This window comes from Chaetodon trifascialis, chromosome 1, assembly GCF_039877785.1.
Source record: "Chaetodon trifascialis isolate fChaTrf1 chromosome 1, fChaTrf1.hap1, whole genome shotgun sequence".
Lineage (NCBI taxonomy): Eukaryota > Metazoa > Chordata > Actinopteri > Chaetodontiformes > Chaetodontidae > Chaetodon > Chaetodon trifascialis.
Genome location: NC_092056.1, coordinates 12,296,866 through 12,417,193, shown reverse-complemented (window position 1 = coordinate 12,417,193; position 120,328 = coordinate 12,296,866). Strand labels below are relative to the sequence as shown.

General features: G+C 40.4%; 3 protein-coding genes across 4 annotated transcripts; 2 read left to right on the top strand and 1 right to left on the bottom strand.

Moving 5' to 3' along the window:
* Positions 1-12,636: 12,636 nt before the first annotated feature.
* Positions 12,637-21,376, top strand: spi1b (Spi-1 proto-oncogene b). The gene is made up of 5 exons (XM_070969439.1): positions 12,637-13,010; positions 13,509-13,599; positions 14,813-15,009; positions 17,069-17,219; positions 19,012-21,376. Exons 1-5 carry the CDS (start codon positions 12,969-12,971, stop codon positions 19,323-19,325), a joined length of 795 nt encoding a protein of 264 aa, XP_070825540.1. The 5' UTR covers positions 12,637-12,968; the 3' UTR covers positions 19,326-21,376.
* A 3,024-nt stretch (positions 21,377-24,400) lies between these two features.
* mybpc3 (myosin binding protein C3) lies at positions 24,401-58,725 on the top strand. The gene is made up of 30 exons (XM_070958073.1): positions 24,401-24,425; positions 27,681-27,950; positions 29,881-30,003; positions 30,626-30,703; positions 30,825-30,973; positions 31,448-31,565; positions 31,688-31,736; positions 35,427-35,487; positions 37,318-37,501; positions 37,598-37,730; positions 37,898-37,900; positions 38,048-38,172; positions 38,274-38,379; positions 39,495-39,661; positions 41,928-42,093; positions 42,173-42,279; positions 42,388-42,417; positions 42,508-42,647; positions 44,189-44,348; positions 44,555-44,659; positions 44,753-44,941; positions 49,116-49,250; positions 50,860-51,027; positions 51,187-51,275; positions 54,355-54,550; positions 54,652-54,791; positions 56,455-56,614; positions 56,752-56,888; positions 57,484-57,670; positions 58,479-58,725. Exons 1-30 carry the CDS (start codon positions 24,401-24,403, stop codon positions 58,505-58,507), a joined length of 3,729 nt encoding a protein of 1,242 aa, XP_070814174.1. The 3' UTR covers positions 58,508-58,725.
* A 2,221-nt stretch (positions 58,726-60,946) lies between these two features.
* lgr4 (leucine-rich repeat containing G protein-coupled receptor 4) lies at positions 60,947-103,284 on the bottom strand. 2 transcript variants are annotated; one of them, XM_070958179.1, is made up of 18 exons: positions 102,461-103,284; positions 90,457-90,528; positions 85,153-85,224; positions 84,066-84,137; positions 79,594-79,809; positions 77,851-77,922; positions 71,404-71,472; positions 68,746-68,817; positions 68,447-68,518; positions 68,255-68,323; positions 68,100-68,171; positions 67,732-67,797; positions 67,467-67,538; positions 67,265-67,336; positions 67,006-67,131; positions 66,064-66,161; positions 65,360-65,413; positions 60,947-65,236 (listed from the first exon to the last, which is right to left on the bottom strand). In XM_070958179.1, the coding sequence occupies exons 1-18, from the start codon at positions 102,640-102,642 to the stop codon at positions 63,828-63,830; spliced, it is 2,937 nt and encodes a 978-aa protein (XP_070814280.1). In that variant the 5' UTR covers positions 102,643-103,284; the 3' UTR covers positions 60,947-63,827. The 2 variants fall into 2 exon arrangements, with proteins under 2 accessions (XP_070814280.1, XP_070814303.1); XM_070958202.1 differs by having other exon boundaries at positions 66,100-66,161.
* Positions 103,285-120,328: the final 17,044 nt, after the last annotated feature.

Here is a 120,328-nt window from a genome sequence, read left to right as displayed (position 1 = left end):
TATTTCACATTCTATGCGTATGCTGTACTGTATAGTATACTATGTAGGCTACACTGAGCATCTTGGGCACAAACATGCCCTTTCAGATCAATAAGGGTCTGTCTAGTCTTAGTAGGCCTTTTTCACACAAGATATTTTAACATGACACAATACTGTCGGAAAAGCACAGATTGAAGTTAATGGTCCCATTTAGCTTCTCCGGTTTCAAGGTCCTCGTATTGTGGATGCTGGATCACTGTCAGACTGTCATGGGTTTTCTGGGACAGTTGAGTAAACTGAGCCACTGTTCATGTTATTATTAACAACTGTTTTCCGACTATGACAAAAAAAAATGTCTTTGTCGATAAAAAGGCCTGTTTCATATTCGGAGTTGCTCCAGGATTGGATGTCATCACTACAGTTCATCTCTCTTAAATTCACAGTGTTAGATAAGATGTACGATGCGGTAAATGTGATATAAGTAGGGCTACTATTTTCCCTGAAAGTCTTGCACATATCAAAACACAGAGTTCCCCATTTGAGCAGTGTGGGTTACTGCCACCGTGCAGGATCACAGCAGTCAAATGACAGAGGATCCGACCTATTCAGTACACCAACAGCCAAAGTGTGTCACTGCCAAACATAGGATTGCATACAGTATCAATGACCCGTAAAAATTGATCTGTGTTTGACTGCATAACAGAGATATTGAACTTGATATATGTTACTGTCTCCACATGCAATTTTCTTTGGCTCGGTGTAGCACCTAACGTTACTACAAAACACCATTGTTAAAGCTACATAAGAATGATCTACCATCAGATAAAACCTAAATATTCCCAATACATGAATAGAAATTGTCAAGAAATAGAGAGACCATCAGTGATGTCCTGAAGGGTCCCACTAGAACACATTGCAGTTTTTATACAGTATATGACCTCATTATTGTAGGCTGTGTTAGTGAACATAAAGGTGATGGAGACTGAAACATGCAGGCAATTTACTCATCCTTATGCATTCTGTCAATTTACCAACTTACAGGAAATAAGCCAGTTAAACGCAGCTTGTTGGTTAGGATACAGTGCCTGGTGCATCAGCGCAAGTCAGCAGAGATAAGATGGTATGTTTTGACTGAATTTTGTGGAAGTTCGGGGAGGAAACTAAGAGAGACAGATTTTTGCGTTGTCTGCTCCAGAACATCAGCTAAAAATAAAATATATTAACCTGGAACTGAACCCTAAAAACTCAACAGTGCATCTTTAAATAAATAGAGAATTTGTTACAGTGATGAACTGTATTACTGTTTTGCTTGGTACCAGAAACCCAGATAGTTTTGAATAAAAAAAATACCAGGAGAAACCATCTATCTATCTATCTATCTATCTATCTATCTATCTATCTATCTATCTATCTATCTATCTATCTATCTATCTATCTATCTATCTATATACAGTAGATATAGATATAGCTATGTGGAGGTATAAGATTTAGGTGGTGTAAGCCACACCATCCTCAAAAAAACCCCCCAAAAAAACCAGACTGTGTATATATATTTATATTGTTATATTTTTTTTTATTTTTGAATAGCTTATTTTTAGAAGATTTGTCATGCACCAACTTCACCAAAACAAATTCCTGGTATGTGTAAAATCGTACTTGCCAATAAAGCTTTTTCTGATTCTGATTCTGATTCTAGTCATTTTCTCTGTGGTATAAATAGAAACCATACATCAGTTGAAATGGAGAAAATGGGGTTTATTATTAAGCACAACAAGCCACAGGATGGATCTGGAGTTGATAGAAATCAGGCAGTGGTGTGGACAATAAATTATAGACCCTACAACAACAGTTGGCTGTAGAGCCCCCCCGTGCTTTCCAGCTGTTCCCACACATCCACAACTCAATGATCGATCATAATCTCCACACACTGAGTTACAGTGATCAATGAACACACATGCTGATTGAAAGCAGAGGCTGCAGTCTCTGTCAGGGGAGGATGGTTTTGTTGTAGTCATCACAGGGAAATTTGAGATTAGAAATTAGAGATTTTATCAGTCTTGGAAAGTAATTGAGTACATTTACTCAAGTACTGTACTATGCTTAAGTACAATTTTGAGGTATATGTATTTTACTTGAATATTCCATCTTTCACCAGGAACTTGGTAACACTTCAAACAACTATTGTCAGTAAACAAAGTTAGTTTGAAAATGATTGAATTCTGTTTCTATTTATGTTTCAGTCAGCTTCCCATTTTTTGGAATCGTGGTCGTAAACAAACATGGGATAAACTTACATAATACAATGTATTATTAAAGATGAAACCTTTCTGGTTTGGGACCCCATACAATGAAACAGTGTCTAGTTAGGGCTCTTGATCATGCTTTAGATGTCTGTGATGCAGGAAGAGACATTTTCACTGTAACCTTTTCACAGTGTTTAATATAAACATGTTTTACATCTTTTCTTCCTTTCTGTCCCATTCATCATCCTACAACCATTCAGATTCATCTTTGTGGCCTCAGGTTGGGAGTCACTCAGCTAATCTAACTTAATATACAGTAGTTCAATATAGCTCCACCTTGAACAGTGAAATGCTGCTTACACATTACTGCATTAATGCTGATAATACCTGTGTACTTTTACTTAAGATGCCTTTTGAATGTGGGACTTTTACTTCTAGTGGAGTATTTTTATCATTCATATTAGCACCTTTATTTAAGTAAAGGATCTGAATTCCTTTCTTAGAACATCTTTCAAACAAAAGCAGCTCTCAGATGAGTGAAGCAGTAAAATATTTTAATGTATTTTTCGAAATATACAAGTCCACAACAAGCATTTAGGATCCACTTTTAGAGGATTGCTCCCATTGTTGGTGGCCAACACCCCATATCCCCACCTCACCCCTGGTAGAGCACCCATGGTCCAATCGTACAGTAAGTTCCCTTAATAAACTGCCCGACCACCAGGTGGTGCATCTGACAGGAGTTCAAAGCAGCCAAGAAGAAAAAACTCATCATCACAGCAATTACATTTTATCTTCTGCCTCAGAATTATCTGCTTTTTTAAGCTGTTTTGCACTTGCAGCTACAAGCACAGACTAAAGGGGGCTCAGCAGTCCGTCTTGACTTGAAGGCGGATGCCATGTGTACCTGTATCCCCCCCTTCCCCTTTTCATTCAAACAGTGAAACCTGTTTACTTACCTTTTCATTTACTTTCCCACAGCCTGAGATGTTTAAAGCGAGTTTGAAGGAGCTGGAGAATGAATAATATTGGTCAACACTTTCAGGTACACCGTCACCATAATGATGAATAACATAAAATGGCTTAAATGTACAAACATGTGATGATCAACAGTCTTAACTCATGATATGGTCTTGTTTTTAACATTTAAGAAGTCGAAGCAATCTTAAAGTTCTCATATTTTCAAAAATAGACTGGCTAACTGCGGCTGTAACAGGCGGACACGACAGACTGAGATGTGAAGATAACAAAAACCATGATTAATATCCGCACTGAGTCATCCTTGTCTGACTTGAGCAATACATAAAGAAAGAGGAACTTGTTTGGTGGGATAGGGTCTTGAAGCCTTATATGGGCGAATGTGCGTGTTTGTGTGTGTTTGGGAATAAAGATAAACTCAGATTATTATTCAACAGATTGAGACACCAGATTAGGTCTCCTATTGAAGAGCTGTACTCTAATGTGACACATAAAAAGAATAGAAAAAAGTACCTTTCCATCGTGAATGGTATTGTGTGTGTGTGCCTGTGTGTGCGTGCGCATGTGCCTTGTGATTCACCCTTGTCTAATAATACCCACAGCCTGGTCTGATAGTTGAATCTTGTGGAGTCCAGAGAAAATGAGGAATCAGGAATAAGAAGTGAGAGGGCTGGATGTCCCCTCGCATGCATGTCAAGCGACCGTTCCATGTCATTGTGAAACACATGATGGCCACTGAAACCTCTGCTGACTATCAGCCAGGAAACATGGGCCTTCTCTGTGGACTGTCCACCCACAGAACTGAAATTTTCGGTGTAATATTCTCTTGTTTTTGCAGATTTCAGAGACATCGTGTGTGAAACAGAAGGCATTTTGTTAAAAAGCGACTTGTGGATCCAGTTTGCAAGCTGGGCCATACGTTTGGAGGCTGATACAACCCTGTAGATGTCTGCTGGATTACTCGTCAGGCTCAGTGATGATGTTACAGCTGTTGAAAGCTCACAACCGGGCATTGTATTGCACATAAAAGTGGCATTGTTATCAATCTGCTGGTAATCTGTGGTTAACAATGGCATGAGCACTGCAATAGTGTCAGTAATAAATCATCTAACACAAATAAATTACATTTGCATCAATTTCTGCACTGCAGTTTTACTGTTTTAATTGTTATCTGGCCAAGATGCATGTGCCAGTGCAGACCGTAAAACATAGGTAAGGTATATGTATAGTTGTGAGCCGTGTTGCCTTTAAAAACTCTATGTAATGTATTATGTATGAGCAAAGAAATTCAGCAACAGAAATTTAGCTTAAAAACTGAATTTGCAGGTTGTAACTCTGTACCTTCTGCAGACGGGAGGTGGTTTTCATTTAAATGAGCCGGTCTGGATCCTCTTCAACATGGTAGCAGCTGCTTTGTTTTTCAAATGAGTTCCTCTCACTCATTCAATGAGGGTGAATAAAAATGAATGAATTAATTATGCTAGCATTATATTTCAAACACTCCTGCTCACAAAAAAACTAAAAAAAAACACAGGCAAATCTATGTCCCGTTTCATGAAAGTAGGCCTGCAAACACATGCTGAAATATTGTTTTATAGTCTAACCCCCTGCTTTTTTGAAATGTAGTCGCTAAATTACAGCAAGCTGTCTGTGCCTTCTTTTGAAATGAGTGAGGTAAAGGGGAAGCATCTATTTCTTTGTAGCTGATAGAGATAAACAAGTGCATGTTGAATTTAAAGTGTAGCCAAACTTCTAACATCTCTTACATGTTGACATGCGACCTGGATCACTGTAAACTGTGAATATATTACTATATAATGTTTTATATGAATTTATACTCCTCCCAGAAAACTTGGAAACAAAGAAACAGATCAAAAATAGATTCTTAGCGGACATGCAGCGTTAGCATAAACTGGTCACTTTCATTGTGTCATTGCATCTTAGTAATTAATGTACAGTAAATTTGAAACTGAAAGCAAGGTCAGTTGGTGTAATGGAGGCCACAGGATTTACACTCAACATGTCAAGAAGTGACTGAGTGAACTCATCAACATCAGGAGTTCATACTGGACACACACACTCTTAAAAACTTGTTTGGTAGGAAGAGTTTGTCACCTTCTTGTTTTAATAAGGAAGAAGAAGAAGGAGAAGAAGAAGAAGGAGAAGAAGAAGCCTTATGGTACCAACCTAAATTGGCAGAATTAAGGAAGTTTTTAGTTCCCCTGCTAATTCAGAGATATATAGAAAGCCTGCATTTTTCAACCACCTTTGGCAATTTGCTTCCAGTAGTTCAACAACTCCCCTGTGGACACCTTTACAGCTAGCTGATGGATGTTGTGCAGAGGCCGACGGTAAGACGTCTGTGGGAGACTGTGGGCGTATCCTGACTTTTCCTTACACGAGCATGCTGATACGATGGTGATTTACTGTTACTTTGTATACTGTAGGTCACAATGTTGAGTTTATGAGTTGAAAACTTTGTTAAACAGCATTTTACCTGAAGTATTTACTTATAATTTTCAAAGTGTTTTTAACTTGTTTATGTTTTCGTTTTTTTGTAAGAATTAATACAAGATCTAAGTGATTTTAGCTTCTTACTACGATTGAAACAATATAAAATGTAAATACATTCAGTCACTTAATTTTATGTTATATTATCTTCAACGACAGACAGGAATTTAGAAAAACTTGACATTTTTTCATATGGAAGGCTGGATCTTGTATGTCTTGTATTAACTCACAATGCACAAATCAGTAATATGGAGCTTGTTTCAATTATTTAAGAGTTGCTATTTATGTATTCATTTTGATAAAAGCCTATGAATTATTATGCTGTCTTGCATGATTTACTGTTTTTTTTTTTTGTACACAATTACCAAAGTTATAGAATTTTAAGAATAGTACAGACTGTAAGGGGGACTTTCTTTCCTTTTTGGGTAAAACTTTTTTTGTTTCAACTGAATTACTCAACTAGCTGAGACGAAATGGTGAGCGAAGATGATTACGAAATCTACATACTGCCACAGGAGTTACAGAGTGTGGACATCAAGCTGCAGTCATTCTGGTCAAACTGATGTTCTGTAGAGGAGCAGTGCAACACTTCCTGTTGCGACGCACCCTGTATCCTGTTTTCCACAGTCAGTGGTCATGCGTGTCATTCCCCCTCTGTGAGGCTGTGTGGGCACAATCTTGTGACCCTGTGCTATGAATCTTCTGAGGCTGAGTAGAGGGAGAGTCTGAAAAACTCTGAATGTCAGCAAAAAAAAAGTATAACAGCAAACTAAATGTATCCAGGTCTGTGGGGAAATGACTAGGACTTTAGTTTGGCTTGCTAAAGGTTGATGGGTCGGGCTACAGTACATAAAAGATGTATCTCCTGATATAATCCCTCTGATCTGAAGTGTTAAACTGTAGCAGTACCAGCAACATTACCATTTGATAACTAGCAGACCGTGCTTCCTTCAGAATATTCAGAGCCTCTTAAAATAAGCGCATACAAAGATAGTAATGAGAACACAGACACCCCAACACAACAGCCTCCAGGCGCCAAACTGTGTGGCCAAGTATTAAGAGGTGCTAATGTAACCATTTGTGTGCTTGTGTGAACTGTACCCATCACAGATCTGTATCTCATGACTGCATTCAGACTGAAAACTGTGAAGTGCTCAGTTACACCCCGTGATGGGACAAAGCCAGAGAGCAGCAGTCACTTACACTAGAAAACAAATATAGCAATGCTCACAACTTTATTTTACATATCTCATTGTCTTCATAGAGTGAGAATGAACACCTGTGCGTTGGTTTGTTATTAGTTTGTGCTGGTTAGCTTAGCTTAGCTTAGGTTAGCACAAAGACTGGAAGCACTAAGCCTGGTTCTATTCGAATGTGACAACAATTGCATACCAGAACCTCCAAAGCTCACAAGTCATATCTTGTTTTGCACCTTCTTCTCTCCTTGTGCTATTGTTACACTGCATTTTGCAGTAACTGACACTTTAAGCACTGTAAGCATTACTGGCAAAATGTAGTTAACTTATCAAGAGCGCTCAATGCAGAACAATGGCCATTGCTGATTAATGTGTAATCAGCATTGTGCTATTGTAGTCAATCGAAGCAGAGCTAATTTAGTACTTTATATACTTGTTGAGGTAGTTTAATTTATAACAATGCACCATTTCTTACAAGCACATCATATGTGTTGCATGTAAGAAACTGAATTTGCAAACAAATCTGTAACTACAGCTGAACAGTAAATGTGGTGGATTAAAAGGACCAGTCTGTCCTCCCTCTGAATTGTTGTGGAGAAGTGTACAAAGGCATCAAAGGAAATTCCCAAGTACCCCAACATTGTAGTAAATGAGTAATTGTACTTCATGTTAAAATTACTCGTGATCACTGCTGCTTCTCTGTTATTTTGTCAGCTGTGAACTGTTGAGGGTGAATAAATAACAGAGTTGATGTGAATCAACACATCTCTGACTCAGACATAACTAAAACTGGACTTTGTGTGAGTGTCACATGCTCTGCAGGACTATGGTATTGGAATTAACTATATTTCACAAGTGTTCATGTTATTGTGCCCAACACTATTTTATGAATACATGTGGGTAATTTAGCTGGAAAATATTAAATCTGAAAATCCATCACTGGTGCTTGTAGGGTCCTGGGCCCCTTTGCTAGATACACCTATGAAATTTAATGCAATCCAACAGATCTAACATAAAAACTGTAATATTATGAAATGTGTCATTAGAAACACATCTCATTATAAAGCAAAGCAGTCCAGTTCAACACTACTGCAGTACGAGTGCAATGGTAAACATATAGTTAAATTAAGACCTTTCTGACACTGTCAGAAACAAACTGATCATTATCATCATTGTAAAGGTAGACTTCATGTCCGAGCTGTTGTATTGGATTGCATAAGGTTTTACAGGTGTACCTCATAAAACGGTCACTGTGCATTTCCATTGCTCCAGAGTCACTGCGAGCCATAACAGGAATATAGTCACTGTAAAATCACACGCACATGACATATGGAAACACTTTGGAAAAACAATGCAGGTCATGTGATCTGTCGGGGTGTTTACAGCCTTTTTATGATGTTGCAATGTGCCTGCCAAACGTGAAAAAGAAGGGCCAGAGGCTTAAATAAACACACCCTGGCTTTAAAAAGAATTAAAAAACCAGACTTGTAATTGATTTATATTCCAACATTTCATTTCTGAGCTTTGAGGAAATGAGTTTGGTGTAATAAAGCCAAAAGTGTTATCTGCTTTCCTGTGTTTACTTGTTTCAAATATGTCTTCAACAACAATGTCAGTTTTGTTTTTTAACCGCCAGTTATGTTAAGTGTATACACAGCTCTGCTTTGCTTTGTGCACCAACATTAACGTTCTTTGATGATATCTCTTTATCTTCTTCTTGTAAGATCCAGCACAAAATTCAAACATTTGGCTGCTTCTCTCTCCAGAGGATGACACATAGAGTTTCAGCTACAGCGCCTGCACCTAGAATGGAGATGGGATCTTGTTAAAGGACATTTCAGCAGGCCACACTGCATATTGTAGGAGAAAGGGCTGCACAGAGACTAAGCACTATGATTGAAGAACAGTGGTTTAAACCACTGTCTCATCATGTTGCACACAAATCAAAGTAAAAAATGCACCAGCAAGATAACCAACTCCTACAGAGCTCTGGATCATCCTGGTCATATGACACGTAAATGGATTCATCTAAAGGCAGCCTTCAAGGAACTGAATCTGAAAGACAAGTTCCCAGTTCCTCATTTGATAATATGTCACTTCTGGTGTGGAGGCATTGTCTGCTGCATGTACTTCATCTGCCAGGCCACAAGGAAGACAAACCGGCTGAGACGAGAACGGCTCTGTGTGTAAAAAGAGACTTCATGGCACCGCAAAAGTCCTCAAAAGGCGTCACAGAAACAAAGCAAAGGACCAAACCAGATATATCATTAAAAGTGTTAATGTACAGCGGGGAGTTGATATGGTACCTATCACAACACAATATCACTTGATTTACCAGTTTTAAATGACACTTCAGCAGGGGAAACAGTAAAATCAACATTTTCAATCCATTTTATTCTGACTGTCTCTTCAGTGAATACCTCCACTGACCCACACCAGGTAAAGTAATGCATTTTTTTAATGTATTTTCTCAACAGAATCATTCTTTTGAGCAGTTGTAATGCATTTCCACATAAAGTACATCACACAGTTATGTTGGTTCTGTATTTTTAGAATGTGTGATGAACCATCAGGTCAGAAATAAACAAATAAAATAAAGTCCAAACAATCAAACCCAGCAATTCAGTTTAGTTCACCTGCTCCAAAGTTCTTACATTCCTTCTGTGCAGAGGCCTCAGACAAACGACCCAAAAACCACATAAATCCAACACAGATGTGCAAACATCATAAATAAAGAAGAATACAACGGAGCAACAGTGTGTGGGATTTTTTGTGTCATTCACAGATGAATTTGCACCCAAACCAGTGTGCATTTGAGCAAAAGGCCAGAGAGGAATATTTAATCTCCAGTGTATCCAAAAAATCTTTCTTCAGAGTAAAGGGTTCCATTTAAAATGATGAGTTGAACATTTACTCGAGTACTGTTCTTCAGTGCAGTTTTGAGGTGTTTGTACATGAATATTTGCATGCAATATTTCTATTTTATGTCTCTTTATACTTGTTACTCTACAAAATATCATGCACAAATAAATTGTAATGCATTAATGAAGATATCCAGAAGTTTATGACGTAATTTAAACGAGCTCCACCTCCAGAATGTGCAACATTAAAGGGATCAAGACATTAATGCGTCAATAATTATAATCCAATACAATAATGAATAATATCTGAAGTGAGTACCTTTACTTTTAGTACTTGAAGTATGTTTTGATGCTAATACTTCTGAATGCAGGACTCGTAGTTAGTTTAGAGTGTTTTCACGGTATGGTATGACTTCTTTTCCTTAGGTATTCTCTGAAAATGATAACTTTTATTACCAATTGATGATCAGTTAATGTAGCATTACTTTGTTAATACTTGTAAATACTCTACATCAACTAACACCTTGTTATAAAATTATCAGCCTTGACTTATTGTTAAACTGTGAGTTGAATTTTACTCAGTCAAACATCAGCAGAGACGCTGAATGCATCTTAAACAGGTGCTTTTCGGTCATTTCATTGTTCAAAATGAACAAAATATCACCACCAAAAACTGAAAAAAACACATTATCGTTTGGCTTTGCTGAAAATAGTTGTGATGGAAATAGTGCCTGGCTCGCTGCAGCGCACTCTGTGTATTAATACCTTTGGAAAATGCTACTGTATATGTCATCAGTTTTGCTCAGCCAGCTGTGATTAAGATGGGGCTGGTCGTGGCTGGCCACAGTCTGCGTGGTTTTAACAGCTCCCCAAACTGAGGCTCAAACGCTCACAATACTCCATCAGTTAACAATCAAAACAGGGTGTCAGATTGACCTCTGAAATGACAACAGACATGCCGATAGATTGATCTAAACATCCCATTTTACAGTTTAGTGAAAGCATGTAGAACAAATGTTGGTAAGTCACACACAGCACAGCTATTGCATTTCTATGAATCACTATGTGCTGCAGCTTTATCACGTCTTCCTGTGGGATTAAAGCGCCTGGCTTTCTGGCGTCGAGTAGCATTTTAAAGAGGATTTGACCATGTTTTTAATGTGTAGCTGAGATCTCAGCTCCCAGGAGAATAAACACAGTGATCATGGTTAGAAACATAACCTCAGTATTTTGACCTTACAGAAAGTCATATTTTCAGCCCATTGTCTTATCACAAGGCTGCAGTCTTCCTCTGAAACAGGCAGTGCTAACAATATACACTCAGATTTGAGCTACGCTGTTATCACAGACATGATAGCAACTAACTATTCAACCGTTATCTTATCTCACATCTGGGCAATATGCCGCATCTTCAGTTGTTACAGTTGCCATATGTTCAGAAACTGGCAACCAACATATTTAGCATGCTCAACTCTTATTTTGCCCTGATGCCTTGTGAACATACAGTACACCAAATAATGAACCACAGTGCATTGCATGACAAAACATTAGTGAAGCAAACAAATAGACTTATTTCACAGCAGGTGGATTCACCCCCCCCCCCCCCCCCCCCCCACCCTCAACCCCCCGGGAGTTGCTCTACAGTATCTCCTCTGTGATAATCATGATCTCCATTTGCACCAGTGTGGTCACAAATACACAGATACTATATCTTCATCTTATCTCCCAGCTGTGTGTGTGCATGTGTGTGTGTGTGTGTGTGTGTGTGTGTGTGTGTGTGTGTGTGTGTGTGTGTGTGTGTGTGTGTGTGTGTGTGTGCATGTTTGTGTGTTGACATTTTCCCTCGACAAACTTCTGTTTACATCACCAAACAACATGTTTTAGTCATTTTGTCACAGTGTACACTTTCAGTCCGTCAGTTTCAGATCTGCAGAACCGGACGCACGGTTGTTTACAATATGACGCTTAGACTTCACAAACAGTGTCCTGACAAGTACAAATAAACAACCTTTCTCACAGTGAACCCTGTCTTTTTTGTGCATCTTTCAGAGGAATAGGATTTTTTTTAAATATGACTTTTTAGAGTGACCTTCATGCTTTATTGTTCTTTTTACTATGTGAAAGTATGTTGAAAAGGTATATTGGAAGTTAATGCAAAGTTTTTGTGTGTTTAAACATGCACCATAAATGAAGCTTAATATTAAAGCTATTTTGATTCTCATTTTCTAATTACTGGTTGTGAAGCACGATATATTTTACATTAAATCAACATAGTGTGTTATAAGAATAGTAGTGAATTTGACACTTCAATTGAAACTGCCTAATTTATCCTTTGTAAACCTTACACAAACATTAAATAAATGGTTGATAAGACATTGTAATGAAGACGTACATGCATATGTGTTTATTATAATATACAGAATGTATCCACAATTATAACTTCCTTTAATGAAGCCATGTATGTTGTCTTTCATTATCCTAATAAACCACCTCTGCAAAAGTACATTAATACTTAGTACATGTAAATTTCCTGAAGCCTGAGTACCACTACGTTGTGTAATTAACTGTTTATTACATGTTTATAATGCTCCCATTATGGCCTGTGTGGCAACAAGCACATTTTCCACTTGATGACTCTACAGCTGATGAGCCCAAAGCTTATCACAATTTAAAAGAAAAATATTTTAAAGTCACAGGAAACAAATAAAACTCACTTGTTGTTTAGCAGTTCATTGCACCCTGTGTTTATCACATTATCTGGGGTAAGAAACTGACAGTGAGGAAAACCCTTCATGATGATTGGCTGCTAAGAGGAGGGGACAGTATATAGACCCTGACAAAATGTGGAGTTTCATGGTCTCCCCTGACAAATCATCAATGGCCAGGAACCTGTAGCAGACACACTCTATTGCTCCCACCCACAGACGTTTTACAGAAGTCAAAAGTTCCTTTTTCATTTTACAGCCAAACTGCGGGCCTTCTTTATTCCATTTTATTTGACACAGTTGGAGGCCTCCAGGAGTAGCTAACTTCATAAGAGTGTGCTATAGAATAAGAGAGAGGGAGACATTTTTTGGTTTTCGTTGAGTGAGAGGAAATTTTGAAACATTGTGCAATGGTGCCGCAAAAGTTTTGAAAGGTTGTGAGAGGGTTTTGCCAGCAAAGTGTCTGAGAGCCGCTCCGTTGGAGAAGAGGTCTCCATGTTGCATCCATACAGAATGGAGAGCTACCTCATCCCGCCTGTAAGTATCATTTATTTTATCATCATTTTGTCTGTCAGGAGGCTCTCTCGCACCTGAAACTTGAAAAAAGCGCCTCGAGCAGTTTGTTTCTAAAGCAGCATTGAACAGGAACACATTTAATAGTCAAGAGGATGGACGACATGTATTATTTCAAATTAGACGACTTAATGTGAGTTCAACTTCACTTTGAATGCAGGACACAAACTCTAAGAGTCTTTTATACTACGGGAACATGAAAATGAAACTCAAGAGTTCTTGGGAGTTTCAGAACAGCAGCGGCAAGAAAAAAAAGTCATTATTATAACACGAATATGATCAATGCCTCGCCTCTAAACTTAAATATTATTAAAGACAATGTGAGCATTTTATTAGAGACGGGAGAGTATAATCATTTCCTTTCAGGGATTGGATGCGTTATGATATAAAGTATGCTGCCTGCATCATATTCACCATCTCATGACATTTTGTGGTTGAAACTGTTTTTATTTCCTCTTGCAGCACTCAGAAGAAATGTATGATCCTGAGATCTACAGACATCAAATTACAGAATATTATAATCCGTATGTCTTAGATGCAGATATCCAGACAGGTGAGTTTTACTTCAGCGTCGTTATTTGTCTTACGTGTCACCACTTCTTCTATCAAACTACAGCCGACATTTTCAAATGTTTCAATTAAAAAACATTTTAAAATGCATTTAAAAAACGGCTAAATGTAAAAGACATGAGGCAATTTGCCTTGCCTTGCCTTATTTGCTTCTCAATTAAATTGTCAATTAAAAGCAAATAGTGCCCTTTTGGTTTAACAGTCATTTTATTCTTCAGATTAATCACCATGACCTGATGTGGTGACACTGACTTTTCTGGTGTGTTGTACATAAAAAAACCTGCAGTGTGTGCAGCTGGAGCGCACCACATTAGGGTGTATGGAACACAGGAAACAGATGCCATTTCTTTCGGCTGCTACGACTACAGACATAGAACAACTTTCGCCCCATGGGGCTTTGTTGATACATGAGAGGTGCTTTACTTTCTCTTGTAATCAACTGTTTTGAATATTGCACCAAAACAATCTAAATAGGGGGGGAAAATACTTGACCTTATAACTCCCTGAGAAAGCTTCAGCTGCCGTTGTGATAAAAATATCCAAAGTCTAACTGTCTAACTAATGTCTGTATCTGACATCTTAAAAGATAAAAAATAAACCAACATATTTATTGATATATAAAAGTTTAACACTGAATGTGTGACTTAATTATCCAGTTTGATTTAGAGCATAGTCTGCATGTGAAATCACTCCTATGCCTCTCCTCTGTTTGCATGGTTACACTTCTAATATGTAACTTGAACTTGAGAGAGGATTTCTTAAATTTTTTTGTACATGCTGAAAAAAGAAATAGCCAAGGGCAACGTGAGAGAAAGCACAAATTCAAAGTCCAACGGCTGTGGCGACACTGCAGAGTGTGGCAACAAACAGGAAAGAGCTTCATGCTGAATTCTCTTTTATTCTCCTCGTTTCACCCGGTTTATGCAAACTCAAGCACTATGAGTAACCAGCTCGCTGTCAAGTCCAGTAGGGTTTGACTTCGTAGTTTTAGATGAATTTTCATAGACAAGCAGGCTTTTTTCATGAGTCATCGCTCGCTGTTTAAATGTGTATTTCTACTGTTTGAAATCATATGAAAGGCTTTTGTATGAAGCCGTGTGTTCCAGTTAACATTACCAGGGTTAATTTCTTTTTGTGACCATAAGACACAACTAAAAGCTGTGGCCATTGTGCTGTTTCTCACCGGCTCTATGTAGATCACTGGGACTACCACCCTCATCCTCACGTACACCCCGTAGAGTTCGAAAACCTCCAAGAGGTCAACTTCACAGAGCTGCAGAGTGTGCAGGCTCTGCACCCGCCAGGCCTCATACGACACGAGGCCATTCGATACGACGCAGAAAACCTGCTCGATCCAAATCTTGGGGCACATCCACATGTGTTACAGCAACCAGTAAGTCCTTCTGCCGGCCAACAGAAAATGAACAGGCATACAACCAAAACACACACACATGAGTGCATGCACACAACAAACATATGTATTCAAATATGAATGGAAAGCTAATTAAAACTCAGAAACATTAAGAAATGTCTGTTATATGTTAAGTTACTGGTGATGGTGTTATGTACTGTATTATTAGTCATGTGCTTCAGTGTAATGACTGTGATCACTCATTGTTGAAGCAATGACAGTAATGATGACTGAAGTGAGGCTTTCCTGAGCGTTGCACTAATTTTACTAATACTGCAAGGCTCTCAGTGTTGTTGCTGCTAATGTAGCAAAAATGTTATTCCAGAGAACAGACAGCTGTGGGTTGATGGAGACACAGACGCTTTATGACCTACACACGCTGATCTTGGTCTAGTGTCCAGTAACGCCTCTAAATCCCCAAATATCCCTCTAGCTCACTGCAGACGTCTTCAAACTCAACATAATTCAGTTTGGTTGAGAATCGGAGAGGACATTAAGGGAGTTAGAGGCCTTTTATGGTCCTGTGACAAAAATCAGGAAGTGATTCTTTGAGCTTTAAGAAAAGCTTTAATTTTAGACCTTTTCTTTTTTTTAAAATTTCAGTAACATTTTCTTTGAACAGCGTCTGGAAGCTCTGAAGGGTCTGACACTTCAGGGTCTGCTTCACCCCTCCAGTTGTGAACCAGTGAACTAGAACAGAGATATCTGGTTTTGGACAACATTGGAGTAGTGTGTGTATAACCAAGTCCCTCCATTTCCACTTACTTTAAGCAGAGACAGCATATGTGGTCATCAAATATCAAACAAAAAGTATTATGCTTGATATTAACAAACATAATACTTGATTTGTTCTCTTTGGCAACACTGGCAAACGTTTTTGTAGTCATTCCAAAATATGTATTGCTCTTTCCAGGGGATAGATCATAGTTAATTGTTTTTCACCTGGAAATAAAAAATGAAATTGTCAACCAAAGTTGCATTTGATTTCATGTTGTGCTGAGTATCCAGCACGACTCACAGCTGAACCTCAATCTATTAGGATTGGTGTTGTGAAAAATGCATCAGATTAAAATATGTGAAATGCATTCACAGATGAATGGGATACCGACAAAACTGCAGCTTCATATGGCACAGATCAGTTCCTTAAAAATGGACACAAAAACACAGATATACACACCAACACAGATACTCAACCACCAACTAACTAAAACACCATAAAACATTTCATTTTGGCTACACAACTGCTTGTGTCCCTGACAAAGAACCAAAGCAAAACTGTCTGTGCTTTTAGGTCACATGATTTTTTTCACTAGCTCACAAGTGAAATTTCCCTTTTGAAAAAAAAACAAAAAAAAAAACAAAAAAACAACGCCTGCCATTCTTAAAATGGCAGAATGTATTTGTATGCAAAAAGAAAAGGTGTTGATACATCAACTGAAACGTGGTATGAGAATACTATGTGAAAAACCACTGTTCACACATGGAATTCACAAGATGGTTTCCATCACTGGCTGTTTTTTGTAAAGGATGTAAAGTGTTGCCCACCGAGGCATACAGTGATAGCAGCATCCACACATCACAGCTCATGCAGAGAGAGATGTGACCTTACTCTTTCACTTACAGTCAGAAGAATTCAGTCAGTAGTATGCGTCTGATTTCTCGTGCAGTTTAATACACCAGTGGCATCATAATCCCTCTGAAACTGTAATTTAAAATGTGTGTGTGTGTGTGTGTGTGTGTGTGTGTGTGTGTGTGTGTGTGTGTGTGTGTGTGTGTGTGTGTGTGTGTGATCAAATAATGAAACTGATCTGATCAAATTTGCTGTATGTAAAATATTAAACTAAGAAATAGCAAATACAGCTGATAAATAAATGTAGTGAAGTAAAAAATAGAAGAATATTTCCCTCTGAAATGTGATGAAGGACAAGTATGAAACAGCTTAAAATCATCATCATGGAAACGTGTCTTTTTGCTAAAAACCTTTGGAATTGCTGATAATGTTCTGACTGAAGACTAATTAACTTTGACTCCTGCGTTGTAGGTAGCCTTCTTCCCTCGGCCCACATATCCAACGCACATGTCCCAGCGCAGCTCTGATGATGAGGAGCATGGAGGACGAAGTCCCCCGCTGGAGGTGTCTGATGAGGAGTGTCTGAGAGATCGAATCCCTTATGTCACACCTGGAGATCTGGGTAAGGATTCAGGCTATATGTGCACTGCAGTTCTCTACAGTGAGCAGTTAACACGGATACTTTAAGACACACCAACTGTGCCGGCCATGTGAAGACTGTCAGTCATCCAGGCCGTGGTATATCTAGAAGTGTTAAGTCACTGGACAAGTTTTAGATTCTTGAAGCTCAAGATGTGTGCAGTCGTTCTGGCAGTGAATTGTCTGTGAAGCGTACAGTGAGTTGCCATAAGTGGTTTCCACTCAGCATGGAAGAATGAGAGCTGCTCTAAATGTCCCTTTCTGGAAAACGTGCCAGTGTTTTCTTCCTCACCAGGATGGTTGAGGCTTGACATTGAGTCATGTCAGCTTTGTGTTCTGCTGACAATTTAAGATACACTTTTAGGATGGGTTAGTTTCACAACTACACTGCTAGTCATGCATCTTCAACGGAAGTGTCACAAAAAGCCAAAGTGGTTGTCTGTTATAAATTACAGTGTCCTCGTTCTCCAGGCTGCGTTTTTGGATTGTGGAAATAATCCAGCAGGTGTACGAGGAGACTGGCAGACTATCCCCGGCGGCTCCCTTCTGAGCCTTCTGATGAGGTGCTCCCTTATCAGAGATCTGATCTTTTAGTCTGCCCTGTCTGCCTTCATTAACTTAATTTCTTCCACATAAGTGTGGCACTCAGCACCTCGTTTATGGAACAGCTGTTCAGTCCAACACAGCAGGCCTGTGTCAGTGGACCTAACAGATAACTGCAGTTTGCTGGCTTACCAAACACCCTCTCCACCAAATGTTCAGAGAGATATTAAAGTTATTTACGGTTAACGAACAGCCATCAACACGTTAAAATAAAGCACCGGTAGCTAATGATCATCTCGGAGGCTGTGCCTGCACAAGCTCCCATTTCTATCCAAACACACACACCTCACACACAGTACAGAGCATGTTTTATAAAAACAATGAAACTAAGTATTTCTTTGTGTTTTCAGTATTAACGCTTTCACCAGCAGCTACATGTTGAATATTGAGTAAAACACAGGTCACACAAGGTCAGGTGGCCTGCAGCTTAAACAGTGTTTTAGCTGAGTTGTCAACCTGTGACTGATCAGTTCACAGCTGAGTTCAGTTTAGTTGACATGAAAACTATCATGAAGTTCAGTGACCATCCATAGAGTTCTGAAGTTGGTTTAAAAACATCTGGGACACATTGTCTAATGTAATATCCTGTAACTCTGTAAATGACTCCATGTGTATACAATGCCCATCTTAAACAATCGTGCTAATGAGGAAAAGATTGGGTGTTGTCTGTGTGCGGTGCCATTCATTTCATTTTTGATACTCAGCCCCTGAGTCTGATCAGTTCTGCTGTATTGAGCCATTTGTAAAGTGATGTGAGAAACATATACGCCACAAACATATCTAAATCTTAAAATCTTACTATTTCGCAAACAGTTAATCTTTCATGTACTTGGTTTATCACTTAGCACCATGACAATGCAGAAAACACCAAAAACATGACTCATGCATTGTTACATCTGCCAGTATTTCTAAGAATTTCAGTGAGGTTTTTTTCCTGTAGTCATTGCGCTGTCCTGTGAGGTTACTTCCTGCTTTTTTGTCGCTAATTTGCCTAAGCTCTCTTATATAGAGAGCTGATATGGGTGAAACCAGCAAAAAATGCTTTAATCCACCTCATTTAGTGTAAATAAATGAAATAAATGGGGCTTTAAGCTGGTTTGAATGTGATAGTATTATGAGGTGCATATCAGTTTAAAATTAGTAATGCTGCAACTCTCTGATCTTTCCAAAAGGCAATAAAAAGAAGATTCGCTTGTACCAGTTCCTGTTGGACCTTTTAAGAAACGGCGATATGAAGGACAGTATCTGGTGGGTGGACAGAGACAAAGGAACATTCCAGTTTTCTTCCAAACACAAGGAGGCTCTCGCACATCGCTGGGGGATCCAGAAGGGAAACCGCAAAAAAATGACCTATCAGAAGATGGCACGTGCGTTGCGCAATTATGGCAAAACTGGAGAGGTGAAAAAGATAAAGAAGAAGCTGACATACCAGTTCAGTGATGAGGTGCTGGGGAAGAGTCATCTGGAGAGAAAATCATATGTGTAGGCAGGAGGGATGAAATGTCAAGATTTACTTATGACAGATGTTAATAGTGGAAGTGTAGTTTCTGGTGTTAGATGCTTAATCAACCTTGCTCATCTGGTAAATAGCATTTTTTGAATAGTCCCATTTACATACAGTGGGATCAATCCTTTGACGATAATAGCTATTGCAGTATAAAGGCATGAAACAAGAGACAACATCCCTGAAGACTCTTTCTGTATAGCACAATATGTTGGGAACCACTTAGTGTCATCCAATATAAAGGAGAAATAGCATAGAAAGCTCAGTTTGACTTGTCTGTCTGGATGTGCAGAGAGTAAAGTACTTCAAAGTAGCAGGAGCAGTTATGAAAATGTGTAACCTGTTGTTTGTGAATGGGTACTTAGATTTGAAAAAGGAGCAGAAGTGTCTCCTGATTGTGAATTTTGTTCCTTGAAGTGGCCTCAGTTGCCCTGAGAGATGTAAATCTGCCCTCTCAACCCTGCCAACAACCAGGCAGGGGCAGCAAGCTCCTTTGTATGCAGTAATTTCAGCCTGGTGGCCGAAGATGGAACTGCACATCATATGATGACATGTTCAGAGTGTTAACATTCACTCCTATAGAAAATACCAACAGCATTAAAACTGAGGCAAATTCTCTGAGCATCACACAACTGTTATCACACTTTAAACCACTGGGTCAAACATACTTCAGCTAAGACAGCCTGATGTATATAATCTATCTCCCTGTAACGCAATACAATTCTACAATGTCACTAACTACACGGACACGTCAAAACCATAAACGTCTGCAGGACTGTTGTGTTAGACTGCATTCTTTTCAGCTTACTGTACCCAATACATTGGCCGCTGGCCACACAAATGCATGAACATTATAGGTTTGTAAATAGGAAGCATAAGAAGTTTTTTAGCAGACAGTCTGTGCTGGGTGAGCACCTTTCATTGAATTGAATGCGACACCCTTTTGATTATCTCATCCAAGGTTTGATGTGTACGACAAGCTCAGCATCTTACAAATTAAATCAGGATACTAACTTTCAAATCTGGATATACATTCACAAATCTTTGTTCACATTTCCTGATCTTGGTAGATTATGCATTTTATGTTTTTATTTGATGTTAAAAAAAATCATTTTGGGAAGGAAACATATTGACATACACTGGGATGAGAAGGCTGATACCACTTGGACTATGGCCAACAGGGCGTTAACTTAGCTTAGCATTAAGAGTGGAAGCCAGGGGAAACAGCAAACCTGGCTCTTTCCAAACGTAGCAGAAATTATTAAAATATTCCAGCACCTCTGAAGCTCACTAATAAACATATTAAATCTCTTTTGTTCAATCTGTACAAAATCCTAATCAGCAGTTTTCTGGGGAGCTATTTTCTGGACTTTTTCTGGTCAAGGAGCAGTGATTTCCTGGAGTTGTGTCATCACTGTGAGGTTTCCAGTATACCATCAGACAGTGATTGAAACTCCTTCACTTTATAGACACAAGAGTGGCATCAGTCTTCTCATCTAACTCCTGGTATGAAAGTAAATAACCACAACATGTCAAACTATTCCTGCAATGACTAATTGATAGTGTACAGTCACAAGGTGAAAGTGAAAGGAGAGATGGGGATGTTGCAGCTACATGGCATGTATCTTAGACTGTGGGTCACTGAGATGTCCAGTATGCATTTTAAACCTGGCTGCACACACATATCAGTGCATATTTTATCTGGAAATGTTTGTTTACACATGTTCAATGTTAAAGGTCTTACTTCACGACATGTAACCACTATTTGTTCATGGAGAGTTTATGGTTTGAGACTTCATAGTTGGCCCAGGCCTTCACCATCCTACTGTGTTTGACTCTCTCTCTCTCTCTCTCTATGGACATGCTTTAGTTCTCTTTTAACTATGAGTAATAGTACTATACTGTATGTACATATCAACATTGCAATTTAATATTTAAAATGACATGACAGGAAGTGTTTTGTACAAATTCACGAAAGTCTGCATGTTATGATTAAGAATTGCTTGTAAAAAAAATAAATTGTCCTTGAATGTATGTGATCAGATCTCACATCAGAGGTAAAACATGAAGAAGAAGAAGAAATTAACAAACATTAATTATAAAGTTGTACAGTATTTTAGGCTTTTTAGTTCTCTCCCCTTTTATTACAGCTATAAAGATAACTGGTGTATATGAGGAACTGTGAGGTCAAAACAGGGCGGAGGGGCGAAGTGGCCACTTCTTCGCCCACTTCGTAAGTATATCTGCCTTTGTATCCTAACACACTGCAGGCGCCTGCTCTCGACTCATAGAGGGTGTAAGCAAAGCCCAGAATGACACATCTGGAATTTTCAAGTTAACAGTCTGTACAAGTATGCAGTAGAGTTGAGTATCCAGCTGATTTCTCAGCATTGAACATTATAATTTCTTAAATGGTTTTATCATATATTAAGAAATTATTAGTGCTGTCAATCGATCGAAATATTTAAACTCGATTAATCTCATGAATGTCATAGTTAACTCGCAATTAATCGCAAATTAATCACACATTATTATCTATTCTAAATGTCCCTTGAATTATCATTTTAATACTGTTATCAACATGGAAAAGTGGATAGGCTTGCTTTGTGCAAATGTTTTTTAATAGCTACAACAACGTGTAGTGTTATATTTCACACTAACATTCTCACTTTGAGCAGTCATTCACATTTGAAGCAAAATCTCACACAATTTAACACTGTCAATAAACAGATGACAAAAAAATAAATACTTGGTTACAAAAAAGCCTCTTCAACAACCCTTTATAAGGGATCAAAACAGGGTGATCCAAAATAAGGTTACAAAGTGCACATCATTGTAAACTAGGACTCAGGCTATAGTGCAGTTAAACCATGGCTTAAACTTTCCTTTCATAAGTTTCCTTTGAACATAATAGCATCCATATGCCTCTGTTGAAAGCCATCCATTGTCGCCTGGTTTTGACAAGGAGGCGGCAGAGAATTCGCATTCGCCATGTGTTTGGACATCAAGTGGTATTTCAGACTGGATGTGCTACGGTGATAATTCAGTTCACACCAACAATACACACAGATAACTTTGGTGTTGTCAGTCGACCCATCTGGCAACTTTTTGAAACTAAACTTTCCATTCAGAATCTTGTTTGCATCCATTTCAGCATTTTACACTTGACATCCACACAAACCGGTAGCCTACTCTTTTACAGCTAGCGAGCAGGCAAGACCAAACACGTGCGTGGGACGTGCCTATTGTTTTATTTCCGGTTTATAATCAGATCCTGTAGTAATTCTGACGTTACTAGCAGTGGCCACAGCTTATAAAAAAGTAGAAGTTCACTAGGTCACAAAGAGTGTTAATTTCGTGATTAAAAAAAATTACGCCGTTAAAATTAATTTGCGTTAACGTGTTAATAACGCAATATTTTTGACAGCAGGAGAAATTATCCTAAATTTTGTGTAATGATCAGCTTTTTAACAAACTTCACTACTGTAACACCTCTTTTTTAAAAGAAAAGTTCAAATTAAATAACTTGACTATATTTATTGGGGCTACAATATTTCAAAACCACCTTCACTGATTAAATTAAATAAAATTTAAAATAAAATTAAATGATGATAAATAACAGAAAACAAAAAAACACTGCAATACAAAGCAGTAGTAACTTGCTGAAATGTAATGTGCAGTGTGTAAATATATAAACACTACAGCACCTGGTGTCCCAAGAGCCAACAGCTCCCCTCAATGGTCAACCTGTAATTGATACCCGTAACTAACAGGTGAGAATGTACAAAGAAATAACCTTGAATAGAATCTAAAGCTGTGCAATAAAATGCAATACAATACAACAGACTTATCCAGAGCCAGAGAATAGGTCTCACACTGTGCACAATACTATCACAGCATGTACATAAAAGCATTACATGGGGTGTGCAAGCACATTTTGTCATCAGATTGTGGTAATTAAAGTTGATGCTATTCACTTAAAGCCATCAAAATGCAGAAACAGAGAAGTTCTGAAAATGTAGAAAACTGCTATGTCAGAAACACGCGTACATTTTCAGAGGTACGGGCCAGTAATTATATCACATCGATGCATAAGGCTGCATGTTTGGAGAGATTGGACATGACGCGCTGTAGAAACAACACATAAACTGTCCAATGAAACTGTTTTCTGAACCTGAGCTGAATCATGCTTCTTTTTTTCACTGGCTATTGCTGTGGTCAACTAAAACCACTTCTCACAACCTGATGACTGGTCCAGATGGTGACTGCAGGGTCAACTGGTACAGAGTGTACGTTGTCCACAGTAGGATCTTAAAGAAAAAAAATGGTCAAAGACATAAAGGCTGAGGCTGGATTCAGCAAAATGTAAAAAAGTGCAAAAAGTAGGGTAGAGTCAAATATGTTAGGGATATTGCCTGATTAGAAAAATAAAAGGACAAAGGGATTCCATAACACAAAAACAAAGACAAAAGTCTTGGCATAGGCAGAAACATTCACCAAAATTAACCAGGACTCCACGGGGTCTGCAGCTGTGATGGGATTCCTTTAAGAGCTTGTCCATGAAGGGAAGAGGCACTCATCCCTGACAACAGATAAAACATAACTGTGGATCTCTTACTCTCAACCATCCTCTTGTCTGCAGCCTTAGATTTACAGGGTGACAGGGTGCAGCACAGATGTGGGAGAGCAAACAGACTTTTTTTTTGGATTCAAAGTTCTAAATTTAACTCGACATCCTTTCCCCTCCCTCTCAAAGCCTGTCAGTCAGCTGAGGTGCTGGAGGCAAGGATGGTTGAAATATAGCCCGAGGACAGACGTGACCGGGGGGCGGGCAGGGGGCCGGGTTGCTGCTGGGATGAGATGAGCTTTGAGGAGAAGTGAGAGGGGGTGGGTGTTTGTTGGACATTGTGTCAGGCCTGGAAAAAATGGCAGGAGAGGTGGGATGGTTCATAGTGGGGGGTGGGGGTGGACCACTATTAAAGACATGGGGGCTGAGATAGACAGCAGACTGTTTAGGAAGAGTGACTCACGTTGTGGAGGAGAGGAGATCATTCAGGATGCCAGAACCAGTCAAAAAAGCAGGTAAGTGTGCTCATTCAGCTGCTTTTGAAAATACACATGAAGCTGCACATTGTCTAAAAAAACTCTACTTTTCGATGTTAACATAATCCTGCTGTCAGACCACATGTCTGTGAAAAAGCCCACAGTACATATATTATGTCCTGTTACTTTAACTGCGCTTATCGCTGTGCTGTCAACATACTGCGACTGATATCTGATGGTGTGTTTTACTTCCTTTGCCCAAACTTTCTTGAACAGAAACTGTGATATTACAATATATGTGAGAAAATATTTGACTGTGTTGGGTCACACCCCTCTTAAGCAACTACGAACCACAACCAAACCACTCACTTGAGAGCTGTTTTCATGATATGTAGTGATATACTCTCTTGACTGTTTGCAGAATAATATCATAATTACATCTGACATCGAAAAATGTAAAGTTTTAGTATGTTTTTTTTTGTTTTTTTGTTTGGTTTAATTGTGCCCCAATACATCAAGTTCTTTAAGGCACAATTTTGTCATTTTGTCATTATTTCTGTAACAAAATAAAATAGAATAAAAAAAACTTGCTATATACATTATGAAAAAGTACTTCACGCTAACAAGGCATATATATATATATATATATATATATATATATATATATAGAGAGAGAGAGAGAGAGAGAGAGAGAGAGAGAGAGAGAGAGATACAAACTGAATAGAAAGAAAAATAAAATAGAAATTTATGGAAATTTAAAATGTCCCATATCTGCACATAGTGTTGAATGCAGCTTAAAATAAAGTTACACAATGCAGTAGATTCAGTGAAGGTAATAAGGTGGTGCAAGTTGCTCAATAATGTGATGTCCAGAATGATGCCAAAATCCCAACATGCTACGTGCAATTACCCACCCTTAGCCTAAAGTGTTTTCCAGTGGTGCGACTGTACTATGATCCCCTTTGGCCTTGTCAGGAAGTCTGTTAGAGGTCACGTGGTCCAGGTGGAAACATCGTCTGATGTGAAATTGATACTGTCACATTTCCAGCATCCCTGCATTCACAAAATGCACCCCTGATCCAAAAATGCCGAGCAGGATTCCAACTTGACAAATGACTGTCCACAGTTTTTTTCCTCTCTTTGGTGGGAATGGATTGTTGTTTGTGGAGTGAGAAGCCCGACATATCAGATGACTCAGTGCAACCCAAATGGCCAGCTTGTGCAAGCCAAGACTTTTAATGTCACTTGTTCAGGACAGTAACAGTTACGAGTCTGTAGCATTACTATCAATTAATATCAACAGCCTGCAATCAACACGATGGTTTTCAGTGTACTGCAATAAAAACAGGGTTCACTTTGTCAATTAAGGTAAGAAATAAGTATATTAAAGCATCTTTATTAATATTCTTACAATAACAATATATCAAATGACAAAGTGAAAACGTGACAGTGTGAATGGGGTCGCTTGTAGTGATGAACCAACAGAGAATTATCACCTGAATCTGCAGCTTTTCTCAGCTTGACAGAGCTTTATAGTGAGTTTCAGCTAATTGTTTAGCATTCGACTGCAACATCAGCGCCAACTAGCAGACAGAAACATTTGGGCGAACATGTAGCCTCAGGAGAGCAAAAACAGACACAAGATAGAGTAAATTTGGAATTTAGTAGGTAGAAAGAAACACAGCTGGATGTTTAAATAAGCACCTGTTTGCTAACAAGTTCACCATATCAGCTGAAAAGGTGATGGTATGTCAGTGCTGTGTTCACAAGTTGTCATTCAAAAAGAGAAAAACGGAAAATCAGTTATTGGGTTTCAGACAAATTTTGATTAAAGGTGCATGATAAAAAAAAAAGGTGGACCCACTCATGAAAACAATGACCCATGGCATTATTACCTTTAAAACCAGCAACTAGCATGAATGAATAATAGAATTAAATAGTAAATAAAAGCTAATCTTATCTCAGTGGTTAGGAGAGTCCTTTTACTTTAAATGTGGTAAAGACATGAAAGCGTGAACGACAACATGACAAGAGTGAACCAAGACTGCAGACAGACTGAGGGCACATCGTTCCCTCTGTGCGTCCAGAGCCACCAAAATAGAGTCCAGTTAATCCCTCAAGTATGATACCTGCGCCCCTGTTGCAGCTGAGCCCTGCCAGCCTCATTTATTACACCAATACATATGCATCCTATATTTAAACCATCTTGCAACACGTTGGGTTTTTTTATTCTGGGTGGATGTGTAATGCTATGCTGAACTGTTCATGACTTAAACCAGAAAATAATAAGCATCTCAATTATGTGTACATACATGTCATGATTCCAAACACCTGGTGTTCCTGTGAAACACATGTCTGCTCACAGAGCTGTCAGTTACAATCACTATTTTTAGGGCCTTTTTTAAAGATGACAAGTGTTCAGAACCACATTGCTGTGCACACTTTATAACTTTTCAAAGGAAGAAGAAGCAGGACAGGCAGCAGCTGCCGTTTTATACAAGAAGTGGAAAAAGGTTTTCAGACTGACAATAGCAACATGCACTGATGGATTTTTTTTTCCATTTAGGACAATGTCTGTTATTGATATGTATAGATAGATTTGTAATTTTGTGCAGACCCAGATGTGTCTATGGTCACCTGTTTTGTTCATTTTCATCAGACTTTTGTCCAGTTTTACCACAATCAAATTCAAGCTAATGCTTTGATTGAATGCTGATGCTCCCTCACTCGAGTATTGTTTACATTTACTCTCATGTATCCAAACCTGTATGCTTCAAAATGTAATAGTCACTTGTAAGTACAAAAGCTACATAAGAGAAAACCAAGACTACACAAATGTGACTTATAAAACCAGATGTTTGTGCTTCTGTGTGAAATTCGAAAAGGCAAATTCTCTGGTTTTCAGTTAGCCCCACCCAGTGTGCTGCAGACTGTACAACACTGTACTTTCTCAACAAGAGCCGCTCCGCTCGGCTCATGAGCCCTCTGCCTCCAGCTCTCTCTCCTTTTCTCTTTCTCTGCAAGTTGTAACAGTATATGTGTTGTTCTTTCTTCTTCGATGAAGTTCCAAGAATTTATGTCTGTCTTTATGTCTGTTATTTCATTCAGCAACACTTTAGGTGCAAAGAGTAAACCCACTGTTACCCATTGTTTGTTTGTTCATCAGCTGCACTCATCAAGACAATTATAGTATCTGTGTTTTCCCCTCAAGATGATTTGACTACACCTTACACCCTCTAATTGACACTTCAAAAAAGGCTTACTTTTTATTTTGAACCCATCCTCCCTCTTCAGTTTCAGCATTTGCCAAGAAGCCAAAGACTCAGGAGGCAGAAGAGGGGTCCTCTGTGGTCTTTGAAGCAGAGACAGAGAAGCCTGATGCTAAAGTAAAATGGCAGTGCAACTCAAAGGACATTGCCAATGGCAACAAATACTTGATCACAGCTGACGGAAACAAGCACTCCCTCGCTATAAAAGCTATTACCAAGGAAGATGCCAATGTCTATGCAGTGATTGCGGGGGGGTCAAAGGTCAAGTTTGAGCTGAAGGTCTTATCAAAGCCAGGTGGGAGACTTTGATGCTGCAGCTGTGTGTTTGAGGTCTCTGCTCGCTCACCTGCGGCCTGCATAATCCACATAATGGAGCACTTAGTGCAGAAGAGCATTGTGGCTTTAAATACGATGCACTGCATGCACTTGATGTTTCTGCACAAGAACTCACTTTCTGCACTGTCTGACAGCTGGTCAACAACAACTGAGACAGCTTTGTGAGGTCCATCCTTAAGAGGTGGTTGCTGTGAAAGATGGAGTGAGTCATTCTGGAAAAAGTCTGTTGATATTCTGAATTTATAATTCAGCCAATATCTTCTTGTAGCCTGCTGGCTGTCCATTCTTTGTGTGCTCTGAAAGAAATCTGGCTTTTGTACACAGCCCTGGCTCCACGGAGGAAGAGATGGGGAGATGGGGGAGCGGAAGGGACGGTAAGTCTGACAAGCAAAAGTTTAATTGCGTAGTGAAAAAGGTGAGATGGCAATATCAACGTTCGCTCTCCTGAATGACTCACTGCACCTTTAAAGAGATATTTTGACATTATGGGAAACATGCTTATTACCAGTGTTGCTGAGAGTTATCACACAATTAACTTAGCGGAGCTTTCTTCAACATAAAGACTTAAAGCAAGGGACAGGTAGCCTGGTTCTATCCAGAGATAACAAATTCACCCAACAGCACCTCTAAAGCTCAAAAATTAGCACGTTATATCTCCAAGTGTAAAACAGTGTCTTGTCGTGGACAGGCGGAGACTCTTCCAGGAAATAGTCCCACACAAAACGCATGGAGTTGAATAGCGCGTGTGACTCAGCATTGCTGGCAACTTGCCCCAGAGGCCAAAGGGATTTTCCCCATAGACCACCAATATGACCAGTATCATTATCATAACAGGTGGCCATATTTTCAATCCCCAAACCTGTTTACCACACGCTCATGCATGTACACATTCACATACACTTACGCATGCGCCATGGACGTTTTCATGAGGTTTTAAGGCGCATTTTCTTACCTTTGGACACAGCCAGGCTGGCTGTTTCCCTGTGTTTCCAGTCTTTCTGCTAAGTTAAGCTAACTGTCTCCTGGCTGTAGTTTCATATTTACCGTACAGACATGAGAATGGTGTCTTCTTTTCTCATATTTTCTCAGGTAACTGTCAGCAAGAAAGTGAAAAAAAAGCAGATTTACCAAATGTCAAACTGTTTCTTTAAGGATGTGGATATTTGAGATCACTGGCTCAATCACAATCATTGTCAAACATTCACTCAAATCTCCAGAGAACTGCACTGTATGCTGGAATGACTGTGTGCTAAGTGTGTCACGGAGCAACATTTGTGCCCTTAGTCCGTCAGTGTGACCCACCGAGGTCGTTTGTTTGAGTTTGATAAGGTGGAAACAAATCTCTAATAAAGGCAGCACACTAATGGGCCTAGTGTGCTACAAGAGACTGTCTGTGGCTCATATCATAGCCACCTTTACGCCGTCTGCACGGTGACCTTGACATTATTTCCTCATGAGTAACCACCACTTGACTGGCGCTCAGGATAGTCATGAGAGGCAGCTGATAACACATGGAAAATCAGTCGGCCATTCGAAGAAGATAAGACATGAAAAATAATTGGGTGCCAAAGAATATTTTCACTCTGCCAAACCAGTGTTTAAAAGAGTGTAAAATACAGAAAAAGGCATTGTAAATGTCTGAATTTTAGAGATTACGTGTCCTGGTACACAAAATATTCCTGTGTTAAGTCCTTCTCACTTAAAAGAAAGAGAAAGACAAACCTTTTACCTACTTTTTACAGATTTTCAAACACATTTTCCAGACACATGTGAATGAAGTTTGACAGGTTGGTCAACAGACTGGTTTTCTGGAGTGGATTACTTTTTAATAGGGGTGGACTGTGTGGACTCAGTGTTTTTCACTTACCTCTGTGGTGATGATAAAACAGAAGCTCCAGTCGAGGCCCCAGCCGATGGACCTGCAGAGTCCAGCGTGGAACCAGAACAGGCTCCAGCAGCACCCACAGAGGACCAGTCCCCTGCCCCAGCACAAGATGCTCCTCCAGCCGAGGGTGAGTTACTCATTCATTCATTCATTCATTCATTCATTCATTCATTCATTCATTCATTCATTCATTCAGTCAGTCAGTCAGTCAGTCAGTCTTTTAAGCTTTTCCTGAACATGTCAAAAACATCCCAGTCTGTTTAACATGCCACATAAATGAACATTAAGAACATTCAGTGCAAGATTAATTAGTTACATTTATATCTCATAGTCTATATTCAACACAAATGGATACAGCACCATGTGTTTGCTTGGTTTCCTTTTAAAATTTTCTTGCTTCTTATATAAGAGGTGTCCCATAAACCCATGTGGTCTGGGAACTTTTGGGTGTATGATGCTTGAATAAAATTATTTAAACGTGCCACCTGTGACTTGTGTCATACACCCAATTTGTTACCCTGAAATAAAATTTTAAATCAATACAATTTAAAATGGAAGTTTTTGTATTGTGTGGCTGCATGCAACACATTTCTAGGTTCATTTTCATCGCCAGTAACAAAAATAAACAAATCAGGATTTAAGCAAATCAACTGAAATTCAGTAAGTTGAAATATTCGACTTTGACTGAGTTTTCTGGATTTCCAACATGCTTTTGAATTCTGATCTCTCTGAACCTGTTGGATTTTCAGATGGACAGCCTCCAGACACCAGACAGGACCTGACTGGACTATTCACAGAGAAACCCCAGAGTGGAGAGGTCACTGTAGGTGAGTGGCTCCAAATACAGGATTTCTTCGAAGATACAGCAAATTATCTAAAATATGTGTCATTAGATGTGAGAGTCTGAAGGATAACGTGTTAAACCAAACATACTCGTCTTTTGCAAAGGTGAAAATATCACATTTGTGGCTAAAGTCAACGCTGAATCATTGCTGAAGAAACCCACCATCAAATGGTTCAAAGGGAAGTGGATGGACCTCGCCAGCAAGTCTGGAAAACATCTGCAGCTGAAGGAATCGTATGATCGCAACACCAAGGTAGACCAATGCTGCAGACACCAAAACAGGAGCAGATGATAGCATTGCTGATAGACATTAGCAGAAAACAAAAACACCATATCTTCATTCATTTACTGCGCGTCATGTATTTTTATTATGATTAGTTAAAAACTGCAATATGTGACACTTAACTGAGACAACAAACAAGATTTTTGCAAGTCTTACCCTTCTCACCCTCAGTTTTGCAAACTCTTGCTTCAGTCGCTCATCCTGATAACGTGATGAACCACAGGCACGCTACCTTGAGGTGATGTTACAGTGAGACTGGAAGACATGTTGCTCATACAGATTTTAGAATTTCAGAATGGTGAGAGAAACCTTTACAGGGGAGGAAAACAGCGGCACACACTCCATGAGATGAAGTATATTTATAACAAGGTTTTGAATGGAACATTTTCATCCCACTGTGTTGTGGACCTCTTCTCACATCGCTGCTCATGCATGTGGTTGCAGGTCTATACGTTTGAGATGCACATCATCGCAGCCAAACCTAACTTTGCCGGCGGTTACAGGTGTGAGGTTTCCTCCAGGGACAAGTTTGACAGCTGTAATTTTGACCTGACTGTACATGGTGAGTGGGCCCATTGTTGGAGGACTAGTGTGTTTGTTGCAATTACTGATGTCATTTCTCACATGATCTCAGTCTCTAATGAGATTCTCTTGTATCACAATGACTTTGGCTCTACGTTTCAGAGTCTCGTGCTGTGGAAGGTTTTGACATAAGAGCAGCTTTTAGACGCACGTAAGTTTTTCTAAGACTTTATTACCGTTTATAAAATATAAAATGCCTCTTGCCCCATTGTCACTGATTATTGATTAGCTTCCTTTTCTCCATGTAAGTTTTTTCCTTGAGGGTTTGATTGCTGGTCCCCTGAAGAATTTCATTAATAGTGACTTAAAATATAAAAGTCAACCTGTTTTCCTTTCCTTACAGGGCTTAAGCAAAACTTTATATGTTTGATATATAAATCCCAGATCAATTACAAAAAAATAAAATAAATCAACTTTTAATTAATAATTCAGTTTAACGTGTTATGTGTCAGTTCTATGCTATTCTGCTTTAAATTTACAGTAAAACTATGTTTAAAAGACAAAAATGGTTCATATTTACTCTTTTTATTGCAAAGAAAAATTCCAGCTTGGAATCAGATGTTATCTGAGTGCAATATTGTTCAGACTACTGGGCATCAAAAGTTCTAACATCCTAACTGTTTTTTATGATGAAATAAATCACAAAATCATCAAAAATTGACACAATTAAGCATCTCCATGATTAGGAACTATGAATTTACATGAAACATATATGAAAAGAATACTTTCATCTGCTCCATGTTTCTTAAAAACCTTCAGCCATTTAATAAGTCTTAAGAAATAAGAAATTATCTATATTGTACTATTCACTGCCATTCTTAATGAATAGATTTGCTCCAGGTCAAATATATTTAAGTCACATTTTATGCACCATCCAGTGTGCTTTACTGTGCATTTAGATGTATATTGTATGAACAACATACTGACAGGAAGACAAAGAAGAATTCAAGATCATGTAGAGGTTAAAGGGCTGAAGAGGTTTTGCAGTCATTAGTGTCCAAATGAGCTGGAGTACTGAAAACTTGCCTCCTTTTGGACGTCCATAGCCCTACTGAATAGTACCAAATACGCATTAGCATAAGTTTAAGTCAACCAGGAGGCTTCATGTGATACCTATTTAACGCTTGGTTGAATTTTACATTAATCATTATGTTGGCTAATCAGGATTGAAGACATTAAAAGGAGAAAAGAAACTGCATTGACACAGTTACCAAACTTAGAGGAATATACCATGTTTCGTGTAATGAGTAACTGTGGAAATGCTAACCTATTAGGAGTGAAGCCAGTAAGAAGAGAAGTGGACCACAAACAAGGTAGTAAAGGGGTTTGTTGCAACAATGGAGGCTCGTATTCAAACTCTGAGTAATCTGATTGTCAAGAACAGAGAAATCAGGACCAGGATTGGAGGCTCTTTCTCTCTTCTGACGCCTGTTTCCTCTCTGCCTTCAAGTCAAACAGAACCAGTGTTGTGGATGGTGCAGCCTCCAATCTGCTGAATTTTGAGAGATCGACCCAGGACGAAGACCACGAGAGAGCCAGGAGGACTCAAATTCAAAATCCTGGGTGTAGTTGCCAACTATAGTAGTTGTCATTGTGTTAACCTTTGACTCAGACAGATCTTGATACGCTGCTTATTGAACTATTAAGTAACATGCGTTTGTTGCGGCCATCAGCTCTCTCTGATCTACTCCTGGGTCTCAATCAAAACAGCAGAGCCAGCTGCACAAACAGCTACCCGGTAGAGTGAGCTTTGATGGTGGTTTGATCATGCTGAAAGTTCAGGATGTGCTAAGACACACAGGCTTTTCAGTTGTCGAGCTCTTCCACAGGGTTGCTACATAGAGGAAGCACTGCTATGGTGTGTTGTAACTTCACCACATAAACCAGAGACTCAGCTTCTAATCCTGCTGTCGGATCAGAGGCAGGAGACAAGCACACAGTCAAATCTATGCCCTTGTCTTTATCTTTCATCCCACTGATTAGAGTCGACCAGACCGTGGAGTGACTGTCATTTTCTTTTAACCTTGAGTGTTGTATTGTTCTTGCTTGGATGACTGCTGCTGCTCATGGTTCTAAAGGAATAGTTTGACATTTTGGGAAGTACGCTTATTCACTATCTTTCCGAGCTGAGAGGCTGGGGCCCACCTGGTAGCTCACCTGGCTGAGACCTTACTGCAGCGGCCTGGGTTTGATCACAACCCTTTGCTGCATTTCAGCCCCTCTTAGTTTCTTCCCCATTCCCTGTCTGTCTTTTTACTATCAAAATAAAGGCAACCCCCCCAAAAAAGTATCTTAGCATGGAAGACTGAGACCACTGGGTGTTATGTATGGTACTGGACACAGGCATAAAAGGCTAGTAGAGTGCCCTGGTAGCCTATTGGTTAAGGTGCATCCCACAAACGTGCACATCTTTGGTTCAGTGAAATGCCGATAAAATACGTTAAATATCCAAATGAACTCACATTTATTCATCTTTAAGTCAAAAATAATAGCATCTTTTTTTATATAAAATAGAATAAAAACGGTCTCTGGACAAATATAAAATGCTCTCAGTGGCTGCACCTGCATGGTGTCTGCATCGATTGACAGCAGCTGGCAGGCTGAGCCCAGGCAGGGGAGCCAGAGACAAAGCAAACAAAACTTGATTGTAGCTTACAAGCTGTTAGCAGTGGCAGTGAAGCATAAGGAACACACCAGGACTGAAGTGATATTTGAAGGTAGGTTTATGTGCTATTTAATGCTGCAGCATAACAGCTAATGCTGTAGTTACAGTAGGAGTGGGACAAGACATATTCGTAAGTAAGATGGAAACTTTAGCACAGAGCACATATGAGTGATGCAGCAGAAGAGTAAGTCAGGGAAACACCGACCAACAACTCCAAAGCTCACTATTTCATATGTTTGATCTGAACACAAATAAAAAATCTAGAAAAGATAATTTGTAGATTCAAAATACATTAGGTATGGTCTGACTGTTTATTTCAAATGTTACTTAATATGTTAATTTGAGGTGCTGGTAGGCAGATCTTTTAACTGTGGAAAGAGTCAGGCTAGCTGTTTCACCCTGCTTCCAGTCTTTATGCTAATCCAAGCTAATGGACTACCAGCTCTGGCTCCATAGTTAGCACACAGACATTACAGTGGTATAAATAAATAAGTATATTTCCCAAAATGTCGAACTGCTCCCTTGAACACGGCAACACCTGTCTCCCCAGCAAAACATCTGCCTGTACATTCACTTTTATTTTCTTTATCACTCCATTAAAGGACCAGTGTGTGAGGTTTAAGGGATCTTTCGGCAGAAATGGAATATATTATTCATGAGTATTTTTTCATTAATGTTCAATCACCTGAGAATAAGAATCGTTGTGTTTTTGTCATCTCAGACTGAGCCCTTCATATTTACAGAGGGAGCAGGGCCTCCTCCATAGAGTCCGCCATGTTGCATCACAATATTTCTACAGTAATCCATAACAGACAGACAGGTGATGGGTATTCAGATGCCACTAAATCTGACATACTGATCCTTTAAATGCACTCATTTCCTTTCTTGTCCTTTCCTGTCTTAAAGATTGATACTGTCCAATACAGTTTATCCTTTTTAATCTTGGCCTATTTATATTATTTGGATATTTGTCTTGTACAGTATAAATCAGTTTCCTTCTATACTTGCATATTGGAGCAATAGTAAATAGGATTGTATGTGTAAAAGGCTAAAAATCTGGATTTGTTTTATTTAAAACAAACCATGTCTGTGAAGTATTAACATTTAGCATTGCTTTGGAGAAAATGTGTGCTATTGATTTTGATGTTTTGCTGCTGCTGGCTGATATTTCTGCAGTAGTACAGATGGAAAAGAAGACTCGGGAGAGCTGGACTTCAGTACCTTATTAAAAAAGAGGTAAGCAGTTATAAAATACTGACAGTCAATTGTACACTTGAGATGTTGAATTTGTCACTTTTTATAATCTAACTCTGTTTCACTCTCTTTTTTTTCTGGATCATCCTGTATCTTCAGAGAGTAAGCTGTTTCTGCATTTGACAACCAAAAGCTGGAATGATCCCCAAATAACACCAAATAACTTACCTGCATGCAAATACTGTAAGCCTGAACACTAACTCAAAATGCATAATGCATACGACAAGTTAGGGTGACATTATGTGTTCATCCTTGGTATCCTTTTGAATTTGCAAAAGTTCAATTTATTTCTCAGCCAGTGAAAATACAATGTACTATCATTTGAAATATATGCACATGCAGCAATTTAAGTTCTGTTTCCCACCATATGGGGCCCTGAAAAACTAGTTGCCCTATCTCATCACACTTTCATAATGATGCTCATCAAATTCTAGATTAATTCTCCAATGATTGTGTTTTCTGCCTTGACAGCCCTCTCACTTATACTAGAATAACTCTAGCAGTAGCACTTCTTCAATGCCCATCAGGCATAGAGTTTCTACAGTTTTTTTCTCCCCTTTACGAATGTGATGGTTTTCTCTTTCCTTACTCAAAAGTCACCTTCCCAACACATCAAAAATCACTTCTGCGTATCACACGCCATTACCAGATACTTATTGTCCCCCATGCACAATGAAATTGACACCATGTCAAACCCCAAACAAAGAAGTATGTTAATATGTGGTTTTAACTGACCTGATGTTAATTTGTGCAGGCACAATCCCCCTTGTTAACAAAATGACCAAAATGCATCCCCCTTGTTACCCTGCCACACAAAATCACTGACTGGATATAACATTCAATTTGTTTTAAAGGCCTATTTCTAATATGCTGATTGTGTTGCTTTTGAAATGGTGTGTTTTTAACCTGTCTGGTTTGTTTTGCCATATTTGCCTCTTGGGTTCTTCCTCTGAATGAGCAGCAGTTTCTTAAAATCTTCAAATCGGTAAGAAACTGCTGACATGCTGTGTCGGTGTTGTTGTGCATGCATCTTCATCTGTCAACATTCAGTCATTCAAAGTCATATATTTGTGTATTTGAAAACAATTAATATCTTACTGTATTTCATAATGATTATAGCAACTGTTGTTGAATAATGAGTCCATAAAATAATAATACAAAGACATACATTGTTTGCTAATCTACATAATAAATTGCACAGTAGAAATGTAATCTGTGCGTACATAAATCAGTCAATAGTTTCACAGTATGTTGTACAGCATATTAATAAAATTTCTACATTTACTTACGCACAGTAAATACTTCCATTCCACTACTGATAAGCAAATTTGAAAAAAGATCTGCAGTGATGCACAGATCTTGGACTCAAATGCAGACAACTGCAAACTAAGCAGGTAAAGCTACAGGCACATGGCTGCTCAGAAAGGCTGCCAGGTGATTGGCTGAGGTAGAAAAGTTACTGAGGGCACCTAGTGGACACAGAAAGAGAGGAGGAAGAGAAGGCCAGGCACTATATTGTCTTTTGGCTTTCTTTAAGCTGACATATTAACTCTTGTTTTTCTCCATATTTTAGGGAGAAATTTTGGTTAAATGCATTAACAAGATGGCCCTTTAGATATACATGAACATTATATCGTCCCTTTTGATAATTATAGTTTACATTATCAACATTTTATATGTTAAAAATTAGTAAACAATGTGTGAAATTGACTACTCATCAGTTGCTAAAAGAAGTAATCTGTTAATGAGGTATTGTCAAACAAAAACCCTTGTCACAGCCTACATCTTTGCTACTAGTTTTAACACCTTCCTCCGGTCATTTATGTGTATTAGAGCCGTGCAGACAAGCTCAGATCCTGACGTGGACGTGTGGGAGATTCTCCGCAATGCTCCTGCTTCAGAATATCAGAAGATTGCTTTTCAGTATGGCATTACTGACCTGAGAGGTATGCTCAAGAGACTGAAGAAGATGAAGAAAGAAGAGAAGAAAAGTGAAGGTCTGTCCAGAGTTTATAAAAGATGATTCAGACAAGATGAAAAGCATAGACCGAAGTGTAACTGAATACTGTATGTGTCACTTGTCTGAAACTTAGCTTTCCTCAAAAAGTTGGATCCCGCCTATCAAGTGACAAAGGGACATAAAATAAAACTGGCCGTCGAGGTCGCCAATCCAGATGTTGAGGTGAAATGGCTGAAGAACGGGCAAGAAATTCATCCAACTGGAAGGTTAGAATTTAGAGACGAGATGGAAACTATTTACTTCAGCTCTATAAAACATGCTGTGCCTGTACATCATGAAGCGTTCAACAGTAGCAGTCGCTGATTTTTCCTTTCTTTTTCCTCTGCCTCCATCAACACATGGATGATACATTCTTCTTCTGTCACGTCACTAGCAAGTAAGTGTCCAAGAGCAAATAAAATGATTGTTCAAGCTGTTTTGGATTTTACAAAATAGCGTGAGCTCTTTACCCAACACGTGCCATTTCACCTTCATGTTTTCAACAAAACTTGCATCTCTAAGAAATCTTCCTGCCTTTGTTAAGGTACATCTTTGAGAGTGTCGGCAACATGCGCTACCTCACCATCAACCACTGCTCCCTGGCAGATGATGCAGCATATTGCTGTGTGGTGGGAGAGGAGAAATGCACCACTGAGCTCTTTGTTAAAGGTATTTAAACGTGAAAGGAGCTTTACAACAAAACAAATCCAGAAAATATAAATCTACAAGAGCTGCAGTCCAGCCTCTCATGCTTATCTGTTTTCTTGCAGAGCCTCCTGTCCTGATTGTGAAGAATCTGGAGGATCAGATGGTCATGAAGGGTGAGCGGGTGGAGTTAGAGTGTGAGGTCTCAGAGGAAGGAGCCAACGTTAAATGGTTAGATATTCTTCTTTGCACTCATAAATCAACTGTCTATTAGGAGTTAAATTTTCATGCTGCCACTGCATAAATCCTAAAGGTAGAATTTAAAAAAGAAGCGTCATCTGGAACTAACCGTACAACTCAGCATAACTAAACACACCCCATAAAAGTTCAGCTGTTCAAGTGTTGTTAACGCTAAAGAACAATCAGATATGAAATTAATGAGCCATAGTTGGATCGATGAAGGGATGTTTCTGGGTTAACAGTCACTAAATCAAATCAAAACAAGTATAATTACAGCCTTACTTTGGATTCAAAGCAGATTTTCAGTCACTCTTCGGAGGTGTTCGTTGCTCAGACACCCAGCAGATGGCATTTGAGTTTGTCATGTCCACAGGCAGAACACTGTCTCTGTGACGGACTGAAGTATTGCTGCAAGCCGTAAATTATCACCTCAACGAAAAGGTCACATCGGCACTTTAGTATGTCCCATGTGACCTTTATGTGAAGGAAGAAGTTGCTGCAAATGCACGAGGGCTTTGGTTTAGTCCAAAATAATATTCTTGGAACAGAAGCCAAAGATCAATATGTGGGATTAAAAGGCAGATGATTAATGGTGAAACTGAGATAAACTTAACATTACAGAAGGTTAGAAGTGCTGACAAAACCACTGCACAGTGTCAGTGCTAAATCTAATGCACTAACCTTTATAAACAAGTAAATCGCTTCTCCAGAGTATTAAAATGATCTTTCTAGTCTGTGCACAGGTGTTGACATTTTTCAGCAGTTCATGTTAAAGGTTAAGCTCTAAGCTCCATTCACAGGTTTGAGTTGAATCTCATTATCTTCATGCAACAAGGGTAGCTAGCTTAGTTGTCATCACAAGATCTAAATGCAGACTTTCTCTCGTAAAAACAAATCATGTACTATACGAGTGGGAGATCATAACAATGTGCCGCTGAAAGCTCCAAAAACAGTAAGAAGACCTTTGAGCTCACATTCAATTTATCATGGTGATTTTGATATTTACTGAATTATCAAATAAAATCCTCCACTGTGAACTGAGCCAGCCTTCACGAGGCAATGATATTTTTATTCTCCTTTTGTATATAATCTGCATTTCTGTGCAGGGAGAAGGACGGCGTGGAATTGGCCAGAGACGAGTCCTTCAAGTATCGCTTCAAGAAAGACGGCTGCAAACATGTCCTGATCATCAACGAGGCCACAAAGGAAGACTGCGGCCACTACAAGGTTAAAACGAATGGCGGCGAGTCTATGGCTGAACTCCTGGTGCAGGGTGAGTGTCAGTCATGCTGAGCACAGTGTGAACCACTTCTGTCAGTGATGAACACTCCAAGTGCACATTCTCATACCCTACCAATAGTCGTGTGGCCTTGCCACTCCAGGCATGCTGTCTATATTTGGGATATAGTGTCTCTTGCCATTGCCTACACCATTCTGCCAAGGTTACTGCAGCGACGTAAGTCCACATGCAAGCTAAAGTTAGAAGATGTGGACCATATTTCACATGAAGGACACAGGCCTGCACAAGTGACCCGGTTTGCCTCTCTGCTCTTTGTTTGCCCTGTCTTTGTTTTCCATGTTGTTGCTTTTGTTGTGCTGATTTAATGTGTGTTTGTTCCACTTTCTTTTTCAGCAGCTGGTCTGTCATCATGTGAAATAAAAAGCAAAATGAAGCCTGACTTTTCAATAGTCTATACCAAAAGAACAAAACAAACAAAAAAAACACCAGACATTATATTGACATTTAAAATCAATGATTGTGTGCAGAGTTTCCAGTTTGTGTCGGCCCAGGAAGATTTCAATGTACCACTCAACTATTATCTGATTATGGACACTATTTTCCCAAGTTTTGTGTCCAAGTGACTAAAGTTTTCCCAGTATTTAGTGAGAGGGCTCCAGCCAGCGGCCACAAACTAGCTGCAATCCTTCCAGGCGTTTACACACCGTCAATGTAAGTCCACTAAAAGTGTTTGGTTTTTTTATCCACTGAGAGGCTGAGGTTGATATTCTAAGTGTCTGACAACATTATGGAAATGATCCCTGTAGAAACAAACCTGTTTGTTAAAGAGTAAGATCCGTTTTGTTGAACCAGAATCAGCTGCTAAATTGCTCTCACCAAAGCCACCAAACTCCATTCACAGAAACGTCATTTTATCATTGTAAAACACATAGCAATCAAACTCAACAGAAACAAAATAAAACTCATTAAACGGTTCATCTTTCACTGATCCAACAATCATCACCAACTCTGGATTCGCTGAAATAAAAACTCTTCATCGAATAGTGAGAGGAGCGGGAAAGAGGGAGGACATCAGAAGAACAGCAAAAATGTGTTCACATCTAACTCAAATCTTTATTTTTTATGAAGGGCAAGTTGTGGTTTACAAGTATGTTTTATGACTACATGACAGCCTGATGATGCTGATGAAATACCTGCTGGGCCTCTCAGAAGTCTGAGTCTTTGTAGATCAGTCAGATTTTGATATCTTTTTCAATAACATGATGATTTAAGCCATGACCTGTTTTGCAGGTGAAGCCTTTAGGTACATAAATATGCTCAGAAGTCTGAATTTCAATCCACAGGTGATCTAGAAATGATGGATGGGGACGATTCAAACTCATCCGCACATGAACGTAGGCAAAACATAAACCCCAGCTAGTTTCACCCTCTTGTACTCTACCACCCAGTAACCATTTCATCTTCAGTATTCATCAAGAAGCAAAACAAAGTTTCAATCACACATGACCGCCATAAATGTTTAGAATTGGACCTTTTCTGTGTTTTCTTGTAGAAGCTATCATTTAGTCCTGCCAGCATATTGAATATATATACTCTCACTTTTGGATATATATTCATGTGTATGTGTGATACGTGTGTGTGCGTGTGTGTCCCAGGGCTTGTTGTGTGTAGATTTAAAGCTGATCTTTGTTCGGCTCTCTGTCCAGTTAAGTTTATCTGGCCTGTTAATCGAACACAGAGCCTGCCAAGAATGACCAGCTGCCATTGCTCAGCAGGGATCAACACCTCAGTCTACAGCAGAACTCACCATTATAATGCCATTCCCACCTTATGTGTCCTCCCCAGCAGCGAGCTGATGTGAAACTCCTGTAACCTTTACAAGGAGCGTGGTGTGAGTTATCTCGCCCAGATAACAGTTTCTTTGGGATAACTTTAATAACTCCCAAGTATATTATATCTTGTGATAAACAGCCTGAGGCTCCTGCATCTGGTCCTCATATCTTCCCACTTTATTTCCCACCATAAATCCAATTAGTTAATCCCCTTGTGTTTGTTGCTAAGATACAACACACAAAGGCTGCACAAAGATAATGAACACCTCACGCTCAAACATATTATTACCATATTATCCTCACATACAATAGCTGCATCTAATTTTTTTATCACATTATCCCCACACATCATCATCTTATTGCATCTTATTCTGCCGTCTCATCCAGTAGCACCTCCTCTGAAGTCTAAAGGTCTCGAGAGTCTCCGTTATCTGCTCTCTGAGCCTGTGTTTTTTTCAACTGTGCAGAGAAGGAACTGGAGGTCTACCAGAGCATTGCAGACCTCACAGTGAAGGCCAAGGATCAGGCGGTTTTTAAGTGTGAGGTGTCGGATGAGAACGTGAGGGGAACCTGGTACAAGAACGGTGCAGAAGTCAAGCCTGACGCCAGAATAAATATCACTCATATTGGCAGGTGAGGCCGTTTTGACATGTGTTAAATATGCTGCATACATCCACCATGATGCCAGAACTAAAAATTCTGACCTTTTTAGGATCCACAAATTGACCATTGATGATGTCAAACCAGAAGATGAGGGAGACTACACTTTTGTGCCAGATGGCCACGCTTTCAACCTTTCCGCTAAACTCAATTTCTTAGGTAATATTGATGCTTTTACTTTTTAAACTACAAAATTAACATCATCTGTTGCTTCACAAGATGAATTTTACTCAATTTCTCACTTTCTTTTCTTACTTGTATTTCTAGAGGTTAAGATCGATTATGTGCCGCGCCAAGGTACCACAAACTTACTTTCTTATAGTGTCAGACATAACTAGCCGATATACGAGGGTCTGTTCATTTTAGCCATTTCTCTCACTTTCTAAGATCCTCCTAAGATCCACCTGGATTGTATGGGTCGCACTGCCGAATCAACCATCGTGGTAGTGGCTGGCAACAAACTGCGTCTGGATGTCCCTATCACTGGAGACCCTGCTCCCACAGTGATCTGGACCAAAGGAGAGAAGGTAAAAAAGACAAATAGACTTGCGTTATTACTCAGCTTCATAAGCATCATCTGACATCCACCTTCCGTCCAGAGCACAGTAGGTAAGGTCTGAAATCTGAGGCTCATTCATGATGAAAAATGTATTTTATAGCCCTACTAATGCTGTAAAATTCAGACAGATGTTGGCATATTTAAACAATATGTTGTACAGTTCAAATATAATACACACACTCTTATCAACTAATGATTTTGAGCCTAAAAATAACTCTTAAGGTCAGCTCTGAAGACACACTGATGTAGTGATAACTAATGCTTTCCTCCCTGATAATAGACCTGGCTGGTATACTGAGATGTTTTAACTGAGCGGAATAAGCTACTTACAGCTTAATTCAGTGATGCCTCCCTTTAGTTGAGGAGAAAGCGAGGTCGCGTGGCCTCTCTGTTCTCTTCGGCTTTTACCGCTTTGCTCTGCTCAAATGTAGGCTAGTTCTGTAAAACCCAACGGAGAGGACACAGGAGGGCCGACATCCTCTTGGACCATGAAGAATGGGGAAGTAAGTGTGCATGTCCCTTATGAATACATGCCTGCTTGTCGCATTCTGACTCTGCAATCCAAGTCAGTACGTTTACATTTCACCCAATGTAAACTTGAAAGTGTGTTACCGATTGAGTTGGAAGAAACGAGAATGCACGCAGCCATCAAAACACAAAAGAACTGATCTTGCAGCTACTTGACTGAAGAGGTTGTGTGTTATTATTGATTTACAACCGTGGAGAAAGAAAAGGCTGCGGCAGAAACAACAGACAAACGCATAAAAGCAGCTTCTCCTGTGACTATTGCTGTATGTGGGTGTTCTGCTTTCATGGTTCAGTCTGTAAAGCATGAACTGCATGTGCTGTTCCTCAGTACTTATCCATGTTAATAAGGTAAGAGCATGTTTTAAGCCTTCCTACAGACAGACAGACAGACAGACAGACACAGGTCAGAGGAAGCTGGGCAGTAAGTATATTTCTGTATTTCAACTTTATGGAGTGACTCAAATAAAGTAATAGGATGATATTCTGAAGCTGTGTTGAGTTTTACATTTTTGGATGATGAAAACAAACATGTCAGTGTCTGCAGTGGAAAAATCAAAGGCTCTTGGAGACCAATGTCTCTTTTTCTTCTGCATCACTCATTCATTTCCCACTGTCAGATTCAATAAAAGACACATCTGTTACTAATGCATAAAGCTCATTTAGATTTTTTCATTTGCAAACCATGGTAGGTATTTTGTTTGTCCCTCGTATGTTCAAGGTTTCTCTGTCCTTTTGAGAAACTCTGTGCCATTTCAGACGCTGTCCAGCACTGGTCCTGCATTTGCATGGTGGCATTTAGAGTGTTCAAATCGACATGTGCTGTTGGCTTTCAAGAGTATGATTTGCCCAAATACTTCAGGAAACTGTGCTTGAAAGTGTTTATCAGCTCTCCGAGAGCGGCGTGATGTTAAATGTCAGTTTAGAGTGAGAGGAGACGCACTGAAAAAATGCTTCACTCAGGCTTTGGTTCACATTGCGTAGGTTGTTACAGAGGGAGACGGACGTGTCCACGTGGAAACCACCAAAGGACACTGTGTCTTCACCATTGAGGGGGCCGAGAGGCAGGATGAGGGAATCTACTCTGTTGTGGTTCGAAACCCTGCTGGGGAGGACACAGCAGATATCAACGTGAAAGTTGTCGGTAAGTTAGAGCTCTCCCTTTAATTTTAATGACAGCAGTCGCTTTTCATTAACGCTGCCGTGCAGACAGAAGCGTTAACTTTGCCAACCACCACACACACACAGCAGCAGGCAAAGTATGAAGGCTTCATGTAGCAACAAATATTTGATGTCAAATGGATTTTATTTCTTCCAAAAATCATAACAGTGAGTAATGTGTTCCTCCAGATGTTCCAGATCCTCCTCAGGCTGTCAAAATCCTCAGCGTGGGAGAGGACTCCTGTGTAGTCCAGTGGGAGCCTCCTCTGTTTGATGGAGGAAAGCCAATTATTGGTAACAAAAAAAAAAAAAAAACATGAAAAAAGGAAATTTCTTCTTTACATCCTCCTTTACTGTCCTGACAAGTTGATCACCACTAATTCTCAGGCTATGTGCTGGAGAGAAAGAAGAAGAAGAGCTACAGGTGGATGAGGCTGAACTTTGACCCTTATCCTGAAACAACCTACGAAGCCAAGCGGATGATTGAAGGAGTGGCTTACGAGATGCGCGTCTATGCTGTCAATGGCATCGGCATGTCCCGTCACAGTCCGGCCTCGCAGCCTTTCGTGCCAGTCGGTGAGTATTTATCAACATTTTCTCCTCCCTGTGGTCATGTGGTGGTTGACAGCAATGATGTCTGCCTTTGGTGACTCTGGGGTCGTGTCACGCCTGTTTGTTGGTCTAAGGTTTCACTCAGGTGACGTGCCTGGTTGACTTGTGGTCGTGACAAGACAGGGACATGTCTGCTGTAGGTTTGTTGTAATGCAAGAAATCTGTGGATTGTCTGTGGAGCGAAAATACCAGTTGCACATACAGTACATGATCCACAGGTCATTTCTGAGTAATGTCAGTCATGAGGGTGTGTGCGCATGTTACACCACCACATGATACACATAGGTGACCACTGTATAGTACAGATATTGAGCACCAGGTGATGAGGAAAGAGCACACCAGAGTCATATGTTTGTTGACTTGCCACTGTGTCAAAGTGTCCTTGAGCTGTTTTCTTCTATGCATTCTTCCTCCTACATTACCCACAATGCAACACAACCACTGACAGTTCTGTTGGAGATTCAGGCGTGCTATGCTCGTAGCAGCTAATGTAGCCTCAAACAGAGCGTTTGTCTCAGAGGTGATCACATTCTGAATGAAACTGACATATAACTAATCAAATCTTTAAGTAAAGAAATTTTGTGGCATAAATTAAGTCTCCCACAGGCTGATGAAGACAAACTCAGAGGATCGCACTGAAGCGATTCTACAGTTGGTGGGTCATTTCATCACGATAAATCAAATCTGATCAACCCACACAGTCACGATGAAGCTGATTAACTAACTATCAATATTTAGAAAAATACTTAAAATTTGAAGCCAAGTTTTCAAGATCTGTAAGTCCTTTTGAGTGTTTTTGCCCCCCGTCGATCTCTCAGTACTTACGAAAGGAAGATGCTCTTTTGTAAACTCTTTGTGTAAATCTTTATTTTATATACGTCAAGGAAAATATGCTACACAAGAACGCCTGGACATTCTGGCATTTGGCAGACAGACTGGAACTGATGTGCAAAAAAAAATTTTTTACTAAAATAATCTGCCAACAGAGCAGGAAACATCATTTATCCTCAAAGTAGTGCAGCCAGACTAAAAACGTAATTAGATTTGTGTGGACAGAGAGAAAAACTGACTTCCACGGAGCGGTCTTGTACTTATCAGTGTTGGACAAATCGCTTTATAAGTCTGGAAATGCTAGTTTCAAATATTTAAATCTCAGTAAGAAGTTATAATATCTAATTAAGATAATAAGTTTATTAAGTGATTTACCTTGCCAGACAAAAAACTATTTAAGATATTTCATCTTAGATCTCATTTTTTGTAGTGTGGACATAGAAATATGAGAGCGAAAAGCAGTAAGACGCTTGATGGTCATACTGAAGTGCCATCTTGTTTTGCTTCCTGCCATATGAATTGCTGAACAAATCAGAGATATGTAATGTGTAAAGCACTATCTCATTCTCCACTTGTCGATTTAAGAGGCAACATGACTGTATCCAGATGGCCAATCGCTTGTAAGACAGCTGATTGGGAAACTATCCATGGCATCCCCCTCTATAAATAATGACTTGGAAGCTCTCGGCTCTGCTGGGACCAGCTGCTTAACACAGAGGTCTTCACGCTACCGTGGAGGCTGCTGCAGAGGAAGCATTGTTGTCAATACTGCAAAGACAATAGTGAAGAGGGACTTTATATGTGAGCCAGAGAGAATGAGAGTGTAGGTTAGAGCGAGGCATTTGGCAGAAGAGGCAGACACATGCAACCAGCAGCTGAAATCAGCAGCTACACACCGAAGAACAATGAAAAAAAACAAACTTCCAAAGACAGCTGAGAAGAAGCCAGTGCAAGAAGAGAAGCCTGTGGAACCAGCACAAGATGCTCCAGCAGAGGCACCAGCAGAGGTGCAAGTCAGCAAGCCTGACACAGGGGCGCCTCCGCCTCCTGAGGAGGAACAGGCACCAGAAGCCAGCAGTGAACCACCAGCAGAGGCAGCCCCCAGTGGGGAAGAGGGAGCTCCAGCTGAGAATGCAACACCACCAGCAGAGGGTGTTCCCCCATCAGACAGCGGTCCCGCGGCAGAGGAGACCCCCATGGAGCCTGTTCCTGCAGCTGAACCAGAGCCAGTGCCGGAACCTGTTGGTAGTAGACATTATTCATTTTGAGATGCTGGAATCTCAATCAGGTTATAGAAACAGAAACGAACCTTCACTGTGTTTACACATGAATGACATTAATGGAAAAATTGGCTGCATATTCCAGAGCCTCATTTTTCACTGCTTTATGTTTGAAAGTGTCAAGCACAGTTTAGTAATCATGCTGCAGATGGTGCAAGTGAAAAAAAAAAATCTCTAGTTGCTTTACAAATTGAGTTGTTTTGCTCTTCAGGCTGCCCTGAGCGGCTTCTTAAACGCACCCTGCCGCTGTGACTTTCTACACTCAGGAAAACCCTTGACCTCTGACAGGTGTTCCCATCATCTGCTCGTTCTGTATACTTAGCCTGTGTCCTGTGACACGGTTTCCTGGCTTTAGTGATGACAAGGCCACAACCAAAATTCAGCACCTCTCAGTCTGTCCTCAAGTTGTCAACAAGTTGTTGCATCAACATAAAAAGATATGGTTGACTAAATATTACCTGGAATGATGATGAGGTGTTGGCAGTGGTATGTACTGTTCATGGCAAACATGGGTCTGTAAGAGAGTCCAAGTATTATTCAGTGTGTCTTAATGCATCACATAACTGGCTGCAGCTTCCAGCGTACTCTACTCATTTGGAGCCAAGCTGCACAGATGGCTTCACTATTGAAACAAAAATGTATGAATCTGTTGGTGGAGGTCACTGCTCCAGATGTGCCTTAACTTAACACTGCAGCCATCTGAGCAGCCAAGTGGCTTGAATCTACTGTGTTTGCTTTCTGGACATTTAAGGATCTACCACGACTATTTATCTAAATTAGCAGCCATTTACACATCTTGTCTCCCCCTCCATAATTCCTCCTAACCCCTTACAGTTTTATGACAGACAGAAGTGAGCTTGTGAATGAGAGTGGAGGCCTTAAATTTCAATGCTGTACACTGTAGTAACAATACCACAGTAAGTCTCTGCTACTTATATTTGTTGTGACATTGGCTGTTTGCTTTTGGCACTTCTGTGGCGAAAGCAATTTGTGGAAAGTAGCTGATGAACTAAAGTCTTTTAATGCGAACTGAAATCATGTCATTTCATCCCTGCGGGACAGAAAGTACAGCAGGCACTTAGACTTCAGCCCAGCTGTGACCTCCAGGTCAGTCAGACAGCTCGTCTTTCTGGGGTGACAAAAGCAGGCTTTCTACACGCTGATAGACTGATAACTGACAACACAACCACACATATTTAATATGGCCACGATTGAGCAGTCTGTTGTTCAGTTACATACAGTATATACTCATTTGCACACACCATATCAGCTGCATTCCCCTTTAATTGGCTGAAAGATCTTACAAATCAAGTTACTTGCTGCCTTGGTGGCCTCATTAACTGGCCTTGATAGCATTTCTATTTGCCATAGGTGAGTAATAACTTGTAAAATGTGCATGTTCATGCTGCTTATTCCACTTTAAGAACAACTTGTTTGAGTTTACATCACTGTGTGCTGGTGAAACAGTGGTCTGGTCCTCATTAGCAACACGCAGAAGATAATTTTTGTTTATAAATTATGCTATAAAAACTGCTGTGCCTCAGAGCAGATCCCAGGACTGACTGACTCTTAATGCTCCACCAGTAAATACTGACCTGGAGCAGACTGTCCTCCAGTGTATTGCAGCTTTTAAAGGCAAAGAACTTTAAAGGCCAATAAAACTTAAAAGTCTCATCCCATTTAATTTAATTTAATCTTTTAATTCTGGACTTTGTCAAAGATGTTTGTGATTGTTTCTGTTTGTATGTACTTGTGTGTGTCTGTATTTTGTTTTATTTCTGTTTTCTTTCTCCTGCTGTGATCAGTGAGTCTTTATGCGATGGTGGTGCATGAAAACACTGTATGTATGACATGAAACCTGCACCGTATGCCGTTAAAAAGCTTTGTGAGGCTTTTCGTTATTTTACATAATTTGTTAATTGCTGATCAGGTTTGTCTACTTGTCCATCACTTAATTGTAAATTTATTTCAGTAATGCTTTAACTGGCTAACGGAGTCCATTTGTCTGTCCTCTGCCTCACTCTCAGCCCCTACAAGTGAGCCCATCGGACTGTCTGTTGAAGACATCAGTGACACTTCCATCTCGCTGAAGTGGCGTCCGCCTGAGAGGATCGGCTCAGCTGAACTCGAGGGTTATGGGGTTGAGTACTGCAAGGAGGGCAGTAAGTGCTGAAGCAACCTGACTGCATGCTTTTGATAAGGAAGGTTTTTTATAGCATGTGTAATCAAAGTTTAAATACTCTAATCACTTAATCGCATTGAAGTGCAGCAACTGATGTCTCCAATTTTCCAAACAGCCCACACAGAACAGATTACCAAAAGCTATTGTCAGGTGGGAGATGGATGAGAAAATCTCTACCCAGGTAGCTGAATTGTTAAAGTGCACACCTGGCTTTCAACTATTTTCAGTGTAAACTTCAGTATTAGACACTCAGGTCCAGGTGGCGTAGTATAAAGACCAAAAGGTCCACTTACAGTAGGGAGTAGGTTGGAGTGGATGGATGGACAAAACACAGGACAATGACCCAAGAGACTGGAGTTGGTTTCCCAGTTGAAACCAAAAGTCAGCAGTGACTTTTGTGAGTGGGTTAGGGTCAGTGAGTTTTGCCTAAACTTAACCAAACTGCAACCACAAAGCACAAATCTTAAGAAGATCTCCAACAGTAGCTCATCAAATAGAGCCCAAAGTAAACATAAACACTGATTAATTTCACAATGTGGTATTTTTAACTGGTCAATTTGTTATATTTCAGCAGGATTTGAACTCAATAACAGACACGCAGACAGGGAGCAAGGGCAAAAGCATGCTGGAAACTAGTAGCTGGGGAATCCTGGGAATATCTGGTGAGGCACAAGGTACTGAGGTAAAGAGCAGTTCAGGGATACGCTGTAGACGCACAGGTGAAACAAGGGGGTGATGGTTGTGGACTGGAGGCACGAGGCACGTGGTGGCAAGAGGCTGGAGCTGGAGATTGGTGCAAGAGCACCCACTGAGCAAAACGGGAAAGGACACAGGAGATCAGGCACTGGTAATTGACACGAGAGAAACAAAACTAAATACATAACTTATACACACTAGTAAATGGCCAAGTATACCAGCAAGTCCTCTGCAGCCCTCAGTCTTATGCTGTGCTTGATTGTGATGAGTCCCAGCTGTGTTGGAGCCAGCTCCCAAGACACCTGGAGAACCACACCCAGCCTCTGCCAAGAAAGGACACACTGCAAACAAAGCCCCACACCACTCCACAGTACACAAGAAAACCACCGCACAATCTGTGTTGTTTTACTACATGATGTAAGAAACAAGCAAAAAAAAAAAAGTTTAAACAAAAGCCAGAGCACAAAAATAAGTTTCAGAATTAATCCGAAGCTGCAAAGGCGATCAGCTGTGAGCAGTCAGGGCCAAGTAAATAGAAGAAGTATGAAAGTTCGGTGTTTTCATGCTTCTTTCCCCAGTTAGTCAACTCCAAATGAATGCCTGAGCCATCTTTCTTGTACTTTCTCTAGGGATGCCTCCAGGCCTTCAGCATGATGATTATATGATGACATTAAGCTTTGTAATGACTGGAATTATCTACTTCAGAGGCCTTAACTTGTAGTTATACCTGGATTTTATTTGCTGTCATGAGCTGTGGTTTCTCTCCACAATACACCCCAAACATCTGATGACATGCTGACAAAATAGAGGCTCAGACAAACTTTTGTCTGTATTTATTGTAACAATCAGGTGAAACGTGTCATTCTAATTTGCTGTGTGTTCTCTGGTGGCAGCGGATGAATGGATACCAGCCATTGAGGGTCTGACTGAGAGGACATCGTTGACCGTCAAAGGTCTCACCACCGGAGAAAAGCTACAGTTCCGGGTGCGAGCCTTTAACATGGCAGGACCCAGTGCTCCTGCCACTCTGGCTCAGCCTGTCACCATCAGAGAGATAATGCGTGAGTGCTTGTAGATTTGATCCTTTGAAGACTCTCTGCTTTGGGTTTTAATGAGACATGCTGCTCAGTACATCTCATACAGACTTGTATTTCTCCTCATTTAAACTCTTTGATTTTTCACTCCCTGTCATTTCTCTTGTTTTGCTTTTCTGTACACAGAACGCCCTAAAATTTGGCTTCCCAGAAATCTCCGCCAGAGGCTCATCAAGAAAGTTGGAGATACCGTCAACATTGTGATTCCATTCCAGGTGCAGTGCACATGAGACAAAATCAATGAGGCACCTTCTAGAAACTATCAGCACATCAAGATGCATTACTTATGTTTCTATACAGTATAAACAGGGGATTTAGGGGGTGATGGCTGTGGACTAGAGGCTCGAGGGAGGTAGTGGCAGAGATGCTGGAGCTATAGATCGGGGCAGGAGAACTCACACTAAGCAGCAGAAACAATCTGAAAGCAATTCCTCTGCAGTCCTCAGTCTTTATGCTGTGCTTGACTGTGATGAGTCCCAGCTGTGTTGGAGCCACAGCCACACCCCAAGCCACCTAGAAAACCACACCCACCCTCTGGCAAAAAGGAAACACAGGAACCAAAGCCCCACACCTCTACACTGTAGACAAGAAAATACCAGACTATCCCAAACCACAACATAAACACCAGACTGAAACATGAGCAATGCACAAAGATTCAGTTACTGTTCACATGACTTTGATAGGTCTGGCAAATGCAGAAAAAAAAGGATAAAATCAGCAAATATGATTCTTTTTTTTCTGCTATTTGGTGCTCAATTTATTGCTAATTTTATCCATAAATATATCAACTGAAATTCTGTAGATGTGAACAGAATATTTTGTCGCATGTCTTTCTTCAGGTGTTGCATATGTGCAACTAGAAGATGTTGTATTTTTGATGTGTAAGACTGTCTTTTTAAAATGACAGTAGACAAGGCAAATTTATTTGTATAGCACAATTCATCCATCCATTATCTATACCACCTATCCCTTTCGGGGTTGCGGGGGGCTGGAGCCTATCCCAGCTACAATGGGCGTGAGGCCGGTCGCCAGCCGATTGCAGGGCCACATGCAACGACAAACAAACATTCACACTCACACCTACGGACAATTTTAAGAGTCATCAATTATGACTAATGAGCATGTTTTTGGTCTGTGGGAGGAAGCCGGAGTACCCAGAGAGAACCCACACATACACGGGAAGAACATGCAAACTTCACACGTTCTGTGTGAAGTTCAGGGATCGAACCGGCAACCTTCTTGCTGTGAGGCACGCGCACTACCTGCTGCGCCACCGTGCAGCCCTAGCACAATTCATACACCAGGCAATTCAAAGTGCTTTACAGAAACAGAAAATACATTTCAAAGAGAGAAAAAAAAGAAAGAAATTAGAAGGGAATAGAAAAAATAAAATACATTTAAAGGAAAATTATTTAGCATTTAGCATGATTAAAATCATTGAGCAGATATATTTAGCAAATAATAATGTTTTCAACCCTGATTTAAATGAGCTGACACTCGGTGCAGACCTCAGGTGTGCAGGGAGAATGTTCCACAGGTGAGGAGCATAATAACTGAAAGCTGCTTCACTTTGTTTGGTTCTCATTCTGGGAACACACAATAGACCTGTCCCTGATGACCTGAGAGGTCTGGATACTTCATATGGAGTTAATAAATCTAGAATATATTTGGGTCCTAGACCATTTAATGCTTTGTAGACCAACGGTAAGATTTTAGTTTATAGTTAAAGTCTATTCTTTGACTCACAGGAAGTCAATGTAGCGATCTGAGGACTGGTGTGATATGGTCCATTTTTCTGGTGTTTGTAAGGACTCATGCAGCAGCATTTTGAATCAGCTGTAGTTGCTTTATTGTTTTTTTGTTTAGGTCAGTAAAGACTCCATTGCAATAATCCAAGCTACTGAAAATGAATGCATGAACAAGTTTTTCCATGTCTTCTTTGGACGGACATTCTGGTTCTGGTTATATTTTTCAGGTGGTAGTAGGCTGATTTGGTAATAAGCTTTAAATGATTGATAAAATTCAGGTTGGAATCAATAATTACACCAAGATTTCTGGCTTTATCTGTTGTCAGTGACATGGAGTTAAGGTGAGCACTGATCTTTGACCTTTAATTTTTGTCTTATCTGCATTAAGCTGAAGAAAATTCTGGCGCATCCACTCATTAATTTGATGAATACACTCACTCAGTGAAAGTAAAGGACTGTAGTCACGTGATGATACAGAAATATAAAGTTGTGTATCATCTGCGTAAGTATGATAAAAAATATTATGATGCTCCATAATCTGAGTTAGGGGCAACATGTAGATATTGAAAAGAAGTGGTCCGAGAATGGACCCTTATGGCACCCCACACATCATCTTTTTTCGTTCAGACACATGCTCACCAATTGACACAAAGTAGTCTCTATCTTGTAAATACGATTTGAACCAGTGTAGTACAGTGCCAGTAAGTCCCACCCACTTTTCCAGTCTGTCAAGAAGTATGTCATACTGTGACAGTATGTGACACGCTGAGAGAGAGAGACTGTAGGTTTGTAGGTGGTGCCAGAGAAAAGGCTGTGTTCTTACCTAGCATACTAACATGCTAACATAATCATGCATTCCTTTATCTTAGCATTTCTGCATTCCAATACCCATAACTACCATACCATTTGGTATGCCAAAAAAAGATTAAGTATGTCCCAATAAATTGTATGTCAAATATAGCACACCAAAAATACCAAGATGTCCTATTACATCCTGTTGCATTTTGCAGTATGAACGCCAACCTGCGTCTATTCTGACCCACAATCCTCTGCACAGTGGAAGATACGTTACATTGACTGCGCCTCTGAGAACAGGATTCATGCAAAGTCTTGGCACCTGTTCCAAACTCTAGACCTCAGATTTCATGTTACAAACTGTGGTGGATGTTTGAACCAAAGTTCAAGGCGCAATTTTATGCCAAAGTAGTCTGTCCCAATTGTATGCGTGCTGCATGCAACAGCTGCAGTACATACTAAAAGTAAAAAGTATGAGATCTGAATGGCGGCCCATGCAACCATGAAAAATTAATTGAATCTTGACGTGTTGGTGGTACTACATAGAAGGCCAGGCATCATTAAGGTCCTTGTCCTTTGAGGAAAATTAATGTTTGTTTTCGTCACAATCTGTTGAAAAAATCATGACATTTTTCACTGTGGACCAATTAATCAAACAATGCATCATCAGTGAATATTGTTAACAGTGTGATTTTGTTCATTAGATCATCAGAAGACATTTTGAACGCTGTTGTCTTTTCTGGTCACGCAGGGTAAGCCCAGGCCAAAGGTGACATGGAGCAAAGACGGGGAGCCCCTAAACCCCAAATTTGCTAGCGTGAGGAACAGCGAAGTGGATACGATCCTCTTCATCCGCAAGACAGAGAGAAGTCACTCAGGGAAGTATGATCTCCAGGTGGAGATTGAGAACGTGGAAGACTCAGCAAGTGTCACACTGCAGGTTGTTGGTAAGCAGGAGCACATAGACAGGAATTAACACAGTCTCTAGCATTCATGCTAGTAACATCCTACCATAGAGCAGTTTTGCCATCATATTTATCCTCTGTAGATCTCCCAGGACCCCCTCAGGCTCTGAAGATCATGGACGTCTGGGGCTTCAATGTGGCACTTGAGTGGAAGCCGCCAAAGGACAACGGAAACTGTGAAATAACTGGTTACACCATCCAGAAAGCTGACAAGAAGACCATGGTGAGACTCTACACCCTTGGGACCTAGCAACAAAGCTGACATCTATTTTTATGTTGCATTTAAATGAAGCTGAAAACCAGCTTTTTATGTTGGCGGCAGGCAATTAGGATCCAAATCCAGTCACTCAACGGCACTTACCCAGAAGTAAATCGTCTTGGACCTAGTCTGAAAATAGAGATTTGAAAACCTACCTGAGCCAAATGTAGATAAACACGAGACCAGAAGACAGTTAAAACACGTGTGTTGGTGTTAGTAAATAACGATCAGCTGCAGTCGAAAACAGTAGCAACGATTTCCATTTTTCCTGCACTTCACGTGCTCTGTGTCACCACAAAAGCAGATTTTATTCCTGTCATGATCATGAGGCACCGTGTGATCATAGCTGGTGTCTGGCCCACTTTGATTCAGTTGGAAATTAGACAAATTGGCACAAACAAGATCTGAATACAAGCCACTGCCCGTCCCAATCATCTGAAAGTATTTTGGACCTGGCCTAACTGAAGTCAGGACTGAATGGACTCCTGAGGTCTTCCCAATGGATGGCAATGGTCTCCATGTCCTTATGACTCACATCTCCTTGTTCACTGACGTTTAGTTTGTGCCAACATGAATGAGTGTGTCAGTACATGTGGGCGGACGAATGCTGCATGGACACTTTCAGCCTCCCTTGTGACACATACATGCTGTAGTCAGCCGATGTTGTGCACACAGTCTCCTCTGTGGGCCAGAAGTGATGCATTATAGACCGACCTGTTGGCAAGTGCTGCAATTGGCACCATCCTCCACCTCGAGCTGCCAGGAACAATGTCGGCCAGGAATGTCCTATCTGATCCTTCTAGCCTTGACCTGCTCCGGACTGTCTGTAGAGTGACGCAGGGCCATTGTTCTCCTGCCAAGCTCGGCTGATGGCTCAAGTTTCACTGTAGTCATTATTAGATCAAATTAATTTCATCTCTTTATAGCAAGCTTGGAGATGCTGGTTATCATGTTACCGATAACAACGTACTGTGTACCTGTTAGATGTCAGAGACGGCGGCTGATAAATATAAAAGGACAGAGGGCGCATGTCGTTTAAATCTACCCATATCCTATTTCATTCTTGTTGATAAATTAATCAATTTAAACTAAGAGCACAACTCCTTTAGTTTCAAGTAGATTATGAGGGTATTTGAAATCAAATCAGTGATATATCTAGATCGTTATTGTCGGGTGTTATTGCCATATTTTAATTGGTATACATAATTTGTGAACAAACAATGTAAATTTTTGTGGGTTGAAATTGCAAAATAAGGAAATCTGATATGATGAACCTTTTTCCTGCCTTCATATTATTACTAATTAGTTTTTTTATATTATGCTTTAGACATTAAAACATGAGCAGCTTTATTACAAGTAAAATACACATTGTGAGGTGAGGTGTTTGGCCACTGTGAGCACCCAGAGCAGCTTCAGTGATCCATGGCTGAGACCTGAGATCTGGTGACTGTGAAGGCCACAGCACATGATCCACAACCACAACAAAACATGTTGTGACCCCCCATGCCCTGTAATGGAAGCATTTGCTTTCACTCTCATTTATTCACAGTTTTCTCTCATTTGTCACTGACAGTGTATTGATTTAGAAAAATTGAATGTGGAACATTTGTGTGTGATTGGTGTGAAGGAGTGGTTCACAGTCTTCGAACAGTACAGGCGAACCAACTGTGTCGTGTCTGACCTCATCATGGGGAATGAGTACTTCTTCCGAGTCTTTGCCATCAACCTGGTGGGCCTCAGCCAGGAGCCCTGCACCACCAAAGACGCTGCTTATATCCAGAAAACTGGTGGGCTCCGACTGCACTTACATATTTAGTTCATAGCAGCAGTGGTTCTGATTTTATGACGCACAAGTATAAATATTGTAATCTGAGTAGCCATCATAAATGCAGACAGGCAGAACTGAAGAAAACTGTCTCCTCAGGTATCGCCTACAAGCCGCCCACCCACAAGGAGCACGACTTCTCAGAGGCGCCCAAGTTCACACATCCTTTAGTGAACCGCTCCGTCATAGCAGGATACAACGCCACCCTCAGCTGCTCAGTCAGAGGAATACCAAAGGTCAGAAGTCATTGCATGAAATTGTGCAAAGAATATTCAGAATGCTGCTTGAGTGATAGCTGTAACTTTTACTGTAATGAGAATGTGGAGAAAGTCAAAGTCTACTTTCTAGCTTTTGTCAGAGCTTTCAACCATATAACAATAGCTATTATGATTCCATTTACAGCACATTTAGGACTTTTCACCTGTGTTGGCTTAAAAGTCAAGAATGAAACCTTTTGATGAGCAAAAAAATCCAATTTCCACTTCCTATTTTCCAACCATACAGCTGAGAGACAAAAATGAACTTTCATGCATATTCAAAAGCAGAATAACAGTAAAATACAAGCATCCCTCTGACACACACACACACACACACACACACACACACACACACACACACACACACACACACACACACACACACACACACACACACACACCTGTCTTCATGCAGACAATTCATAGCAAGTAATAAACACCCTGTCCTGAGTGAAACAGTATCCACCACATTAATCCAGTATTTATTCTTTTGTAATGGACCAGCACTAATCGTGCAATTATGTCAGTATTACAGATTGTGTAAAATATCACCTGACATACTGTGTCTTGTTAGCCCAAAGTGACCTGGTACAAAAACAAGATGGACATCTCAAATGAAGCCAAGTACCGGATGCTCAGTAAGCAAGGTGTTCTGACGCTGGAGATCCGTAAGCCCTGTCTGTTCGATGGGGGGGTGTACACGTGCAAAGCAGTCAACGCCAGCGGAGAAGACACAGTGGAGTGTAAACTGGAGGTTCGCCGTAAGTATTCTGCTGGGTGACAGCTAATTCAGACTCCATCCTTTCTCTGATATCCACCATTTTCTCCTCTTTCTCATCCGTCATGAACAGCAAACACAAACATGAAAGCATATCGTCATCAGGTCCAACTCACAACCTGAGCATCGTTAGCATGTGTTTAAGAATACATTCTGAAGGTTCAGGTGGATCTTAAAGCCACGATCCATCTCCTCTCAGTGAGGATCTCCCTCCGGCTTTTAACTCTCACCGTTTCCTGACAACGTTTTGTTCTGTCATGTCTCAAACCAACACATGAGCCTGAGGGAATTGCCAACCCCACCCACACTGATAAATGCTTCAGCAGGATTTGCCAAATCATCTTCGCTTAAAGACAATTATCTGATGTAGTTTCAACCGCTTGTTTACTTCCTCCACATTTTGACTTAAAATTATCAAGGAGCTAAATGTGCTTTTATTGCTGTTGAGTAAGATGTCAAGTTTTTAAAGTAAAAGTTTTTAATGACATCACCTGTCGGCGAAATTTGTATCAAAGTTGAAGTTGGTCTTCTTCTTCTTCCTCTTTTGGCCTTGCCCTACGTTTGCTGGATGTAAATAGGTTTGCTAACATGTCACATCATAGATAAGATAATACATCAGTATTGTGTTAAGATCTTATTATTGCTGCCCCCAAGTGGACAAATATTAAAGCATTTCTTTTAAACTAAATTAAAAACACAAATACTGATATGGTGATATGGAGTAATTTAATGTGGTTAGCACTTGGTTTTGAAAAGGCTTCTGTGTGCTGACTTATGTTCCTGGCTTGCAGCTCAAATTGCTAAAGAAGAAAAGAAGTGAGAAGTTCGAGCTGCTGACTGAAGAGGAGGTTGATTTGTCTCCAGCGACACCTGCATGAAACTCTTCACCTGCATCACAAACTGTGTTTAGTCCACATCCTTCTTCTGTTTTTGCACCATCTTCCTCTTCTGCAGTCATCTTGCATCTCGTCATCTTCACTGTCAATGTTAGCACCATGTGAACCACTGGATTTGTTGTTCATTAATAGGGAAGTTTTAGTATTTCTGTGAGTAATAATTCAGGGTTTGTCACTCTGTTCTACACTCATTTCCAAGAATAGAGATGAAAGGACGACAGAGTCCAGTAAATGTGGATAATGGTCCAAGAAAGTAGTGATACTGATGATTTGTCATCTTGTTTCTGACTTACTACAGCTGATAGAAGGGAATGGATTAGACAGTAGTGTATGCGTGAGTTTGTGTGCATACAAAGGTCAATATAAATAAATTCAAATACACGAGTGAGTGATTTCATTTAGTAATACAGTCAAGTTATAGTGTAAGTACTAGAGCGCTGGTGGAGACTAATTCCTGAAACTGCCATAATGACAGCTACAGCAGTCGTGGTATTTATAAAGCATCAGAAACACGGCACTGATACTCAGGAGTCTAGTGGAATGCACAAGAGTTGTCGGGGGCTTAGTTTTATTGTAACAAAGCCCCTCTAAAGCCAGAGGTGTGAGGCATGTTCCTAATGTGCACGCCACAGAGGGATGTGTGTGAAGGGCTGGAATAGCTGAGATGTCCTTTTACCACTGAGGACAAGCGTCAGTGAAGTGGAACACATGGTGGGGTGCGTTGAGCGGGACCTGCTCTGACATCACTCGACAGCTATTCCTTTGATGCCTTGAATGTAAATGTTTCCTGTGCCCTCTCAACATACAGCTGCAGAAGATCCAGCGAGCCTCGTACATGTCACTGGGCCACTGTTAACACACATGACGAATGTCTGACAGGACCTCCATTTTTGCCAGGTGTTTTGACATGGGGTTTCACCAAAGTCCACAAATTATAATGAAACGGCCATGCGGTTCAAAGCCAAACAGGACATATCAAATTTCATGTGCGTTTCTTTGTAAAATCCCAGAGGTTATTTTTCGCAAATACTCACTACTTGAGTGACGGGCGCTAGCAGTGGTGTTTGCATGGATATCTCCAACTGAAAATAGATGAGGTCTGCAGCTCTGTGAGCAGTGGTGCAGGAGGTAAAAGTAGCAATACCACAATGTGTAAATACTCTATTACAAGTTAAAGTTAAAAAAAATAGTCATTAAGCATTACTGGATTGTAATTACTGGTGATCTTGTGTACACACTGTACTTTCTACCACTTAGCATGCTAATATGCTCACAATGACAGTGCTAATGTTTCTAAGGTATGACATTTATCATGTTCACTATCTTCGTTTAGCGTGTTAGCCTGCAAACATTTACACTGAAGAAGAAATACAGCTAAAGCTGATGGGAAGGCCATTAGTTTTGTGGATATTTCATCATAAACCAAAGTGCTGATTGACTTGAAGATGGCGCTACATGCTGGTTCTTCAAGTTCTACGGGTCATCCTGAGGGGACATGAGCATGTGTGCCAAATTCTACAGCAACACATCCAATAGTTGTTGAAATATTTCACTAAAAACCATAAATATGAACTTCATGTTGGCACTATAAGAAAAGTCAGAGGATGACCAAAGTCATTGGGATAAATCGTCTGTCCGTATTAAGTTTTAGTCGACTTACTATATGTTAAACTAGATAAATGTCAAAGTTTGACATCATGGTGGAAAAGTCTGGGGATTACAAAAGTATGAGGAGTCATCCTCTGGGAACAATGAATATCTGTGCAGAACTTTATGGAAATGCATCCAATAGTTCATAGTTGTCCATAGTAATGGACCAACTGATGGACATCTGTTGAGCCTGAAAATGGCTTTTTTCTCAGCAGACAAGAGACACTTTGTCATCTTGACTACCAAACGAGTTTATATCATTCCTCTGAAGACCTCTTGATGGTTCTCAGTTTGGAGCCAAAGACACGTTTGGTAAGAACAATGATAAATCCTCATCGAGTTCAAACAGGGACTGAGCAGCTAATAGAAGTCACTTCCTGTAGTAAAAGTTAAAGGAATGACCTGTCTTCCCATGAGGCCGGGATGCAGAGGAAGTCTGCTGGGAGATGAAGAAATTTCGGATTATAGTTAACATGATCTGATCTTTCTATGACATATTGCGATGAACTGATTTTTCTACATTATCTTCAGCACCAAAAATCAATCACCACAGCTACTTCAAACTGGCATCGTTAGCAAGGCAGGAGTGAGATGACAATAACTTCTAACAAGGTATAAAGCACAATCATTTCAGATATACCATAAGACAAAATATTTGACGACGGTGACTGTAATATTTTAAACTGAACACTAAGTTGAATGAAAATGCTTGTGTTCCTCCAATTTTATTCATTCACAATTTATAGAATTATTTCTCTACTGGAACAGAATAAAACACATTGGGGGAGATCTCACATGAAAAACTACAAATAAGATTTAATTTGAACTGAAATTAAGTGAGATTCTTCTTATAATCTGTATAATTCTGCAAGTTCGCGTCTATGAAAGATAAAACAAAAAAAATTCATAGTTTATAGTTTGGTTAAAAAAACAAAAATCACAGTATACAGTACATAGATTCCTCCCACAATCTGCACTTATCTGAAATGATGACGTACAGCCACGTGTGTCAACATGAGAAGGCAAACAAAGAATAACAACAAATGAAAACAGACATTTCTTTAACAAAGCACTGCTGGTAGCCACTACAGTCGAGGAGGTAGCTTCCTTAGTTAGCATCCCATTTTTGATTACTTGTTTTCTTTTCAAATAATTTACATACAAATACAAAAAAAAACTACTTAAAGTAGAGACGATGCTCACATGAAAACAGAAAACCCAACGAGATTCAAATGAAATGATGCATTATAAGGACTCAAGGATGTCTTGTTGGAGGAAGAAAACGCTTCCCTAAATTGCCTAAATTCCTGAGCACTCACATGATGTGCACTTGTGGATACATGCTCTGAGGGTGTATCCACCTTAATGTGTACAGTCATGCTCCAGCACACCAAACATCAGTCAATCCCTCGTCACACACAGTCTCACTCAGGTCAGCTCTCAGGGTGAAAACAGATCCACGTTAATGCACTTTACGATAATGCTCTGGGTTACACGGACTGATGTGAGCTTACGCTAAGTGTCTGAGTCACTCACTGATAAATTAATTGTACTGAAAAGACAAAGGAAGCAGTGAATTAGCTTAAAGATAATTCCTCTTATTTTCAACACAGGCCTTCCTTTCATACGTTTAGCGCCATCATGCCCATTTATTCTGGTCATACGTTTGCCAATTACTTCCCTGTAGAGCTCCAAAAAACCCTGACAGGTACACGGACTGCCCACGTGCACGCATGAAAAAAACACAATCCTTTAAAAGCAAAATGACACTGCAGATCCTTGTCTTAAATATCTGTGGGTGAATAATGATCACCACATTTCAATTACAATGGTCCATTTCATACTTTCTGGCAGCGCTAATACACTTTCTTGTTGACTCAGCTGGCTGCTGGTCTTGTGCTGCGTTCACATCGTGTTGGGAGAGGTGGAAGAGTGGGATTACATTCACGTGTTTAACTTGGACGGTATTCATGTGTTTAACTTGTTACTTACAAGCTAAATTATGTTTAATGATAAGTTTTAAATCAACCAGAAACGCACGTCAGCCATCACTCTTCTCATGAGCTTGACTACTGTGAATGCGGCTGATTTTGATTTTCTGATTTCCTGATTGATGCTCGCTGGTCGCCAATCATTAGCATTGTAATTATAATTAGTTATTATCCACAAGTTAGCTTAGCACTCAACATCTCATATCTTGTTTGTTTAAATATTCAGTTTTTGAATATGTTACACAGGCTTGTTGTTTCATTCTATATGCTAATCTAAAGTACACAGCTACCTGCTGTAGCTCCATATTTAGCATACAGATATGTGATAAGAGGTACTTATAATGTCACCTTGTCAGCGAGACAGCAAATTTCTGAAAATGCTGAATTATTCCTTTAATATTTGAACTTTTAAATGTGTATGGGTAAAAGAAGGTCTTATTTAGGTGTTAGTGTATTGAAAAGGAAATGTCTGCATATTTGTTGTGTCTCTGCTAATGGACAAATATAATATGTGGCTCAAATATAATATGTAGCTCTGTTGCTCTGTTGTGAAATAAAAGATTTGATCCAAATCAAACAGCACGATGGCACAAACTCAGAAAACAAGTCCCAGATTTTCAAATAACCGGAATTATTCTTTAAACTAATGAAAATATTGACCTAAAGCAGTATGTGTGTAGACTTTTTTTTTTCTGAATAATTAAACAGAGAGGTGCTTTTATTTTGGTGAACGCTTGGGTTATATTGTATCATTCAAAGGCTACCGTTCATACACCTGAAATCCTCTCCACCCACATGCTCCTGCTGCTCAAACAATAAATAACGTTTCACCGCCACCACCACCACCAAGCATAGCTGTTGCTAAAACAGTGATATCTGCTACTTTTATCACATTCTTAGTCTTAGTAACTTAAAGCAAATACGAGTTTATTATAGACCGGCATTTGCTTATACCATTCTCACACTGATAGATCAGGATCACAGGCAGGTAGGGCAGAAGTTATTGCTGACATTACATTATTCCCCTCTGGTGGCTGAAGACCACCTGAGAGTTACATTCACACAGGAAAGTCTAGGATGATTATTATATTTGCTACATTTATGTAAAAAAGAAAAAAAAAAATCAAAGTATAAAATCAACAGCTGGTGTGGAGAAGCTTTAAAAATGACAAGATGTAATGACAATTAAAAATGAAAAAGCTTATGAGTACAGGTGTAACAGAGAAACCACAAAATGCTTTGACACGTACATTGAGGCTCGCAACATCATGATATCCGATCGAAAGCGAGAGGCAGGCACCGGTGGCAAGACTTTCCTTTGCATGATCCTTTGTTGACTAGTTTGTAACACGATGTGCTCAGTTCAGCTCTCTTGGAAATGGTCTCTCAGTTCAAAAAGCAACACCAAGTTCCCTTTAAATGATCGGCTGCATCTTTGTTTACACAGTAATTACAAACATAAGTGCTTGCTGAATAGTCTTTTAGCAGGGTAGTTGGCACATTTCATCGTTTGATATAAAAATGTTTACATATGGTTGTAGCGTCTAAATTCACATGACAGAGAGATCTGTGCACACAGACGTACTGGCGCTCTGAAGCGTCCTTAGTCCTTGACTCGAGGTATGTTGTATGAGTAGTGTACCAGAGGAAGGCCTCTGCTCTGACAGAAGCAGGCTCTACCACAGGCCTGGACCTGGTCTGAGCTGTCCGACACAAACGAGTCCCCCTCGTCTGCATACTCGGACTGGGCGGAGGGTGTGCCGCTGTCTGCCCAAAACCCTTCGGCACGCTGGCACACCGCAGCTCCCGCCAGGAGGGTGGGACAGCTGTGAGACTTCACCAAGTGTCTACAGACTGTGGAGGATGAGGGAGAAGAGCAGGTCCTGGCATGCAGCGCTGCCTCGCACTGCTCGCACACAACTGTCTCTCCACAAAGCTGTGAGTACACTCCACAGTCAAAGCCCAGGTGGGTGGAGGAGCCACCGTCCGTGAGCTCCGACCCGCCACCACCGTCGTCTCCGTGACTCTCGGCGTTAGACTTCACCTCCCTGCTCAGGCCTCCGCGGCCGCGCAGTCTCAGCCAGTCCTCTCTGAAGGCCGGGCTGAAGAACACATACAGCACGGGGTTCAGGCACGCAGGCAGAGGGAAGAAAATGAGGGTGACGGACTTGGCGATCTCCGGGCCACCGGCTGTAGAACCGGTCAAGAGTGGGGCGAAGGAGAAAGCTGCCACTGGGCAAAAGAAAATGCAGTTGGTGAAGATGAGCCAGGCTACGTGTCGCAAAGCACCCGTCTGCTCTGGATCTGCCAGCTCCACCCTGCCCAGGTGGCAGTACAGCTGGGTGTACACAGCTGCAGTGAACAGGTAAGCCAGCGCGTTGAGCAGCACCAGAACAACGGTGACACTCAGAGCTGGACTCTCACCACCAGCGAAGGGCAGGCAGAGAGGAGAGGTGGACTGGTCGCTGGAGGTCAGGAGAGGCAGGCAGGCTCCAGCTGCAGCCAGCAGCCCCAGCAGCCCTGCGGCCAGGGTGAAGCGCCGATCTCCTCTCCAGCATCTGCGATGGCTGCCACCGTTCCTCCTGGGCGACATCATGACCTTCCCGAGAATCGTCCGCACGGCCACGCTGCGCTCCACGGCCGCCAGTGAGAGTAAAAAGACGGCCCACTCTGACGAGAAGACAGCCAGAGCTCCTGTGATCTGACAGCCAGGCCCCATCTCCCACCACACACCGAATTCAGCAAAGGAGCCCCAGGTAGCAACGTCGAGCACGGTCAGCACGCTGACATACAGGCCCGTGAGCAGGTTGGCCAGGGCAAGCAGCCCCATCAGCAGCCTGGCTGGGGAGAGAGCCGGGGAGAGGGAGTGGGAATGGCCTGCTGCACGGTGCGTGGGGGAGAAGGTGGCCACCAGCACCAGGCTGTTAAAGACCAGCGACACCAGACAGATGAACCAGACTGTCAGACGAATCATCCAGTTCCCCAGCAGGTGCTCACAAGGCTTGAAGGCTCCTGAGGACAGAACCAATGTGTTTTTTCAAAAGTCAACACTTGAGTAGTTGGATTTAGTTTAGATTGGTAAAAGTAAATGCGCAGACAAATAATGAGAGATGTGAAAAGCTGTGTAATGCTTACCTGGTGAGGGAGAGCAATGCATAATCATTGAGATTCGCTCCACATCCTCGCCACCTGAAATAAACGATTTCTTGTGAAAACTCAGACAGTAGCTTTGCCAAAACTAACAGCCAGGTGTATACAGAAGGAAGTACATTAAGAACTGCTTGTTTGACTTTCTTGTTTCTGCTGTGTAACCATCGACAAAAGCTGAAGTTAATTATTACAGACTTAGCTAACCTAGAAAATAAGCACAAGATCTTACAGAGCCTGAAATTCATTTTATGTTACTCCATGAAACTCCATTACTGCCATGAAATATTATTTAGATACTACAAACTAAACACACTCTTTCTCGCTTCCTTCAGCTTCACATTTTTCATGGCAAGTAAAGTGGAAAATGTAACATAATGTTGTAACTGTTCCCTGATGCACATAGAAATACATCTGCACTGCACAGTGTGTGAACAGTTAAAAATGAAGCTTCCAGGCTAATGCCAGAGTCAGTTCAATAATTAACCATTACATCTAACATCCACATCTGATATCCGGTGGTCTGGGGATAAAGAAAACTCTTAGTATGCTCATGTAGCAGCTCATGTGCAATCTCTGTTCCTATTTTCAGATGCTTTTATGTAAATAAAACCAAAAAAAAAAAAAAAAAAAAAAGTTTTGCTAACATGTCAACTGTCCCAGGGAAAAGGCTCTGACTACTAAATTCCCACCTGCAGATTTCTTCACATCACTTTCCTCAGAAGAACTCATCATTGAGTCACATCCAACAAATGCACAGCACTGGTAGGCGTAAGGGACAGAGATGGACCTGCAAACAAACAATGTTCATTTAGAGAGGCTGCGAACATCCGGCTGAGGTTCTGTGTTGATGATAATACAGATGGTCCAGAATGTTAACACCATATTGGGACGAGTATAAATAATGTGTTTGTCTGCAAATATTTGGCCCTAATATTTGGATGTTTCCATAGTGTGTCTACAATTGTGGAGAAAACAGATTCAGCTGGCTTTCTCGTTAAACGCACGAGAAGAGGTGGAGTTTGTTTCCGTTCCCCTGTCAGTCTGTCACACACATGTAATCACAACAGATGGAGACACAGAAAGAGAGACGCACTGTCTTATACAATGCACACTATGTTCTCTGCAGGATTAATCAAGCTTATTTCGTTTGAGTTTTCTACATCACCGTTTTGGATTTCCTGTCTTCTTTGTGTGTTTTAGATGTAAGAATACAGCACACTGATATTATGATCATGAGAAACTTGCCAGGCAAGAATCTCCCTGTGAAAAATATAGTTATGTGCAACCCTGTTTCCAAAAATGTTGGAATAAACCAGTACGAGATAGGTCCCTCTTTAGAAAAGCATTAATTCCTCGGGACCACAGGGACCTTATGTTGCTATGCAGACCCTCCCTTCTATGACTCAATGTTGATGGCCAGAAGATCAATCCTTAGAAGTCAGCCATAATCTTTCTTTCTGAAACCAATTTATTAGAAAATGTTTGAAAAGAATCCTTTAAAAAGTCTACAACTGGAATCAAACCTGGGACAATGCAAGTGCCAGGAGACCACCCGTCTTCTATGCTAAACACTTCAGAAAAAACAACAACAAAAAAAAAAAACTAGACAGCAGACCACAGCTCTTCCTCACCTGAGTTTGGGCAGGTTTTTTGCAGTCAGCACGTTTTTCATCTGTGGATTTCCTGAGAGCTTCAACTGACTGAGTGCGCTCAGTCCAGTCGTTGGAATCACAGTCAGCGAGTTCATACTCAGATCTCTGCAAACAGTGATTACACACAAGCAGTTCAACACTGTGCAACACAGACAGCCAAACCACATGATGACATGTAACCGGAGTTCCGCACTCATTACGATGAAAGGTGGTAAAACAACATGCGGGTCATACTCACAGGTTGGTGAGTGTGGTGAGGGTGAGGAAAGCATCTCTGTGGATGACTCGGATTTCATTTCTACTCAGGTCTCTGTGTAAAATCACAACGCGATGAACTCACAATCAAGGCATAAAACATGTATTTATACAGCATCCAGTGTGTGTGACTGAGTGTGTGTGACTGAGTGTGTGTGACTGAGTGTGTGCCAGATTGGACTTACAGTAAACGGAGAGCAGAGAGACCTTGGAAAGTGTCCCTGTCAATTTGTTGAATATGGTTGTGCTGGAAGCTTCTGTAGATCGAAAAACAAGGGTGGAATTGATTATAAAAACAAATAGTTATCTTTAATATTATTATTGGCAGTAGAAGTAGTAATATTATATTGGTATCATTTTTTTATTACATTATAATCTTTTAATCTGTTACGTTTCACCATCCTTGTCAGAAATAATTGATAAACTGTCTTCTGCATGTTCAACACTCACATCTCCTGCAGACGGACACAGCCCTGCAGGGCTGGCAGCTCTCTGATCTCATTGTAGGACAGATCTCTGATGGAGGATGACAAACAGAAACAATGAGACAGCTGGCAAGATCTGTAATGAAACTATAACTGGTCCATGAACAATTTTCATGTACCTCAGTTTGTACACTCTTCTAAAATGTGACATTTTTAGCATGAATGAGAATCCAAATTCTGTCTATAACAGTGTTTAAAGTCATAGTTTACCCAACAGGCTACGCTGGGACAATGTCTACTGTCTAGATAAGTTCCTAATAGTCTTTAATCTTCAGACATTATCTGTTGATGATATGTGTCACTGCAGGTGACAGGAAAGGAAAAATCTCTTACAGCGTCCGAAGCAACTTCAGATCCTCACAAAGATCAGAGGGGATGGATGATATCTTGGTTCCTGACAGAGTCCTAGAAATGAAAAACCGAATCAGTCACTTCTGAGACACACGAAAGCACAAAAAGGAACAGATGCTGCATTCAAGTTCACTCACAGACTCTCAAGGTTATTAGTCCACGTAAGGATGGGGAAGTCCTGCATCATGCTGGCCCCTCGCAACATCCTGAAACACACATGGTGAGAACAAAGTCATCAAAGCATGGCTCGGTATGGATGTGACATTCGCTTTTTAAAACACATTTGAAGAGCTTTTTTGTCAGGAGCTGCGCCTGACAGCGGGACTTACAGGGAGTGCAGGTCAGACAGATTCTGGAAAGCCGACGCGCCCACGAAGGACAGAGGGTTGTCATAAAGATGTCTGGAGGGCAGAGAGAACAGAGGGGGAGAGTTCAAAGCTAAATCATTTACTATGCGAGAATGGCACCATCTTCTGGACGCTCATCTACTGAGGCCTCACACTTGTATCCTATATCAGCTCATACTGTATGTGTCAGACAGCATGCGCACACTACAAATGTGAATTATTATTGTGCTTAGTCTGTTTCTACGCAGTGTCAGGGAATCAGAGGGGGAGTTTGACCTTACATGGTTCGCAGCAGGGGGTTGTTATGGAAGGCCCCTTCAGGTATGGAAGCAATATCGTTGCTGTGAAAACCTCTGCAGGAAAAAGGTCAAGAGAGCGTAAAGACACCGCTCGATGTGAAAACTGAAATACGAGTATGTGAAGTTGACATGTGCAAAACCCAAAAATATGAACATGAAAAGTAATGACACAAAACCTTTAAATAATTAATATGCTGATCAGGAAAACCAGGAGGTAAGACATGTGGCTTTCAGTCTTCAAAATAAAAGCACATGTTGAAAAATGTTGAAAATGATTTCAGCTTATTTATTTCAATTTAATCACTGTATCTGCTAGATAAGCCAAATACATAATGATTTAACAACGTAATTACTATTACAGGATGTGTGTTCTTTTTATACCTCACGTGTTTGTATATGAATCAAACTATTAAGCCACTCAACATTTGCATTTTAACAATTCACTGAGACTCATTAAAATGAGGGAAGGATACAACTGTTTTGCTACTTTGCATGTGTGTTTTTCTTTTACAGCGACTTTGACATATACAGTCATGTGAAAAAATTAGGAGACCCTATGAAAACATGTGTTTTTTGACAAATTTAAACATATGGATTTAATATCTATTTTAACAATACTGAGAGATTCAAGTAATATAACTAAACAAGTAAAACTGAAGAAAATATTTTTAAAACCTTGTAAAATGTAATAAAATAAAAATGCACTTTCTGTTGGGGAATAAACTAGGACACCCCCACATTTTTTCCCTCTTAAATTGGCTGAAATCACATGCAAGTGTATCACATCAGGTGCATATGATTACAACATTGTCCCTCAGCATTTTGAAGGAGACTTGCCCTATTTAAACCTCAATCAGCCATTTCACTGTCCGGAAAACAGTGTACAAGTGGAGGACATTCAAAACAACTGCCAACATGCCCAGGTCTGGCCGTCCCAGCAAGTTCATCCCGAGAGCAGACCGAAAGATGCTTAAAGAAGTTTCCAAAAACCCATACCAAAACACATACCAAATACTGCGTTCCAGGAAAAGAACCTCATACCAACTGTGAAGCATGGAGGTGGAAGTGTCATGGTTTGGGGATGCTTTGCTGCAACAGGACCTGGCCAGCTCACCATCCCAGAATCTACCATGAATTCTACAATGCATCAGAGAGTGCTTGAAGAACATGTGAGACCATCAGTAAGAAAATTGAAACTGAAGCGGAACTGGACCCTGCAGCATGACAATGACCCTAAACATACCAGTAAATCCACCAAGGACTGGCTGAAAACTAAGGGTGAATCCCATTTCTCTTTTCTACCCCTACCCCTTAGCCCTACCCCTTGTCCCTTGCCCCTTGCCCCTTGAAACGGAGTGCCAAGGGGTAGGGCCGAAAGTCAACCCCTCCGAATTGGGACACCCCTTCGACAATCGCGTACGTCATCAGTAGTCGCCGCTGCCTCTTACGTAGGCAGATGCGACGAGCTAATGCTACCGTCACATTCGATTTGTGTATGACATTCCTGCATGTTGTATCCCACAACGCTGTCAATGTAACTGAATACCAGCAGCGAGGTTGCCAAAGTTATTATTGATAACGTTATCACTGCAGATTATCATCAGGGCTGCCCACAGAGCACCGCTAGTGGCATTCAGCCTGGCAACGGTAACCACGTAACTGAAGCCTTGACTACTATCGATTTTTTTCAGGGTTTTTTTTTTAACGAGGAAAATGACCACTACACATTGAAACAACGTTAAAATAGACAATAAAGTGGTTTTCGTACATTTTAAAACTTCGTTCATGGAGAAAATACCGGTCTTGCAAGGCATTCTGAGAAATCTGTCGTACCCCTCCGTTTGGAGTGTGCCTCGGAAAAATCTCCGTTTGGAGGGGTACATAGCCCTACCACTTCCCCCTACCCCTCCATCATAATGGGAATTGGGACACCCCTACCCCTCCACGTGAACACGAAAAACGGAGGGGTAGGGCCAAGGGGGAGGGCCAAGGGGTGAAACGGGATTCAGCCTATGAAGTGGAGAGTCCTGGAATGGCCCAGTCAAAGCCCAGATCTTAATCCCACTGAGATGCTGTGGGGTGACTTGAAATAGGCTGTGCATTCAAGAAACCTCTCAAACATCACACAGATTAAAGCATTCTGCACTGAGGAGTGGGGAAAACTTTCCTCAGACTGATGTCAGAGACTGGTAGAGGGTTACAAGAAGTGTCACACTGAAGTTATTTCAGCCAAAGGGGGTAACACTAGGTGTTAAGGGGTAGGGTGTCCTAACTTTTTCCTCAGTTAGAATATGCATTTATGGTGATGGTGATGGGGGTGTGTGTGTGTGTGTGTGTGTGTGTGTGTGTGTGTGTGTGTGTGTGTGTGTGTGTGTGTGTGTGTGTGTGTGTGTGTGTTATTTTTTGTTATTGACCTGTAATTAGATCACTTTCTTTTCCAGAGATTAATAAAAACAAGATTAGACATCGATATGTGAACATTTCTTAATGAATAACTGAATATGTAATGGGGTGTCCTAATTTTTTTCACATGACTGTATTTGTCTTTTCTGACTCAAGTCAAAAAGATGGTGTGGAGTGACCATGCTGTGATGAGTTAACCGGACCCTCGCTTTAGGAGAAACAGGACGATATACTCACAGTTCCTTGAGTTTGGGCAGGGCCTCAATTGCTCTGGGAAAAACCATCAGGTTATTGAAGTTAAGATCTCTGGGATGAGACAGATAGAGAGGCAGGAAGTCAGCTGTGTCACTTGCATTTGGACAGAATACATCCAATCCTTATATCCCCACTAAGTAATAACTAGGATTACCTGTATTGTTATAATCCTAATAACAAAATATATGGCGTGCTAACAGCGCTTAGTGACTCTTTACTTTAGCAGCAATAACCAATGAATATCTAACCAGTACAAAAACTCAGCATAAATACATAATCCTCATAACCGATCCGATTGTTTTATTGAAATCAGAGCCCACTTCGACAAACATCCCACTGCAACCTGTTAAAATGCTGAATCTCATTCCTGATCCTTGCAGGCAAGCCACAGAGTTAGTACTGCAGATAGGGATTTTTTTAAATTATGAATTGGTACACTGCTGTTTGACTGAAGGTGCAACACCAGAAGACACTCAATTCGCAGAATTGCAGAAGTGTTGGTGGAAAAGGCAAATGTTTCTATGTTTTCTGTCCATCAACTCATTGATAAATGGTTATTTTTGTAGCACAAGCAAATAAACAGCAAATTCAATCATACAGTATCCAGGTTAGATTAAGGGAACATCTCTCAGGTGCTGCTGCTTGTGTAAAACTGTGTTTTAACTTCAGTATTTTGTTCATGTTCAAATTCTTTCCAAACCCTCTTGTCTGCTGCTTGACCTCCTCTCTCCACAGATGTAATACAAAACACAGCAGAACACTAAAGGCAAGGCAAGGCAAATTTATTTGTATAGCAAAATTCATACACTAGGCAATTCAAAGTGCTTTACAGAAGCATAAAAATACAATAAAATCATACATTTCAAAGAAAGAAAGAGATTAGAAGAGAAGTGAAAAATAAAATACAATTAAAGGAAAATTAAAAACAGCAGCCAGTAAAAGATAATAATTTAGCATTTAGAATGATTAAAATCATTGAGCAAATACATTTACTTTATGTAAAAGCTGTAGCAAATAATAATGTTTTCAACCCTGATTTAAATGAGCTGACACTCGGTGCAGACCTCAGGTGTGCAGGGAGAATGTTCCACAGGTGAGGAGCATAATAACTGAAAGCTGCTTCACTTTGTTTGGTTCTCATTCTGGGAACACACAATAGACCTGTCTCTGATGACCTGAGAGGTCTGGATACTTCATATGGAGTTAATAAATCTAGAATATATTTTGGTCCTAGACCATTTAATGCTTTGTAGACCAACAGTAAGATTTTAAAGTCTATTCTTTGACTCACAGGAAGCCAATGTAGTGATCTGAGGACTGGTGTGATATGGTCCATTTATCTGGTGTTTGTGAGGACTCGTGCAGCAACATTTTGAATCAGCTGTAGTTGCCCAATTGATTTTTTGTTTAGGCCAGTAAAGACTCCATTGCAATAGTTCAACCTACTGAAAATAAATGCATGAACAATTTTTTCCATGTCTTCTTTGGACAGACATCCCTTAATTCCGGTTATATTTTTCAGGCGGTAGTAGGCTGATTTGGTAATGAGCTTTAAATGGTTGTTAAAATTCAGGTCAGAATCAATAATTAAACCAAAATCTTTGACCTTTCATTTTGGGGGCCAAATACAATCACTTCTGTCTTATCGGCATTAAGCTGAAAAAAATTCTGGCACATCCACTCATTGATTTGATGAATACACCCACTCAATGAAAGTAAGGGACTGTAGTCATGTGATGGCAGAGAAATATAGAGTTGTGTATCATCTGCGTAAGTATGATAAGAAATATTATGATGCTCCATAATCTGAGCTAGGGGCAACATGTAGATATTTAAAAGAAGTGGTCTGAGAATGGACCCTTGTGGCACCCCACACATCATCATTTTTCATTCAGACACGTGCTCACCAATTGACACAAAGTAGTCTCTATCTTGTAAATAGGATATGAACCAGTGTAGTACAGTCCTAGTAAGTCCCACCCACTTTTCCAGTCTGTCAAGAAGTATGTCATGATCAACTGTATCAAAGGCAGCACTGAGATCTAATAATACTAAGACCGAGGTTTTGGAAGCATCATTATTCAGATGTATGTCATTTAAAACTTTGGTACAGTCTCAGTGCTGTGGTGCGGACGAAATCCAGACTGAAATGCATTAAAAAGATTGTTCCGCATCATGAAAGCATGCGTTTGTTGAAAAACAACCCTTTCAATAATTATTCCTAGAAAGGGAGGATTTGATACTGGCCTGTAGTTACTTACTACTGAAGCATCCAGATTAGTCTTTTTTAGGAGGTTTTATTACTGCAGTTTTCAAGGCCTGGGGAAACTGACCAGACTGAAGAGAATTATTTATCATCTGCTACACATCTGGAGCTATGCAATTAAAAACATTTTTAAAAAAGTTTGTTGGCAGAGTATCAAGGCAGCATGTTGTGGATTTTAACTGTGATACAGTTTCTGTCAGTCTTGTATGATCTAGAAGGTTGAAATGTGCTAGATTAAACGGAGTATAGAACAAGAAGGCACAGATGGACTTATCATTTTGCCTGAGCTGAAGCTGCACACTGTTTGTCTTATCCTTGAAATTTTATCTGTAAAAAAGGCTGCAAAATCATTGTATGACTTTTTGGATAGCAGCTCAGGAGGGACTGATGCTGTGGGGTTTGTCAGTCTATCCACAACAGAAAACAAAGTGCGAGCATTATTACAGTTTCTGTTGATAATCTCTGAGAAGAATGCTTGCCTTGCCTTCTTTAGTTCATGGTTATAGGTGTGGAGACTGTTTTTGAAAATCTCATAATGAACCTGGAGTTTGGTTTTTCACCACCTGCACTCTGCCTGTCTGCAGACGCTTTTCTGGACTTTGACTGATGTGGTGTTTCTCCAAGGTGCCTTTTTCCTTCCTGACAAAACTCTGGTCTTAATTGGGGCGATGGAGTCAATAATAGTCATAACTTTGGAACTGAAACTATTTACAAGGTCATCAGTTGAAGCTGAGGGCAGAGTTGGTGATGGTGTAAAAGACTGAGTGAAGACTGCACAGGTGTTATCATTAATATAACGCTTTTTGATTACCTCTGTTCCACTTTTGTTAAGAATAGCAGGTGTGGCCATTTTAAATGACACATAGTAATGATCAGAGAGAGCAACATCCGTCACCACAACCTCAGAGATATTAAGCCCATTGGAGATAACCAAATCTAATATATGCCCTTTGTTATGTGTTGAATGTGTTACGTGCTGAGATAGACCAAAATGATCCAGGATGTTTAAAAGTTCTCTAGCACATCCATCTTTGAGATTATCAACATGAATGATGAAGTCACCCACTAACACAACACAGTCAAAATCAATACAAACAACAGACAGTAGATCGGCAAACTCATTAGAAAACTTTGCATTGTATTTTTGGGGCTTGTAGATGGTTGCGTAGACTGATCGACAGGGAGACTTTGATTGAATGCCAACATATTCAAAAGATTCAAACTGACCATAAAAGACTCTATTGAATTGAATGCTATCATTAAACAAAATGGCGACTCCACCTCGTCTCTTATGCATTCTTATTTCACTTATGAAACTGAAATTCAGAGGGGCTGACTCATTGAGAACTGCTGTGCTGTTATCTTGTCCTAACCAAGTTTCAGTTAAAAACATAAAATCAAGCTTGTGCTTGATGGTAAAGTCATTGATTAAGAATGATTTGCCTGCCAAAGACCTAACATTTAAAAGAGCTAACTTAAATATGCTAAAAAGTCCAACATCCCCATGTTTTAGAACATGTGTGGCTGACATGGAATCCTGTGGCTGACATGGAATACATGTTAAATTCGATGATGTGATGTTTCTGGAAAGATGGACCGATCCTCTCCTCCTACCTATTGATAGATGAATCAATGAAGCTTCCGGCACAATGGGCCCTGGCTTTTCCTTGGAAAAGTCAGGCATAACATTTGCCTTAAAAGCTGGACCCAGAACACATCAGTTACCAACACAAATAGGTGGCTGTGCTGGGCTCTTACAAGGGGACTGGAGTAGGTTCAGATCAAGCCATGGAGGGGGTGGAGGGGGTGGAGGTGGTGCCCGTCGGCACTGTGGTGGTGGAGGGGGACAGGGTGGTTGTAGGGGGCAGGGAATTTGGAATTTGGGGGGACAGGATGCCAGATGGGCGAGGAGTAAGCCTGATACCAGCGCTGACAAGTTTGTTCATTTGGTCAGTAAACTCCAGCAGGAGGAGGGTGATGGGATACCCAGTGAAGATTACGAGCTAGATGGAGTTTGGCCAGTTGGAGATGGTGACCTAGGTGGAGTTTTAGTGGTTGGAGTCAGTGAATCCTCACGACTAGTGGCCCCTAGTGGAGGACATGAGGCACCCCCTTTTTTGCTCTGGTATCCCTCATGGTTAGAGCATACAGGCCGGGGGAGAGTTGGTTCTCCTTCATGTTTTGGTGTTTGCTGCTTTTGTTTGGATTCCTCTTGTCTCTTGGGAGCGGGAACAGTGTGACACAGAAAGAAAGATAGGTTGGAGGCAAAAAGTTTTACTCTTTTACTTGTTTAGGGAAAGTCCGTCTCCTTTGAAAAAATGTCTGCGGTCCCAGAAAAAGTTGAAATTGTCAATAAAATGCACTGAGTGGACATCACATGCAGTTGAAAGCCATCTGTTTACTGCTAACAATCTGCTGAATCTCTCTCCTCCTCCTCTGACTGGTGGTAAAGGCCCACTGAAGAAGACTTCAGCATTCAGACAGCTCACTGCATTTAGCAGTTTACCTAAATCTCGTTTGAGCACTTCAGATTGTCGTTTCGCAATATCATTTGCCCCTGTGTGCAGTACAAGGTATTTCAGAGTTGGAATTTCTGCAACAATACTGAGGATTTTGTTGGTCATGTTGGAGACTGCATCATCAGGAAAGCACAACACTTTTGTGTTTCTGCTGTACATTCTTCCCACATCTTTAATAGCAGAATCACCAACAACCAGAGTCTCAGGACCAGTCAGTAGCTTTCTAGCTTCGGACTTTCTGTCAGGCCTTACCCTTCTCTGTGAGTCCGAGAAGTTATCCAGGTTTTCAGTTGGAGATCCAGGGTCCTGCAGTAGTGGAGCAAACCGATTTTGTAACTGCACACTAGCTGGTTTGGGAGCTTTGTTGTTCATCTTCCCTTTAGCTTTTATCCACGGCTGTGTCTTACTCTGCGCAGGTGTTGAGGAGGATGATAACGCAGGCCAGCCTGTCGCATCACAGATCTCTGGGCACTGGGTTCTACCTGTTGGACGTCTCCCCATATCAGCTGATTTACTCTTGGGCTTTGCCCCGAGAGCATTCCAGGGACGACTAATAATGGCAGATTTATTACCCGGTACACAGCCCTTTAGTTTTCGAGGGAGCTGTATCACAGCTAATTAGCTGTATGTTAGCATTCTCCAGTCCGCTGTTTTGAGTCAATGGCAAAGTGCTGTCATTTCCACAAAGTCCGTTCAATTCTACGTTTATTTCCAGATGCTGATCTTTAGTTTACAACACTGCAACCTGCTGCAGAAGTTTGTAGAGGTCATCTGTGGCGAAAGGAGGCATCTTGGTGCTAGTTAGCTTTAGCTGCCAGCAGGCTTTTTCTGTTGGTAGGCCGAAGCAGGCTTTTTTTTTTGTCAGTAGGCCAGTGCAGAGTGTATCCGTGAAATATCAGAGGTCGCAAGGGTCATCCACAACTTTTAAATATTTGTCCATAAAATATGTCTTTAGATGTCCAATTCAGCAAAAAATTAAAACTTTCAAGTTTAAGGAAAATTAAAATAAATACAGAAAACAAGACGGGAAATCACAAGCCCCGACAGAAACCAGCTACCAGAGGAGGAGGAGCAAGGCTATAAAACACCAGTGTAAAACATGACAGAGAAGCTAAAATGCAGGACTGCATCACTGCACTGTGCTGCATTGGAAATGCTAACATACCAACAGATGCGTCACTCAAAATGTATCAGATTGGGATTTAGAACAAAATAAAAAGTGTCAGGACAGCCCTGGTCTGCTGTTGAGGTCTGTTTATTGTACAGTAGCTGTGTGCCATTAGGTAAGGCTGTCACTAAAAGATTTTTCATGGCTCTGTGGCAGGAGGAAGTGAACAGTGGGAGGGCAGATTTGATAAGCATCATGTACTTTGCTCTATTTATCCTAGGGCAATTAAAGGAGGAAGTGGACACAATGATGACTGGAGCAGAGGTGGGTGGGGGAGCTGTTAGCACACAAACAGGCGTATGTGTGCGCGCGCGCGCGCACACACACACACACACACACACACACACACACACACACACACACACACACACACACACACACACACACACACACACACACACACACACACACACACACACACACACACACACACACACACACACACTCCATCAACTACTAAATGACTGTGCACTTACAGTGTCTCCAGGTTCATGAGTCCAGCAAAACAGTTGTCTCCTATCTCCTTAATTCTGTTGTTGTGAAGATGCCTGGAAAAGCAAAAAGCCGCTTTACACACGCCTGTGAAGCTTTCCTGCCGTAAAATAATCTTTGACTCATCCATTCTTGTTTTTCAGCTTTTGTTAAATGTTCCATAGATAATCTTTGAATGGCAGAGAGTGACGTGAGAATCAGGTGTCAGTGCTGTATGTGTATATCCAGAAGGCTTTCCTCGCCTAATAGATTCAAGGTCTATTTTTCCTGTTTATCCAGACGTGTTTATACTAACCCTGCAGCAATACCAGTCAGTGTGTGTGTGTCTGTGTGCATGTGCTTGAGTGTGTGTGTGAACGTATAACAGGAGCAGTTGAAAAAAATGTATGTTTGGAACAATCCCTCTGATGCGTTATGCACCGCATATTTGTAGAAGTTCCTCTCGCGGAAGGTTTTAGCATTTCCCACCCTGCATAAAACAACGAGATAATCTTGATTTTACATTAATGCTGTGAGTCAAGCAACTTTTTCAAAGTATCATTAACATTCAAATTCAAACCCCAATGGCGCATTTCACTGCAAAAGTGCTCGCATGCAAAAACACAGCAGGGCATGAGTAGCAAGCCGTTTTGTTTACTTATTAACTGTAAGCTGTGGAAACAAATACAACAGTATGTTTGTGTTTGGGATCCGATTTGCAGTCGCTCGGAGGATACGTTCAGAGCTTGAGCAGAGCACAAGGAGAGGGGCTTGCTTTAGTTTTCGGTGACAGAATAATGCAGATGATCTGTGAACAGTGAAATAAGAATTACAGCTTCTTTAACTTAGAGGGGAGCTTCTGCATTACAGGTGTATTTTACTAACTGGATGGTGACCTGCAGAGTCAGGTAGATACAAGATTTTTAAGTTATTTAATTAGAAATTAACCCCAAAAATCCCTAAACATTACCTGACATAAAATTAAAAAAAAAAAAATCCATCCCCTCAATACATGCCACCACTCAGAAAGAAACTATTACTGTGCACTCACACTGCAGAGAATTTGCATGTGTTAGCTTACAACGTGAGAAATGTCCTCATCTACTTAACACCTAGTGGCTTTCACTTCTCCAGCTTCTCCCTCAGGTCATTTTAGTAAACATGAGAACGTTCTTAGTCAGTGTGTCTGGTTAATTGAGGCTTTAAAAAAGCATCCCAGCAGGTTGTTCCTGTCTAGTTATTTAGTGTAAAGGTCTACACAGATGACATGCAAAGTTCTCCTGGGTGGTGTGGGCAAGTTCACTTTAAGGACTCTGAAACTGTTACTTACTGCTTTTAAGAGACAACTCACCAGAAACATTGATTGATGAATTACCATGATATGTAACTGTCAAAATAATGACTGATTGTTTCATGACATGGCTGCTTACACATTTACAGACATTGTGCTTCTGGATATTTTTTTACGTTTTTTTTTTTTTTAGTTTTGTTTAGTGGTCACGTGAAATGACAATACTGTTTTTGACTCAGGTTGTTATTGACTATCTGTATATTATTATTAGACACCTGGAGAGGTCAGTGCATACAGCTGATGCCTATGGTCTTTTTTTAATCCTCCCTGCACACTGAGGCAAAGGCCCAACTGGACAGAAACATCAGTGAAACAGGTATAAACATTTGTACTTCAACACAGCAGTACAGATATTCATTCTAAACCACAATTAGAACAGTAGCTTCATATAACTTACAGCACAACGAGACTGGTGAGGTTTGCAAAGGCGTTGTCTGGTATGTATGAGATGCGGTTCAGCGCCAATGTCAGAGCCTGAAGGTTTGCCTGGTGTTTCAGGGAACCGATGGGGATCTCCGTCAGGTTGTTATCATCCAACCAGAGGTGGCGCAGCTGCTGAAGACCTTCAAAACTGTCATCTGGAACTGTGGTAATATGGTTCGCATCCAGGCGACTGCAGAACAGAGGAACAAGAAAAAAGCATGGGTCGATTAAATTATCATGATTATGATTAATTTGATCTTTTCATTCATTCTGTTGCCACTTTTCTAGGCCATGGTGGATCTGGAGTGAGCCAAGCAGCAAACAGTCTTGACCAGAAAGTTCCTCTTCCAGCTCCAAATCCATCTTGGAGAAAAGGTCAATTTAGTTTTTACTGGGTTTTGCTTTTGTTCTCTACACAATTACTTAAAAAGCAGGTAAGTGTACACTAAGCTCCAATTATTTCAACATTATTTCAACATTTTGTCTTCTTCAAGGACTGAAAGGTATTGGGGATTTGTTAATGCAAAGACCAGCATGTAACTTTGATGCACATTCATTCTAACTCCTAATCAGCGACACTCTGAATACCACCAAAAAAAGGCACAAGTGGTGCTCACTTGTGAACCATTAAATGGTTCCGAGTGGAACCATTTAATGGTTCCACTCGGTGCAGAAGGGACAACTCAGTTTAAGAATCCCGCTCAACTGCAAACTCTCGAAGACTCATTTGATTCTTTGGCCATTCACAACATCTTGTGACTGTTAGTGAAGATGTGAAAAATAGACTCGTAAAAACTGAACGGCATTACTGTGGCTCCACTCCCTGTTGTAAGCCCTCGAGACAACAATTGCTGCATTATTGCAATCACTGCAATGGTCTAACTCAGGCCCTTTTTTTTTTTTTTTACTCTCACTTCTGAGAAATACTGAGATACGTGAAATTGTCCACCTAGGCCAACTCGTCATTCTTCAACTGAACGACGCACACTGTATAACAAAGTACCCCGAGAAGGATGACATAAATGTTTATTTGGCTACCGTAGTTAATATGATATATTGACCTATTCTAAGTGGTGACTTCACAGAACTTACATAACATGCTGCGGATATTCTCCCCATTGACCCTGCAAACTGATGAAATTCTGATCAGGAGCCAATAGCTCCGTGGTTAAAAAAAAAAAGAAAAGAAAAGAAATATTCTTTATTTAAGACGGATTATGAATGCAAAAGTGCTCTTTTCATCATCACCACGCTGTTTTCTCCTGTTGTCCTCCCTCACTGAGTGTCTCGCCCTCCCTCAAAATTCCTCAAGTGTCTGGGCTGGAAGAAAAACAGTCTTGATTGACATTTAGCTCTCTAAGGCTTTATACAAACCAAGTCCTGGCTCTGCCAAAGCATATTACTTCAGCTACAGACCTATAAACCCTCACAGAGAAAAGACATCTGTTAAATAGAAAGAAGAGAGGCAGGAAAAAAGAAGAGGGGAAGCAAGGGACAAGGGGAGGGATATAGAGGGGTGATAATAGCTGAAAGCTTGATTTTCAGCACATTTCTCCAGCTGGATCCATTCCTCCATTAGTCCTTGTCAAACTCAAAGGCACAGTAGTGGAGGGTGTTGGCATAAATAGAGCCATGTCCCTGTTACAGTCTCAATGAAGCTAACATTCAGCAGTTGCAGAAAAACAATGCTGAGACTGAGGGCGAATGGAGTAGGAAATTGCAAGAGGGCTGACAGTTACGAGTAAACACATGGAAACACACAAGCTCCTGGAAAACCCACCAATACAAAGTAAAAAAGAGAAAAGTTAGCTACAGATCTGCTGAATAAGACTGACCTACATTTGCACACGGCTGCTAGGCTTACAGCACAACAAACACTGCAGCAGGAGTCAAGTATGTGATATGAATGGGACTGCCCCTAAATGACATCAACAACGTCTTGAGTAAATAATGGAGATTTCAACTGTTATTCTCAACTTGGAGGAAGAGTAAAGCCTTAACTTTCATCGTAATGCCGACTGGGAGCAGTGTAACATTTGAAATAGTGTACCTTAACTGACGGCTGCAGTCACATATCAAACAGGGAAATTCAAATTATCTTGATGAATGTCAACTATCTACCTGAATTTGATCTGTACGGCTGAAGCAATATGATGCTCAAGATGAACAGGACTCCAGGAACAGTGGTGAAAGATAAGGAGAATTTGTATGAATGCTAAAATTTGACAACCTGTAACTGTAGCACGATGTATCTTGGTGTTTCTATGGTGAACCTTTATTTGAAATAACATGTGGCACAAATGCATATTTCTGTTTACAACATTCACGATCTTAGTTTAGCATCCTGTTGCTCACGCTCACACTCTGTAGGCATGAGCAAGCATCATCCTGTGGGTACTGGCCAGAACACCGTTGTGACATATACAAGACTTCACACGGAAATCAACACTAAATGCTGGAAAATAAAATACAATCATATTTAGAATACCATTGCTGTTTGTAATATTTCCATATTTTATTTGGACCACTGGCTCCATGATACAAACTAGCTTGGCCTATGCGAATCACTCCATCGGCCGAAGCCATAATGCAACCAGAGCCAGACCCACATTGTGCAGCCAAGCCACAGCCAAACGGCCAAAAACTAACTGTACCCTAAGTTAAGGTCAGGTGGGCCTAGCCCTGCATCACTCTTGGCTAGTAGAAAGCAATAGCTAGTTTGGATAGCATTTTGCATTAACATTATGTTGACGGTCTGTCGTCCTTTGCTTTGTAATGTTAACTGATAAAGGAATTTGCAAACAGCACACTAGCCAACTAACCAGCCAGATTAGCCATGGGAATCTGGAAAAGTTAGTTAACGTAATCCACTGAAAACAGTTAGCTGGCTAGCAATTCATCTGTGTAAGCAAGCTAATATTAACTAACATTAGCCAGCTAAAACCACAATTTCACAATATATTTCACATACTTTTGCAATGTGACTTCGGACATAGTGTTGGACTTGCTGTAGTGTGTGCCATTCGTATTTGACATTAGTGGACTCCATTTCTAAGGTAAACGTTAGCTAGTGCTGCAAAATGTTTGCACTGTAGGGAAGCAGAGGTGACACACTTGTAGCATGTATAAAGTCACATTTTGGATTTTAGCAAAAAAACTGCCCTGAATCCTTTACATAGACTAAGAAAGTTGGGACCGTTACATTTTTAAAGTTCAATTACAAAGCGATTAATACATTAAAATTACTTCACATACATAGTGCACTTTCAAGTAATGGACAAATTAAATGGCAATCCAATCCACACATTTTACTCAAAACCACATAAGTGACCCGCATGTTGGTAGCATCTCTGGTAACCATCAATGTCTGTCAAAAATTTCATGGCAATCATCCAGTAACTGTTTAGATATTTCAGTCTGGACCAAAATGGTGGACCAACTGACCAACAAACGTTTTATGCCTCCCGCTGGTCATTCACACTGAGAAATCAGTGGCCATTGACCTCAAACTAAACTTCATTGTTACATAGAGACTCATTTTTGCATAAATTTGCTTAGCAAATCTTCAGCACCAAACGCTGAGATCTTTCCATACATTAGCAGATAAACTGTTCTGCAGTTCTCCTCTCATTGTTGCTTTCTGTATTTTGTCTTGGTGAGTAGCTGTCTAGAATGTAGTTGTTAGTTTGGCACAAACACTATGAATTCCACATTGGATAGGAGGCTGTGTAAATACATCGCAGTGCTTTCTCTGACAACAGTGCTGATGAGTGCAGCGAACCTTCCTATCCAGGAATTCAGGACAGAAAAGCTTTTCTTATTAACTGCAACTTCTGGAGGAAACAGGGGCCATTAATAAAACTCACAAACAGGCTGGTGTGACATTATGACTTGAGACTGTCACAGTACAGAGATTACTTTTGTTTGTTTGTTTGTTTAATATGTCATATTTGTTGCATCTTTATATGTTGTGACTGGCTGCTACCTTGGCCAGGTCTCTCTTGTAAAAGAGATTTTGAATCTCAATGGGACTTCCTGGTTAAATAAAGGTAATAATAATAATAATAATAATAATAATAATAATAATAATAATAATAATAATAATAATAATAATAATAATAATAACTTACATGTAAAAATGAATGCCTGCTTTTTGCAGCTGCAGCAGTAGCAATGCATTTTGATCATTTACATTGTGCATAAGTAATTCAGAAGAGACATTTTTCAGCCCCCAGATGATGTGTAGTTCCTGGCGTTCATGTTTGACAGTTTAGAACCAGGTAAAACAACATTAATCCAACAAAACCTCTGACTAGTACAATGGCAAATAATCATTACGGCCTCTGCTGCAGTAGTAGTGTTTCCAATTGAAATTAAACAGCAAGACAATTCCCCACACACGCGTATGCATGCACAACGTGTGTGTATGTATGGCAGATGACTTACAGAGACTGGAGAGAATGAAGGTTCTTCAGGGCTGCACTGGGCACGGTCTTCAGCTGGTTATTCTGGAGCATCCTGAAGGTAAAATAGCAAAATAATGATTTCAACTCAATACTTTCTCTTCTACTGTGAATCTAAAACAATATGCATCCACAGATACATTCAAGACTAACTCCATGTGTTTGTGAGCTTTCTGAGGGTCTCATCAGTGTCTTCTTGTTAATGTGGATCCACACTGGTCACAGTTATTCCCTTTGGAGGAGACAATGGTTTGACAGAGTTTTTCTGATTATCTTGTCTGTGACAACAGTTTCACAGTATGTTTAATTGTAGGAATATAAAATTGTGTAGACTTACATAGTTAAAACATGCAAAATTAATAATGTAAAGCAACACTGGCTGGAGGGAAGACAAAATTCTTAGCTCAAAAAAACAAATAAATAAAAATGCCGTCTTGGATGGTTACAGTACTTGTGAAAACTGACTAAACTCTAACGGGTTTGTTTGAGCTACATGCAGTCAAAATAATTCAATTTGTTTTCACTTGTGTAATTACAAGCAACAATGTGAATAAATCACTTGATATGATCAGTCCTAGTGTTTGTGTTTTCAGTTCTGTTACCAAGACCTCATCTGTAGATCAACAGGACTTTGAACTTTTGGCTCAGTGCAGAATCAACAGGGAAGCGCTTTGTGTGGCACTCAATGCGTTCGAGTTTGTGCAAGCACACTAGGGTGTGCTGCCCGATGGGAATTATGTAGAACTAATTTTTACACAGGGCTTGTATGCAAAGCTCTGTTAGGGTTTTTCACAGTCACAGATGAAGGAGGGATGAAAAAGTGCATTTCATCTAGTAGATGTAAATTCTGTGAGTATGTTTAGGGTCACAATAACTGACAGCGGCACAATGTTACCACCAACTGCAGTATTTATTCTCTCCCCCGGTGTGTGGAAAACTTCACGCCGCTGTCACAGCCTTGAGTGTGTGTGTGTGTGTGTGTGTGTGTGTGTGTGTGTGTGTGTGTGTGTGTGTGTGTGTGTGTGTGTGTGTAGATGGTGGCGGTGGTGGCAGGGAGGGAGTATGCTTACAGGACTTTGAGCTGATGGAGTCCAGACAGGGCTTCAGGGTGGATGAATGACAGGTCATTCCCCGCAAGTCGCCTATGGTGAGAGAGAGTCAAACTTATATTTTGGAAAATTCTCAAATGTTTCAAAGTTCCAGGAGACATTCCTGTAAAAGAAGCACAGGCTGTAAAAGAAGGCAGAGTATATTTTTATTTCTGAGTTAAGTGATGCATAGTGTTGAGAACGTCTTCACACCCAGCCCCTCGGTAGATTAGGTTCCAGCTCTGATGCTGAACACGGGGCCTGGGGTGTCAAAGACATGAGTCTGTGCCATGGCCTGTTGTCACTTCGTCTGTCACCCACAGGAGATTAGAACTGTTCCTGGATATCCCCTCCTTAGATCCCTTTCTGAGCCTCTCAACCATCACTGCTCAATGCTCCCTGTAGAGAGAGCGAAAACCTAATTCACCCCTCAGGGGCTGATACAAACTGTACTGCCTTGTAACATTTATCACCGGGCAGCTGTTTCAGTCCCTGCATGAATTACTTGAGGCTGAGGGGACGCCTCCCTTTCCTGTTGGGAACAGGAAGTGTATAGGAAATAGGGGTGTAAATAAGCATGGGACAGGCTGACTGGGACACACAGCCTAAGTGTAATATCGGGCCTGAGAGATTAGCAGCAGATTTATCACTCTGCAACATGAGTCTGGCCAGGCTGAATTCCCTGCAATGAGAGCAGCTGGGTGTGAGCCTGAGAAATCAGGCTCACTGTGTAACAAGACCATATAGCCTTCATGTAAATTCAAAACTGGTCTTTTGTTTGTATGCCATGAATTTAAAGGCAGTTGACAGGTGTGAATAGCTGTGAGTCCCTGATGAGGATTAGCTGTTGCATAGGTATGTACTGTATTAGCCCCTCAAACAAAACATACGAAAGCTTTCCAGAGTTTCTCCATTTATGCTACGGAAAACATTTTGTGCCATTATCCACCACCACTCATGGCATCAGAGGCAAGTTGCACCATCATGTCTTTGAAGATTGAAACGTGTTACTTTAAGTGTTGTCTTATGGGTTCTTCGTAGCCTTTAATGTTGCTGGGCTGCTCAGATCTGTCTACAGTGTATTTGCTGGGTTATTCAGCCAGACACGTGATCAGTATGCAAAGTTTAACCCACAGGATTGTGCTTTGCTATCACAAGGTGGGTTTCCATCCACCTGTTTTTATGTGTATTTTAAATTTGCACATAAGAAAAGCTGAGGGCAAACAGAAAAAAACATTTCTTGGCTGAGGTGGAAGAGTTGGTGTATCAATAAAAGCAAAAGGTAACAAAGTGCAATGGAAACAGACTCAGTGAATTAATCACGACTTACATGAAGCATCTGACTTAAACACCCACTGAAGCTTTCGCTCCACCGAGGAGATGAAAAATGGCAGCAAATGAAAACATCAGATCTGCGTGGAGTGATGAGGAGGCTGTAACCTTCCTCAAATATATGAAACAAACAGAAATGTCATGAACTGTCATGTTTTCCACATTGTTTCTGACTGTTTAAGGTTGAACTGCTGCTCTTCTAGCTCTGTCATCTTCTTCTTCTGCACTGGCTTAACCATCAGCTCTTTATTTCAGTGAACCAGCTCCTAATATTCATATAACAGTCGTGGATGCCGCTATGTTTGAATGGAGACCTGGCTTCAGACTCAACAAATTCCAAATACATTTCTACAGTCTACCTTAGAAATGGAAGTGACACAGCCAACTGAAACAGCTTCACAAGATGGCAAGTCTTAAAAATGCTTGAAGCATTTGAATAAAATCTTTCTGTGCTTCTAAATTGAAATCTTCCAAGAGCTTGACAGGAGAACATGTGAGTAATGCTGAAAACAAAATTAATCCAAGACGTCTATAAACAGTAGAAAAACTGCTTTGAATCGACATTAAATAAGTTGTCATACCGGGATGTGAACGCTCACCAGCTTCATAAAAAAGGCCGTCAGCTCAGGTTGACTTGACTTTAAGACAAACCCAGTGAACAGCTTCCAAAGCTGAATTCCACAATTCACAACACCACCCAATCAACCTATCAATAAGAACGTTTGTGTCTCTACTGAGCCACAATTTGTCAAGAGGGTGTCTCGCAACAGCATTTTGAGAATAGACTTTAATTCCAGGACCATAATCTGCACTTACAGTCATTACTCTCGTACAAGTTGTCACGCGTACGGAGGCCTACAAATTCAGAGTGTAAAAAGAATCTTGTCTGTGGTTGTTGAGTCATTCTTGTTCATTTCCAGCACTGACTGACCCATGTGGCTACCTCACTATGACTTTACTCATTGGAAACTCGCACAAACCTGAACCTGCAGTCGATGACACGAGCCACTAACCACCACATGCAAACATGGTTTGACAAATCAGTCAGATATCTTTCAGGTTTCACAACATAAAGAGCTTCTCCTCCCCGTGCGTCTTTCAGCAAATTCAGTACATGTCCCCCCAGGCTTCAACGGGGGCAGAAGAATGTGCTAAATCTCATTGAGGAAAGGCTAAATCCTCTCCTTGTGCAACACCACTCCCACAGGTCTACCTTTGTCAATAGCAAATTCACAAAGAGCCCTGCAGTGCACTCTGACAACAGGAAAGGGCCACAAACACGCATTGCTAAGTTTACCACCAAAAATATTTTGCTGTAAAAATATCAGCAAAACCTAAACAAGCACCCCTCCCCCACAACATGCTCCCACATGCACAATACACACCTTTTTTTTTTTTTTTTAACCACTGTTGGTATATGTGGCTGTGACGATCAGCCTTTTACTTCATTTCCTTTGCTCATACTGCCAGTGAAAATGTTCACATCAAAAATCTCAATGATCATGATATTATAACAGAGCTGTGAAGTGGGAGGAGATGTTTGACATTCCATTGCTCCAGAAGTAAAAGTCCTATTCATTTTTCCCACTATGTTGTGTGGGTTACGGTTGGTGCCCTTCTGAGGTTTAGATCAGTATGAAACTCTCTCATCAGTACAAAAAACTGTGTTACAAATGAAAACATCTTGTTCTTTGATAAAGAAGATTAAAGTACAAGACTGTGGGGTGGAAGTCAACTATGACTCCCAAGGTGCATTTGAACTTAAAATTCTGTTACGTAAAGGGCTAACGTAAGCGTGAGATACAAATTAGAAAAACTGAAGTTTAAATCAGTTTTCTCTTGGAGTCTGGATTAATTTTTGATCACATCAGCATCTCCAGCCTTCTGTTTTACTCTAACTGCAACAACAAAGACTAGCTTTGCCATGGCAACAATGACCGAGACTCTTGGATATTGTAGTATTTGGAGCCATCTGCCATAACAGACTGAGAGACAAACATGATTTCTCAGAAACTAAACTATGTTACGTAACACTGATCAACAAAAGAAAACTTGAATAAATGAACTTGATTTGGGATACAGATTGGGCAGTAAAACCCAAAGAACCAGTGGTTCCTCCCACTTCTTCACTATATAATAATCATTATTACTCATGTTCATTATAGTGTTGAGAACAAGTTAAACCAATCAAATTATAAATTCTAAACAAAATTCTGCTAGAACCCTCCCTCACGACGCATAACAGAACACACTGGGAGGGTCAGTGACTGTAAGAGGTGTGGCTTCATGGCTATGTAATGAATGATGGGGGTTTGGGGACATCTGTATTAACATCATACGTCACAAAGAAAAAAAAAAACATGAGTGCATACTACATACAAACATACTACACCGACACTGCAAAAGGAAATCGTGCACCTCCGTACTTCAATACAGTTATTGTTACATTCCTGTTATCAAGGGAAAGGATAAATTACACTGATATGTATTTTATGGCATATCACTCAGCCAGATTCATACCGATTAAAAACAGCAAGAAAGGACAACAATCTTTATTTTAAGCGCAAATTTCATACAAACGGAAGCAATAATATAAAAAAAATAGACAAGAAAATAAAGTTGCATTAAACTGAAACTCAAAAAAACAACATGAAAGCATGATCAATATAACAAGAAATTATGATAATCAATAATTTAAACCATTCTGTCAACAAACCTCAACACACAGACACAAGAAGACTGATGCAGGTGTCATTACCATAATTCACTTCAGATATATAGAGTGCCTATCAGTCGCAGGCGATTTCCAAGAATATAAACAAACTACAAAGAAGACTGAGAATGCCTGTCATCACCTCTGCTCAGCTTTGTGGCGCCTTTGGCAAGAAAGAAAGAGAGCGGAGGAGATTGCGTGACTACGAAGGAGGGAATATTCCTCCCTCGTCTCGGCTCCTGTCCTGTAGGAGGACGGCCCGCTGTCTTTTCTCTCCCTGTTCTCTTCCTCTGTCAGCTCCTTCTCTCCCTGTCTCTGCCCTCCGGGCCCATGCTCTGGTTCGCTGACACTGCTGAAGCCCTAGAGCCAAAAAGTCATCCGCCCGAGTTCACAGAGACAAGCCTGCAGATTTGTTCCCCGAAAAAAAAGGTTAAACAAACACACGTATGAACTATGGGCACATGTCAATCAAGATCTTCCAGACCCCAGCAAGAGTCCATCCATAAAGACGAGCTAAGACAAGAAAGAAGCAGCAGCGAGAATGGGTGGGTTTTTTAGCCGTGTTGCTGTGGAAACCATTGTTTTGCCCTCTTCCTTCCTGCCTTGCATTCCTCCACACAATGCGATGAAAAGTAAATTGCCTGTCGACAAAGCAGATTGGAGTGGAGTATGGAAAAGAAGCGGACGAAGACTCGGCCGGCTGAAAGACGCACCAGAGCTGAGAAAACATGCCCACGAGAGGCCAAGCGGAGCTGGAACCACTGGATAATGTTCACTCGCTGGTCATTTTGTTTTCTCAGGGCTGCACGTTACCTGATATCAGGTAGACAGATTCTTATCTGTGACTCCCTGCAGCACCGAGCCAGACGGCGCACTATTTAAAGAGTGAAGAAATAACAAAGCCACAGAGCAGAAATGTGCTGTTGCCACCCCGATAATCCTTTAAAAGCAAAAATCCACACGGGATTTTACATGACTGTAGCTTCAATATGTCATCTCACCTCACCTTTTTAATTGAGCCTCACTGCACCTTTTACAGTGAACAGTGGGCGATTCGTAACCTCACGTAACACTGCCCTTATCTTCTTCAGCTGAGAAGAAGGGCATGTTGTGCACCTATACTGTGTGCTTTGCAGTACAAACTCAAACATCCAGGTGCGTATCCTAAAGCCCGGCCCTCATGTCAACATTGCACAGAGTAAATACATCATTAACAAGGGAAAGAGGGAGCATGTACTCACAGTTCCTCCAGATAGGGGAAGTTCTTGAATACATAGGCTGGAAGCTCAGTGATGTTGTTCATGCTCAGGTCACTGTGGAAACAAGAACCAGTTAGAAACACTGATCGAAACCTTTCAATCAGAATTTGTCCACCATGTCTTGATAAGGAGACTTTGTCACAGGATACTTAGGACAGCTAGAATGATATGTTTCATATATTTTAATTAAAAAACATTTTAAAACATGCAAACTTGTGTAGTTTGCAAACTGTTTCCAGCAACAGCTCACTTGTAAGACCGATTTTTACCCATGTTTCTCACTGGCTTTCTTATTCTCTGACTGTTTTGCTTATTTTTGCATGAAACCTTTATTTAAACACTTTTTATTTCCTTGCCTTTTGTTACTGTGAAGCCCTTTTTAACCCTGATGTGGAAGTGTTAGTGTGAAGATAGATATTCTCAGATTTTTCCAAGAGACTTTTGAATGTCTCAAAATCAAACAATCTGTGTATGAAGCCTTATTTCATCAAATAAACCACAGCAAAACCAAATTAAGACATTAGCTATTCTATATAATGCCCCCATTGTTTATCTGGACCCTGAGTCTGAAATTAAGTTTGAATTTAATTAACATGACACACACACACACACACACACACACACACACACACACACACACACACACACACACACACACACACACACACACACAGGTAAGGTAGTTGCATCACCCATCCCCTATGACAGTTTTATGTCTTTTGACTGTGCCTGCATGAGTATAACCTCAACAAAAAAAGCCTAGAAAAAGCCCTTCTCTCTAGCCCCAGGGATCTCCATTTCTCAAACCAACTTCAAGTAAGGATAGGCATGTAGCAGCTTGAAAAATATGCACACAGCACTTGATTTGCTTCCCCACCACAGCTAATACAAGCATATGTGTTTACATCTTCATACTGATAATTAAAAAAAACCACACTGATAGGTATATGCTTGCTACTGAAAACCGTGCCATGTTTTCAACAGGCTGCGAAAAAAAGGGACTGTCACAGCAAGAGAGGGGACAAAATGCTGTCTTTGATCTACAGAGGAGACGTATACAATCTAATCTTGATTAGGAATCCACTAACCTGCTTCAAAGAAACCCCCCCTCAACGGCACATGTAAAGAGACGGCACATATCAAGGCTGAAAAAACATCCGGGATTCACAAATGAAGCAACCCGCTGCCCCCCTCCCGCCCTCCTCTTTCACTCTCCAACTGGCCATCTTGAATTTCACTGCCAGATCTCTCTAGGACCTTGTGTGTGGGCCCCTGAATCCTACAAGGATCATATTGCCCTTCCTCTGCAGTCCCAACTACACACACACACACACACACACACACACACACACACACACACACACACACACACACACACACACACACACACACAGAAGCCTTAAAAGGCGGGCCCTGACAGAACCCTCATCATCCCTGCGACCTATGTCCCATCTCCACTTACCTGGTTATCCAATTACCATATAGACTGTGCAGCTACAACAACACTTCCATCAACATCCACCCACTCCTTATCTTATCTTTTTTTTTTTCCCCCTACCCTGACAACATCTTTGGTGGTGATCTGCAACCACTGCTGCAGATCTGCCACCACTGGTGGTCAGATAGATACATCCCTAACCACATTTTAAACCGTCTTTGACTAAATCTCCCGCAGACTGTTGACTGGTCTGAACCACATGCAGGGCTGGGGAGTGCAGGAGGCCTGCGAGGCTCTATCACACTTCCTCCCTCCCTCTGTGTCTGGCTGCTTTACTCATCAAGGTTCTGGCCCGTCCCTGCTAAGACAGATTGAGGGGGACACTAAAAATGCAGCTGTGATAAATGGTGACAAGCCTAAACGCTTCTACAAACAGGTATCAGTAAATTTCTATCCCATGTGCCACTTGGCTTCACTTTAGCAGAGAGGAAGCAGAGAACCTGACAAAAGTAGCAGACATGCTTTGAGAAGAGGAAAATATGACAGCTCAGGTGAAGTATGAACATGTTCTAACAGTCAAAGTATAAACCCTTTAAATATACAATCTGAATTTGTGGTTAGTTAACGTAGAAATACTACACGATATATTTTTTAAGCACTAGCACACACACACAAACGTTAAAAGACTGTGTATGATGTGATGAATTGAAGTGCTGATTTTAAATACTCTTAACATATTGCTCAATATCCCAACCCCTGCCCCCTCTCTGTCGTTATGTATTATGGTTGTAGAAGCTGAAGAATTTTTATGCATGAATAAATAATGCAGTCCTTAATTGCTTTATTTGCATTGCTATTCACAGTTCTAGCAATGTACGCAATGGTATGAGGCCTTGTTTTGTCTATAAAAAGTGTTAAATTACTGAAAAATCACAACTTTAATAGTCCAAAATGCCTCAAGTCAAACGTGACATCTTCAAAATGGCTTGTTTTGTCAGGCCAGCAGTCTAAACCCCAAAGTTAATCAATTTACTATCACATATGATGAAGAAGAGCACCAAATTCTCACAACTGAGAGGCTGAAACTAGAGAACTATTTAAACTTCTGAAAATGACTTTCAAAATTAATCCATCAAAACAGATTTCTGTCGATGGGCAGACAGATGGGCAGTTTCAGATCGCTTCCGACGTCGTCCAAAATCACGCATACACATTATTCATCCACCCACCACCCACCTGATTTAAAGACCCACACCCATATGGACATTTCACTCCACCTCTGGATATACTGCCTTTTAAATTCACACAGTAATGTCACTGCAGCAAATTTCATGAGCTGCAAAACAGAAAACTGTAAACGTACAGGTTTGCTCTGTGCTGTTAAGTGCAACAGAACTACGCTTTCAGCCTCTGGGAGCTTCATCTGGAGAGTGGCTCTTTTGCTCCAAACAATTTAACTGTTTGAGCCTGGACTGTGTGCCAGTGACCTGTGCATGTGCAGAAGAAACCTGATCCTGACTGGTCCTGTTGATGTGTCAGTGAGGTCACACCGCAGTGCCTTGTACGCTAATTAGCACAACGTCTCTCCTAATGGGGAGATGCAATTTCTGAGACTGCTGAAGGTAATCTAATTAATATTTTCCTCATCAATGATGAATTATCTCCCTCACCCACAACTCATGCACCAGTAATCAGAATATTTTTGTTTTTACGACGCCACCGGCCTGATCTACAGCTGCGATCACTGCCTGGTGGAGATCTGTACTTATTATCTTAGATATATAGTCAGTGTGCTCAGAATGAATGAATGAGATGAACAGCTCATACACTGAGCCTTATGAATCTGATGCCAAAACCATGTGCATGCAGACGTTTGAGTCATGAATCTACAGAAGTTATGCATCTGAACTGCTGTGTTTCTGCCCTGCTACAACGCATGTACGTTAATCTCTGCACATCTGTTACATCTGTGAAACTTACTACAACCTGACATAAAATTATAGATTTCTTTGTTCATAATCTACAGACAATAAACTTCAAATTGTTCCTGAAACATTCTCAAGACGCCGTCAACCCCACAGTCCTGACCTGTGGTCCCTTCGGTTTATTGGATAACATTTTAATAGAAAACATGACTGCCTTACCTTCCTCTAAAGACAAGCGCATACTGCAACTGCCCACAGAACATAAACACAGAAAGGAGGCACAGATCTGCAGCCAGTTGCACCTACTGTTTGTAAGTAACAATTTGCTCTGGTCATAGCATGTTTACTAAGTACAGATTCATGAGTCACTAAATAATCACCCAAATTAGCTCATACAAAGATCTTAGCTGCTTCTAAATATTTACACCGAAAAACTAATGGGTGTAAATGTTTTTCAGCCGATTAAATGTCTGTCAAAAAGTGCTTGTTGGGAAACTGGGTGCAACAATTCGAAAAGCACAATGGAAAAAGTTAGACTCTTACTAGAACTAATCACCTGACCAAACCATGCAACAAAGAAAGGAAAAGACTGAGGTTGTAGCCAAGATGTCAGAAACTGCAGTGACATGACTCGAGAGGTCACGGGCTCCTGCGGGAGCCAGCGACAGTCGGCACAGCACGCCACAAATCAGGCCTGTGTGGCAGAGTGCACAAAACAAACACTCACAGACGCTTTGAAGAACGAAGCCACGGTCTGATTAAACTAAAATCCAACATTTCTGTCATAATGCAAAGGACAGTGCCTGACACAGCTACTACACTCAGCCGTCTAACACCATCCCACACTGTATTGTATGAATGTTGATAAAAAGTTGTGCAATCAATCATTATTTCAGTTTTTTCATTTGTGTGATTATGGTGCTGCAAAACAACAGGATGTGAAAAAGTTGAACGGGTGTTATGTAAAGAAAAAAAAAAAAAAAAAAAAAAATCGAGGAATTGAGGACACTTTAACCACATGCTAACCTAATAATGACTTCCCATCCTTCAAAAAAACTGCAGTTTTTGTTGTATTCATGAATATTCTGCTGGCTTAGATCACCTGTTGTTCCTGCATGTTGTGTTGTTCAAGACAAAATCTCCTGTTGTTATTCTGCCATCACTGCCTTTTCTCAGGATGACCTCATGGCTGACCTGTCTCACAGTGTTCAGGTGTGTGAGAAACACCTTAAATTAACATGGAGAAGATAACCAGTTCTGACTAACTGATGGGGAGTCCCAGGTATTTAACCTCTGTGGTCCTTATCAAGGCCACTGATGCAAACCTTATTTAATGTAAATGCATGTGTTAAAATGACATATACACCGAAACAAATGCAAGAACACATGCAGTTAAACACATGGCAAGGTCTGCCAACATGGCACCAAGCAGAAGACCTGCCACTGTGCTTATCTACAGCATAAACCTTGCACACCGATAGTGGTTAAACTGTTGACGAGAACAATGCACTATGTGTTGAGTTATGTGATTTTCTTGAACCCCAGCCAGCCAATCAGTAAAAAGTCATACTATGTCAGAAAAAAAATCTAATTTACAAGACAGGCCATGGCACTTCCTGGAGAGATCTAGAGATGTGGTTACTCAGGCTGATCACTCGGTCAGTCATATGGTTCAAATGTTTTCTGGTCAGATGTGAGGAGCAGCTCTAGAGTCTGCTCATGGGGAATTAAAACTATATATTTTTTTTATCTCACTTTTACTCAGTGTCTCGAGATGGAATGCTCCTGTGAGGGCCATTATTATCACGTTGAAAACAATGACTCACTTAATTGAGCCACAGAAAATCAATTGGGAACTTTGATATTAATTAGTGGGCTGGTTTTTAAGGAAAAAAAGTCAAAATTCTCTATTTGTATCTTTTCAATGTGAGAACTTAATGCTCTTCTCTGTGTTGTATCATCGTAAAATTAGTATCTTTTGGTTTTTGGCTGGTTGCCATCCAAACTAAAATCGAAGATGCCGCTTGACATTCTGCAAACAATTAATCTGGAATATAGCCGACAACACTGGATATTTAAAAAGAATTGCTATTTGCAGCCCTTGATTTTTTACGTAAATGTCTGACAGTCAGGAATGAAGGTTTGCAAACACAAAGCAGATTAATATTCAGGCAATGACATTTAAAATGAACAGGAAAAGGGTTGTTTTTTTATGATTGTGATCTTTGTTGAACAGGCGACTCTCTCATTGATCCGTTTTACATACCGTCTACATCGGACGAACTTCAGCTTTCAGTTTTCTGTCTGATGGAACAGACGCATCGATTTTAACTAATACAGCTGCCCACACTGGCCTGTGGAACAGCTTTCATTTCACGTGTGTCTGCAAGCTGAAATGTGTGTTTAACTTCAACTCAGGAACAGTTCAACAATGCGTGCTGGCCTGTGAGCTCTGTCAGATGCCTCAGAGTGCACAGCAATACTGCAGGTGAATGGATCCAGTGTAAACTGACAGCTGCTGCTGCTGGGCTGCATCCACTGCACAGTATAGTTGCTTTCGTCAACGAAAATTATGACTAAATATCGTTGTCAACGAACCTTTATCACGTGATGATAACGAGACGAGACGCAACGTAAATGCTGGTCATGTGACGATAACTATAATTAAATATATGATGCAATATCGTTGACGTAAATGTGGTTTACAAAATAAAAACTCTGCTAAAATGTCTCTTCATTTCGTTGGCTAAAACGAAACGAGACGAAATGTTCTAACATTATTCGTCTCGTTTAGTCGCGTTGTTATTATTATTTTGCAGTATTTCTGTTTCCTGTGTCTCACGTAAGGGGCTGCGTCAGGTCGCACTGCGCAGTCGCAGGCGACGTCACGGCATTGGTTTCCACTCGCGGCATTATTTATAAGATGCAGCTGCGGTAGGTTAACGTTAACGACAGACAACCAACACAGAGAGCAGGACCGATGGACGGCCAGCTGGCTTTGGTTGGTAAAATAAATATGTTGTAAATTCAAATCAGAGCGTCTTCGTGTCTGGAATGAATGTATTCTTGAGTCTATAAGCTAACAATATAATAATAAGACAACCTTGTTTGACTTGTGAAATGGGTTTGACTAAAAGAAAATTTTGGTTTCGTCTATACTACTAGATACTATATTGACTGGGTTAAATAGAATTGCATTACTAAAAAGAGACTACAGTTTTCATTGACTAAAACTAGACTACAATGTCATCAGTTTTCCTCAACTAAAACTAGACGAAAACAGCCACGGATAATTTTGACTAAAATAAGACTAAAATGCTCAGACTTTTAGTCAACTGAAACTTGACTAGACGAAAAAAAGGATGAACGTGACTAAAACTAATAAAAACCAAAATGACAGCTTGACACAAAGAATAGACTAAAATTAAAACAGGTCGCCAAAAACAACACTATTGCACAGCCAATGGTGTTAAAGGACAGTTCTAAAAATTCTGTGGTCAAATAACTTAATATTGAATCTGTACTAATAAAGAAACACAGCTCCAACTATACAGTTAACGTTGATCGAGAGTGAAATCCAGCCTTTAATTATTTCCCTGCTCTCTGAAATGCATAAAAAAAGGGCTTCATCATTATCTAATGCTGAAGGAGGAGGAAGAGCCTCACACAGATATCCACATTTAATTAAGTGGAAGTTGCATTTACATACAATACTTTTAACAGTACTAGCAATGATTTTGCATATTCGTAGTATAATTTGCATATCTTGGAATGCAAATTACCCATTCACTTCCTTTGTTTTCCTTTAACTTTATTAACTTTATCTCTTTATGAAACAAGTGAAACCTGATCGCCAGAGGTGGCAGAGCTTCCCCTTGTCTCCTCAGCAACTGAAACTTTTCTTGTAAAGTAAACTGCGTTACCAAGATGAAGACCTTTTCCAATCTCCATTATTTAGTCTTCTTTTACTCTGGAAAAACTCTCTTGAAAATGTGGCCTAACATGAGTAATCAGGCACTAATTCACAACTCGCCTCAACTGTGCTACACACAAGAAAACTGTCACCCTTGACAAACAGTGCATCACTCCATCAATAGTGTAGTGCATCATAATTTCCTCAAAACATATAATGAAGGATGTTCACAGTGTGTAACACCATTAAGTGAATGCTGCAGCACAGTGTAGCAGATAATGTGAGACATACTAAATATGTACACAATTAGCTCATGACATTTAAAAGCTATCATTATTACGGCACATTAACAACACAAACAAGGAGGTTCCTCAGTTATTTCATGGATGAACGGTGGGATGTAAAGCGTCATGTTCCAACTGCGAGGGTCTTTGTTGACACTCTCAGATTTTCTTGATCTTGTCATTTTTCCTTTACATTTGCACTTGCACTCATGAGTAAATGGGCTACATAGTTGTTTGGGGTTTTTTTTGTTTTTTTTTTTGCCTGTTTTAATTGTGTTCGGTCTATGGTCAGCAGTCTGCACACGGTGCTTTTATTTTGAAAATTGACCAGATTCTCCATGCTGTTCCTGTGGCTGACTTCCTGCCCATCTTGATATGCTCATCATGTCATAAAAAGATTAAGTACAAATTGTCTGCGGAGCAGAGCAGAGAACCACTTCTGAAATGCAACGCAGCACTTCTGGTGGAATCACAAGCATCGTCTGTAATGGCCACAATCAGCTCTGGCAGCCCCGTTGCTGGAGCGCAATGTAGCCGAGTAAGCAGGTTACGTTCTTCATAGTCCACCTGAATATATTACAACTACCTCGGATCACCAATAGAATTGTGATCAGAAGTCCTTAATATGCTCTCCATATGGCAAACATTACATATGAAGATTATCTGCCATGTTTCAAATTCACTTCCAAGCATCTGGCCATCATTTTGAAAACTCTTCTATCCTCTTAAGTTATCTTGAACCCTCTCCCACTTGTCTGTCCTCAGGGTCCCAGAAGACAATCACAGTCTTACCTTCTAAGCAATCAGTCACTGTTAAAAGTAAACTAAGGTTTTGCTAACAAATACTATAGAAATCATTCAAGTCAAACATCTAAAACTTTAGATTTCTACCAAACTCCGCTTGGGGTAATATTTAATTTAAGAATACTGAGCAATCAATACAGAAAACCTGCAATCATTAGCAGTTAGAAGCTGTCCAATGGGGGGAAGGTAATAGGTGTACAAGTGGAGGACAGGGTTGGGGTCTCAGAGAGGGGGAGAGAGCATTAATATTCTCCCATCCGCAAGTCATCCTGTTTGGGAGTGGGAACCACTGACTGGCTCCTTTCACCTCTGCTGACCAAGAACAAAAGTATCATTCAGTTAAAAATGGATTCAGAGCACCAATGGTGAGGCCGGCAAGCTCTACCAGCAGAGTGCAAGACCCCTGACGCCACCCCTCCTTTTTCCCTTAGTCTCAACCTTGTTCACGCTATGAAAGGACCTAACACAGCTGAGATGCAGGCTGCAATAACCCCTTCTTGCTCCCTGAAAATACACAAAAGTTCATGCAGACACTTATTGGGTGGCAGGTAAACTACATACCTTGAAAAGGAGTGTTTACTTTGTTACTGGCTGAGGGGCCTACTTCTCATCTCTCATCTGCTTTTCTGTTAGAGGCCTGTTTCCATTACAGATGCCAAAACTCAAGCCCCTGTGGGCTGTAGGTAAGAGTCCACTCCAACGCTGTCATATGATTTATTGTAAAATGTGTAGTCCTTTTGTTTTCTTCTAAAGAAAAGGTACAAATCAGCAGTAGATACACAACAATAGAGTAACTAGCCCAAAACACCCATCCTTGTATGAGGAATTTTCCTGACCTTTGGGCATTGTTATGCTTACAAAACAACTCCCTTGAATCTGTTTCTGCTTATAGGGGTGTCTATATATATGTGTGTGTGTTTCAATTTATTGACTGCATTAGATTTTTCCTCGGTATCTCTATTCCACCATGCTGATACTGAAGATAACTGCAAGCAAACTTAAAAAGTTCAGTTCACATATCTTAATACCGAAACACTCGTAGATGAGATTTTTCCTTTACACACCAGCAGACCATTGTGGGTGCATTAGCCCTGAAAGAAGGAGCCCTTGCAGCTGCAATATGTCTCACTAATCCATCATGATCCCTAACCCCAGCGCTCCACATACAAAAGACGGAGGGAGTGGGAGAGGACAACTTAAGTTCAAGAGACCAGGAGAACAAATGAGAGTAGGACAGAGAGAGGGACAAACAACCTTTCACACACTTTTAGGAGTCTGAAGTGAATATGTTCAGCAGTTTAGTGCTTAAAACCGGCCACAGAGCATTTCGATAACCGACTGCGAGACAAGAAGATAGCACAATCTTGAAAACAACATATTGTTTTCCATTTTGGCACAGAATAGCAAAGCTGAGTGGCAGTCGTGGCTATGATATCATTTTGAGAAAACATTGTTTCATGTTGTGATTGAAATGCCAGACTGCCCATAATAAATTGGCGTACTTTTTCCCAGAGAGGTATGCTGGGAGCTGCAGCTGTATGTGGTAGGCCTAGTGTGACATGTCTTGACAGCATGGTATATGAATGCACTTCCTGCGTTTACCTGACTGCTTTCTTAATAACAGTGGTTTCTAGAGGCACAGTATAGGATTTGGTGTAGCAAGGCTTGGGCCACCATGCTTGAAAGGTGGTAAATCAGCACCCAGGTTTACACAAACCTTTACACTTTCAGGCAATGGGACAGCAAAGCAGTTTATTTTCTTAACCAAATATCACATTTTAAATAGATGACTGAATATTTAAACTGAAAGTCTTCCATTTCTCTTTTGAGGGGGCACACTAATTACAAAAATCCACAACAAGTGGCTGTTTTAAATGCTGTTGCCAAGGTGGTTGCTTTAGTTTATGATTAACCCAGAGGTTGTGAAACAAACTGAGGAGTTTCTCCATGGGTCAATCATCCACTGTATCTGCACCACTCCATAAAACATCTAACTTACCTGGTGCCCATTAGCTCCAGTTATGAGAAAAATGAGAGGCCCTGCTTGAAGCCATAGTTAAGTTAGACTTGTGGTGAGAATGTGTTAATGGCACAAGCGTGACTTCTAATTATTTTGTACTACACATACGGCACTGGGGACAAGGCACTGCTGGCTACAATCCATGCAGCATTACTCACCAAATCTGGCCATATTTGTGACCTCAGCGCTTACATTACCTTGTGATTCGGTCACACAGCATTTCCAACCCAAACCTTAGGGGGGAAATCTAAATGTTATGTTTCAGCCTGTTATCCAGCAGCATGTTGCATCCTCAGAAGGTACTTTTGTGCTCCCTGATACATCTTCTGTTTGCCCGTAAAAGTACAGTGTTTGTCAAGGGCCAACCCAATGTTTAAACCCAATATTTCCACAGACTGCACTGCCACAGCTTACGCAGGACACTTTAAGTTCCATTAGAGAAGAAATGCAGAGCATAGAGGCTCAAACTGAGGAAATACTGGATTTAAACAGCCCCAGACAAACATTTTATCGTTCCAAACAAAAAGTAAACATCTTTGAGATCACAAAAATACGTCTGGAGACGCAGCCTGCTGCAGGACAACAGGTAAATAACTGCACTTTGAGGGAACATGTGGACTGCTGAGGTCACAAAGGAAAAAATCCTCGCAAAACAGTTTCTAGAGCTGAAAAGATTCTGATAACTCATTTAGTTTTCAATCAAGCCAAACTGCTCAACATTTACTGGCTGACAGTCAAATGTGAGGTTTTGCTGCATTTCCACCTTTTACATAACTGTAAGTTGAATATCTTGACTGTTGGTTGGAGAAAACAAGCAACTTGTCGATATCACCCTGGTTCTGGAAACTTCTGATGGACATGTTTCACTTTTTTGGCATTTGGTATCATAAATGTGACAACTGGCAATCATCTTTATTATCAATCAATCTGCTAATTATTTCCTCAAACAATTCCTTAGTCTAATAACCACCAAAAAAAAGTAGGGGTCCATGATAATGCTGTAATATTCAAACCAACCCCCCCAAAAATACTGTTAACTGTAGTATATGACAAAGAAAAGAATCAAATCTGCACATTTGAAACGCTGGACTAGAAAAATGTTGCTTGAAAAATGACATGAAATCGATTAAAACAGCTGCTGGTTAATTTCCTGCAGATCAATCACTGACTACTGAGGTGTTTCAACTCTAAAATGATTGATCGATCACTCTTACTTATAATGTATAATGATTGGCTGCAGCCCTTTAATACTGTTTTGGGACGGGGTTATTGAACTTTTTGGCTTCAACAGAAAGTCAGTGACAAGTTGTCAAGCTTCGACTGTGTGTAGTTTAACTGAACTCTGCAAAGACCTTGAGAGTTGACACATTAACAAAGACCAGAAACCCTCACTAACACAAACTCTCCCAGACATCTTCATTAGGACATTTCCCTCTGGCGAGCCATGTGTGGAAAGTTCACCCCGTGATGTTCAATGTCTCTTATTCACTTGGGATGTAAGTTTACAAACATGCCATTCTCAGGCCTTCACAGTGAGGCGTTTCGAAGCGCTCAGGCGTGTTTTGAGGTTGTACTTCTCTGTGGATGTTGGTGAGCACTTACAGGTAGTAGGTGAAAGCACTGAGCCCGGTCGGGACGATGGTCAGCCCTCTCCCGGAGCAGTCTGCACCCCCATCTTCATCGCAGCTGCATGAGGGCGAACAAACGGCCGTCGACTGCCCTTGACCGGTGGCACCGGGACGAAGGAAACACCACAAACATATCCAAAACAAATCCACACGCATTTTTCTCCTCGTCGGTTCAGGTGAAAGCGAATTTTCAAAAACCAAAAAAAGCGAAGGGGGGGCCTTTTGTTGTGTGGTTCAATCTATTCCGGACGTCGACTTCTCATGTGGTCGGTCGGTTGAGGCATGAAGAGATGAAGCCTAACCGACGCTTTTCAAAACAAAACCGAACGTCCGAACACTTCATACATTCACGAGCCCGACCGCGAACATCCGCGTTAACGGTTCGCGAGTGTTAAAAAGCAAACGCCGTCTTCGAAGACGAGCGCTTTACCTCGATGTGAAACATTTTCCACCCCCCTGCGTGTTGTATTAGTCCATGAAAATAAAGTCGCAGGGCTGGCGACAGGAGCGGTAGCGTACCTTGCGTTTTTTGCGTTTTCGTTGTCCCATTAAATAACCGCAAAAAACGGCGGCGCCTGTTGTCGCGACGCTAAGCGGCTGATCTGGGGACAGCCAAATGTTCACTTAAACGTACCGGACAGGCTTTTGCCGTGCTGGTTTGTCTCCCAACAGGAGATCACCGTCAGTTTTCAGCCATTCCTCACGTTCCCCTCCTCTGCTCCTGACATCAACAGCATGCTTGTAGCTCGGCAGGCACCCTACCGGACAACCTGCAGCACTGGGCCCGGCCTGTGCAACAGTGAAACCTGCACCACAACGTCAGAGGCTGCCCACCACTGCACACCCAGCGGCTCCGAGGTGCGTTCAAAGACAGGTAAAATGGCCCGCACGTCACACAAAGTCCAGTGTGACCAATGAGCAGTGCTGTCACTGCAAAAGAACAACATTTCAAGAACCAAGTTTCCAGTTTTTTGCTGGTTTTTGTATTCCTTACGGTGGTAGTAAAAGTACTCAAATCTTTTACTGAAGTAACGTCAAAAGTATTAGTAACACAGGGTAGAAATACCAGTGGTGGGATGTAACTATGCACACTTCCTCAAGCACTGAAGTACAATTTCGTACTTTATTTGAGTAATTCCATTTTATACTACTTATACTCCATTACATTTTGGAAAACATTATTGCACTCCCTTACATTTATTTGATAACAATCACCTTAAAAATGTATATATTAGTTATGAAGTATATTTTTGAATGTATGACTATCTCTCAGTGATGCAACAAGTACTCAGATGTTCCACTTAAGTAAAAGCAGCAATACCACAGTGTGAAAATACTGTCATACTCTACGTCCAGCATTTGAAATCTGACTTGAGTAAAAGTACAAAAGTATTAGCACTGAAATAAACTTTACTCAAGTAAAATACAAGCACCTCAAAATTGCAAATAAGTGAGTAAATGCACATAGTTACTCTCTCTATGTATCACATGAGCACAATATTAAATAAAATATAGTATCAAAACTATGCCCTTGACAAAGTGCCCTTTGTTACATTACATTTTATCTACAATTCCGATTAGGTAACCAATATAATTAAAATTTTGCTTTAATGGTGCAAATTCCTAAACAAATTAACAGTTAATTAAATGACCATGGCACAGCATGAACCTGAGGCTGTTGCAGCGTCTGGTGTTCTGGAGCCTTGGGGCATTTGCCAGCTTTGCCCAATGGTAAGCCAGCCTTGCTCGTAAAGGTTTTCATACTATTTAAGCAATTTTTGATAACAATTATTAGGGCAGACATAATCAGATTCTAAAGGTAAAATCACAATGTATTCAATATTTATCCTGGTTTTTAACTCAGTATTGGGCCCGGTTTAATTTGGTATTCATCCTGCTTTTTATCGCTATTTAGCCTGGTCTTTAGCCTGGTTTGTACTTGATATCTAATTCAGTATTAAGCCTGATTTGACTCAGTACTTAGTCTGGTATTTAACACAGCATTTAGCCTGATTTGATGTATAGTATTAGCAACAAAACGGACCCAAGTTTCAAAAACTGAACTAGAATTAATGCATTAAAATGCATTAAGTATGCTTGGTTATCCAGGTATCTGTACATGCCGTGTCAATGAGGATGTTAAAAACAACAAAATACTGCAAAATAAATACATTTAATAACTGTTACAGAATTGCAATCATCAGCAATTTGGACTGCCTAATACTGACGAGTTAAAAAGGTGTTTTTAAAATGCCGGTGCTCAGGTAAGTGATGAAGGGTAATTTAGCTGAAGAATGCAGGACTGACAGTAGACTTCCTGCCTCAAGGGGATTTCATATTGTTGTTTTTAGGGTTACCCATTACCTCCTTGTCTGTTTTAACCCACAATGCACAGGAAAGCACAGTAATGTAGAGTTGAATGGACCATCAGTTGCCATCAAAGACCTTTGAGCAAGAAGACACTGAACCATCAAGAGTTCATGCTGAACTGTTCAGCTGACTGTGGCAGCTGTTCCCTGATGTGTTTTGCATTCAGACAGGGGTCAACTCACCATAACTTTGCTGTAAAGAACAAATACACTGGAGCTGAGCTATTGAATGGGGAAAAAACAGGTTACAGAATCCAATTAAGAATTTAAAACAATAAACACATTTAGATCCAAACAAATACACACATGAATATCTGCACCGTCCAAAATCTAAAATGACACAGTCAAAAATTAAACTGGCACGACAAGTCGAGGAAGTTGAGAAGACTCTTCGATCTTTTACATCATGAGCTTTCTTGCAAATGATTTGTAGATCCAGACTGCTGAAAGCTTTACATGTAAAATCAAAAGGCCTATACTTCTACCCACCACCTACATCTCACTGCATGCTATGAACATCATCATATATTATACTTAATTTCTATCAGTGATCTTGCCCCTGACTCTGTATGTTTTTTTCAAACATGTATAAACTGTTCTTCTTAACACATCACTTGCAAATTCACTCTTACAACTCCTGACACTCAGAGCATCCCCACCCTTCACATTATGAGATAACCAGTGATGCATGGGGGGAAAGGGCAGTCAACCGGACAAGGCACAAGGTGCACAGGGTGTGGTGACAATGTTTGGTATTCCTGTAGCCAGAGGCACACGGCGCACCTGCAGCACATACAGAAACTGGGATTGGATTACAAGCAATACATTATCAGTGGGGTGGTTTGCAGCGTGCCATCAGTCATGGACAGTCAAATCAGCCCCGCTCATTCACTTTAAAAGTACTGTTTGCACTTCGACATGCACCTCTGAAGCTTCATCCAGGAATGAACTTATGTCTTGTGCAGAAGGTGTCGAGTTAGATTCAGATTTCTGAAATTATTACAATCTAATTCAGTGACATCATTACAGGCCAACAATGGTGAAATAATGCTGTTGGACGGCAAATAACATTTCTTACAGCGATTTGCTTCCAGGTTAATTGTAACTGCACACAGCCCCTCACATCGCTTTGCACACTGCTGTGCTGTAATCCAGGTGTTTCTTTAATGATCTAATTATTAGCTTGCTAGCAAAGCCCAGTCATCTCTATCGTCAGTTTCATTTTACTGTGTGTTCGAAGACAAACAAGCATATTTTCTAGTGTTCCTCTAAAATGTCTTTAAGAGATAAGCAGTGAGTCGTTAGGATAAAAAGTATGTCATTTTCTTTTTGCTTGAAAAAAAAGTCCACCATCACTCAAGAGATTTTTTTGCTCAAAAGTTAGCAAATATTTAATCTCTAAGCATTGTAGCTGTAGGACAAGTTAGGATACTTGTGATCTATTTGAGTGAAACATGATGCAAAAGATCAAAACATAATGACTATCCACCAGACCGAAGCTGAAGACAACTTTCAGTACAAGTGCCATCCGAAGTACCACATGCTGTAAATGACTGAAATGAACCTATGCACAAGTTCTCAAGTGAGAACCATTTTGTTGAATTAGTTCCCTGAAACATCCAAAAGGATCAGCAGTGAAGTCTGGCATCATTACTGTGACTAAAACCACGTCTGTGTCTGTTGGTATGAATGAAAATGTGCACTGAGGGGCAGTGTTTCTTTAAATGATCTCATTGAAAACAACACTACCCCCTTGTATTTATTTATAAATTTATGTAGTTTTTTTTTTTTTATGAAAGAGAATAAGTCGTTTAGTCCTGAGAGTAAAGTACAGACATGAAATACATATGAAACAGAAAAAAATATGAGAATGCCTCCACAACATCTTTTGATCAAGAATGACCATGAGATGAGCGTTATCTAATTATGTTTTTTTTCCCAAATTCCTAAAGTTTTTCAAGTATTTAAATGGACAAACACACCCTTCAACAACATGACATGTATTAGACATACATGTGAAAGGTTTGTGTGTCTGAGGAAGTGTTTGAGTTTGTCTTTGTCTTTGAGGCAAATGTGCCAACAAGCACTAATCAAGGTCCACTGTCATTTAATATGTACCCCCTGTGGAATTTCATATGATCATGTGTGATGTCTCACCACACAGATATTAAGCCAGACAAGCACATTAATTGTTATAATAGCTTCTTTCTTAACACAGTTGTGGGTGTAGCAGAATTCTTATGAAGAGAAACACTACCCCACAGTGGCTAGATTTTCTCAGTGCTCCAAACTATTTTCATTCACACTCAGTGGTCATGAATTTTGGCCCCCAGGAGCATTACAAAGTGGTGATACAGAAACTGAGCACATGATGCATTCAGGGGAAGGGAAACTGTATGGTAACGCACTCTGCCTGACAGAGGATTGAAGCACAGGGTGGAAGAATTCAGACGTGACTCCAGAGTTTCATTATTGTACCATGTGTAACAAATGTCATCTGTGTTGTCAGAAAGGCTCAGGTCTGTCTTTGTAAAGAAACAGAAGAGATAAGAGAAAAAAGAGAGCGAGAAGGAAAAGAATGAATTATTTTTACAGTGCAAATTCAAAATAAACATTAAAAAGAGCAAAAACACTGAAACGTCTACAGTAAATTAATAAACTAACTAAGTACATTTACTGAAATACTGTACAATTTTGAGGTACCTGTTGCTAACCTGATTATATTAACGTTATGCTACTTTGTACTCCTCTACATTTCATGTGCTTTTTACTCCACTGCAGTTATTTGACATCTTCAGTCATTAGTTTGGAGAAACTGCTATAGATTTCTCTATCCAGCAGTATATTAGCTCCACCTCAACCACTTTGACATTAAAGCTGCCAATCAATAGCTGTTTATTAATAATAAGTCACATGACTTTGTGTAAGAGGTGACAAATCCACAGTTATCCAACTGGGCTCTAAAGGGAGATTTTGCTCCTTTCAGCTCATTGTTTAGTTGCCCGACTCCCAGCATCACAGTTTTGGTTCAGTCAAGCTAGAGAACATGGTGGAGCATTTGGCAGCTAAAGAGCCAGATATTTCCCTTAGGAGTTGGTAGAGACCAAAACAGAGCTAAAAAGAGCTAAAAAGAGAGAGAATATTGGACTTGCATTCGTCAGGTGGCCTGACACACAACTTCAAATGAATGACAACGTTGCTCTGTAACTGCTGGATGTGTAAATAGGCACCTGTTTGCTCACACAATCACTGCCTCCCAAGTAGCCAGTCAAAAACAGTTAAATTGCAGGTTTGAGGCATGTTCTGGTTTCAATTTCATTTGTTAAAATGGAGGTGCATCTGCTCTGTGAGAAGCATGAGTGGTGAAAGTAAAAAAGACTCTTGATATGCTTCAAAAAACACAACCACTGATCTACAGACTCTGACAGTGTAAAGCCACACAAGCCGAGTCTGGATACAGATGATAAACTTTCATCTGGTGATAACGCTGCCTTTGCTTTTGCACCACCTTCAGGCCCAGGTTTACACTTTCGGCCCCTCTCCTGGTAAAAATCTAGCAAAGATCTAGCACGGCTGTCTCTATAATGCTAACGGTCACAGGAACATCTGAATACACATTATGCAGCATACACATCTAATTCCCTGCAACTGCTTGAATATGAGCGTCACAGAATTCTTTCATACGGCTCTGATTTCCTGTTCATGAAGAACACAACCTTGGGCCTATCTTCATCTGCTAAGGTTGAGTTGGACTTCTTTGTCCTCTTATCGTACAAGATCCGTAGCTCCACTCTGTGCTGTGAAAAATGTCAGTGATTGTCACTTTTTGCTGTCTCTCTGCAGGGCTGTGCTCTGATGCTCAATAAGAAAGGCAAGCCCTGAGGGACAATTTGATGCTGAGGCTAGAACAGTTATTAGCAAGTAAGGGATAGAGTGACCGTAACGCCAGATGACGCTATCTGTCTGTCCTCAGAGGAGTGTCAGTGGTCACAAAGATCACCTTCTTCTGGAACAGCTTCGGGTGTCTGATGTTCGTCATTCCCAGACCTGCTCCTTTTGTCTGATGACCATGGCTGACACAAATAAGGAGCATCTCAGGCAAAAGGATCATAGAAACAGAGCGGGCTGTGAAGTGAACTAATGAAAATAGTCTTCATTGCCATTTCAAGGTAATGAAGCACTTGTCATTTGTTCAGACAGTATTATATAAATACACCCTGGGACATTGCTGTGTTTTTGAATCTGTGAAAGGGGGCTTTGAGGGCATACACAGCTGCAGCCATTCATGTCTCATTGTGCTGTTGTTACTCATGAGTGTCATTTACACAAATTTTATATGGCCTAACCTACAGCCACCACATTTACTATAAACCTGTGGTTATGGAACTAAATAGAAACTGGATCGGGCTGTACTGAGATAGATGAGGCTTGCGGATATGGTGACCTAGAAATGTTAACTATTAAGGCCTACAGCTAACATTCTCATATTAAAGGTTACTCATGGATATAATTCCTCAGCAGCAATGGAGGACAAATTGCTCTAAAGAAGCGTCTAAGTCTTAAGGCCTAAAGCTACCACTCTCATTAAAAGTTACTCATGGATATAATGCCTTACCAGCAAAAGAGGGCAAACTGTTCCAGGTTTTTTAATCAAACAATGGTTGTTATAAGTTAATGAAGACACTCTCATATATTAGTGCATATGTTTCAGTTGTCTTTTTCTTTTTTGCTGAAAGGCTCTTGGCGAAGGAACATTGTAGCACAAATGTTCAGTAAGTTAAGACTTTTTATCCGCAAATTACCCTTTAAAATCTGGCAGAATGCATGTCCGGTAATTGCATTCTTGCATGACCAGCCTATGTGGCCCTGTCATTCATCCTTTCTGCCTGTATAAATGGTCATTGTGATACTGTTCCCTCAAGCTATATTCTAGTATACGAGCATGCTAGCATCAGTACAGTGCTCACTGTTGTTTCTCACCAGTTGGTGACATAAGACTGACATAAAGTATCCTCTCAGATAACAAGATGTGCCTTCATCAGACTGACTTCTGTCAATGTTCAGAGCTGACAACACAATCCGTGATGGAGCTTAATGTCCGTATTGTGACCCTAAATGTATTCTAATTTTCTTAATGTGAGAGAGGTGAAAAATCATTAAAATGATGGAACATCCATGCATGCATATTGGATGAACCCATGCAACGCAATATGATGATAAAAGGTGTACAAATAATAAATTAATTTGTCTTTTATGACATGTTAATTAATAATAGGGCAGCAGATAATGGTTCATTTCATTCTCAACCAATCAATCATCTATTTGGTTTATAAACTGTCAAAGAAGTGGCCATCACAACAGTCCAAGACACCCAAATATGAAATTTACTGTCAGAAAGGACTAAGAAAACGCAAATGTTCACATATGAGCTCACTCAAGTAATTTTGGGAAATTCTTTCTTAAAAAAAGGACTTAAACAGTTGGTTATCAATAGTCCTTCCTGTCAATCATCTAATCAATGAATCCATTAATTGTTTCAGCTGTCATTTATAATTTATGGCTCATTGCTGTTTCAGTCATCAGTTTCAGCATCTGTTATCTAAAACAAATCAGATTAGGCACATTTCCTGGAAATGACATATTTACCGGCTATAATCAGAAGAAAATATTCATAGTGTACAACAAGAAAAATACCCAGTTGATGATGAAATAAATGTGGACCTTTTTAGCCACAATGAGCAACTCAGTGTGAAATTCTGCCCAAACAGTCCCAAAACATAATAATTGAAAAACACAGCGACAAGAGAAACATGGAAACACATATTAGCCCGTGTGTGTCCTGTAGCTCCAGGCTGTCTTTTGAAAGCATGCTGTCAGATTAATTTTCAACCTCTCAATCTGAAAGTCCTGCTGATGGCGAGGTTTGGCTTATCCTGCCTGTTCATTGTGGGGCTACATTTGCAATTGATGGAGCACCAGAAAACCATGCTGCTTTCCCTTTGTATGCCCACAAAGTCTACTGGGTGTAGACAATGAAAAGAAACAGTGGTGTAATTTGAACAGTGCAGTGCGTAGGAGGTGGGGAATGAAAATCAGTTAAAAGGTTGCAAGTTTGTTGCATGTTTGAGCTAAAATTATTGACAAAACAAATGCCAGCTTAGTCAGTTGTTTATTATTGATGGATGGAATTAATTGAAGCAAAAGCTGTCTAATAAACTGGTCAAATGTCATTCTTTCTGAAGCTGACGTTTCGGAGCATCTCTTCGTTCCTCCTCATGAGTTCGTGTCAGTGAGATTCATGCTGTGTAACTTTAAATACCATTTGTAAGATTTTTGGAGATTTAGAATTTCATTAATGTTACAGACACATGTGAGGTTGCATTGTGTAGATATAGTGTGTACTATAGACTGTGTTAAACATTCTGTCAGACATCCCTGAGAAAGTGTGGAGCAGATAGTGAAAACCAAAATCCCATTTTTATCCTCCGATGAGATTTGGTGACTAAAACTTAAAACACATGTTTTCTTGTACAGATTTACTGTATATTTACATTGAGTGTTTTTCACCACAAAGCATTTTGGGTAATCTTGCAATGTGTCAAATGCATTTTCTTTCTTATAAACCATTTTCAAAGACAATATCTAAAATATTTTAAATCATGCCTTGTTTATACTACATCTATGTTTTCTGACTTGCAGTCATCTTTTCTTTTTGTTGATCAGAGGAATTGAGCCAAACCAGCAATGGAAAACTGGACTGTGTTGCCACATGCTCATGCATACACATGCAAAAATGGGGGAAGGTAACTGTTTGTAAAAAAATATATATATATCGCTCCACATTGCTACTAGTGGGAACAAAAACATCACCCAGTTTATAGTGGTGTAGACTTTTTAAGCTTTTTAACTTGTGAACCCTTAATTTGAATTAATGTCTACTTGCTAGGCTGTGTCTACTGAGTGACTATGAGTAATTTTTAGCAGAGCGAAACTATGCAGTGTTTCAGACGAAAAAGAAAAAGAGCAACGATTAGAGAAAAGTCCAAAAACTTGACAAAAATTCTTTTTCCATTTCCTATCCTGGTAATTTTACGGATCCCCATCCATGTTGGGAACTATTGGTGTAGACCAGTGACAATGAAAGAACTGGAAAGTAAACTTCTGAGTATATCCTGCAATCTTGATAAATCCGATCAAATACAATGGAAATGTTCATAACAAGAGTCCACAGCCATGCTAGTGGCTCCATTCTTAGGCACAGTGGGCTTTGCATTAAATGCTAATGTCAGTATGCTAACATGCTCATAAGGACAATGCTAACATGCTAATGCTAAGCATATATAATGTTTGCGATGTTCACAATATTTAGCATGTTAGCATGCATGAATTTATGCACCACATTTCACCGTTTCCGTGTTTTACTCAAAACCAACAGCAACCATTGGGACAGGTAGAGATATTTCAGTCTGGACCAAAGTGGAGGAACAATGAACCCACTGACTGACAGATCAGTTGCCATCCATAGAGCCATGCCACTATGCCATGGCTAAAAAATTGTTTGCCTCTGACCTGTAAATGGCACAATTATTGTTCATCCTGGTGGTAAACTCAGTTGCAATGTTGACAGATTTCTGCATTATGACACATTTGAGCAGTAAAATTCCTACCTCTCAGTGCCTCACCTGACCTACTGCAAGTGCACTTTAGTGCAGTTGGTGGACAGATCCGACTGTCGCTCTGCGATGACCCTGACATGCATTGCATAAGACAACTCCTTCTTGTTTCTCAAATCACCCTATTTCCTTTTTTGTCCTTGCAGAGTTAACCCACTCCCTAGTGAGAGAAAACAAACGATTTTCTATTAGTACTCAAGATTCAAACGGTGAGTGTGACTCACCATTGGCTTATACAACACAAACCTTCATAGTTCTCTAAGCTCTGCGCTCCTATCCTCTCCTTCTGTCACTCCTCCCATTCTGTCTTTCTCTCTCCATTTTCTTCACCATCGTGCAAAGTCTCAAGGGTAGACTGAACGTCCTCTTCCATTTGGCTGCTATTTCAGTCTCCATGTCAACAAGATATGAGTCACCACACCCTCCAAAAATGTGGACACAATCACTAAAACATGTTACTATTAATACAGCAATCAACCAATTCATGTCCTGCTCACACATTACTGTGCGTCAGTCATGTTCAGTTTGAACAGCTGGCCTAATGATGTGAAGAGGAATAAACTTAACGTACACCAACATTTGAACAAAGCATCACACTGTAAGCAAGGAGCTGTTTAAAGATTCTGACTCCTCTGAGCTTATTTTTACATGCTGCTGTTAAAGCACTTTCAGCAAACAAAATATAGGATCACAGAATCGGTGTGTGTGTGTGTGTGTGTGTGTGTGTGTGTGTGTGTGTGTGTGTGTGTGTGTGTGTGTGTGTGTGTGTGTGTGTGAATTCCTGGCAGAATAAATAAATGTATAGATTGCGTATACATTACGCATACTGCATTTGCCTGTCTGTCTGTCTGTCTGTCTGTCTGTCTGTCTGTCTGTCTGTCTGTCTGTCTGTTCTGTTGAAAGAGGTAATACAGTCCAGCCAAATTCAATTTAGTATAATTAAGAGCATTAACATTTGTTTGAAGTGGCTAATTTGATATTATTCCTTTGCTAATAAGCAGCCCGTCACTGTATAATAATGTGTCTGCAGACTGAAATCGAGCTTGGAATCTCACTTAATTTGCTAATTGTCATAATTATGCACAGTGTGTCAGCTTCGCTTGGCCACGTAATGCAATTTAACCTTTATGATAAATACATTATGTTAACGATGGCTCAGCATTTATCCCTGTCACCTTACAGAAAGAAGGTTCTGGGTTCAGTTATGCGAGCAGGCTGAGGCCTTTCTATGTGGCTTCTTCATGTGTGATCTTTCCTTCAGCTGACTGAGAAGCAAGCAAATTGGAAATCATGCCTTGGTATATTAGTAAGCATCTAGAAAATGAGTGGATGGACACTTAAATAATGTCTGCGTCCAGCGGCTGACACATATGTGATTTGTCACATGTGGAACTCACATGTGTCCAGAAATAGAATCAGCTGTGGTAAATAATTAGAGTGAATTAGCAAAAACCTACAGATGCAATACATGTAAAAAAATAAAATAAAATAAATAAATAAATTAAAAAAGAATGTGAACATGCAATAACTTGGGGTTACTTGGGGTTAGCAAAAGCAAGTTGTTCACAACATCTGACATATCATCACCTTTTAAATCAATATGATGAACATGTTTGCAAACAGTTGCTTTCGCAGTTAAGGAGCAATATTATCATTCATTTGGACTTGTCAATCATTTGTTTCTGGCCACCTGGTGAATGTAATTTTGGCTCTGTTTGAGGGAAGTGTCTGGCTCGTTAGCTGCAATGTGCTCCACGATGTTCACCATTGAGTCACTAACTGTGTTTTTCTGCTGTTTTGTGTGAAGTAGGCAGCGTACACTTGGCTTTTCACTGAAAACAGCTGTCGGCTGCTATGAGAGCTATGAGACTGAAGCAAAACAATAAAGCTGAGGGCTGGACAGCCAAACAATGAGGTGAAACTCACTATGCAGCACCATAAAACCGAGGGGATGCAGATTCAGGTGATAACTCCAGATAATTCTCCCCCAAAACATGGCCAAACTACTAAGACCCAACTACACCATAGTCTTGTCTTAAATAGCTGAACATTTTATAGCTTTAGCTAAAGTATGACCATTTCTAAATCAAAAAAATTCTGAAAATCTGTTTCATCCCCTTATGTGAAGCCAACTCGATTACTGTAATGTACTCTTTACTGTCCTCTCGATAAAAAACACTGAGAGACTTCAGCTCATTCAAAACCTGCAGCTCAGCTATTAACCAGAACCAAGAAGAGGGAGTACATTAGTCCAGTTTCAGCTGCTGGCTTCCTGGCTTTAACATTTGGAATTGATTCCAAGGTCCTCCTCCTTGAATAAAAAGCTTTTAATGGACTAAGACCAGGCTACATTGCTAACTCCCTTATTCACTGTTTGCCTTCAAGAACACTGCTGCTAGTTTATGCGATATTCTCAGCAACATCCAAAGGAAACATTACTAGATACCAAGAAGGTCAGCTCGCTATATATTTTTAAAAGAAAGCTAAAATCGTGTCTTTTCACTTTAGCTTTAAACTAGCTCTGACTTTCCTGAAACAGGCTTCATACTTTTGTCCTTTGCATCACACGTATGCGCTGCTGTGCATCTTTGAAATTTTTAACTTTATTTTATTGCATTTATTCCATTGTTTTATCTTCCAGCTTATGTTATGCACCGCCTCTATTTTCCATGACCAGAAAGTCATTATCCCTTGCTGTGGTGCATCTTCCTGGCCTGTTTGATGAATATCCATGCAGACACTTGAAGACAGGGTAAAAAACAAAAGGAGGAGAGACCAGAGGAGGATTCTGAGACACTCTACAATGCCACCAAAGGGAGAGTGGGAGTGTAAGTCCATCTATATACCATCCGATCAAGAAAGACAGAGAAAGATGTCTGTCTGACACCTACTCACTACCGCTTCCAGACATTGGTGGACTATCACAAAGCAGAGGTGCTTCCGAGCTACAGTGACACCAGAGCAGCAGACAAGATTTAATGTGAACAAGAACACTGAAAAAACTAATTCAGCACTCATTCCCGTGAATCACGAACCCAAAAAATATGAGTAGGCAAGCCAAAGAAATCTACCTCTACTTTTAATTCCCAGTAAGTCACTCAAACAATGTGAAAACCACATTGACACACTTGAATTAAATCATGCCACAGCTCTGTTGTTTTTCAAGCTGTATTTCAAGAGCCAAGCTCTGAAGTTGAAGCTTGCACACTGCTGCTTATTCACTTAAAGTCGGTGATGTTCATCGTTTTCAGCTCAGGACAGGCCGTTTATGAGAATCAGATATGGTTGAGGGGTCAAAAAGTGAAGCATTGTGTACTGCACTTTTGCCATCAATCATCAGTTCGGTTCAGGGAAAGTTTTGGACAATAAGTGAGACTTTTTTTTGTTAGCACCAATCATATGCCAACTGTTCTCCTCTCCGACCGTCCTCCCTCAACTCTTGTCTATCTCTACAGTTAAAAATTAATAACTGCGCCTCGGTGACAAGGCAGAAGACAAGTCAGAAGCAGGGAGGGTGCAGCTCGCATGGTAAAATACCAGTATTATATATCAGCAGCATGTCCTTCATCCTTTAAATGAAACCAAATGCAAAAATATTAAATAATTCTTTATATGTGAGAGCAGGACACCCAAGCAAGTGCTATGGATTGGAAAAACTGGCATGTATACCTATTGATAAGTTTGAAAATGACAGTTTTATATAGTTTGTCTATTGTGAGTTTCAACTTTATATTATGTGTTATATATATTATATGTATTTTATTTGCCTCATGCAAACTGGTACCACTTTACTATTCTCTGCTAAGTATCATTGTGTGTGTTCTACTTCATTGATTTGGAGTGCATACAAACAAATAACATTACTGGAAGCCATTACAGTAATACAATGGATATAAATATGCAGTTTAAATATAAACACTCCAGTCCATTGAGAGAAACCATACCAGTCTATAGGAGCCAAAGTTTATAGCCTTAAGTATAGCTGATAGTATTTCCAGCCTACCACTCTTGTGCAAAACTAATTAATAATTTCTCAGCCAATGTCCTCCATGAGAGACATTAGAGGGTTGAATCACGTCACTGGATCTCTCTTGCGCACACATTTCTGCCAGCACAGTTAAGCAAGGCTTTCCCAAAGACCTCGAGGCGCTTGTGTGTTTGATGAGATGCTGTTAATAAAGGAATCATGAAGCAAAGAAATGCAGAGGAACTGAAAGGGAATAACTGTGTGTGAGCCTTGTAAAATAAGATGTAATGAAGCTACATTGTGTTGTTTTTGCAACACTGTGGCATATATTCCACATAGTAGCTTAATCAACTGCACATGTACAATAAGAGAGAGCTTTACATGCTTTAGCCAGTCGTGTTTCGCAACTCCAGCTGTTAACCACAAGAAGGACTACTCCTTAGTTTTCTTTCTCCACAAAATTGCCAGAAGTTGCCTCTCACAACTGATGATCTGTGTCACGCAACACAAATGCACACACCCACAACATACACACACACACACGTACAAGGTGGAGCCAGTGTTTATTTCTCTGCACTAGTTTTGGATCTAATAATCTCATGTTGACAAAACCTCTCAAAGACAATCATTTACCTTAAATACACCAACACACACACAAGCAAATAAACAAAACAATATGCAGTATGCACAAAGACATGTCTTAAAATTAGTTAGTGCAACATGACTTATCAACTAATAGTAACTCTTGAACATGCTGTAACACATTTTTGGGAGCAGCAGAAACAAGGTGAAGAAACATATTATGATCTTTTAAGCTTATACGACAAACTTGTTAGCAAATAGTTGCTTATTTACATGTCCAGCAGTTACGGGTCAACATTCTAATCTATTTGGTGGTGTGTTTCAGACCACCTGGAAATGACTGTCCAATATTCACTCCCCTTTTAGCTCTAATTTGGTCTCCTCCGACTCCTGAGGGAAATATCTGCCTCATTAGCTGCCAAATATAACCAGCTAGTCACTAGCTGTGTCTGCCTGCTTGTTTGGTGCTGAGCAGGTAGCATATAATGAGTTTGTAGAGGGTTTTCGTTAAAAACACTGCCTCCTGTGACCAAAATGATGCTATCAGAGCAACAAGCCAACTAAAACAGTAAAGTTGTGGGCTAGACGGTGAAAGACTGAGGTGAAAGATACTAAAGCTGAGAAGAACTACAGTATAGTCCAGTCTCTTCCCTTTTTCGTTGAAGTAGTATTGTAATCCACTGTTAATATGGGAATATTGATTATTGCCCCTTTAAATTGCTTGTTGACATCTTGCTGCATGGAACAGTGATCGGTCAGGCCTCTGTGCAGCTTGTAAGTGATGATGCATGAGCCCTTCTTATGTGGATTAATAAGAGAATAAAACATTTTTTTTTCTTTGCTATAAAATTGAAACGGCAAAGCTTACAGCAGATTGCTGCACCAAAGAATGATCCCCACATGAGCCACTGAGGAAGAGCTGATAGTGATTATGTCTGCCTCTGTGCCAGGAACAAACCCTAAGACACAATCTGCTACACTATGCTTCTTGATCCTTGTTTCTGTTATCCTGTGCAGCTCCAACCATTGAGGTTTTTATTGCTACTAATATTTTTGATTTATTTTTTAAGACTTTATCCAAATTAATTGGATTGAATTAACTAGAATGGGTGTATTGAAATATAAAAAGCTTAAGTTCCCACTTGGCTGACATTACAAGAACAAATAGTGAGGAGTGGAAAGATAAAAATCTCCGCACAACAACAGATGTAACAAGTTCCCGTGTCCCTAGAACAGGCATCATCAATAGGCATGCTGGTGAGCTAGATCTGGCCTGCCAAGGTTTTTTTCTTACCCAAGCTTTACAGGATTTATTTAGGTCCTTCAAAAGTGGAGAGTGGCTGTTCAACAAGCTCCAGTAAAATAGTCGTACAAAAAAAGTCATAACAGTCACTTAAAGAAGATGGAAAATAAAATAAATGACTAAGATCACCACCTGACCAATGGTGACGAAAAGGAACTGGTCCCCGGGCGCTGGTCGACTGGCAGCCCACCGCTCCTGGTCTGCCGTGGAGGAAGGACTGACCATGGATGGGTCAAATAGCGGGATGGAATTTCACATATGCATGGCGTGTACAGTTTCCTCCTCAACTGCATGTTGTGTGTAAAATGTGACGAATAAAGGAAATTCTTCTTCTTCTTCTTCTTCTTCTTCTTCTTCTTCTTCTTCTTCTTCTTCTTCTTCTTCTTCTCATGGTGTCCAAAACACTTCTTCTTCTTCTTCTTCTTCTTCTTCTTCTTCTTCTTCTTCTTCTTCTTCTTCTTCTTCTCATGGTGTCCAAGACACCATGAGTTAGCTTGATTTGATTGCTGATGATTTAACACAAGCTTGGGTTTTTCTGTCCCGAAACTTATTTTGCTCTTTTTGTCAAAGCAACAAGCCCAAACTTGCAAATATGTGGGAAAATTTGGTTAGCTGGGTCATAAGGATGAACCCACATATAAGCACAAATTTTCACATAAAATAGATCATTTTGTAGAGATGTGCTGAAAAATGTTCTGCTTTATCAGAGATTTTGACTGTGAGATACTGCAGCAAGCCAGAGGTCTGTTTTTTCATGGCATGGATCACAGATTGTGCCTTTAAGTAAGTCTTAAGATGTTTTATAAAACTCACAGGAAATTGGTGAAAATGCCATTGACTTTACAACAAAACGAAAGCTATCATGATGTAAAAAGATGATGTGTTGTAGAGGATCATAGGAATGAACTGCAAGCTAAAGGTAATGTAAGTGAAGACTGTAGTATTATTACTGAATCATCATGAGTGTGTTAGTGAGCAAGCTGCTCCTGGATGCTCCCACAAACCTTGTTCACTGCATGTCTGTTCTGGACACACAACTCTCTCTGCCCTTAAATAAAGAAAAGTGTAGAAGATGTTCAAAAACCAAGCTGATTCCAAATAAATATGGCAAACTTCCGTGACAGCTTGGTGAGTTAATTGACACCACTGTACGAGCAACCCATCAGAACACTGATACTTCCAGTTAAGTGACAGAATGTGTTGTTTTTTCAGCATATGGCTGATAGCATCAGATATGCGGAGATAGCAGCTTATTTGTGATGTTCCACTTAAGGCTCTGCACACCATGTCTACATGGGTTTTGTCCAGGCGCTCAGATTTCCTCCCACATTGAGAAGACATGCAGACACAACGAGAATGGAAAAAAGCTCAATTGTTTGTAGGTGTGAATTCGAATCCCACATCAAAACCTAGAAGCAGCGACGTTCATGACCATCTTGGTTAGGACGGAGTTTGGCATATTGACATATCATAGCACACTGGCGGTTTTGATGTTAATGGAGACTTGTTATAGTAAGGCTAAATATGTAAAGTTATAGGTAAAGGTCATAATTTCATTGACATCAAAATGGTAACTGAGTTGGGTGAAGAATAAAGAGAAATGCCACACACTGCTTTTATGCTCAGATATTTTCAGATATCTCTGTTTTTGATCACTTTTTTGTGTTTGTACCAGACTGACAGACACTCACAGACAGACACTGACTGTGACGGTGTGTATGTGACGATCTAAATCTTTTTCTACTCATTGTTAAGAATTGAGGACCAATATTAAAGTAATTTTCATGGAAACAACTTTGAAACAATGGTAATCCTTACAGTAAATTAAGTACATTATCTGCATGTACTGCAACTGATTTTTTTATCCACCAATCCACAACCCAGCTGTCACCAGCTGGTTACTCTTACTATAAACTCAATAGTTACTGCACCCAGCTCTCCACCTGTG

Coding starts and splice junctions, on each gene's coding strand:
- lgr4 (XM_070958179.1), bottom strand. CDS start 102,642: ATGCGTGTGGATTTGTTTTGGATATGTTTGTGGTGTTTCCTTCGTCCC. Junction 85,225..90,456: donor TTCCCCTATCTGGAGGAACT/GTGAGTACATGC, acceptor CTCTCACCATAG/GCGACTTGCGGGGAATGACC. Junction 65,414..66,063: donor TGATGTGAAGAAATCTGCAG/GTGGGAATTTAG, acceptor CGTTTATTTCAG/GTGGCGAGGATGTGGAGCGA.
- mybpc3 (XM_070958073.1), top strand. CDS start 24,401: ATGCCAGAACCAGTCAAAAAAGCAG. Junction 27,951..29,880: donor GAAGGTCTTATCAAAGCCAG/GTGGGAGACTTT, acceptor ATGATAAAACAG/AAGCTCCAGTCGAGGCCCCA. Junction 42,094..42,172: donor AATATCACTCATATTGGCAG/GTGAGGCCGTTT, acceptor TGACCTTTTTAG/GATCCACAAATTGACCATTG.
- spi1b (XM_070969439.1), top strand. CDS start 12,969: ATGTTGCATCCATACAGAATGGAGAGCTACCTCATCCCGCCT. Junction 13,011..13,508: donor AGAGCTACCTCATCCCGCCT/GTAAGTATCATT, acceptor TTCCTCTTGCAG/CACTCAGAAGAAATGTATGA. Junction 13,600..14,812: donor AGATGCAGATATCCAGACAG/GTGAGTTTTACT, acceptor GGCTCTATGTAG/ATCACTGGGACTACCACCCT.